General features: G+C 31.3%; 8 protein-coding genes, 1 long non-coding RNA gene and 1 pseudogene across 18 annotated transcripts; 5 read left to right on the top strand and 5 right to left on the bottom strand.

Moving 5' to 3' along the window:
- Positions 1–1,629: 1,629 nt before the first annotated feature.
- Positions 1,630–8,554, bottom strand: LOC123226542 (putative E3 ubiquitin-protein ligase LIN). Of its 3 annotated transcripts, none has more exons than XM_044651070.1 (10): positions 8,191–8,554; positions 5,641–7,304; positions 4,771–4,998; positions 4,642–4,675; positions 3,919–4,567; positions 3,656–3,800; positions 3,308–3,550; positions 2,600–2,909; positions 1,952–2,066; positions 1,630–1,870 (listed from the first exon to the last, which is right to left on the bottom strand). In XM_044651070.1, exons 2-10 carry the CDS (start codon positions 7,279–7,281, stop codon positions 1,849–1,851), a joined length of 3,387 nt encoding a protein of 1,128 aa, XP_044507005.1. In that variant the 5' UTR covers positions 7,282–7,304; positions 8,191–8,554; the 3' UTR covers positions 1,630–1,848. The 3 variants fall into 3 exon arrangements, with proteins under 3 accessions (XP_044507005.1, XP_044507007.1, XP_044507006.1); XM_044651072.1 differs by having other exon boundaries at positions 3,683–3,800; XM_044651071.1 differs by having other exon boundaries at positions 4,771–4,995.
- A 37,357-nt stretch (positions 8,555–45,911) lies between these two features.
- Positions 45,912–50,846, top strand: LOC123225286 (callose synthase 3). 3 transcript variants are annotated; one of them, XM_044649214.1, is made up of 6 exons: positions 45,912–46,088; positions 46,202–46,243; positions 46,344–46,592; positions 49,028–49,126; positions 50,337–50,461; positions 50,583–50,846. In XM_044649214.1, exons 3-6 carry the CDS (start codon positions 46,497–46,499, stop codon positions 50,680–50,682), a joined length of 420 nt encoding a protein of 139 aa, XP_044505149.1. In that variant the 5' UTR covers positions 45,912–46,088; positions 46,202–46,243; positions 46,344–46,496; the 3' UTR covers positions 50,683–50,846. The 3 variants fall into 3 exon arrangements, with proteins under 3 accessions (XP_044505149.1, XP_044505146.1, XP_044505148.1); XM_044649211.1 differs by lacking the exon at positions 46,202–46,243 and having other exon boundaries at positions 45,916–46,088; XM_044649213.1 differs by lacking the exons at positions 45,912–46,088; positions 46,202–46,243 and having other exon boundaries at positions 46,250–46,592.
- Positions 50,847–67,499: 16,653 nt separating this feature from the next.
- LOC123225289 (callose synthase 3) lies at positions 67,500–86,208 on the top strand. The gene is made up of 43 exons (XM_044649219.1): positions 67,500–67,721; positions 67,821–68,069; positions 70,304–70,404; positions 71,640–71,764; positions 71,886–71,979; positions 72,069–72,179; positions 72,276–72,392; positions 72,618–72,710; positions 72,970–73,061; positions 73,387–73,513; positions 73,758–73,895; positions 74,032–74,108; positions 74,188–74,278; positions 74,376–74,498; positions 74,597–74,714; positions 75,247–75,581; positions 75,687–75,739; positions 75,827–75,887; positions 76,771–76,852; positions 76,948–76,997; positions 77,086–77,172; positions 77,563–77,697; positions 77,813–77,907; positions 78,031–78,115; positions 78,192–78,352; positions 78,460–78,583; positions 78,680–78,780; positions 78,868–78,991; positions 79,081–79,232; positions 80,247–80,356; positions 80,442–80,579; positions 80,689–80,757; positions 80,929–81,115; positions 81,280–81,433; positions 82,289–82,408; positions 82,493–82,611; positions 82,694–82,777; positions 83,629–83,741; positions 83,825–84,054; positions 84,161–84,958; positions 85,071–85,121; positions 85,382–85,567; positions 85,715–86,208. The coding sequence occupies exons 2-43, from the start codon at positions 67,868–67,870 to the stop codon at positions 85,964–85,966; spliced, it is 5,865 nt and encodes a 1,954-aa protein (XP_044505154.1). The 5' UTR covers positions 67,500–67,721; positions 67,821–67,867; the 3' UTR covers positions 85,967–86,208.
- Positions 86,209–92,018: 5,810 nt separating this feature from the next.
- On the top strand, positions 92,019–92,793 carry LOC123226589. The gene is made up of 6 exons (XR_006504351.1): positions 92,019–92,058; positions 92,142–92,210; positions 92,322–92,379; positions 92,457–92,515; positions 92,591–92,653; positions 92,740–92,793. It is a non-coding gene; the product is annotated as an uncharacterized LOC123226589 (long non-coding RNA).
- A 21-nt stretch (positions 92,794–92,814) lies between these two features.
- Positions 92,815–93,780, top strand: LOC123226587. The gene is made up of 5 exons (XM_044651135.1): positions 92,815–92,853; positions 92,928–93,012; positions 93,086–93,343; positions 93,461–93,655; positions 93,735–93,780. The coding sequence occupies exons 1-4, from the start codon at positions 92,828–92,830 to the stop codon at positions 93,491–93,493; spliced, it is 402 nt and encodes a 133-aa protein (XP_044507070.1). The 5' UTR covers positions 92,815–92,827; the 3' UTR covers positions 93,494–93,655; positions 93,735–93,780.
- Positions 93,781–113,321: 19,541 nt separating this feature from the next.
- LOC123226233 (DNA (cytosine-5)-methyltransferase CMT3-like) lies at positions 113,322–118,273 on the bottom strand. The gene is made up of 19 exons (XM_044650766.1): positions 118,216–118,273; positions 117,828–117,931; positions 117,548–117,667; positions 117,367–117,466; positions 116,987–117,168; positions 116,769–116,834; positions 116,415–116,684; positions 116,095–116,153; positions 115,924–115,989; positions 115,492–115,822; positions 115,345–115,413; positions 115,175–115,261; positions 115,015–115,102; positions 114,536–114,624; positions 114,325–114,429; positions 114,202–114,245; positions 114,052–114,121; positions 113,856–113,959; positions 113,322–113,577 (listed from the first exon to the last, which is right to left on the bottom strand). The coding sequence occupies exons 1-19, from the start codon at positions 118,271–118,273 to the stop codon at positions 113,406–113,408; spliced, it is 2,184 nt and encodes a 727-aa protein (XP_044506701.1). The 3' UTR covers positions 113,322–113,405.
- Positions 118,274–118,963: 690 nt separating this feature from the next.
- On the bottom strand, positions 118,964–120,414 carry LOC123224738 (DNA (cytosine-5)-methyltransferase CMT3-like). The gene is made up of 3 exons (XM_044648437.1): positions 119,904–120,414; positions 119,277–119,314; positions 118,964–119,124 (listed from the first exon to the last, which is right to left on the bottom strand). Exons 1-3 carry the CDS (start codon positions 120,222–120,224, stop codon positions 118,998–119,000), a joined length of 486 nt encoding a protein of 161 aa, XP_044504372.1. The 5' UTR covers positions 120,225–120,414; the 3' UTR covers positions 118,964–118,997.
- Positions 120,415–124,656: 4,242 nt separating this feature from the next.
- Positions 124,657–127,090, top strand: LOC123225191 (protein PHOTOSYSTEM I ASSEMBLY 2, chloroplastic). The gene is made up of 6 exons (XM_044649092.1): positions 124,657–124,804; positions 125,222–125,325; positions 125,423–125,582; positions 126,108–126,200; positions 126,567–126,697; positions 126,805–127,090. The coding sequence occupies exons 1-5, from the start codon at positions 124,726–124,728 to the stop codon at positions 126,695–126,697; spliced, it is 567 nt and encodes a 188-aa protein (XP_044505027.1). The 5' UTR covers positions 124,657–124,725; the 3' UTR covers positions 126,805–127,090.
- A 318-nt stretch (positions 127,091–127,408) lies between these two features.
- Positions 127,409–129,141, bottom strand: LOC123226232 (annotated as a pseudogene).
- A 3,787-nt stretch (positions 129,142–132,928) lies between these two features.
- Positions 132,929–136,942, bottom strand: LOC123224999 (E3 ubiquitin-protein ligase SINAT2-like). Of its 6 annotated transcripts, XM_044648820.1 has the most exons (5): positions 136,819–136,888; positions 136,651–136,724; positions 135,316–135,476; positions 134,429–134,815; positions 132,929–133,618 (listed from the first exon to the last, which is right to left on the bottom strand). In XM_044648820.1, the coding sequence occupies exons 3-5, from the start codon at positions 135,466–135,468 to the stop codon at positions 133,298–133,300; spliced, it is 861 nt and encodes a 286-aa protein (XP_044504755.1). In that variant the 5' UTR covers positions 135,469–135,476; positions 136,651–136,724; positions 136,819–136,888; the 3' UTR covers positions 132,929–133,297. The 6 variants fall into 6 exon arrangements, with proteins under 6 accessions (XP_044504755.1, XP_044504756.1, XP_044504752.1 ...); XM_044648821.1 differs by lacking the exon at positions 136,651–136,724 and having other exon boundaries at positions 136,819–136,942; XM_044648817.1 differs by having other exon boundaries at positions 135,316–136,724; positions 136,819–136,895.
- Positions 136,943–144,179: the final 7,237 nt, after the last annotated feature.

The following is a 144,179-nucleotide window of genomic DNA, read 5'->3' as shown; positions in this document are numbered from 1 at the left end:
ACCTTAGGTTTCTTTATATTGGTATTTTACTTTAATTTTTGTTGGGTGTTTATTACTTTTTATCAATTTTGGCTAATTAGTTTGCATTTTAATTCATTTTAATTCAATTTTCCTTTTCAGTATTTTATTTTTCTAGTTAATTTTAATTACAAAATGAACTAATATTTGACAACCAATCTCTATAAGACTGACATTTTTTCTATATTACTTAATTAACTTATAAACTTGCGAGTCATAGGCAATAGTATTACAAAAGGGCACCTATGAGCCCCTTTATGAACATGTATGCAAATGGGCACACCTGCAATATAGGGTGAGAGATATGATTTGACAATCTAATAGTTGTGTTTATCTTCGATGTGCAAAAAGGACTGCAAGAGATTGTGTATCCTTTTGCTCAAATGAGTAAGGTATCAAATTTATACATTAACCTAATTTAATCGATGTACTAGTGAAGGAAAGAAAAAAGTATAACAATATTTTCATAATGACTAAATTGGATAAAGCATATTTTTACATTTCATGTCATCCAAGTTAAAGTTGATAGATAATACCCTAGATGACAATAGTTGTGTGAAAAGAGATACACGCCAATGAAAATATGAAATAATAATTTGTGTGAAATGTAATTAAGTGATAGAGTAAAATTACCTGGATGGTTACTTATTTACTAGGTGTTTATTACTCATTTGTTTCTTTGTATGTTTTGTACGCAACAGATACTTATGGTGGCTACAAGAGGAACTTGTGTCGCTAAAGAAGATTGCATTAGAGGGATCAATTTGATGTTCATATTACATTTTCCTTTTATAATTAATATATTATATAAATTTTAAGGCATATTTGCATGCATTTTGAGATCTTTATTTAATGTGGATATTATATTTTTGTTGGGTCTTTGACTATGAGTAATGATTTTTAATTTAAATAGTAATATTTTCTTTTTATGTATATACTCTCTTTATATAGTAGCCATTCAGAGAGAAGTGTAATAGAATGTTTTCAATCATAAAAATACTATAGTTATGAATATATCTAGAATAATTACTTTATGTATTTATAAGATTTTCACGATTAAATTATACTTGATTCTCTAATTACGGTTTTATCATTTTAAAGATATTTTTCTTCACTATAAATATAATTTTATACAAACAAATAATAAATATCATTTATAAATAATGAATTAGCTTTCTCTGCTTTCGCAAAGAGTACATATTAGATCATACGGCTAAAAGTGAGCTTTCAAGACTCAAAAGACTAATCCTTCTCTCTCTCCCTCCGCCTCTTCGTTAGACTTTGGTCCCTCTGAGCAACTGACCAACGCATGTCAAGTTTCCCTCTTCATGTATGCAAACTTATTATCTATTTTGATTATTCACTCTATGATTAAAATTAGTCAACTCCCCCATATTCGACCAAAAAGGTAATAAACAGGGGTTTAAAATGGAATTTGTGAGCTTTAGGGATATTAAAGAAACCATTTCCTAAGAATTGGCTAATGAAACAAGGGTTAACATGGAGGTAATGTCGAGTCGTATTTGCAAAAGTTTAAATAGTCGGGGGCATTGTGTAAATAGATTTTTTTTTTTTCCAGCTTTATGCAAAAGCTTCGTATATACTCGAAGATTAATCAACAGCTCAATATGGTCTCCATGACTCAAACAAATTATATATACAGACTTTTTACAATGTAGCTTGCTATCCAAGTCAAGAAACATTTGTAACCAGACAATTTTGAAGCTTTAAAACCCTTAACATGGTGACATTCTTCAGTCTTATGGTTACAGAACGCATTTGAGGAAAAACATGTGCAAAGGGTTCTGAGGTTATGACCTTCGTAGGCCATTAACTTATGTTGCTAGAGACCCTGAAAGTTGATGGCAGTTAACTAGAGGAAATTGTTTATGAATGGACAACAGCTAAAAAATGTTTCTTTTTTCTAGCTTACCAATCTTCTCTAGAAATGATGGCGTATAGCTGTTTGGCTGTCCATGTTTCCTCGGCTAGACTTTGTAAAGGAACAATGATCTCTTCTGCAATCGTCATTAACAGGAGCCTGCATTCTGGAACAAAAATAAAATTTGGTTGTTAACTCAAACTCTAGGACTTAGAATTCAATTTGAACAGTTCATCTCTACCACCTTAAAATGGGGACTTTGTTGATGAGCATTATCTAACATTAAATGACAAAAATTCAAACAAAATTTTTCATAAGAAAAACAATAAAAGTTTCTCTTGGTTATGGGAATCCAAGTTCAAAAAATACTGACGCATCTAAGAATTCTCAATGTATCAAATATAACAAGATTTCCCAGCCCGCCAGCCCAATATTCACTAAAAAACCAATTTTTAACAGTTAGAAATCAACACAAGAAATTTGAACTGAATTTTCATTATCTCATACTACATGGCATCAGTTAACCATCACCAACATCAACCAAAAAGTTTGGCAGGAAAGACTGTTGAATGTAATTTTCTCACTTTCACACATGTATTTGACCATGGTCCAGATCATATGTCACATTTTCTTTTCTTTCCTATATTGGCAACTGAAGAAGTTACTCGAAATAAGTATTTTCAAGCAGATGTTGCTAACCTGGGATTTTGCTGAAATTGAGCAAAGACATCGAAGCAAGGACCTTGAGCTGAAGCTGTTCGCCATGTTCAAGGATTTCTTTAAGCTGACAGATTAAGGCTGAGAAGGCTGAGAGTTGGAATTCAGTATCGGATTGCAAAGAAAGTGCATTGCTTAACCATGTCACAGTAATAAGGCACACCCTGATCAAATTCAAGTTTCCAGAGCCTAAACACTTGGAAATAGTGTCTAAAAATGACTTTTTTCCATTTCCAAGCAGTGATGCTGACAGTTTCTTCAGCCACTCTTCAATGGCATCTTCCTCATCATCCTACATAAGATGATCAAATGCCAGTTGCATTATTCCAATAATCCCAATCAAAAGTTATCATTTTAATTACTCACTTTATAATCTTCTTTCCCATTCCAAAAAACTGACTTCAATAAATTGGATTCATTGTCAGGGTAGATGTTCATAAGATATATAAGTAATTAGTTTGTTTCTTCTATGAACTGTCTAATTCTAAAAGACAAAAAATTTTACTTGGATTGAAATTTTGTAAAATTTTGTCTTTTAACGTTTACAGCTACTAGTTTACAAGAATCCAGATCTTATGAAAATACAGACACCTGAACTACAAAACTCTTATTATAACCGAATGTTCAAAGAATCTAGAAACACCAAATAGTGATGTAAAAAATACATGCCAAATCAACAAAATCATGTACCTGTAAATAGATTTCTTCATTGTGTAGAGAATTTACTTCAGAACCATATTCATTAAACCCAGCTTGCTTCAGGATCCAGCTCTCTGTCACCAATTCTCCTGAAAGAGAAAGGCGCCCTCCCAAGATAAGGAGGGCTCTGAAACACTTCTCTTGCACACTATCATCTGTTAAGCTTCCATCCAGGGCCATTGTAATGGCATCAACAGCTGCCTCTCTATATATGCTGTACTTTCGAGGTTCAACCTGCAGCATACAGTTGTTTCAGGAACTCCATAAGGAACAATGGAGAAACCAATAAGCATTTAGGAAATTCTGACAGCTTCTAAGTCTTTGATTTAACAAGCATACCAGAAGATCCAAGTGAAGTAAAAGTACAGATACTAAGGGTCTTTGCTCAGGAGGAGAGCTCTGGAGAAACACAAGCAAAACATGCATCGATTTCACTATCTCTTCATTCTGCAAGCCGCTTAACAGTGATGCAACATCTCTCCGGCTGGAGTAACAAAAGTTAAAAATACAAAGAAGAAATTTTTTACTTTTAATGTTTACTGGCGCCATCTAACGTAGTCTGTGTTTTAAGAAAATGCAGAATGAGATTAAACATTACATACCTGTTCAAGCAAATCAATTCAGTCAGCAAGAACACTGCATTTGTTCTTGACTTGATTTGCTGGCTGTGAAGCAGCTCAAGAAGAGACTGCTTATTGATACTTCTAGCTATTTGGGCTCTGCAACTGGAGTCTGCTTCTATACAACAGAACAAAAGTGCTGCTACACGCGTCTTCTCCTCTAACGTTCCAAGCTCAAACCTCTGAATAAGAAATTGCAAACCACCAAGGGAGATAAGGTGTTGGGCATTTGTTAGTCTGTCTTTACTGCTGAAAATAGTAAGAAGCTGCTCAAGTATAAATATAGCTGTTTCATCCTGCATAGTTGAGCCTTCTTCCCCTGAATTCCTCACAATTTGAGAGGCGACAGAAAAAATATGTTCGCAATTTTCTAACTTCCAAGCATCGATAAGACGCTTCAAAATGAAGTTGGTGAATGGGACAGTCGTAGATTCCAATGTTTTTCCTGTTACAGGACATGTTTTGTTTCCCTGATCAAACCATTTTTTGATGGCATCTCGCTCGAAGCTTTGACCTGTCTCCAGGGTCACTGGATCTTCAAACAAGTGTCCAGAAAGGGGACAAATGAAGTCCTGAGGAATACTTGTGGATAAGGATCCTTTGTCAAAACATTCCACACTTTCATGCAACTCTGCACTAGGAAAATGTAGATATGAACAATGGAATGAAAATTTTTTAAACAAAAATAAATTTCATTTCATTCACCTTCAAGAAAGGGACTCAATTTGCTTGGCTGTGCCTGGAAAAAGAAGTAAATTAAATGAAACATTATTGACATTCCTTGCAAAACTAAAGTGGAATGCAGTAAAGTTACCACAGAATCTTGAATGTTACCTCACTCATACTCTCAGGTCGCTGCTGTTCAAAAACAGATCTTGCTAGTCTCTTGAGGGCAACCTCATTTGCCACTGTATTTGAACATGCACATATCTCAAGAGGTTCTTTGCTTTTTTTACTTCTGTTATAGATGCTAACTTTATCACTCACAACTCTTTCCGGTGAAACCCTCACTTCCTGCTGCCTTAAACCTTCTTCATATGTTAATAACAGTGCTTCTTCCTGCTTAATATTTAAATTCATGAGTCTACAATAGTTTGGGGAGAAAACAAGAAGAAAGGCTAGAGATCCATCCATTTAATCAGTAGACCAGACACCAATATTCAAATGAAAAAACTGTCATATCATCTCCCAATAAATTATAAGTATATAATTTCTAAATCTAACTGGTTTTGCAGTGTGGGTGTGTAATGAAAGAATCACTAAAATTGAGATCTCACTCAAAGAAACATATCAAATGTCTGGGATTTCTTTCTGTGTATTGTATAAATGATCTTATCTTCAAGGACCGTGATAGAGAATTGTTTGATTATTCGGCTTCGAGTTAAAGACAAAACATAATCAACTTGAATTTGGTATATGGTCACCTCACACTAAGTTTGACTACCTAGGGTTCAATAATTACCGCTTAATCCACATAGCATGGCACTTTCTGTCTTCATGAGGATATATTTGATAAAATAAATCAAAATCTTTCACAATCTATGAGTCAAAAGTCTTGTAAATCCACTATCAAGCTTTATGCAACAAATTTATTGTGTATGATGATCCATTCATATTAGCTATAAGCAGCAAACTAAATAAATAAAACACATCAAAAGCGAGAAGAAAAAAAACTAAAATAAAAGATTATGTGAAATTGCTTACAGAGTATAAAACATCTTGGACACTCTTGGCGGAACCTTCTTCGACATCTTGATTGGTGCATTTAACAATTTCAGAAGCGTAGGTTAATGTTTGTTTAACTTCTACAATGGAACTATCAGAGCTTCTTATTCCATTATCAAAGGTATCTGTGTCCCCATCATCTTCAGCCCCTTCAACTTTTGGTTTACTTAATCTTCCAAATACAGCATCATACAGCTTCTTACTCACCATTGGTTGTGGTGAGGAGGGTTCGGCAGGGGTAGCTACCTCTGAAGAGTGACCAAATGAACCTCCTTGCTGAAGTCCCCAAACAGGCATTGACGGAATTTGTATAGACGGTATTGAAGGACCTTCAACTCCCTCTGTGAGCCAATCCTTATAGTAAGCAGCAAACTGGTAAGTTCCAGAATCCAGAGTTTCATTGTAAACTTTCTCAAGAAGCTTCAGCTTCCTAGGCCTGCTCTGCACATCTGTTAAAGACTCGGATTCTTGATTATACCACAACTTTAAATGTGCAAAATGGGGAGAAAATACATGGTCCCAAAGTTCAGGTAACAAAGTTGTTCGTGCGATGAACGGCGAATCACAGAATACTTGCAAAAGATGCTTTGCCGAGATCCTGTCTTTCCTTTGCAGCTTATCTATAACACTTAGATAGAGATGAGCAGAGGCCGACAACTTAGAATTGGGAATCCCATAAGTGAAACCATCCTTCATATCACTTGAATTTAAGCCTGCAATCACAGTAAGCTGCAGTGAAGCTCTTTTCACCTCTTTTGAACTTGCAGACTCCTCAGCAGCTCTTTCTACAGTTTCAATTGCTTGCAAAAAGTTGGCCATGACCTTGCTCTCATTGCTGTATTCTTCTCCAAGTTCAATAAAATTAAGTGAAGAGAAGGAATTATGATGAAGTGTGTTGCGAAAATCCTCATCTTTGAGAAAACTTTTAATATAACCACTCAGGATTGAGACCATGGCTTGCACAGCAACTTCATCAAGAGCAGGTTCAGATGCTGATGGCACAACATTTTCAGGCTTTTCAGTTTCATCTTCAAATTTCTTTCTACTGCACGAACTCCTGTTTGATCTATCATAATTAGTCTCAGGCTCTTTCAAGCTTCTCCTACTTCTATCATTTCTGAGCAAATGTCTTTTAGAGTTGTTGTCATGCCTCTTATCTACCTCTACATCCTTTTCTGAACTATCCTTAGGCCTCTCCTTTTCAACATTTCCTTTAGAATACTTTTTTCCCCTCTCTGATCTTCTTTTCACTTCAGTATAATATATATCCATCACTCTCTCACTTTCTTCCAGGCCTTCCTCGACTATCTCACTTCCCTGAAAATCTTCATCAAGCCGTTCCTTGTGTTCTTTCACCGACCTTCTATCTACTCTTTCTTTCCTAATAAGACTATCCCTTGGCTTTCTACCGGTGATGCTGTCACTTCTTGGCAATCCTCCTCTTAAAGCATGTTGAGATACATCAGACCTCGCCCTATCCGTCTTGATTCTGTTTGAAGGAGAATCTGTTATCTTTGGGTCTCGGAAAGGGTAACGAGGCATGCTTAAAGGTCTTGCGCTTGCCACTGATCTTCTTCCCCTGAATCCATCCTCTGCAAGAAGCTCCTCCAGAGACGCCATTGCGACTAATGTAGAATATTCCTCTGCACAGATGTTATAATTGAAATCAATAGCTATCTTTTGATTTCCCATAAATATACCAACATAACACCAGAATCTCCAACCCATAAAGAAAAAAGGAGGAAAAATGCCATTTGATCGAAGACATGATAATCAAGAATCTGAGTCAACAGCTTGTTAAATTGAATAACAGAAATATGCAGTACTCAGTTGAAAAATATGAACAACCTTTTCATAATAACAAAGCCAGTCATAAACATAAAACATGTTCAAAAATGCTAAAAACAGACCATGTATCTCACCCTTCAAGGCCCTTTTCACAACCCATCTTCTCAGAAAGCACAAATTTTTAACAGTTCTTCAACACAAGGGTCAAGATATATTCACAAAACATAGATCATAACATTGACTTGACTCTGCTTTGGTTGAGAACTAAATCAACCACGGTAGACAAATACTAAAGAAGTTAGTCTTCACTTCAGGTAAAAAAGTTAACATGTACTGAAAAACACACACACAACTAATCTCATCTTTTAACCCAACTTCACAAAAAGCTCACAACTTGAACATTTTCCGACAGATGAGTCAATAGGTATTCAAAAAACATTGATCTTACTGATTCTGTTTTAATTCAAAACTAAATGAACTAGAGATGATAAACAGTTTATAAAACTTCATCTAAACTCTAAATGTATAACTAAATACGCTTAAAACAGCATATAATTTGTCTTTGAAGCTCCTTTTACCCAACTGTCAAGATACAGTAAGAAACATTTATCACAAAAGGTTTGATTCTGTTTTAAGACAAAACTAAATAACCAGAGAAGGCAAAAACTTCATAAAAGTTCATCTAAACTCAAGTATACAGATAAACATGTTAACCATATCTAAAAAATCCATACAATTTACCTTTTTTAGCACCTTTTCATAAACCAACTTCACAAAAAATGCTCAAATTTTGACATTTAAAGAAAAGGGTCAAGATAAATTCACAAAACATTGAATATAACAGGGGTTTAGTTGTATTTTGGAGTGGTAGCGATAAAAACGGGGACAAGAATGGAACATAAGCATATGAAAGGAGAATCTTGGGAGGAGAAAGTAAGAAAACAACGGTGGTGATGAATATGACTGAGGAAAGGCCATGGAGGTATATAAAGGACTGCAAATCAAATAAAAGACAAAGAGAAAGAGAAGATTTGAGTGACAAAGATGCAGAGAATGACAAAATAGGCAACAAGGCAAAGGCCGAAGTGAAACGGAGACAAATGAAAGTTGACAAACAAAAACAAAAATGGAGGATTCATTAAGCTGACGAGCCTCCTTTCACAAACTATCACGTAAACCCATTTTTACTTTTACTCGTAATTTAATTTTTAAATTAAACCATTTAAGCTAAAAATGTATAGTTTAATTTAATTTGAATTTATTAAAAAGTTTTTCACTTGTAAATGTTTTATATTTAATAAATAATAACTGAATTATAATTATTTAATATATAAAATAAACATAAAATATATATATAATTAATAAAAAAATGATAAGATAAATATAAAAAACAAGTGGTTAAATCTTTAATTTATTATTTTTAAAACTATTGAGAGATATATTCAATTTTTTAATTTTCAAAACACTCAAACTTTTTTCAAATTTCGAAAAATTGAAAAAATCATTAATACCTTTAAAATTTTTAAAAATCATAGTTCACCCTAAACATGCGGTTATACATCATAGAAACCTCTATCTGTACTTGTATTTCTATTTTTTTAATTTTAAATTAAAATTAATATAAATTAAAGATAAAAATATTATTTTATAAAATTTTAGAGTCAAAGTGTTATTTAGCTTTCAACAATTTTATAAAAAATTAAACAAAAATTTTAAATAAATTTAACATATGAGTAAAAAAAATGATTTTTTCTAAACTTAAATAATGAGAATTGATCGTTTTATTAAACTTTGGGTAGGAAATAGTCATTTGGCCTTGATATATTAAAAAATAGTTTATAGATGTGTTTGATTTAGAAACTGCCCAAATAGTAACCTAAACTGCAAATCATTTTTATAAACTTTATCAATCTAAACTAAATTATTTTATAAATCAAACTGTAATTTTTAAATAGTTTCATCTAATTTTATAATTTGAATTAAATTATACATATAGTTGTTGTAACTACATAGAATGAAATATCTAAATTATAATATAATATATGTAGACATCATAAAATAATTGGGTCATCTTACAATAATAAGAAATAGAGATGAAATATGGTTTTGTAATAAGAAGAGATATAAATGACACATTAAAAGAATTATGAAATATGTTGAAATTATCAAAAGTCACTATTTTTATTATATTTAGATAAAAATAATTTTACAAGTTCTTCAAATAAACCTAAGTGGAAGTGATATATCTACTTATAACATATTGTTCACATAACTAGTTACTTATTGATTTAATGCAACTTTTATATGGACTCTACTAACAAATCTAATCACATAAAACATCCTTGCTTTAATGGTAAAGAAAATATAATATCAAGATCGACTTGGGTAATTAGATTGAAATTTTTTAATAATTTATTCAACAATTTGACAACCTCCTGCCTGTGGGGTAATTTCTTGAGAAGTGATTGGATATAAAAAAATAATTCATAATCATCCTTTTAAACAATCTAAAAATATATTTATAATTATGTCTTTTTATATTGATGAATAAAAAATAAGCTCAATATAATTATTCTAGTGCAAATTAATAATTACTCATATTGATGTTGTCACATTTGAATAGGCAAAAAGTACACGATAACATTATGTATAAACCGATGCAAGAAAATAACGAAAACAATAACTTTTTTAATAATAAAATTATATGTATTTGTTTTAAATATATAAATAGGTATATATTTAGTATATATTATCATATAATTTAATAGTTTTAAATTAAAAAAATTCAGTTATATAATAATATATATAAATATATCTATTTATATATTCAAAATAGATATGCATAATATTACTCTTTTTTAAATGATTTGATTCATTGTTTAGAAATTTATGTCTACTTTTATAGTACTAATCTTATGTAAAATTGGAAGAGTAATAATTTTTATGTCTAAATTGTCTTTCCTTTGTCTATGTATAATTCTCTATTTACAAGACAAAATGTGGGGTTATATGTAATTATATAATATAATATATTATGTCATCATGAAAGTACAAGATAGACTGAGGTGAAATTATGAGATTGTAAAAGATGAATTTAACATGTTGGGGGTATTATAGGAATTATTGAAATTGTCAAGTCCCACTCTACCTACTATTTTGGATAGAAAAGTTTCTATCAACATTTTAGTTGACTTGCATGTAAATTATATAATTAATTATTGCATACAATTTGTGTAGCAAATCACCTCTTTAGTATCACTTTCGTGAATTTGACAAAAGTATAATTGAACCGCACGACAACTGTTCCCTAGTTTTTTGAGTACGACTAAGGCTTTAAGAGCACTTCACTTTTTAACATGGATGAACGAAATATGGACAGTTGAGATTCTACTTTAAAGCACATCGTAACTATGACTTCTCCATTTTACATTTAATGCATTACATGTGTGTGCTATATGCTTATAATGGTAGTTTCAAATTGCTATGATTTCTTATTGGGCATGGTTCGTGTAACTCACTAGATTGAGAACATGTGTCACCAACTTGACTTAAACAATTAAGATCACTTTTCATTCAATCCCAAACTATTTATAAAAACGCTTCAAACTCATGTTTCAACTTCTTCTTTACTTTAAAATTTTCAATTTTTAAAACTTTTTACAAACCCTAAAGCATTCACAAAGTCTTCAATTCCCATAATGAAACTTACACCCTTTTGAACTTTTCACTTACTTTTTTATCTTTTTCCAAAAAAAAATTCTTGGAACCATCTCCATTTCTAAATGAACACAATATCAAAATGTCCTCTTCGTGAATTGTCCAAAAGATAGGTCATCTTCGAAATGGTCTTTTGAGTAAATTTTAGGGCTTATGAATAGTGTTTTATGGTATAAGATTATTGTTAAGGTTTCTTTCGAGACTTGTAGGTTAATTGGTCAACGATCGATTAGATAATTATAGTTATAGTTTTCCTTGTCTCCAAATTCCATCCAAAAGCTTTACCAATGTTAGAGTCCAAAACTATTCCATTTACTTGAAGATGATGTGTTCAAAGACACGTTCTAACAATAGTGAGGTCCTCTTGGTGAAAAGAATAATAGATGCACAATTGATTGCAGTAGATTCTTTAGTTAAACTTGAAACTAGGGTTCAACGAGGTTAAACATAACAGAGAACATGCAAATGAACCTCTATGAGTCGTAGACACCTTATTGTCTAGCTTAAGCAATATGAACATCATGGAGATTAAGGATATCAAGGAATAGTCCTCAAATTACATCTACAATAGTGATAATTAATTGCAATGACATCCCAGTCCAACTACAAGAACTAAGGGACTGACCACAACATGCACCTCTTGAAAGATAGGCTACAATTTCAGAAGTAATACTATAATGTGAGGTTTCACTTCCTCTACACTTGTTCATGAAGGAAATGGTTGACTATTTTGAACTCATTTCATTCTTGTTGTCGTTGAATTTGTGTTGTTGCGTTAGCATCATGTTTGTTACTTATTTAAAACTACAACTAGGTGAATTCACTATGGAAGAGCTCGCCTATGCCTATGTGTTAAAGGAACACACAATGGAACCAAGCTTTTACTTCATGTCCTAGCAGACAAAGTAAGAACTAAAGGGAATCACCCATATAAAGGGCAATATTTTTGTTCCATGAAAAAATAATACCTCTTCTCGTACTCGTGCCCTAGAAAATTCTGAGTAGTGAATTATTAGTTTCTAGGCAAGTTAACTTTAATTAAATTTAATGTCTTATAATCATAGTTAGATTAGTTTTATTAAAGATAAAGTTTAAGTCTTATTTAATTAAAATATTCTATTTCAAGTTGAATTAGTTTTTTCGAGGATAAACCTTACCTAATATAAAAAGTATCTTTATCCATTATGTAGGTTATCATTATCCTTTTAAATATAGGTTTTATATTAGAATTAAGTCTTAGATTTATATTTTAATTAGGATAGTTAATAGTCAATATAAAAGGTTTAAGTCTTTATAAATTCATTCAACAATCAATTCATCAATTCAAGTCATTATCAATAACAATTCATATTTGAGTTTTTTTCTAAATTGCATAAAATTCTTGTTAACCTTTTTGTCTTTTTGAATGATATATATATATATACCTTTCACCCTTATGAACAAGATCATAAGGTTATTCACTCTTCTCTTGCATCATGTGGTATCAAGCACAAGCCCATCAACATTTGTCTTGTGTTATTATCTAACTTGTCCAAGATACTCCTTCAGCTATCTCATAATGCAACGAGTATATGGTATCTTTGAAATGTGAGTTATCTTCACACATCGAAGGTCAATGTTTTCAAGGCATGAACTAATATTTTCATGTTGTGGGTTGACACCTTGATGATGTGAGTCATGCTTTGCATGCTATTTTTTTGTATTGGTATGATGTAAGTCATAGTTTTCATGTTATTGGTTGGCATCACCTTGACATGAGTTATATTATGCATATCAAGAGTTAACATTTCTTATACATAAGTTATCTGTACACATCAATGGTTGACATTATCAAGATGTGAATTATGCTCTCAATATTGTTGAATGACACTATTAAGGTATGAGTTAAGGACTGCATGTTATTCATTGACTTTGCTATAACAAGAGTTAAGGGCTGCACATTGTGGGTTGTTGTCATTATTAAATTATTTAAGGTTTACACATTATATTTAGGTGTCTTTCATAAGTTATCATATGTACCCCAAAGAGGATTTTGGATCTCCTATTTATAGTCATCATATTGATGTCTCTATTGGTAGAGACAAGAAGCAATTGTATGAGAGGCTTGTGACTTCATATTGACAAATGATTGAATAGGGACCAAAGTTGCTAATATTACTAACATTGGAGATTTTTATTTGTTGGATCAAAGTTGTGATGACACTGGTTAAGTCTTCAATAGCATCTTGTAATTGTGTTTAGGTGTCTAATATTATCAGTTGTTCTTAAATTGCTAGGGTAATTTATTTTCAACAATGGGATCAAACTATCTTAAAGGAGAGACATTCTAATCATGATTGGTTTCTTCAGTCACTTAATCACTCAAGGCTTTCCTTATTCTTCTTTTATGACCTATTGTTAAAAGTTTGGCTTGAGATTAATGGGAAAAAAAATGTTATTTACTAGAAAATTAAAGTGTTTTTTAGATGTCATTCTTCTAGCATCAAATTGTTGATGTGAAAAATTATATTAACTAGAAGTACACCTAATTGTGATGTGCAAATTCAATGCAAGAAAATAATGAAATCAAGAACATTTTTAAAGTGATTCGACTCACTACTCAGTAGCTTATTAAGTACCTAATATAAAATTAGCAAAGTAATAATATGTATATCAAAATTGTTGTCCATTTGCCTTTATACAACCTTTATTTTATAGGATAAGAGATATGTTTACATGTAATTGAATAATAGACATATTAAGCCCTAAAACAATGAATCTAGATATTTAATCCAATTCTGCTTCTATGGAAATTGGATAATTGCATGATCTCAATTTGGTAGGAAGTAGTTATTATCCCATAAAGATATGGGATAAAGATGGAGTGAAATTGTAACAATTATATGTACATGGAAAGGGCATTTTTGCCTTTTCATATGTATTTAAGGTTAATTATGTATGTGGCAAAGGTCATGAGTTGAATTAAGTACTAAATGTGAAATTTTAAGTTAATAAACAGTTATGCATGAAAGACGCATGTTCATTCATCTGATGCTACGTTAGTAAAGTGGATAATGTGTCATGTGTGAAAATTTGAAGTGACGTATGATTGTGTATGAAGTGATGCACGCCCATGCATTCAGTTTCATATAGAATTTTTATATAGGATACATTATCGTGATTTTAACCAATTTTACCATAACACACTCAATACATTCTTATCCCTAAGATTGAGAAAGAGTTATTGTTGATTTCAGTGATGATTTTTGGTGATGTAAAGGATTTCAAGGATAAACATGGTTGTGACATGCAATATTTTACACAAAGGATGCGTTTCGTATAACCATGCATAAAGTCATGCACACTTGTATGCTTGAAAGTATAAGATTTTTTATGACAACAAACGCTCATATGGAGGGCATGTATAACTGTCTATGACACGTAGGATAGGTTGTAGTAGAAAATTATGCAAAAAGGGTGTACAACCATTCACAAGGTGAAAAGATTATTATACCTTAGGATCTATGTATGATCGTGACGAAAATAAGTCATTCAAGTTATAAACATGTATGCCTGTCATGTACGCTCATGCATAGAATATGCACGACTATGCATAAAGTCACAATCATTTTCAACCATGAGTAAGGAACTCGTTCATAGAGGAAAAGATATGCACCTGTTGAAAAATGATGTATAACCATACATCTGAATATAACATGAATAAGGTTCCAAGGTTTAAACCCAAGTGTTTGTAGAATTATTGTAAGGGATAATATGGACGAATAAGACACATAGTAGTGTCAAACCATACTTAGAAAGTCTACCAATGTAATAATGCATGAAAGATAATCAAGTTAAGGTTGAAAGCTAGTTACGAGTCTAAGTTAATTTAGAGGGTCAAATGCATGCATGTTTTTTTACATGAAAACACATTCTAGCTATTTTCATTTCATGAGAGCAATTTTATGTTACATGTTTTCACATAGTTAACATGTAGAGATTTTTGGAACTAATCCTAAAAGACATATGCAACATCCTTGGTCCAATAGTCTGTCCCATTATCAAGATATTATTCATTTTAGACACATAGTCCATCATAGTTTTGCTTCTAGGCTTTATAACCAAAAATATATCTTGAAAATTTAAAGAGCTTAAAGGTTATTTAACCAGTTAAATCCTCTCATGTTAACCAATGTATGATACACAAACAAAGTATAGACAAACCCAACATCTTTCTTCTGTTTTGTTGATATAGAATTTGTCTAAAGGTATCATATATACCTTTTTTTATGGGACTTAGTGTCTTCGTTGAGGTCTGCCCCACTATTATTCAAAAGGACACACAAAATCACTTTGATACTATTTGCAACATCGTTGGTCCAATATTCTGATTTGCTATCAAGATTTGTCTGATTTGCTATCAACAAAACACTTTCTTGTGTTTTGTTGATATAGAATTTGTCTAAAGGTATCATATATACCTTTTTTTATGGGACTTAGTGTCTTTATTGAGATTTGCCCCACTATTATTCAAAAGGACACACAAAATCACTTTAATACTATTTGCAACATCTTTGTTCCAATAGTCTAATTTGCTATCAAGATATTGTCCACGTTGGACACCCAATCATCATGATTTTACTTTTAGATTTTGTAACTCAAAACACTTTTTAGCAATTCAAAGATCATACACACTATTTAACCAGTCAAATCATTTCACCCCAAACTAATGTAGGATACACAAACAAAGTATAGATAGACTTAACATCTCTTCGTGTTTTACCAATGTGAGATTTGCCTAAAGGTATGACATACATCCCCCTTTACAAGACTTAGCGTCTCGCTAAAGTTTACCATACCATCATTCAAAATGACATGCAGAGCCATTCTGATACCGTTTGTAACATCTCTGATCCAACAGTCTGACGCATTATTAAGATATTATCCACTTTAGGCACATAATCCATCATAGTTATGTTTCTGGGTTTTGTAATCTAAAATACACCTTGATAGTTTAAAAAGCTCATAGGTTATTTAACTAGTCAAATTTTTTCTCTCCTAACCAATATGGGATATGCAAACAAAATACAAACATACCCAAAATCTTTCTTTTGTTTTGTCAATATAAAATTTGCTTAAAGGTATCACAACACCCCCCTTATAAGACTACTTATATCCTTTTGAACTATAGTGGGACAAATCTCAATGAAGACATTAAGTCTTGTAAGGGAAGATGTATGTGATACTTTAGACAAATCCCACATCAGCAAAGCATAAAAGAAATGTTAAGTCTGTTTGTGTATCTCATATCGATTAGAGGTTAAAGGATTTAGTTAGTTAAATAGTTTGTAAGCTCCTTAAAATGTCAAGACCTATTTTAGGTTACAAAGTCCAAAAGTAAAACCATAATAGATTGCGTCCAAACTGGAAATTATCTTAATAGTGGGCCAGACTATTAGACCAAGGATGTTGCAACACATAGGTATTAGTGATCCGTAGCATATGTATAGGACCATAATGGTTTCCATTAGACACATGAGGCCTAGTTAGCTGCATATATGTGTGGGATAGCCTTTTGAATTTAGTTTTTCTCATACGCCTATGAAAACATGAATTTTCATCATGAGTCAATATGTTTTCATGAGAGTTGTTATAAGGAAGTGTTTGTGAGATTCTCTCTACACAAGCCTATAGTAGGGCCTAGTCATGCTACTATAGTCAAATAAAGTGTGTAGGGACTACATAGTATGTAATTCACATGGTCAAAGTGTCAAATTTATATCTCGACCTAAACTGTATATTGGTGTGTTATCAAGAAAAGGATTAATTAATGAAGTTAAGAAAAAGAAAAAGAAAAAGAAAGAGAAAGAAGGGAATCAAATTTGTCAGCATTAGTCTTTAGTGGATTGTTTCCTACAGGTATGTCCAGAGTTATTTTCATCTTTTGGCTTCTATTTATAATTACTTATGCTTATTTAATTATGTATATATGAAATTGGTGTTACATGATTGTGTAGAAAGGCCACATGTCTATGCATGTGATGGCAAAGGCAAAATAGTCATTTCTCCTGTGATGCATGAAAAATGGTTAAGTATGGATGACATACAATCTCATGTATGGTCAACGCATTTAAATTTTGGATAAGAATTTGTTTTGTGGTGATTTCGAAAATCATCAATATTGGTTAACAACATACACACGTGTATGGTGAGATACATGATTATATATTGCTATTTGCAGTAAAAATAAAAAGAATTGTAAACATGTTTGGGTAAGGACTTCTTATTATTTCATAGAAAAGTAAAAAGGCCTAAAAGAATTTTTGAGTTCTGGAAGCAAGGGAAAGCCTTTGGAAATCAATCTAAGTCACATAAAGAAAAGCAATCGTTAGAGGAAAGGTAAGTATGGTGATTATTATTAAACCATAATTTGTTGACTTCATATTTATGTATGGTTTGTTATTCTAAAATTTTAGTTCAATAATTTAATTATAATGAATGACATGTGAGGTCTTTCGTAAATTTAATGATTTTAATTGTGTGTTAATCGATTTGCTATGCTGATCATGATATTGATTTGAAACTGTAGATACCCTAATTTATGTATACATACATGGCACTAGGAAAACATATTCTGTAGTGTTTAAATTTATATATATATATAAACTTGCAATAGTAATTCTTGAATGGGAGTATAGATTGGTATGTAATTTAATAAGGGATTCACACTTACCAATGAAAAAGTGAAAATTGGCTATTGAATAAGTTTGTGTATAATTCATGATTAAAGGATGCTAATTCTGGTTTAGGAGTGCATAAGCATGATAGTGGAAAGAGTGGAGTGTTTTTGATAAGTTGAAAGTGTAACTGAATGGCTAGAAAACATGGAAATTGATAAAATTGAAATTATGAAAAAATATGCTACACACCCATGTATGATAAGATACATGGTCTTGTATAATAAGGGAGAATAGTTCTCGTGTTAGGATAGGCCATTGTTGTGTTAATTTAAGGATGGATACACACTCATATGGTATAGGATGTATGGTCATGTATAACACCTTGGATTGCATGTCTGTGTTAGCCTTTTATGTAGTCATGTAGATAAGATTCATACACCCCCATTTATAATTAGGGGAAATGGAGAAGAAGGTTTGGAAGGTTACCAATGCTTATGTATAACTATAATAATGACTATTTTACCCATATGAGGGATAAACATAAGGAAACCAAAGATAAGACCTAAATGAAAGTAGTATGAAATGGAAATTATTATAGGTGTGCCAAACTATGTAGATGACGACATAGACATAGACTAGAGCAATTTTAAATCGAAAACCAAAATGACATATTATCTTATTCTCACCACCAAGCTATGTGTAGTGTGGTTATCTTACCAAGCTTAGTGTAACATGGATTTGTCACTAAGCCATATACAATGTGACTTATCACCGAATTATGTACAGTGTGATTTGTCACCAAGCTATGTGCAATATGATCATACCACAAGCTATATATCATATAGTTGTTAAAGCCTTAAGGCTAGTCTATATGGCTTTCACCCAAGGCCTAACTAGCATGTGTACAAAGTATACCATATAAATGATATCAAGGATATCACGTGTTTTCACCAAACATCTAGAATGCCAATATACATCGTTGGGTATTAGTCATCAAGGATTACATGGATATTCTAGTTAAGGCATAGGATGTCGAGATATTAGGATAGACATCTAGAATGTTGGGGTAACATCTGAAATACTACAACTAGATAAAACACAGAACAACTAGACTTGTATTATTGTTTGATTGATATATGCATTAGACCAAGAGGTTTCCTATTTACTGAGTGTGTTTCACTCACTATGTTCTTTTGTGATTTTGTAAGTAGGATCATTGAGCAATGAGGCGACAGCAAAGCCAACGGGTCAACTTAGGATATTGTATGAGATGAGGGACATTTTTGTCATTTGTACCTTTAGACTTTCATTTTCATTTGTTTATATATTAACTTTTGAGATTAGGGATGTTATGAGCTCGAGCTTTGTAAACTTGATTTTCAAACACTTAACTTGGATTGAATTATTTATTAAAGTTGTTAATACACTTTTTGGGATTGTGAACATTTACTTGTTTTTAACACCATGGATTTAATTATAATTGCAAATGTTTTGAAATGTGCTAAAATAACACATCTCTTTGGGTACACATTCTATGTAGGAGTATGTATTTGGATATAGGTATTGTATAAACCAATTAACACAAATGTAAAGGTTTTTTAGAAAATGTTTTCAAAAGAAATAAAATGTTTTATATACTTTCACCTCGTTTCCATGCATTGCATATAAAGAGTCATTCTAGTATAAGATCACAAAGTTACTTTAAATGACCAAAATAAAGTCATCATAGTTATGACACGTCAGTGCTTCCCGAGATGACTAAATGGGACAAAAGGTATTTCTGAGACATGTAAGTTAAGTCAAATATGTTCTAAGTTTTCAAAGTTTAGAGTTTGAAGATCCACTCCCAATGACCAAGTTAAGGTGGGATAAATTAAGATAAAAAGGAAATTAAGGATTACAAATTTAGGAAAGTTCTCTTACTTACTAGGTGAATTTTTACTCACTCCCCTTATTTTAAATGTTTTGCAAGTAATAAGTGATTGTGGCAATTGCAGTGCGAGGTCAATGTGCATAAAGCTGACATCAGAGGCATATTAGTCATTTTGATATTTATGTAGAAGATTTTAGTTTGGATTGTATTTAGATAATTTATGATTATGTTTTACCTATTTATACAAATATTGAGACGTTTGGGTTTTATATGTTTTATTTTTTGGACATTCTTTGCATGTCTTCGTTGATGTCTTATTAAAAGCATAATTTTGGAATTCTACTTATTTAAGTTTATTAATACAAGTTTAACTTTCTATATACTCTTTAAGTTAGTTTAGTAGTACTCCCCTTTGAAAGGTATTATCTCTAGAAGGGTGTGTTACAAATTTAAAATGTAAGGGAGATCTTTGAGAAAGTTAAAATTACCAAGTCTCCTTCTTCCCCTTATGTTTCAATTGAAGGACTTTCATTTACATTTTGGGTTGATTTGCGTGTAAATGACATGCATAGTTATTGTATAATTAGTCACTTTTTTAGTATCACTTATGTAAATTTGTCTAAGGGAATGTTGAACTGCATAACAAGATTATATATCTTACCATTAAGTAATTGAATAACCAAGTCTTGCTTATGATTTTTAAAAAATTACAATAATTATCATTTACTTTCTTGGCTATGATCTACATGATCGTTGAACTATGATATCAACTGTAATATGGTCAAAGAGGCATGATGGTAGTTAGTACATTGAACTTGCCCTGGATCTTCACTAGCATCAACTGGTTGTTGATCTTCACTATTAGACCCATGACTTAAGAATTAACCATCCATATGGTTCTTGAGATTAATAAGTATAAAATCTTAAGGTGTGTAAGTCAATTTCTAATTATAATAGTCTATGACTATCAGCCAACTGATTTAAAAATACTATGTGACAATGGGGTGCAAGTGATAGCTTTTTAAGAGGGTGGGGTTTAAGAGAAATGAGTTGTGCTTGTGCAGGCTTTGTTGGTTAAGACTTTGTTATTTTAGTTGTTGTTTCACTTTCAAGTTACATAAGTGAAATGTCGCTCATTTCTATATTATTGTCAACGTCTTTTGGGACTTTGATCCATTGTTGTCTTACATGGGAACTTTGGCATGGCTAGTTACTGGGTTTGGGTTAATCTTCAGCAGCCAACGCCAAACTCAGAAAGCTAGATACTACCAAATCGATTCGATAACAAATATTCAATTTAGCTAACTTTTAACCTCTATACCAAAGACTAATTGTGAAATATTAGATAAGTGATACGATGTGTATTTATAGTGAATACTAATTTTTGTATAAACAATAACGTAATATTGTATATTTGGTATTATTTTATCTTGATTTAAAATTATTCAATTATATGATAATATATCATTGTTAGTATGCAATTTATGCTCATTATAAATACAAATAATATTACTAATATTAGATAGGTCAAATGACTATTTCCCACCCAAGGTTTGATAAAACAAAAAATCTTCATCTTTTAAGTTTCAAAAAATCAATTTTCAACTGTCATCCATTTTCATTAAGGTATATGTTAAAATTTCTTAGAAATGAATGTTTTGTCTATTTATTAAAATTACAAAACAATCATTAACGCTTATTATGAATACTAAATTATCAATATATCCTAAACTAATAAAAAATTTTATCATTTAGTCTCCTAAAATTATCAAAGTTCTAACTAACTTTAAAATATTACATTTTAGTCCATTTTTAGAGTGTAATGGTTATTTTTTAAACTACTAAAGGACATATTAAAATTTTATAAATTTTCAAAATACTCCAAACTTTTTTTTAATTTCTAAAACCTTTTAAAAAATTTCATTAGCATCTTTAAAAGTTTTAAAAATATGATTAGTCTCTCAAACTATGAAAAAGGAAAATAAAAGAATAAAGGCATGATACATACCAAAATAATATTATTCTTCAAAAAATAAATAAATAAATTGTGTGAATGAAAGGGAAATTCGTCCATTTTAGTCCATGTTACATCAAATATCGTTATACCAAGTCTAATGTTCTGGAAATTGTTAACAAAATAATTAGAAGTAGACCTTTTCTTTGTTGGAATTTTTGGGTACATGAAAGAAGACTTAGACTTAGTCATCATCTGGCCCATATGAAGTTTGGGCTTTCTGGATCCATTTGTCTATTATGAAGAATTTATACAATGAAGCTTATATATGTTAATAAAGATTTATAATTTTATTCATGCTTGTCAATTTTGTACTGCAATCATTCCAAAAAAACAAGTGTAGGCCACATCTTTTCTACACAAGACGCTCAATTTGTTTAAGGTTTGCAATTCCATTTGTTGTTAGTTTGGAAAAGGGTCAATGTGGTCATAAAAGAGTGAAATTAGATAAGTGCATGGATTTCTTTTGTTATATATAAGGGTATTTTTATAAATATACTACTTGTATGGTTAATGTGGATATTAGATAAAAGTTTAGGGGCAGGTTGTTTTTACCTTGTAAGAGCTCAAATGTGTGGCTATTGAAAATGATGTCCTTTATAAAAACAAGAAGATTAATGTGTGTGGGGAGCACAATCAAGCTTGTCATCTTGACAATTCCCAAGCCAATGATTTGTATGCCTCCTTCAAGCATGTATAATGGCCTCCCTCCATCCAATCTCATGCAACAATTTGTGAAACTGGTTACTCCCAAGAGCCTTAGTGAATATGTCAACAAGTTGCTTGTGAGATGGCACATATAGTAGATTAAGTAATTTTGTTTGATATTGAAGTCAAACATAATGGCAATCAACTTTGATGTGTTTCATTCTTTCATGGAAGACTGGATTTGAAGTAATATAGATTGCTACATTATTGTCACATAGTAAATCAATTGGTTGAGGAATTTTGACTGACATGTCATTAAGTAAATTGGCCAACCAAACAATATCCTAAGTAGTTTTGGTCATAGCCTTGTATTCGGCTTCGATTGAAGATAAGGACACTGTAGGTTGTTTCTTGGACCTTTATATTATTAGTGCATGGTCGAGAAATGTGATGAACCTTGTGATTGAACGTCTTGTGGAAGGACATGAACTACAATCAACATCATTGTAAGCTCAAATAACTAAATTATTATTGGTTGGAAAGAAAATCCCTTGTTGAATCATTGAGGCAATATATCGAACCATTTGTTAGCTAAGTGTAGATATATAATTTGTGGTTGTTGCAGAAATTGGCTAAAAAGGTAGACTCCATATGCCAAATTAGGTTTTGTTAATGTGAGATAGTTAAGTTGTCAAATTAATCATCGATAGAAGAAAATATCTTATAAAAGTTCTTCGTTTTCAGCACTTGTGTTATGGTGTTAAGGTATAAGGGTGCTTATAGCCCTTTTGTTGTCGAGATCAACTTCTTATAGGATATCCCATGCACACATATGTTGGTTTAGGAATATTCATTCATGAGTGCATTTGACTTCTAATCTAAGGAAGAAATGAAGATGACCTAAATCTTTAACATGAAAACACCCTTAGAGATAGAGTTTGAAATCTACATAAGTTTTAGCTCTATTACCTGCAATTATAAGATCATCAATATAGACTAAAATAACTAACTGATAATCATGAGTAATCATAGTAAATAAAGAATTATTAGAATAGCTTTGTTTGAACCCATATATGAGTAAGACATTAAAGAGTTTCCTAAACCTTTGGCATGAGGCTTGTTTTAAGCCATAATATGACTATGAAGTTTGCAAACCATTCCTTTTGTTATTGGTGTGAGGTCTTATAAGATTGTCGTGACGACTTCTTCTTTAAAGTTTTCATTTAAGAAGGCATTATTGACGTCGAGTTAGTGAAGTTCCTACTTTTTTTATGGTAACCATAACAAGTATACATTTTACTATTGTGAATCCAACAACTATTATAAAGGTTTCATTATAATCAAAACCTCGTACTTGGCTATAGCCTTTAGTGATGAAGTATGTTTTATAAAGATCAATGGTTCTGTTTGGCTTATGTTTTATCTTGTATACCTATCTTGATCCTATAGCCTTCTTAACTTGAGGGAATGGTACAGTACTCTAGGCTTTATTTTTTTGAAGAGCCTTCAATTCCTTTCTCATGGTGTCTTGCCACTTCGTGTCTCTCATTGCTTCCTCAAAGCTAGAAGGTTTAACCTAAAAATTCTCATCATAATGCTAAATCAGTAAAAAGTTTACCAATATAAGTCTGTTATTGCAATTTAGGACATAATCTTCTAATCTTTTTGAAAGTTTCTTTTCTCGCACATATTTTCTAGAATTAATAACCCCAATAGTTTAGTTTGACAAATTTTCCCTTAAATATGAATTTGTAATCTCCTCACGAACATCTTCATTGATATTTTCCATGTTTAGGTCTATTTCGTGATCTAAATCCTCAAGTCCTATTTCTTCAATTAAGTGATAACCATTTTTAGGTAAGTACCCTATGTTTTGTGGCTTTGTTTGCTTAAACTTTTTCTTTTCTACATAAGGAAAGTTCTTTTCATATATTTTTCTGGTTTCTGATTCTAAAACCTTATATCCCTATTTATTTGAGATGTAACTAAGGAGTACACATTTTCTAGCTCTTGTGACATATTTGTCTAACGGTTAAGGCTTGACATATGCATAATATAAGCAACCTACAACATGAAGATAATCAAGATTAGATTTTTCTTTATACAAAACTTTATACGGAGACTTACCTTGTAATGTGGGTGCTAGGGTTAGGTTGACAATGTAGGCAACTGCAAGTACTCAATCTCCCCAATATCTTAAGGGCAAGTTGGATTAAAAGCGAAATACCCTTGCAACTTGAAGGAAATGTTTATACTTTCTTTCTACAACACCACTTTGTTAAAATGTGTGTGGACAAGATGTTTGATGCATCATCCCATGTTCAAGAAGAAAATGTTGAAATTTTGTTGACAACAATTTAGCTGCATTATCATACTTGACTTTTTTAATAGATTTGTTAAATTGGACTTTAACCATTTTGACAAAATGTTGAAATAACATTGGTGCTTCTCATTTATTTTTCATCCAGTAAACCCACATCCCTCATGAGCAATCATCAACTATTATAAAAAAATATAACTCGGCATTGTGTGTTTTTATGTTGTAAGGTCCCTAAGTGTGTAAGTGCACAAAATCAAAAATATTTTTGGATCTCTTATTACTTAAAGAAAAAACACATCTAATTTGTTTTGTCTTGTAACACAAATCACAAGGTATCATTTTTAGATTAGATACATCAATATTATAGAGTTTTTTTAATTTTTTGAAATGGAATATGACTAAGCCTCATATGAAGGATTTCAACATCTAAATTTAGTCTTGTTGAATTTATATAGGTTCAGGCTCCTTATTGAGATAGTAAGTCCTTCTAGTAATTTACTCTAATACCCTCAAGTAAGTTTTAGGGGTATTTATGTCTTTTGACCATACTTTGATACATTTCCAATCTTAAATATATATATGTTCAAATGTATGTGTGTGTGTGTGTGTGTATATATATATATATATATATATATATATATACACACACACACACACATACACTTGAACATATATGTATGTATGTACATGTATATATACATATATTTTTTCTTCCCTTCCAGAAACTTAGTGAAAAAGGCAATCTTCTTCATGCTTTTTCTTTGTTTTTGAAGGAAAGTGGATGATTTGAAGAGGTTTTGGAAGAAAAATTAAGAAAAGAAAATGAGAGGAAGCACTTTGGAGGTCTTGATAATAAAAAAATCTCGTTCTTTTTCCTTTATCTATATTTATATATTTGAGTATATTATATGAATATGTTAGTGTGTTTTGGTAGTGATTTAAAGTGATTCTTGGTGAGAAAATAAGTAAGGCAAAGAGGAAGGAGCAGGTTTGGCAAGTGTTGGCTTTAAGCAAGGTAAGTGGAATCGTTTTTGGTTTCCCCTAAGTTGCTAAATAAACTCTATGTTTCATGTTTTATGCATTTGGTTCCTTTACTCTATGTTACAAATAATGATATTGTGTTATATGGATGCATTGGTCATGGTTGTAAACAAAAGAGAAAGGTGTGTGCGTGTGTGTGTGTGTGTGTATATATATATATATATATATATATATATATATATATATATATATATATATATATATATATATATATATATGTATGTATGTATGTATGTATGTATACGTATTTATATATTATAAGGTCATGACAAGGAACATAGGGTTATATATATGGATATGAATAGACATATATACCTAATTGAGTTAAGTTAAATGACGTGGTTAAGGAGTTATGAAGTTGAGAAATGTTGTTTTGTCATTTGGGGTATCTATGTGTGTGATTTTATTCATGGTAGAGAGTTGAAAAATATTTATAGTTTTATCACTGACTTCATCCCACATTTTGACTACTTTATCTAATGAATCGTGAGTGCTACTATAACTCGTTGGAAAGCTCTTTGAATCATCTTTTCAATGATATATAGTTTGTATGATTGGGAGACCGTTTAGATCATTAAATTGTTTGAACAAAAAGATTGTCCTACTACTTAAAAAGTAATTACAGTTTCTGAAAAGAAAGAAAGAAAGGGAAAAGAGAAAGAAAAGAAAGAAAAGAGAGGAAAGAAAAAGAAAAAAAAGAAAAAAAAGAAAGAAAGGAAATTTAAGGCTTAGGATTTAGGGATCGTCCTAAGAGTATGGTCCGGTGGGTTATGGATACTTAATAGTATCCCATGTGCCTAAAGAGAAAGAAAAAGCTTAGGCATGAGTTTCAATTTTAAATGAAAACAAGATTAGTAAGAGATAATGCATATATGCTACGAGCTATAAGGGGGCACTTTATGCTACACCGCCTACCATAGGGCACATCTGTAGTAGGATATAAACCTGTAATAAGGTCTACTCTAGTAAAACACAATTCAGATTCCGAGATAGTGTAGTGAGAAAAAGAAAGAAAGCTTGAGACTAGAAAAGTGTCAAATCTCAATAATCAACTTCCAAAAAGTATCAAATGGATACCAAATGGGACAAAGTGTGACCCAAATAGTAAAAAATAAGCCAAATTATTCTCTCGATTCCTTGAGGAAGTTATTATATGAGATTGAGTCTCATTAATGATTAAGAACAAGAAGGGAGACAGTTTACTTATTTATTTCCCTTTACTAAGTGTTATTATCCCTCATTCCTTTCCTTTAATGATTATAGGTACAGGTGATAGGGATAGTTGTAAGGCAAGATCGGGTCAATGAGGATAGATCCTGGCTAGAGTAGTCTATCTATGTTTTATGTTACATGTGTATAGGCGTATGATATTGTTGACCTCTAGCCTTCTTCAAATATAGCTTTCAAATAGTTGTACAGTTGTATCTAAGGGTATGTATATGATTACTATGAATTCAAATGTTTTCTGATGAGTTTTTATATGTGATATATACATCTTTTATTCGCTTTTAGATTTTCAGTTTTCATAGAACAATTTCTGAACTCTTTTAGTGACGAGTTTATTTTAAATTTTTTTTCTTACGCTCCTAAATATTAATTAATAACATTTTTCCTCTGAAGAGCAGTACTTCTAGAGAGGAATGTTACATTTACCCACTCCAATCATCTTCTTAAAGGTTAGGTCTTGCAAAACATATCCATTAGTTCCAAAAATAATTTTGCAATTCAAGTCCCTTGTGAGCTTAATAATTCAGACCAAATTGCAATTAAAATTAGAGATTAATAAAGCATCCTTAAGACAAATATTATGATTTATTTTTGTTATTCCAATGACTTCTACGTTAGCTTGTTCACTATTAGGAAGTGTAACATGCAATTTTTTTACTAGTTTTGTTATGGTTTTGAGTAACAAAGCATTGGATATGATGTGATCCAAAGCTCCACTATCTAATATCCAATGTTGGTATTTAAAAGAGAATTTAGATACATTACGTACAAAATTCACTACTACGACCTCTTGTTTCCTTCTCCAAAAAGTTCCATCAACCAGCCAAATTGTATTTGAGTGAGATTTTTTGGGTTCAATTGCATTGGTTGTTGTAACCCCCCTCCCCCAAAAAAAAAATTATGATAAAAAACTACTATGTTAGTTGTAGTCTTGCCTTCTTAATTTTGTTTTGCCAACTAGGTGGATATTCAATGAGTTTAAAGCAATTTTCTTGGGTGTAACCGAGTCATTTACAATTCTCACATCTTGGTTTTCTATTATGCTCCTTTCCTTTGTAATTATCGGTGTGAACCTTAAAAGTTGTTGGCTCATTTGATGGTCTTCCCATCATAATTTCCTCAGAGGCCAAGAATGAATATGCATTGGAGAGAGAGGGAAGGGGATCTTAGCACAAAAAAATTGGACTGAACGACATTGTATGTGCCATTCAACCCCATAAGGAATTGGTGTAACCTCTCATCCTCTTTATCTTTAGCAGCAACACCTACTTAAGGGGGTTTAGTTGGGAGTAAAGAAAAAATACTCTGGTAATCTATTTTTTTTATTACTTATATTACTTTATTTTGTTTATAAGTAATAAAATATTACAGTAATTTTCTATTATTAATGGTGATATAATAAGTAATATAACTAATATCTTATTACCGCCTCTACATTAGGTTTTAAAAAATTATCAAGGTAATCTTCATTTTATTATAATTATATCATTATTTATTAATTTTTAAGACAAAAATACCATTATTTTCAGTTAATATAACAAGTAATATAAAAAATATTTTAAAATAATTATACTTAAGCACATTTAAATAAAATAATATATTAATATTTTTTTATTACCTTTAACCAAATACAATAATTATTTATACTTATCAATTTTTGTTAAATTTTATCAAATATAGAAATAATTTATACACAGTAATATATTTTCAAGGTATTATTTCAATTTTGATAAAAAAATATTACTCAAACCAAACGCACTCTTTGTGAAATACAAGTATTTTATATTTTGTGTTATAAAAAAGGGTAAATGAGAGATATTAGTTAATTTGTGGGTAAAAGAAGTTAAGTGTATTTAGTTCAGATGATCTTTTATTATTAAAAATGAAATATTACCTTAAAATTTTAAGGGTATAAATTATTACTATAAATGGCAAAATTGATATGTATAAATAATTATAATATTTGATTGACACTAATAAAAATTACTGAGATATTATTTTATTTAATGTCTTTAAAAAATTAATAGGTATAAATTAGTATTGTATTTGTTTAAATTGACATGTCTAATGTTAAAGTATTTGTTTCATATATTTTCTCAAATATTCTTTATACTAATAATATTTTCAAATTCTTTGTGTGGCTAAATTATGAAATAAATTAATAATTTTTTTTAAGTTTTCATCTTATTGTCTAGATATGTTTTTTTTTAATATTTTTCATGTTGTTTGTTATTTCAATAAAAAATGTTGATTTTTTAATCTTAAAAACTTAATAAATTATGATATAATTGTAACAAATTTAAAAATACATTAGTAATCTTTTAATATATAAGATAAAACTAGTAATCAGATTACTCATTATATTATTTGTTATGTCACCTTAATAATTTGCAATTACTAGAATCCTAGAAAACGAAACAAAATGATGTCAATATAGATTATCCCCTCTCAAACACCCCTAGATTAGTTCATTTGATAAATAAAAATATCCTCAATTGATGTCATCATCCCTTACATGAATATGAGGGTCTATTTAGCATGTTCTAACACTATGGGAAATAAAATATGGAACAATGGGGTTGAAATTCAGAAAATTCTTAAGTTATAAACTTGATTTGGGCTTTAAATCAAGATAAGCCATGATCAAACTTGCAAAGACCTACTGATTCATAGTTTGAGAAATGGTTTTCCATGATTAAAAAAAAAAAAAAAGCCAAAAGACTTATTCCCACTCAAGGTATAGTGAAACTCTAAAGTTTTATCCTCCAACTTTCAAAAACTCAAATATCCACCTATAAAATAATTTTTGTTAAAAATCTGAGTTATGATTAGGGGTAAAACCGTTGTTTAACAAAAAATTTTAAAAACTAAACTTTTATCATATTTCCCCCACTCAAATTGGAAATTCACAATTTCACTCTAAAATTTTCTTTCAAAGTTTGAAAAGTAACAATTTCCTCTTAGGATTTTTTTTCTTTCCTTTGGCGACGATCCGCCATCTCCAACCATTGGCCATCCTCCTTCCCACCTTATCTCTCCCTCCTAGCCTCTCTTGCTCTCCTTCAACCACCAATCGATGAAAATGGTCTAAAAATCAAGACAATTTTCTTCTAAACGTGTCTTCATCCAAACGAAGAGTCACTCATTGAATCTTTGTGTGGTCAATGAATCACATGGATTCATCCAATCTAGACAAATACAATATTGTGGCGTAGGGAGAGATGATCAAACTTTTCTTTATGGATTAGGGTTGAAAGGGTCGTCGTCGGTGGTTAGAGTGGGAGAAAGAAAACCCTAAGTTTGGGAGAGGAAAAATGCTACTTTTCAATGTTTAAAAACTTTAGGTAGGGGTGAAGTTGTTAGTTTTTAAAACTTAAAGGAGAAAATATAATGAATTTTATGTTTTTAAAATATTTTTGTTAAATAACAGTTTTACCCTTAACTTTAATTGAATTTTTTAATGAAATTTTGCTTATGAGTGAGTGTTTGAGTTTTCAAAAAATTGGAGGGAGTCACTTTAAGGTTTCACTATACCTTATGTGGGAACAAGTCTTTTGGCCTAATAAAAAATTGTGACTTAAACTTGAGACCAACACATGGGATGAGTATTGAGATTCGCACTCAATACTTCTCAATAAAAGTAAACAAAAATTACCACCAAACTAAATCCAATAGAGATAATGATAATTCAAATTTACTATTTAATGTTTAAATAGGATGAATTATTTTAAATATTATTTTTAATATATATTTAAATAGTTCATGGTCCAATTATCAATTGACTCTGAAACACTGTACAACCCTTGTATTTTTTAATCTAATTTTTTGAGTAGTTGTTAATTGTTTAAAAAAATAATAAATAGGGAAATTAAAGGAGATGCTCCATTTTACCCCCATTTAAGTAAAAATACCCCATTTTCCATTTCTTAAGCAAAAATGCCTAAATTTTTTTTTAAAATATCAAAACTACCCTTCACCACTTTTATATAAACCCTCACTCTCATACATTTCTCATATTATTCAAATTCTCATCCTCACTTTCATTTTCACTCAATATTTGATACCGTTAGGTTTGTTCGGAAAGAAAAAAATTTGTATTTTTAAATTCGAATAGAAACAAATCAATTCATGAGAAAAAGGTATTTATATGAATCTTAACTCAAAACTTAATTTTATTTGTTAAGTCAAGTTCATATGTTATATAAAGAAGGCATTTGAATATTTGTAATATATTAGGGGGTTAAATGAAATGGTAAAAAAATATGAGGGTATTTTGATATTAAACAAAGTATGAAGGTTTTAAATGAAATGTCAGAAAAATATTGGGGTATTCTGAGACAAGACAATATATAAAAGGTGTTAAATAAAATGTTAGATAAATATAGAAGATTAAATGAAATGTTAGAAAAATATGGGGGCATTTTGATTTAAACAATGTATGAAGGTTTTAAATGAAATGTTGAAAAAATATAGGGACATTTTAATACAAGATAACATATAAGGGTGTTAAATAACATGTTAGATAAATATAGGAGATTAAATAAAATGTTAGAATATGGAGGACATTTTGATATTAACCAATATATGAAGGTTTTAAATAAAATATTAGAAAAATATAGGGGTATTTTGATACAAGACAACATATGAGGGGGCTAAATAAAATTTAGATAAATATAGGGGTTAAAAATTGTTAGAAAAATATGAGGATATTTTAATATTAAACAATGTATGAAAGTTTTAAATGAAATATTATAAATATATAGAGATATTTTGATAAAATATAAAGACATTTTGATACAATACAATATTTGAAAGTGTTAAATAAAATGTTAGATAAATATAGGAGATATTTTAAAACTAGACAAAATATAAGAGTATTAAATAAAATACACAGACAAAGAGAGGCATTTTCATATTATAATAATATCAAATTCGTATATGTTATGAAAATATTGGGTATATTCTGATATTATATAAAATATTAGGGAGTAAAAAAATATTAAAAAAATATAAAGGTCATTTGGATATTAACCAACATATGAAATTAACATTTTTGTTTTAAATAACGTATAGGGGTGTTTAATAAATGTTAGAAAATTAGAGGAGGCATATTGATATTGGTAAATGTTTATTGTAGATTTTTTATGATAAATGTTTGATTTTTTACCAAAATTTTCCATTGATATTGGTAAATGAAATAGCAGTGATTCGACTGAATGATAGACTAGTCATAAGTGCAAACTTGAATAGGTTGAACCTCACATCAATCCTATTAATCTTGAACCAAAACTCATTTCCACCTAAGCCCTAATATAACTATCATAGCAAAAATAAGTGCACCAACACTCCACTGAACCTGGTATCTAGTAATCAAAGAAGATGCCCCAAACATGCTCTCTCAAACAATTGCAGTTGCTCCGGTGTTAATGTAGATTTAATCTTTGATATTGCAGTTCGTTGGACACAACAAGTAATCTTTGCTCGAAAGTATCATGCCTCATCCGGGATTCTTCATTCACTATCATCACATTTTCTTTTATGAGAAATATCTTGTAAAAAAAATTTAAAGTTTATGAGAATTTTATAAAAAAAACAGATATAAAATCAGAGACAAAATAGAACCTAAAATTCAAAAAGTACAAATTGAAATATTCTAGAATGACAAAAATTGAAAAATTAATCTGAAATTCAAAAATTACATGTCAAAATACCCTAGAATTGAAAAAACTCAAAAAAACTGAACTAAAATTTAAAACTACACGTATAAAAATCTTAAAATGACAATATAAAAAAAAAAAAAACCTGAAATTCAAAAACTATACACTCAAATACCTTAAATGACAAAAACCAAAAATCAATCGAAAATTCAAAAATTACATGTAGAAACACCCTAGAATTGAAAAAAATAGAAAAACTGAATTAAAATTTGAAAACTACATATGTAACCCTTAAAATGGACAATATCAAAAAACGGATTTGAAATCAAAAACTACACGTTGAAATACCCTAAAATAACAAAAACCAAAAAATAGACCTTACTTTTGAAAACTAAACATTGAAACACTCTAGAATGATAAAAACAAAAAAAATTGATCTAAAATTCAAAAATTATATATCGAAATACCTTAAAATGAAATAATCAAAAAATTGAACTAAAATTTGAAAACTATATATCCAAAAACCTTAAAATGACAAACATAAAAAAATGGAGCTAAAATTTGAAAACTACACATTGAAATATGTTATAATGACAAAAACTGAAAAATCGATCAAAAATTCAAAAATTACATATCGTAATATCCTAAAATGATAAAATTTCAAAAATGGACTTGAATTTTGAAAATTAAACATTGAAATACTCTAAAGTGGCAAAAACCAAAAAATCGATCTAAAATTCGAAAATTATATGTCAAAATACCTAAAATGAGAAAAATTGGAAAACTGAATTAAAACTTAAAAATTACACATTGAAAAACCTTAACATGATAAATATCAAAAAACAAACTTGAAATTTGAAAACTACATATTAAAATACCTTAAAATGACAAAAATTAAAAAATCGATCAAAAATTTGAAAATTACATGTTGAAATACTCTAAAATAACAAATATTGAAAAACAATTTTAGAAATCACAAAAATAAAATAATAGACCTGAAATCTGAAAGCTACAAGTTGAAGAACCCTAGAACAAGAAAAACGGACTTGAAATTCGAAAACTACACATTAACAAACCCTATGGATGAAAAAATATCAATTTCTCCTCTTATATATTTTCTACTCTCTAACAAGTTTTATAATTTTATTTGCCCCTTTCTCAACTTTTTTATCTCCCACAGATCTTATAGTTTCAAAAAATTAATTTTTGCCCTACCTAACAAATTCTCCCGGGTTCCCGAAGCACCCCCAGGGTTACTATTCATAATTACCCTTCCCCCAGGGTTTCCCTTGTTCTCCCTTGGGTTCTTACTGTTTCAAAAATTGTATTTCCCCCTTCCCACATGGTGTCTTGCCAACCCAGGGGAAATTTTATTCACCACAGGGAATCTCGTGGTCCCCTGGGGTGGATCTTCAGCCAAACCAATCTATCTTTCAACTAAAAATCGTCATTTTAACCTCCAATTTCAACAAAAATTGAATCAACACATCCTATAAGACAATAACCCTAAAAAAAACACATTTTATGCATTGTTAAAATTGAAACCCTAAACACTCAAAATTTTTATCAAATCAGAATAATTTTAACAATAAAATGATTCAAACAAGAGTAGGAATGATATACTAACTTTCTTTATCATTTTTGTCACTAGAAAACATGAAAAATGTTGAAAAATTTTAAAGAAGTTAAACAATTGTTGAACCTGTGGGAGCCTCAAGATTTCCTCTAAATTCTAGCAATGAATTAGGGGTAAAATGGATAGGGAAATAAAAAATTGTTTGTTTATATATAAGGGCATTTTGGTCCTTGCAGTTAAATGGGATATTTTTGTTTAATCTTTAACTTTGGGAAGAATTTTTTTAGGCCTCTATTATTTAGGCTAATTTATTTAATTTCTCTCATAAATAAATATGAAAGAATAACCAATGGATATATATTAGGATGTCGTTTGTGATAAAATCCCATAGTCATTAGGAAGGCTTCGCACACTGTGAATAAAATAGAGAATTAGGACTTAATTTATAATATGGGTAATGGGAACGGATAAAGGAGAGATACTAGTTAATTTATGTGTAAAAGAAATTCATAAGATTAAAAAAAATATGTATCGTCAAAATGTATTTTTTGTGAAATGCTTGATTAAATTATAGTTGTTTTTAATTAAAGCAAATTTTACTCAATATTTTTAGCAAAGATATACAGATTGGTAAATATTTTTAATATTGAAATATAAACTTCGGACATGAACATGAGTTAAGTTCTTATACGCAAATAATATATTTTAGTATAGCTATTATTATATTTAGAGATTCATAAGGTGGATAGAATGGTAAAATAATTTTTTATATTTGCAAAATATGGTTAGATTGTGAATGTATTCGGAAACCCTTGAATATTGCAAAATTCACACTTAATCCTTAGGACACTATTGTTATTATTATTTTTTTTTTTTTTTTTTTTTTTTTTTTTTTCTTGTTGGTGATACCAAGTCCGCCCACAAGCTCAATCCTAAAGTCTCAACATGACCCACAAGTTTAGCACAACCGACAAAAATATAGGTCGTGGTTGCAAGTCATGCCTCTTCAGAGGGGGTTAGACAAGGCAATGAGTTTGCTCAATCCCTTATACACATCTATATACAATATTTTATTAATAGTATTATGTATAGTATTTATGAGCAAGAATGATAAATACTATTTAAATGATATTTCGAAATGATGATGTATTATAGATAATAATATATATATTTATAAGGTTAAAACCATCCTATGCAATTCTCACCCACAGCCACAAACCAAATATTAAGTTATGGCACTACGAATACCTATGACAATTTTAGTTGTTTCATCTAGGCAATGAATTTCTTGACAAATTTATCTAATTTCCAATTCCATTGACAACATGTCTCGAATCTTATAGGTTTATGGTTGAGACAGGTTATGTTACACTAGGCAAATATTTGGTCCAGGTCTGATGACATTATAATTATCCAAGCAAGTAATGTGGAACAATGTCATGCCCAATCCATTGATTCATTTCTAATTATTTAATATATTCTCCAAATACAGTAACATTGGACAATTTGTAACTGTTATAAATTTTGTTTTGGAAATAAATAAGAAAAAACTCCTTCCCTTTTGCGTATATTGAAACAGAGAATTTGTTCATAAATTACTTTCTTTGGTAGCTTGTGTGTATAGGATTTATTTCTATATTTGGTCTTCAAATGATACAGCCACGCTTCTCTATATTCGATTCTCTATTTCCAGCCAAATATTTCTTCTACTTCATTGCCTCTTTGTACCAGTAATGGAAAAGGAGGCTGTACATGGCATATATACAAAGTTTGTATCACTGATACACGAAAATTATGCATTTGCAGTTTCCAGCCATGGCCTAAATTTGTCAGGGAATTTAATTTCCACATTTCATTCTTTCTCTTTCAGTCTATAAATATCTCATAGAACACACACTGCGACATATAGCTAGGTTCATAAAACATCAAGAGAAATCAATGTCGTGAGGCCTGTCATGGAGAGGTGGAGAGAGCAGTGCAGCCAAGGATGATTTGCCGACACAATCAGATGCATCTAAGAAATTTATTCTTTTAGTGCCTCGGCAAATTGTTCTTGGCTAGATTGAACTCTCTTCTTCTCATGCAAGGCCTTCATGACAGGCTGATATTGCAAGGTTTCGCCGATGGTTGATATTGCATGTACACTCTATTATCAACCGAAATATTCCAATTGAAGGGCCTTGCATGGACAGGCGGAGAGTTGAGTACAGCCAAGGATATGACTTGCCGCCATTGCAATTGCCTTCTGGCGCCCTGCCGCCAAGTTTTACCTGGCTATATTGAGCTTTCTTCTTCTAACGTAAGACCTTTAATTATCGGTTTCCATCAATTAATTTGCGCAGCCATTGGTGACTGTTTATGGAATTATTTATATGTTCTTTTACTCTTCCATGCATTCACATGACTATTATAGCAGAAATATTTGAACATATATGTGTCAAAGCAACTGGTTGATAGTGAAAGATTTGATATGACTTGTCCCTAAATTACGGATGTAAAATACAATAACATTGAGGTATGATTATTTCGTTTAAATAATACTATCTACTTTCCAATATATACCCTTTCTAATATATATATATATATATATATATATATATATATATATATATATATATATATATATTGTGATGATGTGGCAATTGATGTTTTTATTCTAGACATGATCATAGGTTATGTCAAACTATTTCGAGCTTAATTCAATATAGCTTGTTGTGCCGACCTGTAATATGGCAAGGCCCAAAACCTTTAGATAGTGTCTTCACAAGCCTTTAGAGGGTCAATCCACCATATTATATATTTATTTTTTAATTTTTTAGTTTTTTACATAAGCCAAACTCTAAGACCTCCAACATGGCCCACAAAACATGTGGGCCTGACACGACTTGTAGAAATGTGGATCATTCTCTTATGGGTTCTACCTATATAAAAGGGGTCTATTTTGATCATTGGTCAACTCGGCCCCTTAGACAATGTGTATGTACAATATTCTATAAATGATATTATGTATAGTATTTATGAGAAAGAATTATGAACATTGTTCGAATGATATTGAAAAAAGAATGATGTAATATACATTTAGTTGTAACATCCCTCTTTTAATATATGGACTCAAAGAGATGTGCTAGACTTAAATTTTTCTTTAATCACAATAGAACTTAAGCATGATATTAACTACTTAACATTGTATGCATGTGAAAGGGCAACCAAATCATTTAAACTAAAAAGCCTCATCATATAAATAAACATAACATAATTAAAAAATCAAAACATCTCATAGTGTTTGAAAAACCCCAATCGCAATACAAGTATATATAAAGGCAAAACCAATAATTCGAACACATCAAAATATAATAAATAAGACAAACGATAGAAATGCCCCTCCACCTCATGCAATATCTTAAGCTTGACCACTTACTTTCCTGCATGCCTCACTGTTCATCTCATCTACTTATAAAACCACAACAATGAACACATGAGTGAAAAACACTCTATAAGTAAGTAAAAACTCAATACCTTACACACAACATCACAAGAATAATGTTCCATCTAAAACTCTTAACATGGTTATTCTCAGTTGTTTTTCCGCACTCATATTGCCTATCCTCCAGTTATGGCATACTTATCCCTTATACACATACATGGTGTCATCCCTAGATGACTAATGTCTAAACTGATCTCGGCATTTCTAATTTCTTGTGAAAGTATATGACATCTCATATGTCTACTATTTAAATGCACCTCACACATTGTTGGCCAGACTTCGGGCTAAGTAATCTTGATACCTTCCCTTACCACCTACGAATAATTATGAAATTGCTAACTAATTACCATTCTCAAATGGCCCCTACTACATATGCATACAAGATGCATCTCATTGATCACGTGATTAACTAACTAGTGTAACTCTCTCTTACCATGCACCTTTAAACTAAAATGAGTTGCTAATGCACCTTGGCACCGAGTGTATGATGCATATCATAGTTAGCTAACTTTTTAACCCTTATTTATTTCACATATAACATCATATTTGCACACAGTTGATGGTTATCTTGATGCATATCATCATTCTTGTCATTCTTGAATTCAACCTAAATCTATTTTGGTCAAAGTTTATGTTGTTTTCTACATAGTTGAGAATGTTTGATTAGCTAACTATCTATATTTACCTCCAAAAGGCCTCTTAAACCTTATCCCCATTACAAAACACAATACAAGAATAAAATTGCCATTTCTTAATTCCTTGTACAAACATGGTAGAATCTTCCTTCTTGTGCCTAAATCTTGTTAATATACGAGCGTACACCTTAAATGTCATAAGTGTACATCAACAATTCTGACTAGTGGCTTCTCTAGCATTAACTAATATCTGTTAACCACTAAAGCTTAGTCACGAGTGTGTACTCCTTTACCTCTCACCCGTGCACTCGTCTAAGACAATGTACAAACATACACTACATAATGTTCAACCATATGTGCCCTTAAAACTAATTGCTCCTAGGTGTACATCGAGTCATGGCTACCATTCTTTTTCCTAGGGGATGTATGGGTATACATCATAGAATGTACATATGTACATTATCATCTAGAAAATTTAAATTCTATTAGTTGCTATGGTTTTTATCCATTCAACAACAATCTCTAGGTACCTAATTATACTACACAAGCACGTATCACTCCTAAACATGTTGCTAGCATAACATATCCAAATATTCACAAGTTCCACATGGATTCACCTCATTTACAATCAACACATAATTCTCACTATGTACTTCAATAAATCACTAAACCAACGTGCTCATATTCATTCATGATTTCCAGAACATAAAATGGATTCATTACAACATTAACACAAGCTAAAAACAAAATGAACTTGACATAGGTCACCATACTTACTTAACCTGCAAAATATTGTTATTCTTCACGTGGCAAGGCTTCCAACAACTCCAAAACCTCCTTTTGTGGTTCTCACCTACTTATGAATATTTAACATATAAGTAAATAGTTGCTGAAAATTCAGATTTAGTTGTAAATTATATTTAACATCTATTATAAATTAGTCGCATAATAGTTACAACATCATTGTCAAAGAAAAGATACAACAACTAATTTTAAATAGTTATTGAAAACTGTTTTTAACAACTAGTATCTTAATTACCAATTATAATTAAAATAGTAATTCAATATTATTAGCAACTAAAAAAATTAGATGCAAATAAATGATGTTAGCAACTAAAAAAATTAGAAGTAAATGGACATTGTCAACAACTAAAAAAATTAAATACAAATAAATGTTGTTAGTAATTAAAAAAATTATTTGTAGATGAATGTCATTAACAACTTAAAAAAATTAAATGTAAATGAATATCATTAGCATCTAAATCAATTTAGATGTAAAATATAATTTTTTTTACAAGAAAATGATTAGTTATAAAGTATATTCATTAATGTTGACATTTCGTAACTACTTATATAGTTACCAAAATGAAATTTTTTGCAACTAAAATATTAGACATCAATTGTTTTGTTCTGATATAATTTTATTTTTATAAATTTCCTAATTTTATATATATTACAAAAAAAAAGATACAATATCAAAATTATTTGAATAATATCATAATACATATCTCTTTTGTTATCTATAAGAAACACATTCATTTGTACATAGGAAAATATATTTTTTCATTGCTAAACAACCATATCAACATATATTATTTACTATAAAACCAACATTTTCATATGTGCATAATCAAAAAGTCAAAAAGTTTTTCCACATATTCCTCACCAGAATACCTATTCCATTTGTCAATCTAGATGCATTAACTCCAGTGGGTACTCATTCTTCAATGATCAAGTCAACATACAACTTACCATATGAACGATTTTGCATTAGATGATAAGAAATTATTGACACCACAATCTTTTCTATGTGGTTGCTAAGAGCAATTGTATCCACCATATTGATCAAGTCAAAATCATCCCAATTAAGGTCATTTGTTGAAATCACTTCCATGATTTGGTTTTTGTTTTCTTTAGCTTGAATCTTTTTTATATCCTCCTCTAAATAAGTCTTCCAATAGACAAGATGGGTCTCATCTTTTGGAAGTCTGATGTCAATGTTATATGGAAACATGATAATTAGCCTTTTATCCACCTCTGTACAGTCAATAGAAAATGTTATCTACATATCTCTAATGATTAGCCAAAAAAAATTGCTCAAACAAACCATGAAGCGAGCCTCATTTTTTATGTGTTGCCTTTGTTAGAGTTGAGATGAGATTGTTGAGAGATAAAAATGGATTACCCATTGATTACCCACCATCCATTAAACATGTAAAAGAAGCCAAATGTGAGATTTGATATTTGGTGCCTTATAAGGTGAGCAAACATAAAAGTCAAGTTAGACGCTTATATAGTAGCTAGACTAAGATCAATATAGTGTGGAAGTATGACATATGTAGGCCTTTTATTTGAAAAGGTCACTCCACTAGATAATGTATTTTATATTGCATTTACTTAGCGACCATGAAGGGAGGTGGAAAAATGGATACTTGTTTCTTTACTGTGTGGATCTTTGGGGTCCAATATTACACAAAATTAATGCCCTTTGTGACTTTTGACTATGCATGTCATGAACTGATAAACTAATGTTTAACTACTTTGATGTGTTACCTATGGTTATGGATGATTTAACCTTATAAAACATCATTGGGAAAATGGTTAGTTATGAGCGGGTAAAATGATGATCATCTTATACATCTTAGCTCTATATTTATTGTCGAACATTTAAGTTGGATTGAATGGTATGTAATATCAGTGTGGACATATTGTTAAACCTAGGAATTTAGTTTTGCTCCTTGAGAGGGATTAGAGGATACTTGAATTGATGTGATTAGATTGATCTATGGCATTCCGAAAATTTTTTATTTTATCTTTGAGAGTTGATGTCTCTATGTATGCCTAGTTGAGGATTCTAGTATAGAGTTCTCATATACAGATATTCATGGTGGTTATATAGGCCATTAGAATGTATAAATTATCTTAGGAACATATATGAAGAAAAGGTTTTTTTATGATATCAAGCACAATGTGTAAGTGGGAGATGTTGGTTATTTGGCACCCATAAATGCACTCACTTGGTATTGGTAACTACTAGATAACTGCTCATTAATGGGGAGTAGTTTTCCAATAGTTAATTTGTCATTCCTAAAAATAAGTCTCTACTAAGTGAGAGTGAATGATGTTGAATTCTGACAATATAGTGCAAGCGTGTGCGCGCGCGTGCACACACACACACACACACACACACACACACACACACACACACACACACACACACACACACACACACACATATATATATATATAATATATATATATATATATATATATATATATATATATATATATATATAAAATTCTTTTCGTTAGGAAATTGAGAAAAAGTTGTGTCATCAATGGTTTAAAAGATTACATCCTAGATTTCACCATGAGATTATCAAAATTTTCAAACAAGACATTATGAAACATTTTATCAATCATGTAACACCAAATGTGAGGTATTTATGATGTTACACTTTGCAATCATTATGAATATGTTCCAACAATCTAAAGATAACAGCCCCTATAGCCTAGCAATCCTATTATCGAGGGAAATTGTTTCAATATTTTATTTTTTTTCTAAGCAAATTATTTCAATATTTGGGAATGTCATGTGCGGCATAACCATGATTTGATCTAAGTGATCATTAAAGGTATTAACTTGACTCGTAATATAATTAGATAAATAACATATTACTTGATGACGTTTTACAGTATCATAGGATCACGTTTGATGTAAACATAGTTAGATCTAAGGAAGGAAACAAGAGCAATAATGCTACCAATAAAATAAAACTATAATGGCTAACTTGGGTAACATAACATTTTCAATTATGAATTCTTTGCCAAACTCGTCCGATAATGTCACTAGTACCTTCTAATTATGATTCTAAGTAGTTGGCAATATTATTGGGTAAATAACATAGCAACTCTTCTTACCATGTGATCCAGATATAGTGAACCTAGGTAACATAACAAGTTTCCCCTGGGGAAAATATGTTTAGACTTGTTGGGTAATGTTATTGGTACCATTAGATCATGACTAAAGGTCCAAGGGTCAAAACTAGGCCAGTAAAAATGTTACCAAGTTAATAATATAGCAACTCTCGTTGCATGATCCAAAGATAGCTAACCTTGGTGAGGTACCATTTCCATTTCCCCTTTCGGAAACTATTTTTGCATTTGTTGAGTCTTCTTACTTGTCCTATTAGACTATGGTAAAAGGGAATATGGTTGTGTCTTTATCATTATCAAAGTGTAGAAACTGGGTTTGTAACGTTACCAGAAAGATAACATGGCAACTCCCCTTGCATGATCCAAAGGAAGCTAGTCTAGCCTAGTTAAGATAACTTTTCCCACTTGTGAAACTAATCCTAGTTTGCTATAGTTACTGGTACAACTAGATCATTAAGGGTAAAAATGAAGAAAAATAATGAGCTAGAAATTCTCAACTTTTATCAACAGTATTATAGGAACTATATCCGAGCACTAAAGAATACTGTTACTAAAGCTTATTTGAGAGTTTTATTTATTGTTAAATAAAATGAGTTTGAAGTTATGGTTAAAATTTATTTACAATTTTCACAGATAAATTCAAAATTCTAGATGTAACCAAAAGAATTCAGATATGATATCATGATTTTTACCATTGGTAAAATTCTATATCTAAAAAAAAAAAGAGAGAGAGTGAGAGAATGGAATATACATATTTAAATAATTAAATAATTTCTTTTAAATGACAAAAAATATCAATTAACCTTTTAAGTGTCAACGTCTAGTAAAATGTCATTGAACCCTCTTATTTCGTTAATAAAAAATATTAATTAAACCTTTAAGGATAAGAGATAAAATGTCATTTACCTCTTTCATTTCGCTTATAAATATATTTACCACCTAAATGTAATTTTGCATAATAAAAATTTATTTTCCCTTTTTCTTTAAATCAAAACATGTTTCATATTTCAACAAGCTCAAAAAATCTCCAAATAATAAATACTTTATATTAATTTTTACACCCATTTTCATCCAAAAAAAATCCTTGATAAGGCGTAATTTGGGCCATAAATTATGTCTTCGAACCTACTTTTAGTTTGTTCATGCTTAAATTGGTCAAAATTTTCTATATATACTAAGGCAAATTTGTCCAACCTTATTCTAATGGTTGAAAAGTTGAACAAAATTTTTGGGAATCATTTTTCAATCCCCCTTCAAAAAAATATTATTTTAATTGACTATCATGTGAGTAAATTCATTGCATTATTATTATGCTAAATTAGGCTTGATAATTTGTGATATCGAGTTATGTTCGTATCGTATCAGTTCGATCAAGTAAACCCCCAACCATAACTTGATTAGAATTAGAATAGTGTCAAATTTTTTCAACTATAACTTAATCTAAACTATATTCATATTGACTTGACACACCCTTAATTAACTCAAAATTGTCTACTATTTCTAGTTTTCCAAGTGTTTTTAACATTTTAACTTCTAGACCAAATACCAAAACAATTTCTCTTGTTTACATACGGTATAAAAAATTAAATACCAATATCTTTAAAAACACATCAATAATCCTTATAATATTATCTCATTCTCACTGTTAAAAATAAAATAAATTTTTAAATAAAAATAAAAAATAATTGAAATAATTACAATTATATACAATAATACAATTATATGCAATAAGTAAGGATTTTAACTGTTGTTGATATATACCCTTCACTGTTTCTTTAATTTGCCCTTACCAAATTTTATTATAATAACATTTGTGTAAACATTGGGGTTCGTTTACCCCCACAACCGTAAACTTCTCTTTAAAGTTTACTCTCACAGCGACACATATATGATATAATGGAATACGTTAAACTCTGCTAAATTAAGACTCCTCAAATTGAATAAACTTTTCAAAACATAATGTTTTAAAAGTTTTTTTTTTTGTCTGTTTGTTGGTCAATGTCACATTAATCTTGGCCATCACATCTCGATGGCTTTGTGTGTTGACTTGAGCCTTGAAATAGTGATCAAGTGGAAATCTGAAATCACCAAATATTGTTTTATGATTTCTTTTGTGCCCAATAGAGCATTCTACACACAAAAAATTACAAATTGGTTAATTCTCATAATATATACATGTTTCATATTTTTATTGAAAAAAATACCGAATATTTGAAAATAAATATTACAAACCCTAAATTAGAAAGTATTAATTACTCTCCGAAAAAAAAAAAAAGTTACTCCTTGGGTTGGTTAATAGCAAAAAACCCTACCATCCATATTACACATATTGAATAAAACACACATATTTGAAAAAAATAAAATAACCCACGCCATGTGTGACCTACATAAGCAAAAAGAAAATAACAAGTGGATCAATATTTGGTTGTTAGAAATATTATTTTTATGATTTTAATAATTAATTATTTATACTTTCATTAAAATTAAATAAATTTATAACTTTGACAAGAGAAAAGTGATGATTAAACGTTTATTTCTTGTTGTTAAAAAGTTTTAACAAAGAAAAAAATTGATGGGTCACGCAAACCATTTATATATCAAACCCCCTTTTGCATTATGAAAAATATCCAAAAAAACTCCCACCATGCAAATCATCCATGCTTGGAAAATATCAACCCCCCTCCCCCAGCTTCAACTTCCATTACTACGTATGATTCGTATAGTGATTACAAATCATGTGTGGTGACAGAAATCAACTTAAATCTTCTATTTTCAAACCTAATTTCACCACAAGTCAATTTTAAACCTATTTCAATACAAAATCATTGACAAATTTCATGAAAAACACAAGAGATTCAAGCTATTTTAAACAAAATTAAACAGGTAAACTTGAGTGCTACAAAATCGCTAAATTTCAAAATTATAAGCTGTTGAACATGATAAGAGTGATATACTAACCTTTTTGCTCTTTTTAATTGTTGAAAATTGAGTGAAATCGTTGGAAATGGTTTTGAAAATTGGGAATGTGCAGTTTCAACGGGTGTGGGGGTGAAATTACAAGATTTTAATTGTTAGAAATGAATTTATAGCTCGTTTATAACCTTTTTGCCCATTTAAAGCTTGCTTCCACCAACTCTGGAATGCCTCATTACTTGCAAGAGTAATGAGCACAAGCACCTCTAAATTCATCAACTCGCCCTCGGTTTTTTTCTAGCACCAAAAATATGAGAAAGGAGAATAAAGGAAGTATATATAAAAAAGGAAGATATGTTGAAAAAGAAAAATATATAATTAATATGGGAAAAGGTTTTTTTTTTTAAAAGAATGTTAATAATATTAACTATGTTTTATATAATACAAAATAAAAAAAATATTTTTTGATGGTTAAATTTTAACTTTCATAAATTAGTGCAAAAAAAAATATTTAAACAAAAAATGTGAGAAATCATTTTTTATCAAAGTTCGAATAAAAAGTAATCATTTGATATAAGTGTTCTTAATGAATCTTTTACGTCACAAATATTAAATTTTTATCAATAAAAATAATATTAAATATATAAATAAATTTTACAAATTCATCCATACATAGTAATATGGATTGATTTTGATATATTTTTTCTTATAAATGTAGTTTTATTTCATTTGAAAATTATTCGTAGCTTTTGGAATTCAACTCATTTTTTATAATAACGCGCTGAGCCGTAATCTATTTCGAAGAAACGACACCAGTCTTTAAGATTACTCTGCTTCTTCTTTACTCTCTTTTGTGTACTCTCTCCGTTGCTGTCTTCGTGGGTAGCTTCATCTCTAAGCACTCTCCAAACCTTTACACTCTCCTTCTTCACAGTTCTTGTAACCGCCTTTCTCTCTTGCTCTGTTTTCACATTTCTTCTTCAGCTTTTTATTTTAATTTTTTCTTTTAAATTCTCCCTTTCTATTTCTGCTTTTATTTTCGTTGCTTGCAGATGGCAGATTTAGTAGCCCGATGCTCTTCCTCTTCGTCATCTGTTACTTACATTTTTTTTTTATTTTTTTTTTAATCTTTAATTTCTATTTATTATTTGTTTTCTTGATTTTTGTTAAGCGTGTTGGTTTGAATTTGGCCAGGAAAGAGAGCGTATTTGAACAGCGAGGGTTTGGTAGAAGAAGGAAAGATGTCGTCGAGAGGAGGAGGAGCCGGTTCCTCCGATCAGCGTCCGCCGTTGAGGCCAACCATGCGGACGCAGACGGCTGGGAATCTCGGAGAGACAATCTTTGATAATGAAGTGGCGCCACCGTCTTCGCTTGTTGATATTGTGCCTATTCTCCGTGTGGCTCATGAAGTTGAATCGAGTAGCCCAAGAGTTGCTTTTCTCTGTAAGTTATTGTTGTGAGCCTTATGGATTAATCATATCGTTTTGTTTGCTGCCAAAATATCTTGAGCATGTCTGTGTATTAATCATGTTGTGCGAGCTCAAAAAATTTTAAGTTATAAGGCTTATAAAAATGTAAGAACGATCAAACTCAACCTAAATGTGGACAGATGAGAATGCTTATACTAGTAAATATGATAAGTAACCAGGCGCGCGAGGCTTAAGCAAAGTATGTACAAGTTAAGTAATTTGGCTCTGATGATATATATATGCTTGTGCATGTGGTGCGGGTACCTCTTTGGCTGCACTGTGCTTTTTTCAGTTGGTTTTTATTTGTAAGGGTGGCCGGAAGTGCAAGTGAGTGAATATTTGTGTGTCTTGACTGTCATTATGGTTTTTCTTTCCATGATCACACTGCGATGTTGGAGTTAGATATCAATCAATTCCTGGTGTTATTTGTTGAGATTCCAGAAAGAAGAAAATGCGCTTTGGGATTGTTCCTCAAATTTCTTCTTTGTTATGGTATGAAACTTAAGTTGGAGTTCATTTATAAACTGTTGTGCATCTGTTGCAGTGCATCCAAGATGAGGGCATCATGGCCCAACAAAATGATGAACTTTCGGCCTGCCTAAACAAAAGAAATCTAAACCATCTGCAAACACTATAGATTTACCGTACAAAAATCATTTGGCAGTTCTTTGGTGTAATTTAATATGTTAGAAGTCTTGTAAGCTGCCTTGAAATATTTTTGGGTGACCTTACAAAATGATGAATTTTCAGGCTGTGGTAATCCAAGAAAGCCAGATCATTTAAAATGTGGTTTATTTTAGATAACCTTTTGCCAAAATGGTTGTAATTGCCACCGATAAATACATAATGATTAGTACAAATTCGAGAGGTACTGACATCTAACACTAATAAACTTTGGCTTTTTAAACATACGGCCACAGAAAACAAGAGTTTCATTATTTTTAATTATCATGGTTTAAGAATGTCATTGATGCCAAAACTTCCACATCAAATAGAGGTCAAGGGCCTTGGGTCAGTATAAACCCAATGTCTCCCTCTCCCTCATGAAGTGTCTTTTGAGGGCAAAATCATGAAACCAACAAAGGTCAAAATGGACAATACCTCACAATTTTAAGTGATTTGTTATATGCAGACCGAGGCAACATTAACAGTGGCTCCATATTTGGGGATGATGTTAGGTGCTCTCCTCAAACCCCTTGACTAGGGGGCAAGGTTTATGGCAAAAATCCCACATAGAATAGTTATTGACGATCTTGGGTCAATATAAACAAAATCTCTCTCTCCCTTACAAGGGACCTTTTAAAGGCAAAACTGTAAGGCCACTAAAGGCCAAAGTGGATATTACCTCATGCCTTTAGGTGGCCAATTATGTGCGGATCAAGATAATATCAACAAATGTAAATAAAAATTTTGGCTATTACCTTTTGCAATTACTAGTTCCTTATTGTAAAAGAGCCTATTTTGACTTATATTTTGTGGGTAATTCCTGAAATTTTTCTTTTGTGTTAATTAATTTCAAATCACAATAAAAGAATGTCAATTTTCATATTCACTTGATAAACCTATGGACCAATAATTAGGGTTGGAGTTGAGTTGAATCAAGCTCAAAGTCTATTGGAGCTTAACTCAAATCCATAAAACTTAGTTTGAGCTTGTTCGAACTTATATACAGTGTCATCAAAAGGTTGCCAACAAGATAAATAGTATTGCTGGTGGAGTGAATAGTGTCACCAAAAAAGATAAATGAGTTGAACTCAAATTGAGTTTGAGTTTGGCTCATTCTAACTGGATGATGGATTTGAGCTGAGTTGGCTTGGCTCTAACCCACCCCTATAATTAATTCCCTTACTCATGAGGAAGTGTGTTACAACTTACTGTTGTTGATAGTTGCATATTACTTTAAACTTCTAGCATTATTGATGTTACTCTTGACTTAGGTATGATTTTACTTTTATAGTATTCTATTCAAAAGAGTTGCGTGTATCTCATTGCGAAGGTTTTTCCTAGACTTATGAATTCTTGTGTGTTTATTGGTAATAATTTGCATATAAGTTTAAAATTTTAGCATTATCGATGTTACTCTTGACTTAGGTATGATCTTACTTAAATGGTATTCTATTCAAAAGAGTTGCATGTGTCTCATTGTGAAGGTTTTTCCTGGACTCTTATGAATTTTTGTGTGTTTATGGGTAATAATTTGCTTCTTTTATTTGTTTTTCAAGATGGTGAAAACAATTTATGACTATCTGTCTTTTTTAACTTTCAGCATGTATTCTCATGTAATCTTTTGTTTGTTTTGAAATTTCATTTTCATTCTGCTTGTTCTTATTTAAAATATTATTGTGGCACAATTCTTTTCTTATTTGCATTTCTATCAGTGTGATTCATATGTTCTGGTTTTGAATGTAGGCCGCTTTTATGCCTTTGAGAGCTCATAGATTGGATCCCACTTCTAGTGGACAAGGTGTTCACCAATTTAAAACGGCCCTCCTTCAGCGCCTCGAAAGTGTGAGTGATATGATTCTTTTCCCCTTTTCTAAGAAATCAGAGTGCATTAGTTTTAGAAAAAGCTAGCTCTGAATTAAGTGATAACCACCCTTGTTCTCATCTTTTATTTTTCAATATTTGCCTTCTTTTTAATGGAAGTTGTCATATTGACACTTAATTTTAGAATTTTTGTCTGTTAACTATTCATGTGGTTATATTTGAGAACTGGAATAGGCTGAGTTCTGCCATTACAAGGAAATACTTAACCTAGGAAAACTGCCTTTTTGCCTTTATCTGTGAAGGGACTTTGGATGTGCTTAATTTATGTTCATTTTCTCAAGTTTTATATCTTTTTTTTTTTTTTCTGTGTTAAACTTACAAGAAATGGTCCATGAGAATGTCATTTATTGTATTATCTAATTTTTGTTGGGTTCTAAGTTTCAACGTAAATGGGATGTAAACAAGTCTCATATGTTTCTGGGTGATTTGTCAACAAGAATGTGCTGTGATCAAAATGAAACAGCTGTGTAAAAATATGACATAAAGTGAAATTAAATCGGAAGGGGTTCGTTGTATTTTACATGAATGTGTATATAAAACTGAGTTTGGTGCTGCATATGTTGAACGGCAACAAAGATGTTCAATGAAGAAAAAATGAGTTACTATATCTTTATTGCATAAAGCTAGCAAACCTTGTTTGTGCTTGTTAAAACTAAAGGTCAGATATTCAGAGTGTTTTGACTAGTTAACCTCAAGGGTTGGACTTTGGGCCACCTAATTGGGATATTTATATGCAATGATTTTTCTGGCTTCCAAAGTTATGGTGTTTCGAAGTGGCTCCCAATTTTAAAGTCAGTGATCATACAGGGAAGGTTGAAGAATTTTAGGGTAAAGAAAGTATACTTTGAAACTGGTTTTTGAATGATGTCTGGTTGACATATTTCAACAAGCCATTACCTGCAACTTGTGCCAGAGGCATTGCTCTTCATAATGTTCCAGGCGCTTATGGCTTTGGTATTTGTTTGTAAGCTAGGTTTGATTTGGGTGAATCCACTCAAGTCAATTGATATGTCACTTCCGAGAATCCAATGTGCTTAAACAAAGCCTTCTGTGGTATCCTTTGGTATCTTGACTAGCATTTATCACCATCTTTTGCTTTATGGGCGTATTTCTTCTTGTAGTAAGTGGTGATGGTTTTTTGATGGCATTTCTTACTTTTTTTTGTTTGCAGGAGAATGATCCAACATTACAGGGAAGAAGGGAAAAAACTGATGTGCGTGAATTGCAGAGGTTTTATCAACAATATTACAACAAATATATACAACCATTGCAATATGCTGCTGACAAAGCTGATCGGTAAGTTTTAGGGCTGATAAATTATTCTTTACATTTGATATGTGATAAATTCTTCTTGGGATATGATTTGGAAGTAGTATTTCTTGTACTGATAACCTTTATTTTTTCCATTAAAATCCAGTGCAAAGCTTACCAAGGCATACAAAACTGCTGAAGTTCTTTTTCAGATTTTAAAGGTTGTTAATCCGTCGGTGTGTGGAGTTGATCCTGAGGTGATGTGACATACGACTTTGTGTCTTTCCGAGGGCATGCTTATATTCCACTTGAATGACTGATGAAACTGTTATAGTATTAAAATTTTAAATTAGACAAATTCTCACCAATATATCTGTGTATCAGTGTATTCAATCAATTTTCAATTCAATAATAGAGTCATATGCTTATAGATTATAAAACTAGAGAGTAATGGGTAAGGAATTAGGCAAACTTGATGTCCCATAATTGCTGTTGAATCAACTCCAAATCTAATTGATTATTAATATATTAAAACTTGTCTTCTTTTTTTATATACTCTCAAAATAACTATATTTTAATAGATGCATAATATATTGTACGTGTATTGGGAAAGAAGATTTGGACTTTTATATAGTAGTTTATTGGGCTATTTTATCAAAAGCCCAATAAATTCAATAGTTTATACGTGTATTATTAGAACTCAGATTTAATTTATAAAATGTGAAGTATTTAACAAAATTGACATAATATGTTCACGAAACACAATTAGTTGGGGTATATATCTACCTAGGCTATATTAAATTAAAACATCAATGTTTGCTCATATTCAAGAAATTTTTTAATATTCTCCCATTTGGGCAAATATTAATAATTTTTTTTATTTTAGTAAAAGAAAACAAGGTTTTGTTTTTTAGATAAACAATGGCCAATATAGATTTTAAGAAAATAACAAGATTCAGTGATAGTATTTCAACCAACTGTTTGGTCAATATGACTATCAAAACAAACCAAAGCAATCTATATGTCTATAATTTACATAGGACATTTATAATTATATTCACTAATAATTATATTATATGAATCTCTAATTTGAGAGTGTGATAAGAATAACATCTAAAAGGTGATTATAAAATATGTTCTTATCTATTAGTTTTCTTTATAATTTCTCTTTAACCTTTATATCTCAAAAGAAATAAGATAAATAGCACAACTTCGAATGAAGTTGTTGACTTCCAATTAAGTTTGTATATCTCGCTATTAATTTCAAGATACTCAAAGAAACATACCCATATAACCTACCATACTCAAAATAAAACATATTCTTAAGACACAATATCGTGTGTGTATTATTAATTGAATGATCTAAGTATTATGAATACTATTACAAATAAGAGATCTTGAGATGAAATTGATTCAAGGTTACTTTGACATCATCGACTAAACCTTATAGGAGACAACAAGATAATGAGGTTGGAAACAAATAGGATTTTAAGCCCATTAAATTTAGATGCCTATCCAATTTGTAAATCTTGTCTTTGAGAAAAATTGATCAAATCACCTTGTAAAAATGAAAGGGAAATATCCACAAAATTATTAGAATTAATACATTCATATGTATGCGAACCATTTAATCAAATGGCAAGATGAGGTTTCTAATATTTGATTATCTTTATAGATGATTATTTGAGATATGGATACATGTATTTAATGAAATACAAATCTAAATCCTTCAAAAAGTTTAAAGAATTCAAAAAAAAATAGAAAAACAATCTGGAAAGATTAAAGGCCTTACGATCAGATCATGAGGACAAATATTTACGTATAGAATTTCGAGATTATTTGAAAGAGAATGGAATAATATCCCAATTAACTACTCCATATACACCATAACAAAACGATGTATTAGAATGGAGGAATTGTACTCTATTAGTTATTGTACAGTTTATGGTAAGTTTTACAAACTTACCGATGTCATTATAGGGTTATATTATATTTTTTGTTGCACATATTTTGAATAAGGTATCATCCAAATCTGTTCAGAAGATATTCTATGAGAAGTGGTATAGTAAGCCTTCTAGTCTTAATTATCTAGAACTCTAGGGATGTCTAACTTATGTCAAGGTTGTTAAGATTGATAAGTTGGATGCCAAATCTGAAAAATGTTAGTTTATAAGAAATCTTAAAGATGTTTAGGATATTTTTTGTACTTTTCAATTGATTAAAAAATCTCAATCAGTAGAAATGCATACTTTTTAGAGAAATAATTCTTTCAAGAAGGTGGTGATGGAAAAAAAGTATTGCTCCAAAAAAACGTGTAAGAGTCTCAGATCAAACATGTTGAACCAGGATAATCCTTTCAGCATACACTTATTCCAGTTTGTAGATCTACAAAGATATCTAAAATTTCAAAAAGATATGGATTTCTCCATAAATGGGATTTTAAATCCTTTATGGTTGGAGAAGTCGATCATGATAATGATCTTAAAAGCTATGAAGAAGTGATATTAGATGTCATTTTTGGAAAATAGTTAAAAGTTATGAAATCTGTAATAGATTCTATGCATGATGATCAAGTATAGAAACTTGTCAATCCTCTAGAAGGAATAGTTATTATTCGATGCATATGGGTTTTTAAGAGAAAAATTGACAAAGATGGATATGTAAATACCTACAAGGCCTGACTGATGGCAAAATAATACACTTAAAAATAAGGGTTGGATTATGAGGAGACCTTATCACCAGTCACTATAATTAAATTTATCAAAATTCTATTGGCTATAACCACACATTACAATTGTAAGATTTGGCAAATGGACATCAAAATTACCTTCCTTCATAGGTTTATTGAGGAAAATATACATATGCAACAATCTGTTAGGTTTGTGTCTAGAACTAAATAAAATAAAGTGTGAAAGTTACATCAATCCATATATAGATTAAAACAAAGCTATAGAAGCTAAAATATTTTATTTGATGAAATAATCAAAACGTTTTTTTTTCATAAAGAATCCAAATGAGTCGTGTGTTTATAAATAGCAAAAAGCTCATAACATTGTATTTCTCATATTGTATGCAGATGATAAACTATTAATAGGAAATGACATAAGCATGATAACTGAGGTCAAGGTTTGGTTATCTATAACCTTCTCCATGAAAAATTTAGGAAAAACGACCTATATCCTAGGAATTCACATCTACAAAGATAGAGTGAAAGGAATAATAAGTGTTTTCTAATGAATGTACACAAAGAAGATGTTAAAGCGGTTTAGCATAGATAATTCTAAGAAAGGTCTTTTACCTTATAGACATGGACTATATCTTTCTAAAGATAAAGATTGATGAAGAGCATCAATAGATGTATAACGTGCCTTATGTTTCAGTTGTAGGAAGTTTGATATAGTCTATTTTGTAAGTGTTTCAAGCAGATATCAATCTAATTCAGGGTAAAAACATTAGTTGGTTGTAAAGACTATCATTAAGTACTTGAGAAAAACTAAAGATTAAATGTCAAGTTATAAATGTTTAGAGTGAAACATCTAGGGATACTCAAATTTTGATTTTCAATCAGATATATACAATAGAAAGTCTATGTCTGAGTTCATCTTTATGTGTAATAAAGGAGCAATAAGTTGAAAAAGTTCCAAACAAAGAACTACTATTGATTCCAATACAGAGGTCGAATGCATTGTTGTTTCAAAAGTAACAAAAGAGGTAGTATGAACGCACAAATTTGTAAATGAACTTGGTGTGATTCCAAACATGGTTATTCTGATAACCATGTTTTATGACAATATTGGTGTCATTGTATAAGTAAAAGAACTAAGGACACATCAAAGGTCTAAACATATTCAACGTAAATATCACATTCTTAAATAATTTGTTGGAGTTGGAGAGATAGTGATTCAAAAGACGTCTTCATCAAAGAATGTAACTAACCCACTTATTGAGGTGATGAAACATAAATAGTTTAACGATTGTCTTGAAAAATGGGTGTAAGATATCACAATGATTAGCCGTAGTGCAAGTAAGAGTTTTGTTAGTATTTGCCCTATTAACCAATTGTATTTTCAATTTTAAGATATTGTAATAATATATATGTAATAATTAAAAAAAAAAAGTTCTTTTTTTTCATCATATTCATATGTTGCTTTAATTTTCATTTGTTAATTTATTTTCTTATTAAATAAATTGTGTGTATGAAAAGTGTCTAGATGAAACGGATCTTCAAAATATAAAATCATTGAGGTGTCTCTTACATATGTGATATTAATTGGGTAATAATATTGTATAGTAGGCATACTGAATGTTTTCTATTGAATATCATGAGATGATATTAGTGTTGATGATATGAAAGTTATATCATTAGAGTATTAGTATGAATTAACAGTTAGGGTATTTTTCAGACTTGGCCAATTACAATGAATCACATTGTAACATCCATAAGTAAGCCCAAGGATATTTTAGTTTTTTCTTTGTGTATAATTATGATTAATGATAATTTTTAGTAAGGACAATCATACACCACTAGGATGACACTTGTTCATGCCTGGGAAAGGTAGAGAAGTCATTTCATATTGAGACTATAAAAATGGCTAAGTAAATAAAGGTGCATTTCTGTGTCTACAAGGATATATGACTGTGCATTATCAATAACTTTGAAATTTAAAATAAGATCAATTTCACGATAAATTCGAAAACTTTCTTATTTGAGCAACACCACACACACCAATATGTCATGTTTGGTAGGTAAAAACAAAAGAGACACAAAACCTAATGTTTGTTTTATTTTTACACCACAGCTACCAAACACAAAGAGAAAAATGAGACTTGAAAGTCTTAAATGTCGAAAAGGATCTTTTGGTCACTAGAATCACTACAGCCACATGAAGATTAGTGTGTCATTGGAATCCAAGTAAGTATGATGTCCTTTTTATTTTAAAATTTGATAGATTATGTTTATATGATTTATTCAATGAAGTTCATAGCTTGTTGTGAACCTTTTGGGAACTACAGTAACCATAATGAGTCTATTTGTGCTAAAAAACATTGAGATAATGAGGTTATATTGTAATATGGCCAGTATAGGGTTCAATGTTAGTAATAATCATTATCTATGAATGTTATGGTGATGTTGTTGTTGTTTCATGAATGTATGTGAATATTAGACTATTTAGAGACCGTGGTATATGCCTTGAATTTTTGGATTGTCGAGATTAGGCTAAAAAAAGAAAAATACAGTAGGTTAGAAAAGTGTAAATCATGATGCACGATCATGTATGTAAGTATACACACTCATATGTCCCTTTGAAGAAGAAGAAGAAGATTTCACAAACAATAACATAGTCGTTCTTGAGGAGAAATTTATACACGATCGTATAGTATATGACACACATCCGTGTCTAACTTCCCTAATAGTGGATGCCCATGTAGAGCTAGAAAACATGTCCTTGTATAAGAGTTAAACATGGGGATGTAAGACTATAGCACGTTTGTGTGCAAGTTATATAAGGAATTCAAAAGTGTTAAGTGTCTAAGTATGCATAAGTTTGTTAAGTAACCCATCATGCAACATTAACCATTTCCCTATACCGACCACTATAAGTATTATTTAACCTACATTTGAACTATGATATATCTGTTTAAGCTTATGTATTCTTTTAAGATGAGAAGATCTAGAAGACTCATTAGTAACAATCAAGATGTCTCAACCCCTCAAGGTAGTCAAATAGAGACTAGGAGACAAGTCTATGACATAGTTGCAACATTATAAATTGACAGCTCGGTGATAAGGCAAATAATTCAAGAAGTTCTTTAAGAGAATTGAAAGGCATTCGAAAATGTGAGATGCTAATTGAGGTCATTTCTTTTGTTAAACATCCATTAATTATGGATTTATAACCCTAACAAGATTAAGTAGGTGAGGAGGTTCAAAGGACCATTATTACCAATGGTAATAAATGACAACTCTACACAATATATAATTTGATTGGTAAGCATCAGCCCTTAAAGTTTTGTGATGGCATAAGGATTAAACCAGTCTCACCAAAGGAGTGGTTTAAGGTTATGGAGAATACTAAGAGTTTATTTGAGATGATGGACCGTGAAAGCATCCAATATGTCAATTATTTGTTGAGAGGGGATGCTAAGATTTGTTAACAGATGTTGTGTGATATCGGCTAGGCAAATGGCATGACATGGGTTGATTACAAAGAGACATTTGAGAAAGAACACTTATTTATTGATATCTTATATGTTCAAGCTCATGAGTTTCTTAAGATAAGAGTATATGATTGTCAAACAGTTCTCTACTCATCTTAGTTTAGTTGCTCAATATGTTCTAAGTATAGCCAACATAGATAAGGACAAGATAGAGATCTTCATTAATGGACTGAGATTAGACATACCTAAAGATGTGTTGATGGTAGATAATTTTCCTCAATCTTATTTAGAGGCTTTAAGTAAAACCCAAAGGTCAGAGGCTATGAGATTAAGGATGGTTAGAGAAAAAGGTGTTCATAAGCAACCCAAATCAGCAATTCTAGTCATGGGATAGGATCAATTAGTCCTAAATGGCAACTATAAGGGAGGCAGTTGAGATTTTAGGGACAAAAGAAGCTTCTAGTCCAAAAACACAAAAAGAACTAGAAAAGCAAAAGGTTAAAATGTGATGAACAACCACAATGAAAGGATCAGCCAAGGCATGATGACCCTTCTCTTTGTCGTAGGTGTCCACATAGACATACCGAAGACTGGGTATGGTAGAGGTTATACTACAAATGCAAACAACCATATCATTTCACCTATAAGTGCACTATATCAGCACTAACCCTTATTGAGCATATTATTGGGGGAGGACCAATTAGAGTTTATGCAACCACCTAAACCTAAGTTAAGGTCAACATTTATGTAGTGACAGGTCAGTTAATTTTTCATGATTGTCTATTATATGTGCTAATTGATTATGATGTCACTCAAAATTTTATTGCATGTTATATAGTTAAAAGGTAAAAATTAAAGTCTACACTTGTTGATCATGTTAACATTGAGATGTCTAATGAGGATAGTGTTTTGAGTAATCAAATGTTGTTGGGTGAAACAGTGGTTTTAAGGGGCCAAGAATTAGATGTATATCTTATTGTGTTTGACATGTCTGACTTTGATATGATTTTGGATATGGACTTCTTGAGTAAGTATAAGGGCAAGATTGACTACATAAAGAAAAATGTTCAATTCCATCTAGATTATGGTGAAAAGTTCACTTTTGATAGGGGTCATGTTTTGAGTATGATGATCAACAATGTAAAAGTGAGAAAAAATGTTAAGTAAGGGTTATATGGGTTATTTGATATATGTTTAAATAGATCAAATGAATTTGTCCTAAGTTTACAAAATACTCCTATTGTATGTGAGTTTTAATATGTATTTCCTGATAATTTATCAAAGTTGACACATAAGAGAAAGGTCAAGTTTAGTATTGAGAGTACTCTTGAGACAATGTCTATTTCTAAAGCACCGTACAGGATGACCCAACCAAACTCCAAGAATTGAATAAGTAATTACAAAAGCTTCTAGACCATCTAGTTTAGTATAGCTTTTAAGTATTCTTGAGTGGAAATAGAAGCACATATCTATGGATTTTGTAATTGGATTATTGAAGGTTAAAGGTTGATTTAATATTTTGTGGGTTGTTGTGGATTGTTTGACCAAGTTAGTACACTTTATTCTGGTTAAAAACATCACTAATGCTAATCAATTAGGTCAAATATATATTAAAGAAATTATGAGATTTTATAGTGTGCTGAAGACTATTATTGTGTTGGACAGAAACACGAGGTTTGTATCAACTTTCTAATAGAGTTTATAAAAATCCTCAAAACAATAGGTAGACTGAGAGGGTGAATCAAGTGATTGAAGACATGCTGGGGGCATGTTGTATGGATCAAAGAGCAAGTTAGATTAATGTGTTGTTGCTTATGGAGTCTGCATATAATAATAATTATTTAAGGACCATCTGGATGGCTCTTTATAAGACACTTTATAAGAGAAAGTGCATATCACCTTTTCATTAGGATGAGATTGGTGAGAGAAATGTTCTGGCATAGGCTTTAAGACTAGATATGCCTAGAAAATGATTAAGGATGTTAGACTAATTTGGAAAATGTTGAAACAAGTCTAAGATCACTAAAAGAGCTATGCAAATAAGAGGAGGTGAGACTTGGAGTTTGAGGTGAGTGATATGGTTTTTGTGAGATTTGCCCTCTAATGTCATGTGATAAGGTTTAGATGAAAAGGTAATTGACTCCAAGGTTTATGGGACCCTTTAAGATTCTTAAATGTATAGCTAAAAGTTTCTTATTGGCTTACATTGCTAGTGAGCATGGATTGTATTCATAACATGTTCTATATGTCGTCGTTGCATAAGTACATCAGTGAACCTAGTGATATGTTAAAAGCTGAGGATTTGAAGCTTGAGAACAACTTGGTTTATGAGGAGCACTCGATTCAGATCTAGATAGATGAGTTAAACAGCTCAAAAATAAGTAAATTCCATTGGTTAAAGTTCTCTAGAGGAACATTAAGTTAAAGAGGTCATTTAAGAGGTGGACAGGATATGAGACGGAGATTCCAAGGGTATTTTTATTTTTTGCCTTTTTGGAATTTGTTTATTTATTGTATATATGTGATTTTTGGGGTACACAATCGTGTGGAAAATGTAAGATGGTCTTTTTTACTAAATGTATAAAAAATGGCTAAGCCTATAAGACACACACACATATATGTTGTAATACATGCCCATATGTGGTCAACTATTTAAATTTGGATAAGGATCAATTTTGCAATGATTTTGAAAATTATCATTACTGGGCAACGACATACATGCCCATTTATATGGACTACACGACTGTGTATCGTGATTTTTAATTAAAAATAAAGAGAACACAGACGTGTTGGCTCATTATTCTTATTTATTTTCTTTAGACTAAATAGAGAGAATTGAGAGGTGACACAAAGGAACCTTTGGGAATCAATCTTGCCACTTAAAGATTTGCTAGATGTCATTGAAGGAAAAGTAAGTTATGCGGCTTTTAATTTGTTCTCTTAGAATGATTATCTCTAGATTTATTAGATGAACTAATCTCGGTGATGAGGACTAAGAGCATGCTAGGCATAGGAGTCATTTGATTAATTTTGTTAATCTTGTGTTCATTGTGAGTTTAGGATATGAGATTGTTCTTTATTATTTTATGCAAAGTTAATAAATTGTTCAAAATATGATGTATGTTTAATTCATGTGATATGTCATTTGATGCACATCAGTGATATCTTGTTGTCAGGATAGTAAGAATGGAAATTAAATGAATTTTATGTATTTGTATGTGTGCTATTATTCTGGAAATTCATTATGAATCATGTATTTGGGATATTGAGATGTACATTGCCAGTTTATACTATATAAATTTCAAGACCAAAAGATTATGTGTGGTTACATGATTAGAAACATGTTTGGGATGGAATAGTGGTGATAAAGTATGAATTTTAGCCTAAAGTTTGCATTGGTTAGCTAGAAATCGTAAATTTAGGTGAGTTTTGACAATCTGCAAAAAATGACATTACATGTCCATGTAAGGAGTCTAATACACGTGTATATTTGGGGATGAATAATCTCATGTTAGGAGAAAACTACAAGCATGTTTATTTAAGGATGGATACACGCTCCTGCGATATAGTATAAATAGTCGTGTATGCCACCCTAGGTTACATGTCTGTGTTAGATGAATGCATGGCCATTTATGAGAACTAAAGTACACACTCATGTATGAAAAAGACACCCCCATGTATAATTAGGGAATTTGGGAAGAAATGTGAATGAAGCTAACAATGCTTATGTATAGTTATGTTAATGACTATTTTACCCTTATGGGAAATAGTGAGGCGTTAATGAAGGCTATTAAGAATACATTGCTCTTAATGAAGGCAATATTAGATAGAATTATTATGTGAATGTTTAAATGTATGTATGACGAAATAAGGGAAAATATAGGGTGTTTGACTATATGGACGACAACATAAACCCAGACTAAGGTGATTTTGAGTTGAAAACACAAAATGATGTATTCTTCCTTATCATTAAGCAATGTGTAGTGTGATCTTGCCACTGAGCTAGGTGTAGTGTGGTCGTGAAAGTATCAAGGCTAGTTTATGTGACCATGAAAGCATCAGCCCAAAGTTTAGCTGATATGTGTACTAAGTACATTTTTATTTGACATATAAGATGTCACATGCTTTTACTAAATGTCTAAGATGTAGATATATTTCGTTTGAAATTAGTTATCCGAGATTACACAACCATCAACAATTGAGCATAAGGTGTTCATATATTCAGATGAGCATATAGGATATTAGTGAAGCATCTAGAATACCACAACTAGTTTGAATACGAAACACTTGTTTTATTATTATGTGCATAATGTCAAAAAGTCGTTTACTTACTGAGTATGTTCCTTTTATGATTTTGCAAGTAGGTTCTTAGAGCAATAAGGTGGCAAGTAAACCAACAAGTTAGCATGAGACGTTGCATGAGACAAGAGGTGATTTAATCATTTGTGATTTTAGACCTTTGTTGTGTTATTTTATGTCATGTTTAATTATGCACATTGGGACTTGTATTTATGAAATTTAGACACTTTCTTATGGATTGGATGATATTATTATTGATGTTTTTAATAAATACACTTTTTGAGATTATGAGAAATTATTGTATTATCATACGTCTATTATCTATTGTTTGGAATTTTAGGAAAAGTTTTAAGTTTGCACCTCTGTTCAAATGCATATTTTAGGTAGAGGTATATATTTGAAAAGGGGTTTTACAATCCCTATATGAGGAAAATGAATAAGCATTTAAAATCAGAAAAATACACATGCTCATGTGGTATAAGACACACAGTTATGTATATTACTTTAAGATAACATGCTTATGTAAGTAAAACACACAATCGTGTGTAGTTGGAAAATTAGAATGTTAGTGTGTATCGAAGTAGTCACGCTTGTCAGTGGGTGTAAAATGACTATTTTATCCCAAAGAGAAGAAAATATAGGGAATGAGAATATTTTAGTCCTAACAAAGGCAAAATGAGTTAATTGAGTATTTTGGGGATGTCCAATAACACATACCTCGATCAAAGCAATTTTGAGTTAAAAACATGAAATGATACATATACTAATTTTAGCCACCAAGTTATGTGCAGTGTGGTAGTGAAAACGTTAGGTCTACTTTGTATGACATTGATACTTGTATAATTATTATGCATTAACGTATGACAACTTAGCATCTGGAATGCTCTTGCACGCACTGACACTGGACGTCTTTGTCATTCAAGATGACACCGTCATTAAAGAATAGGCATTTGGGATGCTAGGAAAATATTTGAGAATATCATAATGGATTAAGGATGAAACACATACATGGTTTATGGATATTAATGGTTGTGTGAAAGACGTTGAAAGGTCACCTACTTACTGAATGTTTATCACTCATCGTGTTCTTTTTGTGGTTTTGTAGGTAAGTTCATAGATTAGTGAAGCAATGAAAGAGCCAACAAGTCAACTTAGGGCGTTGCATGAGCAAGAGGCATTTTGGTCATTTAAACTTATGGACAATTACTTTTATGATATTTGTATTGTGATTTATTATGCATTGTTGTTTATGATTAATGTTTTTAGACACATTAGTTTCTAGATTTGGATTATTTAATATTATGATGATGTTGTTTTAATAAGTATGACATTTTGTACTTATGCAAGTTTATTTGTTACCATGCATTAATTATTTGTTGTATATGTTGGAGGAGTTTTAAGTTAATATATCTCTTCAGATGTATATTTCAGATAAATGTATGTATTTGGAAAAACGTGTTAATAAAGACAAACAATAATGTCATCTTTATAGCATCAGTGTCGTCCTCCCCTCATGCTCTTCTCTCAAATACCTTCATGATGCCACTAAATGTCATAAATGTCTATACGCCAAAATAAGTATCTTTAATCTTTTGTCTAAATGTAGAGGGGAGATAATGCACCATTTCTATATGGTGACTAAATTGAAGGTCGATAATCAACACAACTCTAATAGGTTGAATATGACGTCCACCCTATTCACTCTAAACCAAAACTCTTCTTAGGAGTTTACCCTCACAATCACATATAGAATAACGAAGTGTGCTAATACTCTACTAAATTAAGACTCATTTAACTTGAAGTAGCGCTCAGGTGGAAATCTCAAATCACCAAATGTTGTTTCATGATTTCTGTTTTACTAATTAGTAACATTTTGCACACAAATTTATAAATCGTTTAATTTTCATACTATATGCGTATTTCGTATTTTATTGAAAAATGACGAACAATTTAAAAAATACATGTTAAAATACCCTAAACTAGAAAATATAAATTACCCTCCCAAAATAGAAAATATCAATAACCCGCTAGATTGGTTAATAGTAAAAAACCCTATCACTCATGCTACTAATATCGAATAAAACATGCGTATTTGAAAATATAAAAACAATCCACACCACACATGACCCATATGTTGAATATCAAAACCCCTTGCATGGTGGAAAATAATCAAAAACTCTATCATTTGAGTTACACATACTATTTACATATCAAACCCCCCTCTCATTGTAGAAAATATCAAAAAAAAAAAAAAAAAAACTCACCACACAAAACACATGTGGTTGGAAAATATTCTTAAACCTTCATTACCATGCATGATTCGCATAGTGATTGTGAATTATGCATGGTGTCATAAATCGCTCTAAATCTCTCATTTTCAAACTTGATTTCACTACCAATTAATTCTAAAGTTATTATAACACAAAACTATTGATAAATTTCATGAAAAACATAAATGATTCAAGCTACTTCACACAAAATTAAATAGGTAAGCCTGAGTACTACAAATTAGCTAAATCTCAAAATTATAAACTATTAAACATGATAAGAGCACTATATTAACATTTTTACTTAATTGTCAAAATTTGAGTGAAATGACTTTAAAATTCAGTATGTGTGGTTTCAAAGGGTGTGGAGTTGAAAATGCAAGATTTTAATTGTTGAAAACAAATTTAAAGCTTAATTATATATGAAAATTTTCGTCAAAATATAATGTGTTCGTTATATTCATGTAACTGTTTTTAATCAGTTTTATTTATATCTCTCTAATTTTGGTTAATTTCTACACGTTTTATAAGTCTAATTAGATGCCTTAATTAGGTTGGGCTAGCCTGAAGCCCGAGAAAAAAGCTTGGTCAACTACTATAGTGGGTTAGACCTAGCACATGGGTTGTCTAGACTGGGTCGTGAGTCAACCTGTTACTATTGACAGTTTAAAGAAAAAAATAATTAAAAAAATTAATTAAAAAAATTCATAGGCTAGGGCTCAACCTTATGTATATAAGGTTGAGTCATGAGCCTCATATTTATTCAAGTCGACTCTACCTATAAGACTTGCTATTGTAAAGGCCTCTTACATGGGCCTGACCCATATGCCTAGTAGGCCATATCAATATCAACCCACTGTCGCCTCTAGGTCTAATTATTTGAAATGAGATGAGTCCCTTGCATTGTTGTTTTCTTTTTCCATCCCATTTCTTATAAATATTTAATAATTTTTCTTAAAAAAATTATATAATTTATATTAATAATATAATTAAGGCAAATGACTTATTCCCACCCAAAGACTACTTTTTTCTCAAGTTCTATATATTAACTTTAAGAAATTTAAATATCTACTTATTTATTAATTTTAGATGTTATTATTTGAAATAAAATATTATTTTAAATTTTCATTTAAAGAAAAAATAATTTATCTTCATTTTCTGTCTTAATTTTTAAAATTAATAATTTCTCCTTAACTTAATTTTAAAAAGTTAATTTTTTACCCTCACCTATTAGAGTTTATATGGTTGATATATTTTAAGGTTAACATTTAGGTTGAAAATATAACGTTTTGAATTTTGACTGGAGTAACTATTAACCCTAAAATATGCAAACTCTAGAAACATTAATTGATGTGGGTGAAAAACTAACTTTTTAAAATTAAGTTATAAGAAAAATTGTTAATTTTTAAAACTACGCTAAGAAATAGAGATAAATTATTCTTTATTTAAATAAAATTTAAAATAATAATTTTATCTTCAATAATAATATTCAAAATTAACAAATGTATAAATGTTTAAATTTTTTAAAATTAATATATAAGAATTTGAAAATAGAATACCCTTTTGGTGGGGATAAGTTCTTTGGCCCGTAATTAAATATCACTATTAGAACCATCAATACAAGCAGACGAGTTTTGAGATAATGGATATTAAACAAATCTCTCTCATTCTCTTTATTAAATATTTACACGGTTATGATTCATATTATAATAATATTAGGTATATAATTTTTATGTATAATTTTATATGTAAATGATAATATATTATTATATAATTAAATATTATTTTATTTTTAATTTTTAATTATTTAATTATATAATAATATATTATTATTTATACACAATATTATATACATTACACTTCTCTCCGCTTTATTCCTAAAATTAGTATCTTTTTGCGCCAGCAGATACTGAGCCGTGTAGAATTTTGCCATCCTAAATTTACTTTATTTAAGGTTGCAATCTAATTTGAATAAAATAATGATTTCTTATTAATTATTTTATTAAAAAATTCAATTAGCGAAAAAAGTAAGTCATTGCAGTCTAATTTCGGCCTCGATAGGGTTGCTGAAATAGCAAAAAGCTTTCGACCCTCAAGACACCAACCATTCCCAGTCCGCCACGTCATCTCTCTAAATTGGATCACTACTGAAGTGGTTCCCATGTAGCTGTCACCCCCCTCGTGGGTTGCCACTGAAATAAAGTAAATTTCGAACAAAACAAACCGACAATCGCCTCTTATACCACCCCAATCACTATTCCTAAATGTCATAATCATGCCTAACTTTTCAAATGACAAATACACCCTCAGATCGTCCTGAAAAAGAAAGGATAACGCAATATTGTGCAATTACCTTTAAATCCTCGTTACTTTCTGATTAGGTATGTCAGGTGAGGGAGAATTGGGAGAACCATGCTGGGGGAAATTGACCTTGTTCTTCTGCGTAAACGACTTTTTTCCGCCAAAAACGTAGCTTTGTATATTTAAGATTCTCTTTTTCACCTTTTTTGAAATTTGAATCACCTTACCAGAACGCTAATGCCCTTGATGCTTTTGATGTGTAATTACAAGGCAGTCCCTACCTTTTTGATGAAATTACACCCATACTGGATTTGTTAAAGGTTAATTAACTTTTTTTTTTTTCAATTAAAGTCTAGTTTGAAAACACTTTACTATCTCTAATTTCCGTAAATAATATTTCTTTACTTAAATTCAAATTCTATTAAAAAAATTAATAATATAAAAATAAAATAATAATTTTATTATTTATTAATTTTACAAATAAAAAGCAATAATTATATGTCAAACTCAAATATTTTAAATACATTAATTTAACACTTTAAAAATATTATTATATTTTTTTCAATTCTTTAAACGTATAATTATCATTTTTTAAACTATAAAAAAGATAAATAATATTTTAAAATTTTTTAAAAGATCTTCAAACTTTTTTGAAATTTCAAATAACCCATTTAAAAATTTCATAATAACACTTGATATTTTCAAAAATTATAATTTATTCCATTATTATATGACAAAAATACTTTTATTTATAGCAAGAGAGGAAATTGGGGTGAGAATGAAATTAAAAAAAATAATGATTCCTTATATAATTTAGATATTTAAAATGTTATATATTAATTTTTGTTAATTTAAGGTTATATAATAATTTTAAAAAATAAAATAGTTCGGATAAAATAATAATTTTATTTTTAATGCTATTATTTTATTTAGATAAAAAATTGTTATTTATATTTGATTTTTCGATAAAAAATATTATTTATATTGATTAAAAGTTTAAAAAGGCTTTACGGTTAAACTTTAAGTGGAAAAATGTAATTAGTTCTTTGCTAAATTATATTAGAATGAGCTTCACATAAGAGCACAAAACTTTTCATAAAGCTGACAATTTCTAATTTAGGAAAAAAAAATTTTATAAAAAAATATTGATAGTATAATTTAGAGAATATATAGACAAATAATTAAATGAATAGTCAAAATAAAAAATTAAAAAGAATAGATGTCTTTCACATCCAATTTTATCAATGAATAATCCTTTAGTTTGCAAATAGCAAGTGAAAAAAAGCATACTTCTCTATTAAGAAAGCATATTCATAAAATAGGTGAAAAATGAAGGAATAATGATCAGCATTCAAAATTTTTTTGTTAGCGAAATCTCTTTCTACGGGGAATATAAAAAGTCACTTACGATACTATTCTTCTCTCATTGTTACCACACTTGTGTCTTTGCTAATAATTAAAAATAAATCTGTTGTTTTTTGTTTAGATTTGTTATTGATGAACTCTGTTTTAGTTGAATTTTTTACCAATTTTGAAATATCTCATTTTTTGCATGAGTCTCTAAGAACATTTAAATTTGTCAACTTTCCTTAGGTGTTTTATAACAATTAAAAAAAAAAGGAGAACAAAGAAATAAAGAAAAAATTTATTAATTAAGAAAAAAATATATTTTTTATTAAAGATGAAAGTTATATTAACTATAATATATATTACACAAAGTGGCTAAAATATTATTACATGGTTAACGTATAACTTTCATGAATTAGTGTGAAAATAAAAATTTCAAATCCTAAACAGGAGAAATCCTTGTTTTATCTAAGCTTAGAAGGAAAATAATCATTTTACTCAAATGTTTTTAATGATTCTTTCACTTCACCAGTGTTAAAAACTTGTCTCTTGGAATTTAATTTATTTTTGTTGATTCAAATAAGACGTTGAGTGGTAATCTTGTTAATTTTAAGAACTTTCAGTCGCTTTTTGAACAAATGACACCAGTCTTTTTTCTCTCAGCAAATTGAAAAGTCTGTCTTTTAAATTATTTTATTTCCCTTCATCTTTACTCTTTGTTACTCTCTCTCTGTTGCTTTCTTCCTGGGCAGCTTCATTTCTTAGCACTCTCTCTCTCTCTCTCTCTTTCTCTCTTCGCATTTCCTGTAACCGCCTCTTTCTCTTGCTGTGTTAGCATATTTCTTCTTCGTCTCACTTTCTATTTCTGTTTTTGTTTTCGTTGCTTGCGGATGTCCGATTTAGTAGCCTGAAGCTCTTCCTCTTCATCATCTGTAACTTACTTACATTTTTTATTTTATTTTTAATTTTTAATCTCTGTTTATTACTTGTTTTCTTGATTTTTGTTAAGCGTGTTGGTTTGAATATGGCAGGAAAGAGAGCGTGTTTGAACACAGAGGGTTTGGTAGTAGAAGGAAAGATGTTGTCGAGAGGAGGAGGAGGAGCCGGCTCCTCCGATCAGCCTCCGCATCTGAGGCGACTCCCGCGGACGCAGACGGCTGGGAATCTCGGTGAGACAATGTTTGATAGTGAGGTGGTGCCGTCTTCGCTTGTTGATATTGCGCCGATTCTCCGTGTGGCTAATGAAGTTGAACCGAGTAACCCAAGAGTTGCTTATCTCTGTAAGTTCTTGTTGTGATGGATTAATCAGATCGTATTTTTTGCTAGCAGAAGTAATTTCAACCTTTATTTTTGTTTATGCCAATATATCTTGAGCATGTCTGTGTATTAATCATGTTGTGTGAGCACAAAAAAGTTTTAAGGCTTATAAAAATGTAACAAGGATCAAACTCAACCTAAATGTGGACAGATCAGAATGCTGATACAAGTAAATATGATAAGTAACCATGCATGCGAGGCATAAGCAAGTATGCACAAGTTCGGTATTTAAGCTCCGATGCTATGTATACTGGTGCATGTGGTGCGAGTTTCTCTTTGGCTGCGCTGTGCTTTTTTAAGCTGGTGTTGATTCGTGAGGGGGGCTAGAAGTGCAAGTGACTGAATATTTGTGTTTCTTGACTGTCATTATGGTTTTTCTTTCCATGATCACACTACAATGTTGGAGTTGGATATCAATCAATTCCTGGTGTTATTTGTTGAGATTCCTGAAAGTAGGAAATGCACTTTGGAATTGTTCTTCAAAGTTCTTCTCTCTTATGTTATGAAGCTTAAGTTGGAGTTAATTTACCATTCTTTTGGGAAATAAACTGTTGTGCGTCTGTTGCAGTGCATCTGACATGAGGGCATCATGTCCTAACAAAATGATGAATTTTCGGCTCATCTAAACAAAAGAAATCTAAACCATCTGAAAACACTATAGATTTATTGTACCAAAAATCATTTTGCAGATCTTTGAAGTAATTTAATATGTTAAGTCTTGTCTTTTGCCTTGAAATATTTTTGGGTGACCTTTCAAAATGATGAATTCTCAGGCTGTGGTAATCCAAGAAAGCTAAACCATTTTAAAATGTGGTTTATTTTAGATAACCTTTTGTGAAAATGGTTGTAATTGCCACCTATAAATGGATAATGATCAACACAAATTTGAGAGGTATTGACATCTAACTCTGGAAACTACACATTATTTTTAATTATTGTGGTTTTAAAATGTTGTTAATGCCAACAATTCCACATTGAACAAAGTTTGAGGGCTGTTGGTCAATATAAACCCAATGTCTCCTTCTCCCACGTGAGGTGTCTTTTGAGGCAAAACCATGAAATCAACCAAGGTCAAAATAGACAATACCTCGTGATTTTAAGTGGCTTGTTATGTGCAAATTGAAACACCATTAACAATGGCTGCATATGAGGGGAAGATATTGGGTGCTCTCCTCAAGCCCCTTGAGTAAGGGGCTAGGTTTATGCAAAAAATACCACATTGAATAGGTATTGAGAGCTTTGGGTCAATATAAACAAAATGTCTCTCTCTCCTTTATGAGTAACCTTTTAAGGGCAAAACTGTGAGGCCAATGAAGGCCAAAGTGGACAATACCTCGCAACTTTAGGTGCTTTGTTATGTGCGAGTTAAGATGACAACAACAGATGTAAATGAAATTTTTGGCTATTACCTTTTGCAATTATTGGTACCTTTATTGTAACTAAGCCTATTTTGACTTGTATGTTGTGGGTAATTCTTGAAAATGTTCCTTTGTGTTGATTAACTTCAAAACACAATAAAAGAATGCCAATTTTCGCATTCACTTGATAAAGCCATGGACTAGTGATTAGGGTTGGAGTCGAGCTTTGCTTGAAGGTTGCCAAAGGTATAAATAGTGTTGCCGTTGAAGTAAATAATGTTACCGAAAATACAAATGAGTTGAACTCAAGTTGAGTTCGAGTTCAACTCATTCAAGCTTAGCTCGAGGTTGGCTCATTCAACTGGAACAATGGATTTGAGCCGAGCTGTCTCAACTCGAATCCACTCTTGCTAATAATTCTATTGCTCATGAGGGAGTGTGTTACAACTTAGTATTGTTGGTATTTGCATTTTAGTTTAAACTTTTAGGATTGTCAATGTTACTCTTGACTTAAGTATGGCCTTACTTTAATGGTATTCTATTCAAAAGACTTACATGCTCTCATTGTGAAGGTTTTTCCTGGACTCTTATGAATTTTTGTGTGTTTATGGGTAATAATAGGCTTCCTTTATTTTTCTCAAGATAGTGAGAACAAATCTTTCACTAGAGTCATGACTATCTGTCTTTTTTACTTTCTGCATGTATTCCCATGCTTATTTTGTTTGTTTTAAATTTCATTTTCATTCTGTTGCTTCTTATTTAAAATATCATTGTGGCACAATTCTTTTCTTATTTGCATTTCTGTCAGTGTGATTCATATGTTCTGGTTTTGAATGTAGGCCGCTTTTATGCCTTTGAGAAAGCTCATAGATTGGATCCCACTTCAAGTGGACGAGGTGTTCGCCAATTTAAAACGGCCCTCCTTCAGCGCCTTGAAAGAGTGAGTGTTATGATTTTTTTCCCCTTTTCTAAGAAATTGGAGTGCATTAGTTTTAGGAAAAAGTTAGCTCTGAATTAAGTGATAACCATCCTTGTTTTCATTTTTTATTTTTTAATATTTGCCTTCTTTCTAATGGAAGTTGTCACATCTACACTTAAGTTCACAATTTTTGTCTGTTAACTATTCATGTGGTTGTATTTGAGAACTGGAATAGGCTGAGTTGTGCCATTACAAGGAAGTAACTGACCAAGGAAATCCCCCTTTTTGCCTTTATCTGTGAAGGAACTTTGGATATGCTTAGTTTATGTCCATTTTCTGAAGTTTTCTATCTTTTTTTTTTTTTTGGGTTTAAACTTACAAGAAATGGTCCATGAGAATGTCATTTATTGTATTATCCAATTTTTATTGGGCTCAAAGTTTCATCGTATATGGGATGTAAACAAGTTGCTTATGGTTCTGAGTAATTTGTCAACAGAAATGTCCTGTGATCAAAATGAAACAGCTGTGTAAAAAATATGACATAAAGTGAAATTAAACTGGAAGGGTTTGTTTGTATTTTACATGAATATTGTGTTTGAAAATGTATATAAAACTGAGTTTGGTGCTGCATATGTCGAATGGTAACAAAAATGTTCGATGAAGAAAAATGAGTAACTATGTCTTTATTACGTAAGGCTAGCAAACCTTTTTTGTGCTTGTTGTTGAAGAAACTGAAGGTCAGATATTCAGAGTGTATTGACTAGTTAACCTCAAAGGTTGGACTCTGGGCCACCCAGTTGGGATATTTATATGCAATGATTTTTCTGGCTTCCAAAGTTATAGTGTTTTGAAGTGGCTCCCAATTTTAAAGTCAGTGATCATACAGGAAAGGTTGAGGAATTTTAGGGTTAAAAAAAGTATATTTTGAAACTGGTTTTTTAATGATGTCTGGTTGACATATTTTAACAAGCCATTACCTGCAAGTTGTGCCAGAGGCATTGCTCTTCATAATATTCCAGGTGCTTGTAGAACAGTTTTGGAATTTGTTTGTAAGCAAGGTTTGATTTGGGTGAATCCACTCAAGACAATTAATATGCCACTTTCAATCCTATGTGCTGAAACAAAGCCTTACGTGGTATCCACAAGTAGCTTGACTAGCACTTATCACCATCTTTCGCTTTATAAGTGTATTTCTTCTTGTAGTAGTGGTGTTTATTTCTTGATGGCATTTCTTACTTTTTTTATTTTGTCTGCAGGAAAATGATCCAACATTACTGGGAAGGGGGAAAAAAAGTGATGCGCGTGAAATGCAGAGTTTTTATCAACATTATTACAAAAAATATATACAAGCGTTGCAAAATGCTGCTGATAAAGCTGACCGGTGAGTTTTAGGGCTGATAAATCATTCTTTACCTATGATATGTGATACATTCTTCTTGGTGATATGATTTGGAAGTGCTATTTGTTGTACTGATAACCTTTTTTTTCCAATTAAAATCCAGTGCACAGCTTACTAAGGCATACCAAACTGCTAATGTTCTTTTTGAGGTTTTAAAGGCTGTCAATTTGACAGAGTCTATGGAAGTTGATCGTGAGGTGATGTGACATGTGACTTTGTGTGCATTCAAGAACATGCTTATATTCCACTTGAAAGACTGATGGAACTGTGGTTATCATTTGTACAGATTTTAGAAGCGCAAGACGAAGTTGCTGAAAAGACTCAGATTTGTGTTCCTTACAATATACTTCCTCTGGATCCTGATAGTGCGAATCAGGCTATCATGAAATATCCTGAGGTTTAATTCAAACTTTTTCCTTGTCTGGTCCTCCACATTTGGCTTTACATATATGTATTTTTTGCTACACCATTATCTTTATATCATCATTTGCAGATTCAAGCAGCAGTTGTTGCCCTCCGAAACACTAGGGGTCTTCCATGGCCCAAGGACCACAATAAAAAGAAAGATGAAGACATTTTAGATTGGCTTCAGGAAATGTTTGGATTTCAGGTGAAATAAATACAAATTTCTTGTTTATCTTCTCCTTTTTTGGAAATATTTGTGGAAAAACGAAAAGATAAAAATGGTGGAGTGAATGAGACAAAATTATTTCTTTTGTCAATGAATTGTGGTCTTGTAATGTTGTAATTGGAGTCTTTTAATTATATATCTGGAAGAAACAGTTCCTTCTGTTTTCTTAAACCATTCTCATTTGTTAGTTTCATAATTGTACAGAAGGATAATGTGGCTAATCAAAGGGAGCACCTCATCTTATTACTTGCAAATGTCCACATACGGCAGTTTCCAAAGTCTGATGGACAACCCAAGGTTTTTCCTTTACCCTAATAAAGTCTCTTAGGGAATGTACTTTGTTTTTTTTTAACAGTCCACTATCTAGCAGTGGATGGTGGTCAGATCATTATTGCTCTCATCTTGACTACAATATGATTTTGTGTTTTTGGTTCATAGTTAAAAATCTCTCTAAATTATATGGACATTCAAGCATTCGCAATTTTCTAGGTGCCTTCTTGCAAAATTATTTATTACTTTCTATCTCTATCTGATAAGATTCATTTTATATTTTTAGTTGGACGATCGAGCGCTGACAGATGTGATGAAGAAACTTTTCAAGAACTACAAGAAATGGTGCAAATACTTGGATCGGAAAAGTAGTCTTTGGTAAGGCTACTGAAGCAGTTATAGGATTCTTTTATGTATGCTTCATAGTGGCTTTATTTTTCATCTTCTAGTTATATTTTTGAGACATATAAAAATCACAGGTAAATTATTTTTTCACCTGAATAGTAGTTCTATATGGTGATGATAAAATGAATTGGATATGGTTTTCAAAACCAATAGGAGTTCTTGGCAGGGAAAAAGAAATGAATGAGAAATAAGAGTGTGCAATTAAAGCCTTGTTGGAGTTTAGCATGGATTCAGAGGAAAAAGTTATATATATATGTGTGTGTTTTGCTGTTTTAATTTGTTGCTTCAATTTCTTCAGGTTACCAACCATACAGCAGGAGGTGCAACAGCGTAAATTACTCTATATGGGTCTCTATCTTCTAATTTGGGGGGAGGCTGCAAATTTGCGATTCATGCCGGAATGCCTTTGTTATATTTATCATCATGTATGTTTTATAATATTCTCATCTTATATTGCATCTGTTTCTATATGGAAAAATGGTAATATTCAACAATAGCTATTATAAGCTTATATGTATATTAAAATGACCACATCCATTTACCATTTTCTTTGTGTGGTAATTTTGTTTCATTCTTCACCCATGGATTTGTCATCTTCAATAAAATGCTTTCATGAAAATAATCTGCTCTATTTTAATGATAATTGCTTTTGTGCTCTGCTTATTGTAGATGGCATTTGAATTGTATGGTATACTTGCTGGAAATATCAGTCCCATGACAGGAGAGAATGTGAAGCCAGCCTATGGAGGCGATGAAGAAGCTTTCTTGAGGAAAGTTGTTACGCCTATATATGAAGTGATTGCAAAGGTATGCAAGCTACACGATATCTCAGAAATGGTCAATAAGTTTCTGAGTGTTGTATTTCCTTTTCAGTTCACTCTCTCTTTTGTATTTCCTATTGCATTGATATTAAAAAAATAATTATGATTGGATTTCTTGACAGGAAGCTGAACGGAGCCAAAAAGGAAAATCAAAACATTCTCAATGGAGGAATTATGATGATTTAAATGAATACTTCTGGTATTAGATTTTTTTTTCCACTCATCCCCGTCATCAAACATTCTTTTGTGTATAAAATTCACTGTGTTTTTAATTACAGGTCTGTTGACTGTTTCCGGCTAGGTTGGCCAATGCGTGCAGATGCTGATTTCTTTTGTCTTCCCATCGAGCAGCTCCGTGATAAAATCGGGGTAAGCTATGCTTGCTACTCACTGTTTTCCTTTCTCTTTCCTGGAGTTATTCTGATCCATGAAGCCTTAGCATGTGATTGATTGTATTGTTATTCAGGAGAACAAGCCTGCTCATAGAGATCGATGGATGGGGAAAGTTAATTTTGTGGAGATTCGTTCATACTGGCATGTTTTCAGAAGCTTTGATCGAATGTGGAGTTTCTTTATTCTTTGCTTACAGGTAACTCTACCCTTCTGCCTTTTATTTAGTTTTCCTATATATTTCTTTCATGTGTTAAATCTTACAACTTTCATGATGGTGATTGTGCTTCATGAAAGGCTATGATTATTGTTGCTTGGAATGGTTCTGGCCAACTAAATGGAGTATTTGATGGTGAAGTATTCAAGAAAGTATTAAGTGTCTTTATAACTGCTGCAATACTAAAGCTTGGGCAAGGTAGGCGTATGCATTAGTTCTTTGTTCAGCATCTTTTGAATTTTTATCTGGATTTTGCCCTGATTTGTTCTTGGAGGATTGGCATATCAACCTTCTTCCTAAGTAGAATTAGTTCTAAACCAATATATTAACACAGCTCTGTAAAGTTATTCAAGTAAAATATACTCCAATTGTTGCTCAGAAAAGAACATGCTTATGTGGAGGTAGACTTTATTCTATTGATGCATTAATAAGTAAAATCTCCTAAAATTTCCTGTACTAAGCTATAATTAGTTGACATTGCATTTTCATTACATTTAACATGTCATGTCAATTAAGGTGTGATGTTTTGTTGTACTAGCGATTGTAGTAATTATTTTCACATTCTATTTTGCTTTGCAATTCTGTTGCCTTATTAGATCTCATGTTATAGTTAATTTCATAATTAAACTGGAAGATATTTGTATTGAGTTGAAAGGTGCTGTTTTTTATTATACTGGATCTCTACTTACTGAAAGCTTTCATGTGATTATGTCTATTCTATGTTATGCAGCTGTCCTTGATGTAGTTCTTAGTTGGAAAGCGCAACGGAGCATGTCATTCCATGTTAAGCTGAGATACATCTTAAAAGTTGTTTCAGCTGCTGCCTGGGTGATTGTACTACCAGTCACTTATGCTTATACGTGGGAGAATCCTCCAGGGTTTGCCCAAACCATCAAAAGTTGGTTCGGCAATAGTACAAATTCACCCTCGTTGTTTATTTTGGCGGTTGTTATTTATTTGTCTCCGAATATGCTGGCTGCTGTTTTGTTTCTTTTCCCTTTCATTCGTCGATTCCTGGAGAGATCTAATTATAGGATTATAATGCTCATGATGTGGTGGTCACAGGTTTGTAGATTGTTCTTTACTTTTTCTTTATGCAGTTAAGACTTCAATGAAGTTTGCATCTTCTGTTTGATTTATAAGTAGGCCTCTGTTTCTTTCACCTTGCAGCCTCGGCTGTACGTCGGGAGGGGAATGCATGAAAGCACATTTTCTCTCTTCAAGTAAGGTTCACTGTTCATATTTTGGTTTTGCTTGGATATGCTTATTTACAGTATTTGATGTCTGTTTTTTGTTGTCTTGAATGTTAGGTATACATTGTTCTGGGTTCTTCTAATAATTACGAAGTTGGCGTTTAGTTACTATATTGAGGTTTGTCTCTTATTGGTCATTGGTACCTTTACATTATTCTGCTTGAAACCATTCTGTATATAAATGCTGGCAAAGACAATATGCAGATCAAAGATGCAAATGACAAAGATAGTGATAAATCTGTTAACCTAGGCTGCCTCTTAATAGTTTGTTCTTGCATTGTGTTCATTTGATTTTTATAGAACTTGGTGTATTATTATTACTATTTTCTTTTCTGATTTAGAAAACTATAGACAATGCTTTTAATATATAGGAGAACTATAAAGTGAACAGGAAATCACTATGGAGGACTAGCATGAGAAAGTGAAAAAAGAAAGTTATATAGAAAATGTGACTGAGCTTTGAAAAAATTGAGCCAAACAAAAAGCTGGCTGAAACAGAGTCAAATTATTCGAGTTGGCAAGAAATAGAGGGATTGTCAATCATGATGGTGAAATTTGCTGGAGAAAAATTCCAACTTCCCACCTCCACTGCAAACTCATTAATATGAACATTATGAGCTATATCTAAGAGTTCTGGAAGGTTGTGGATTTGACATAAACTGGAGGAAACACTTCACACAAAGGATTACCAGAAGCCAATTGTCTTCCTGAAAGTTGATCACTTCCGATTTAGTATGAGAGAATCAGAGTTGTCCTTGAGAACAGATATCCTAGTGCTTCAAGAATATCCAACTTAAACCAAACCATAATATGAAGGCTATATTTAACCATATTCTCTTTTAAGAGGGAAGTTTTAAAAGTCAGTAACTAGGAAAGCTGGGTTCTTCTTTTCCCACACAAATCGCTAGAAGAATATACCTGTAACTAGATCACTTACTGTACTAAATTTAATTGGTCAAGACAGTTTTTGTGCTTCTTTAACAATCCTGTTTTGGTTGCAGATAAAACCTTTAGTGGGACCAACAAAGCAGATCATGAGCATTCAGATAACTAATTTCCAGTGGCATGAATTCTTTCCTCGTGGTAATGTGTATGATGATGTATCATGTTTTTGTTATATCATTCATCTAGAAGAATAAAAGAAGTGAATGTTTATAATTTGCTTGTTTTCTTGGCAGCTAAGAACAATATTGGTGTTGTAATTGCTCTCTGGGCTCCGATTATTCTTGTGAGTCATGCCTTTCTGCTTCTTTGCTAATCCATATATTTGTTTCATTATGCTGATATAATGCTAATTCTACCAATATTTTTTCTAGGTCTATTTTATGGATGCCCAGATCTGGTATGCCATATTCTCTACTTTATTTGGAGGCATTTATGGTGCATTTCGTCGCCTTGGAGAGGTTTGTGAAACTTATTTCATTTTCTGAATTCTAAATTAAGTTCTGCATTCATTTTTTCATTCATCTCCATTTCTGTGTTTTTCCCTGCATTAATGAACAAACTTTACTTTACTTTGTCACACACAAAGCTTTGTTGTGATGGTTAGAAATCAATGATGTATCAGTTTGTTCAGGGAGGTTAAATTTAATGCTCTTTGCCTTACACATGATAAATATGAAATTAACTTTGCAATTTTGCATTGGTAATATCATAGAATTTCTTGTTTCATTGTCTTTCAATCCAGAGTTCTACCTCTATATTAGAATACAAGATTATTTAAATTAAAATAAGAAGATTAGTTTTATCTTCTTACTGTCTTAGTTACTCTTAACTTATTGTTTACATTTCAGATTCGAACACTAGGAATGCTAAGATCTCGTTTTGAATCATTGCCTGGTGCTTTTAATGCCTGTTTAATCCCTGAGGAGAGGAGTGAACCTAAAAAGAAAGGATTGAGGGCCACTTTCTCCCGCAACTTTGCTCAGGTTCTAGTTGCCAGACATCTTTTGAAGGATTCATGTTTTTATATTTTTATTGTGTAAAAATCTTGAAATATGTTCATTTTGTATACTGCAAATTATCATATGTTTGTTGTTTCAGATCCCTTCAAACAAAGAGATCGAAGCTGCTAGATTTGCTCAGTTGTGGAACAAAATAATCAGTAGTTTCAGAGAGGAAGATCTTATAAGCAATAGGTATGTGTTGTGGCTTTATAGAATATATCACTGGCAATACCAGAAAATGAGAATTCATCTACTTGTTTTTATGTTCTGTTTGTGCCTTGTCTTAGTGGAGCTTGGTTCTTTTACCAATTTCAGGGAAATGGACTTGCTGCTTGTCCCATATTGGGCTGACCGTGAATTGGACCTTATTCGGTGGCCTCCATTTCTGCTTGCAAGCAAGGTTTGATTCACTTTGCTTTACTGGTAAATATTCAGAACCTGCCTGTCAGAACTTAACAATTCCTTTTTCTGTGTAGATCCCAATAGCATTAGATATGGCCAAGGATAGTAATGGTAAAGATCGAGAGCTGAAGAAGAGAATTGAGACTGATCCTTACATGCCCTGTGCTGTTAAGGAATGCTATGCTTCGTTTAGGAACATCATTATGTTCTTGGTTAAAGGGGACCGTGAGAAAAGGTTAGTTCTGATGCAATTTACTTTGCCACAATTCTATCTGGCTATAATAATGTAAGGTCAAGTCCAGCATTTTCTAACATAACTGGTTTTCTTGTGATGGTATTCAGGGTTATAGAGGACATATTTGGTGAATTCGAAAAACGTATAGAAGAGGGTACATTAATTCAGGAATGCAAGATGAGTGCCCTTCCTGTCCTCTATGAACACTTTGTGAAGCTGATCAAATATTTGGTAAATTCACAATATATTGTAGCATTGTAATTCTTTTAATTTCAGTTCAGCTGTGCCTGATGGTCATTCCTAAATGATTCATTTTGGTTTTTGCAGTTAGATAATAGACAAGAGGATAAGGATCAAGTCGTAATTTGTTTCCAGGACATGCTGGAAGTGGTATCAAGAGATATAATGATGGAGGATCAGATATCCAGGTGTGACATCTAGATGTGATAATCTCCCTCCAACTGCATGTCCGCTGCAACTTCTTTTTTTTAATGTATTAGTTATTTTTTGAATAGTTTGGTAGATTCGATCCATGGTGGATATGGACACGAAGAGGAGGGTCCTCAATATCAATTATTTGCATCTGAAGGAGCCATCACATTCCCTTTAAACCCAGTTACAGAAGCTTGGACAGAGAAGGTGGGGTTAATAATCCTATAATTTCATATATGGGATAATGCATCTGCTTTTTGGTACCTTTAATCTCTTAAACCATTTGTTTATTTCAGATCAAACGGCTTTATCTGTTGCTTACTACAAAGGAATCAGCTATGGATGTACCTTCCAACTTAGAAGCTAGGCGGCGTATATCTTTTTTCTCAAATTCACTGTTTATGGACATGCCTTCTGCACCTAAAGTTCGCAACATGCTTTCTTTCTCGTAAGCATTCTTGCTAATTCATTTTTCTATGGTTTTGCATTTGTGTTCAAATTGGTTATATATCTGGAGTAATCAAACAAATCCAATGGAGTCCTTTTTTGTTATATTATGCAATAGATCTGAGGATTGTCTGTGAATTACTTGCTCTTCATGTTGCACACTGCAAGTTCTTATGTTATAGCTATATGTATTAGTCAGTAATAATCCATCTTTTATTACAATCAAAACAATTTTTTTATATTCTTACTTACATTTCTAAATCCTCACAATCAGATTTTCTTTCTGATAAGGTTCCCATGAGCAGAGCATATATTAAGGCTTTTTGAATATGGGGATTGATTGTACTTCTGAGCATATAGTAAGGCTGTAATGAAACAACTTCTAAATGAGTAGATCTTACAAAATGAGGGCTGGCTGCCAGGTGGGGTTATTTTTATGGGTACTGTACTTAGCTATAAAGATTGTGGGAAGCATGTCTAAAAACTTATAAAGTTATAATACACTATTCTTATAAAAAAAATATAATTTAAAGATATTTTATACTGAACTTTCTGTGATGTTTTATCATGTGCTGTGTGTTTAGAAAGCTCTATTTTTAATTAGAGTATCATTTGTAAATTATTGTAAATTGCTACAACCTTTTGACCATGACAATTGAAATCCAGGGGATCTTCAGTTTTTCTTTTTCTTTTTTTTTTTTTTTTCCCAATGTCCAATTAAAGTGAATGGGAAATTTGAAAACTTTTTGTAATAACTTATATTGTTGCCATATGTTGACGAATTTCAATGTCATTTTAGTATTGCTTAATGTTGTATTACCATCTGATCATATTAGAATGTAGCTGCTTGAAACATATCTTGTGAACTATACAATAGACAGTTAATACCAAGATTTTATTGAGAAAAATTCATAGTATAGTTTGATCATAAGGTGAAAAGATCTTCACTAGTTAGTTATGTGCTGCAGTTGAATTTATTAGTTCATGCTTTTCTCAAGCGTCACTTTTCTTCTAGTGTTTTAACTCCATACTACACGGAGGAGGTCCTCTTCTCTTTGAAAGAGTTAGAATCGCCAAATGAAGATGGTGTTTCAATTCTCTTTTATTTGCAAAAGATTTTTCCAGGTTTATCCTTTGCTCCTATTATTATTTACAATATTGGTTTCCTTAGAAAATTTCTCCCATTGTTCTAATCACTTTTTGGTTATAGATGAATGGAAAAACTTTCTTGAGCGAGTGAAATGCCTTAGTGAAGAAGAACTTAAAGGATCTGATGAACGATCTGATGAACTAGAAGAAGAGCTCCGCCTCTGGGCATCATATAGAGGCCAAACTTTAACAAGAACTGGTATTTAATCAGCCCCTCTGTGTGGATCTGTATTACACTAGGTTATAATTCCCTACATTGTTGTCCCTTGTCTTACATCAATTGACTGATTCTTTGTTATGAATTAAAGTGAGAGGTATAATGTACTATCGGAAAGCTTTGGAACTGCAGGCTTTTCTTGATATGGCCCAACATGAAGGTAAATATTGCATGTTAGAAATAGCAGTGCATTTGATTATTTGCTGCTCATCCGTAATACTTGATTCTGTCCATATTTGTTTACCTACAGATGCTCTTTCTCTATGAAATAATTGTATATTATCATGTGGTTGATTCTTGCATTACTTGGTCTGGATATTATACCTTGTAGATTTGATGGAAGGCTATAAGGCAATTGAATTAAATGTGGATGATAACAAGGGGGAAAGATCATTGGTGACACAGTGTCAAGCCGTTCCTGATATGAAATTCACGTATGTTGTCTCATGCCAACAATATGGTATTCACAAGCGATCTGGTGATCATCGTGCACAGGACATTTTGAGGCTGATGACAAAGTACGTGTGCATTTAATTTCTTGTTGAATCACTAATTGTAGTTAATTTGTACTGATCAGTACGTTTTGAATTAGGAGACTATGGGGCTCATCATAACAAGTCTGAGATTAGTTTATTTTGGAATCAATATTTTAAGTTAACTGATTATTTATCATTCTTGACAGGTATCCCTCACTTCGTGTAGCATTCATTGATGAGGTCGAAAAACCCGGTGAAGACAGATCAAAAAAGATCAACCAGAAGATCTATTACTCAGTTTTGGTGAAGGCTGCACCAAAGTCTATTGATTCTCCTGATCCAATTCAAAGTTTGGACGAGGTAAGCTCAAGTTTATTTGTGTATAGCCATGTCGCAAATTGGCAATGGCTTTTATCAATAGAGAAATCTTTTTCTACAACTAGGTTAGATCATGGGTATGGACATCTGAATCTGTATTGAGGCATTTACTTCCATGTGCAATGGAGGGACTTTCTCTTGTAACTGTTTATTATGCTTATTTCGTATTGTTGACCCTACATTTATATACTTCTTTTCTGCTTTCTGGTTTTACACTGACTTTAAGAATTGGGTTGGAGAATTGTTTCCATGTGCTACAGAGTGATTTTCTCATGTTACTGTTTATAATGCATATTTCATATAGTTGACCCAAAATTGATATACTTCTTTTCTGTTTTATGGTTTTACACTAACTTAAAGGATTGTGTTGGAGAAGTGTTTTTAAAATATTCGAATGAACTCATTTTTTAAAAATTCCTTTTATCAACTTTCTTTGAAGGCAAATATATATATATACCAGAATTCTAAATTAATAAGGCTGTAGTTTTCCGGTTTATATTTTCTCAGGTTGTGAAAATTATCTGGAGTATTAACATTCATATCCAAACCCTGTTCTATGTTATATTTTTTTGCTGGCATTGAATTTTGAAGGGAAGGATCTGAAAGATTTTATTCTCAAGGCAACACTTTGATGGGCTCAGTGGTTTAAAGTATTTAAGCTTGAAATATTTACCAATATGTTAGGAAAATGTATTTTGAATATTTTCCCAAGAAACTCATAAAGTTGTAATTCCTTGATTCTTTATACTTTTGTCAATATCTTATTTTTTGGAATATATTTCTGTGTAAATACTCAGCATCATAACATTTTCAATTCGTTCTTCTTTCCCCCAACAGGAAATTTATCGTATAAGACTTCCTGGACCTGCCATTTTGGGTGAAGGAAAGCCAGAAAATCAAAACCATGCTATTATATTCACCCGTGGAGAGGGGTTGCAAACAATAGATATGAACCAGGTTTGGTACCAGTAATGTATAAAGAAATGTCATGATTGCACCAACTTGTTGTCATGTTCAATTTGCTAATGTTCAATTCTACAGGATAATTACATGGAAGAAGCCTTGAAAATGAGGAATTTGTTGCAAGAATTCCTTAAGAAGCATGATGGTGTGAGGTGTCCAACTATTCTTGGACTTAGAGAGCATATATTTACTGGAAGGTAAAAGGCACTTTGACAACCCTGGATTTTAATTTGCAGTTGTATATAAATTATTTAGTAATTCTTTTGTTGTTTGATGCAGTGTTTCTTCACTTGCTTGGTTCATGTCTAATCAGGAGACCAGTTTTGTGACAATCGGTCAAAGACTTTTAGCCAATCCTCTGAAGTAAGTTATCATGTTTTGAATTCTTTGCTTCAAATCTTCTCCTCTTTTATGTTTCAATTTACCTGAAAAGTTGCAGGAGAAACTAGCTCTTTTTTCTTCTAAAACCATAGCTTATATTATATATTCCTATTATAGAAAAAGAGACCCAAGCTATAAGTTAAGATCCATTGATATAGGCATTCATGGATGTTTTCATGACTTTTTTCATGGGGATGTTATTATGAAAATAATTGTGATGATATTTATTAGTTGGTGAAGTAGAATTTGTGTCTGCACTCTTCACCATGCTGAAGAAAAAAGTGTTGAAATGTTATAACAATCAAAAATATTTGAAGGTACAGTCTTTATATATATTCATACATATCAGCATGTTGAAACGTCAACAAACATGGTCTTACGTTCTTGGTGGGGCTTAAACCTTTTCCCAAGTATGTTGATAACACAATTGGGTTAAACATAATGTAACCAATTGCCTGGATGCTATTACCACAAACCCTAGGATAATACACTTTATTGATTTTCAGAATTAATAAAAGTTCCTAACCACAAACCCTTTGCCATTAGCTGTCTTAGCTTCAAACTTAAAGTTGATTTCATTTTAAGTTTTTGAAGAGGAAAAAGATCTGCAAATAAAAGTTCTTACTTCAGCATTGAGTCTGTGATATTTTGAATGAATGAATGGGTAACTGATGTTATGATCAATCTTTGATGGCTAAAACATTCAATAATATCACAATCAGAGATGACTCTGACCATCTTTGAGATCATCTTTTTCTTAATAAATATTTATTTCTTTTTCTTATATGCATGTTTGGGTTGATTGGCTTATGTCTTTGTTTCTGGCCATTCAGGGTTAGATTCCATTATGGTCATCCAGATGTGTTTGATAGGCTCTTTCACCTTAGTAGAGGAGGTGTCAGTAAAGCATCCAAGGTTATCAATTTGAGTGAAGACATATTTGCTGGTATAAGCTGGTCTCTGAAACATCTCTTTGTTTCCTGGTTTTTGTGGATGTTGGTTACAGTTGTGATTTGGTTGCAACTGCAGGCTTCAATTCAACCCTTCGTGAAGGCAATGTTACCCATCATGAGTACATACAAGTCGGGAAGGGAAGGGATGTCGGCCTGAATCAGATTTCTATGTTTGAGGCTAAGATAGCTAATGGCAATGGGGAGCAGACAATGAGTAGAGATATATACCGGCTTGGACACCGATTCGACTTTTTCCGAATGTTGTCATGCTATTTCACTACCATTGGATTTTACTTCAGTACTCTGGTATATTGCACAATTATTCATTTTTCAACATTTTTGACCCTTGTCAGTGTTTTGTAGTTTTTCTGAATATGTAGACTAATGTGTTTTTATTAATCTTTTTTTACAGATAACTGTGCTCACTGTGTATGTTTTCCTGTATGGCCGCCTCTATCTTGTTCTTAGTGGTCTTGAAGAAGGGTTGAGTACTCAGCCAGCAATTCGAGACAATAAGCCTCTTCAAGTTGCTCTTGCATCTCAATCTATTGTTCAAATAGGATTTTTGATGGCCTTACCTATGTTGATGGAAATTGGCCTGGAAAGGGGTTTCCGGACTGCACTAAGTGAATTTATTCTGATGCAATTGCAATTGGCACCAGTCTTTTTCACATTCTCTCTTGGAACAAAGACTCACTATTACGGAAGGACATTACTTCATGGAGGTGCAAAATATAGGCCTACAGGTCGTGGGTTTGTGGTCTTCCATGCCAAATTTGCAGACAATTACAGGCTTTATTCACGTAGTCACTTTGTCAAGGGTATTGAGATGTTGGTCCTGCTTGTCGTGTACGAAATCTTTGGTCAATCTTATAGAGGTTCTGTCGCTTATATCTTGATCACAATTTCTATGTGGTTTATGGTGGGCACCTGGCTTTTCGCTCCATTCTTATTCAATCCTTCTGGTTTTGAGTGGCAAAAAATTGTTGATGATTGGACTGATTGGAATAAGTGGATAAGCAACCGAGGAGGTATTGGTGTGCCTCCAGAAAAGAGTTGGGAATCATGGTGGGAGGAAGAACAGGAGCATCTTCGTCATTCTGGATTGCGCGGAATCATTGCTGAGATATTGTTAGCTTTAAGATTCTTTATCTATCAGTATGGGCTTGTATATCATCTGAAAATTACAAGGCACACGAAAAGTTTCCTGGTATATTCTTAATGCCAAATTGCTTAGTTTATTTCTTCTTTCAGTTACTCCTTATCTTACAAATTTAAATACCATAACCAACATTTTGCATTGATGTTTTACTTGACCACAGGTCTATGGTATATCATGGCTGGTGATCTTTCTAATATTGTTTGTGATGAAGGTAAGTACCTAGATTCTTCATATAGTTGTATGCATTTGTAGTTGTATCAGATTCATATCTAAAAACATACCAATTTTGGGAAAAAATGTTGGTTCATGAAAGTCACAAAGGTGCTACTGTTACTTTTAGGCAGAATAGAACTCATTTGTTGGAACAAATATTCGTAACTGATTGCCAATAGCTTGCAACTGTAATATGCGTTTGTCACTGCACCTGTTGCCTATTGTGCAATATTTCAAAACTTTTTTTTCTTTGCCCAGACTGTATCTGTTGGAAGGCGAAAATTCAGTGCTAATTTCCAGCTTGTGTTCCGACTTATCAAGGGATTGATATTTTTGACTTTTGTCTCCATTCTGGTCATTTTGATTGCACTTCCACATATGACAGCGCAAGACATCATTGTGTGTATTCTTGCTTTCATGCCCACTGGTTGGGGAATGTTGCTGGTAAGGAATCGTGAATATGTATAAACTTGTATTAACATTAATTATGTAATCCGAAGCGATACCCCGGATATTTTTGCTTAAAAGATTAAGATTCTTATTCATGATGCCAATAATTTTGCCTTCTTTTTTTGTTCCTTGTTTTACCAGATTGCACAAGCATTGAAGCCTCTAGTTCAGCAAGCTGGGTTCTGGGGATCAGTTCGGACACTTGCTCGTGGCTATGAAATTGTTATGGGCTTACTTCTCTTCACCCCAGTTGCATTCTTGGCTTGGTTTCCTTTTGTCTCAGAATTCCAGACCCGTATGCTCTTTAACCAAGCATTCAGCAGAGGTCTGCAGATTTCTCGTATTCTCGGAGGCCAACGGAAGGATCGCTCTTCCAGGAACAAGGATCCATGACTGTAAGTGCAATATTTATATTATCATTTGCTAGTCACGAAAACTTGTTTATTGTTCATATGTATTTCTAGGATGAACTGGGGGTAGCATTTTTGCTAATTAAATTGACTCCCCAAGCCCTGTTAGCAGCCCTAAGGTGTCTTATTAAGACATTCGGATAACATTTCGGAATGTCATCAAATCGTAATTTGTTGATTTATTTTTCTCTTCATTCTGAAATCAAACCAAAAGCATTCATTTTTCCTGGTTTGTGCAACCGATATGAAGCCATAAGAAAAATCATTGAGCCTTGTGTAATGTGGTTACCACCACATTTTTTACTAAATTAGGACGTAAATTTTAGGTCTCTAGATCAATAGACTTTGTTATACATTTGATCAATGTATCTTAGAAAACAAGAATTGACACAAATTAGATGCAATTTTAACCGTTTCAATGCATTGAATAAACTACTCAAAATTATGTTGAAAATAGAAAAAAGATGCTCTTGAACTTACCCTTAGCTGTGTAAGTTGATCCAAGAGTAAAATTATTATATTACTAACAAATAATTTGAGGACTCAGAGCAAGGTCACGTCTTTTCATTGCGTACGCTAGTGATTGTAGAAATATGTAGGGGTGTAAGTGTGCCTAGTGGATCGAAGTGGTGTTTGATTTATTTATTTAAAGGCAGTGCTTGAGCTCTCTACGCTGGTAAGATCTCGGTTTAACGTTAAATTTAAGATAAGATTGGTTTGAGTTCAGGGTTTAAAACTTCTAAAGAATTATTGATATATTATTCAAACATTATTCAAACATTAAGTGTAAGTTTAAGCTCATCTTGAGAGTTGACTCTATCGTCTCTCGAGCTTGGCTTGACATTAGTCCGGCTAAGTTTGGTCCAAATAGGCACAAGATTGAGTCAAAAGTTGTTCGTGAGCTGCTTGGTTTGATTTGCACCCCTAAGAACATGGAGTGGGGATCATATTGCAAACTATAATATGGTTACAAATAAAATTATTAGTACTAATAGGTGAGACTTTTGTTGGATTTTATCATATATGGCAAAATTTTAACTTAAAATTAGAATTTTTTTTAACATAAGTATACTTACAAATATAAAGCCAATATAATTTTTGGCTGTCTGATCTATAAAATTGTTAATAAATTTGAAGATTGAATCGGTCATATTTTAAAAAAGCTAAATTATTGTATATCACTTAGGGATTGTTTGGTTTATAGGGAAGAAATATTATCTTGATAATCTATATTTTATTATTTATATTATCTTATTTGGTTTGTTAATAATAAAATATTACGGTAATTTTCTTTTATCAATAATGGTGTAGTAAATAATATAAGTGATAATTATTTTACCATCTCCATCTTAATTTTATTATAATTTTATTTTTACTTATTAAATTTTTAAAACTAAAATACCTTCATTTTTAATCAATATAATAAGTAATATGAAATATATTTTAAAATAATTATATTTAAAGACATTTAAGTGAAATTATATCTTAGTATTATTTTATTATCTTAAACTAAACACAATAATTATTTATATTTATTTATTTTTATCAAATATAAAATCATTTATACTTAATAATCTTGCAGGTAATCTATCTTCAAGGTAATTTTTTTATTTTAGTATTAAAATATTGGAAAATTATTAAAACTAGGCAAAATTAAAGGGGTCAAAGCGAAATTGTCCAAAAAATTTAGGTTTAAACAAAAATGCCCAGGTTTTGTGAAATGACGAAACTGCCCCTATATATAAAGTCAGGAAATTTTCACTGTACAAGCGATAGAAAATTCCAAAGCTTCCCACCTCCCACGGCGAATGTCATTTCTGCCGATTTTCTTTCTTTCTGGCAACCGCAAATGGCAAATAAGGTTAGTATATCTCCCGTAATCTTTTTTTGATTAAGTTATTGCTGATATTATTGAGATTTGATTGAGAATTTTGGGTTTGAAATTTTAGGGTTTACGGTTTGAATAATGCTTAAAATGTTTCGATTTTTGGTGGTTTTGGTTGAATTGATTGAGGGCTTTTATGTTATACAACGTGTAGATTTGATTTATGTGAAAATCGGAGGTCGAAATGATCAAAATTTGGTCGAAAATGGCTGCCGAATGGATCGGCAGTCTTGCCGTGGGAGCAGCGTTTCCCACGGCAAACGATTTATCCCACGACAACTGCATTGACCATGGGTTTTAGGGGGGGGGGGTAAAGTGGCTTTTTTAAAACATTGGGGTGTCAAGGAAATCCTTAGCTCACGTCGGGTTTTTATGAAATTTTGCACGTTGTCGTGGGAAAAGCGAAATTACGAAACTGCCCCCCATTATTAGTACAACAAAATTTCATTTCCTCCCACGACAACTTGCGTTTTCACTGTGCATTTCAAAGAAAATTCCAAAAGCTTCCCAACTCCCACGTCAATCCCACGGCGAACGTCATTTCCGTCGATTTTCTTGTTTTCCGGCAACCGCAAATGGCAAAGAAGGTTAGTATATCTCCCGTAATCTTGTTTGGATCAAGTTATTGTTGATATTATTGAGATTTGATTGAGAATTTTGGGTTTAAAATTTTAGGGTTTACGGTTGAACAATGTTTAAAATGTTTCGATTTTTGGTTGTTTTGGGTGAATTGATTGAGAGGTTTTATGTTATACAACATGTAGCTTTGATGTATGTGAAAATCGGAGGTCGAAACGACCAAAATTTGGCCGAAAATGGCTGCCAAATGGATCGGCACGGCAAGACGATTTTTCCCACAGTAGCGTATTGGGCATGGTTAGTGGGTTTTTTAAAATGTTGGGGAGCCGAATGAGATTCGTTACAACACAGTGGTTTTTTAGGAAATTTGTCATATAACAGTGGACCTTTTCAATTAAAGAATTTTCATAAAGGGTTAAATTAAGAATTTTCTTATCTACGGTTTCTGATCGTGTAGTTTTCGAATTTTATATCTGTTTTTTCTGTTTTAGGTTTTTCTATATGTATTTTTCAAATTTGAAATTCGAGTTTTCGAATTTTGGTGCTTTTTGACACAACTTACGATGTAACGACGTAATTTCAACTTAATATTTCGATTTTTTCGTTTATAGGATATATCGATTCGTTTTTTTCAATTTTTCAAAAGATTTTTCGGTTAGCTACTTTCATAGGTATTTCAACTGATAGAGTTCGAATTTCAGTTCTGTTTTTTCGAATTTCACAATTTCAGAATATACCGATTCGTATTTTGAAGATTTTCGACCGATTTTTCGATTATCTTCATTTTAAGGTATTTCAACGTATAGAATTCGAATTTCAGTTCCCTTTTTCCAAATTTCACCATTTTAGGATATATCGATTCGTATTTTTACGAGTTTCGAACAATTTTTCGATTATCGTCACTTTAAGGTATTTGAACGTATATAATTCGAATTTCAGTTTCGTTTGTTCGAATTTCACTATTTTAGGATATATCGATTCGTATTTTTTAGATTTCTGAACGATTTTTTGATTATCGTACGGATAAGGTATTCAACGTATAGAATTCGAATTTCAGTTCCTTTTTTTGAGTTTCACCATTCTAGGATATATCGATTCGTATTTTCAAGATTTCCGAACGATTTTTTGATTATCGTCATTTTAAGGTATTTCAACGTATAGAATTCGAATTTCAGTTTCGTTTTTTCGAATTTTACCATTTTAGGATATATCGATTCGTATTTTCAAGATCTCCGAACGATTTTCTGATTATCGTCACTTTAAGGTATTTCAACGTATAGAATTCGAATTTCAGTTTCGTTTTTTTGAATTTCACCATTTTATGATATATCGATTCGTATTTTCAAGATCTCCGAACGATTTTCTGATTATCATCACTTTAAGGTATTTCAACGTATAAAATTCGAATTTCAGTTTCATTTTTTCGAATTTCACCATTTTAGGATATATCGAATCGTATTTTCAAGATCTCCGAACGTTTTTTCGATTATCGTCACTTTAAGGTATTTCAACGTATAAAATTCAAATTTCAGTTTCGTTTTTTCGAATTTCACTATTTTAGGATATATCGAATCGTGTTTTCAAGATCTCCGAACGATTTTTTGATTATCGTCACTTTAAGGTATTTCAACGTATAGAATTCGAATTTCAGTTTCGTTTTTTCAAATTTCACCATTTTAGGATATATCGATTCGTATTTTAAAAATTTCTGAATAATTTTTCGATTATCGTCACTTTAAGGTATTTCAACCTATAAAATTAGAATTTCAGTTTCGTTTTTTCTATTTTTCGTCATTTCAGGATAACTTGATTCATATTTTGTTATTTTTGATCGATTTTTCGATTGTTAACATTCTACGGTATTTGAACGTATAGAACTCGAATTTCAGTTCTTATTTGTTAAGTTTTGTCATTTCTTTTTTGATTATTTGGTATTTCTTATCTTTTTATGTTTTTTCCACTAATACATTTGTTTACATATTTATTTTTATGAATGTCTAACAAATTTTACGTGATTGTTACAGAATATTTCTCGCAAAAGAAGACGGGTTGATAGCGAGCTGCGCATTTTCGATGAGTCCAGACACTTCCGGGCAGATGCGATATCTCGTGCACAGCGTATCGCATTATCTCAGATTTCTTCTATATTGACCTTGAGTCAGCTGCGACTATTTGAGAGAACATGTTTCGGGTCCTTCCTTCGTTTACCCGAAACGAAATTCTGCGGGATATTGGTTAATGCATTTCTACTACGACAGCTACATCCACCCTTTGCTAGAGACAAGTTTTGGTTTAGGATTAGCGGGGTTGATGTGAGGTTTAGCCCGTTTGAGTTTGCGTTGGTGACAGGGATTTCGTTTAGCCGCCGGACTGATGTTTCTTCATTTATTCCTTACTCCTCCGGACATAGGATCAGATATATGTACTTTCGCGTTTGTCCGAAGGTGCAGTATCACGACATCGAGCGTGTTTTCTTATCGAGGCCATGGGGGGATGACGATATTGACGTTGTCAAGCTCGCCTTGTTGTATATTCTACATATGGTTTTGTTGGGGAATGATCGACGAAAGAAGGTGTCCACGGAGTACTTATAGTTAGTTGATCATTTGGACGGGTTTAATTCCTACCCTTGGGGCGTCGTTGTATGGCAAATGACATACGATTCTATATCACAGGCGAGTGAGAGAGTCTGTTCCGGACGGATGCATGAAATCCGTAAATACGACCTTTATGGATTTCTTGTCACATTTCAGGTAAGTTTTATATTATTATTTATATTTATTAATTGGTAAAAATATAAATTGATTTATTTACATCGTAAATGATTATATTGCAGTATTGGATATATGAGACTTTAGAGACGTTACACGATTGGATTGACCTTGTCGATCTCTATGCGTCCCCACAGATGTTAAGGTGGCGTACGCGAGACGTCCCTATTTGGACTCATATAGGTCGTATTTTCACTGGTGATCCGGTATGTACTAGTAAATTAATAAGTCGATTAATTCATTATATGTTACAATTATTTTGACTTATATATCTTCATCATTAGGAGGATGTTACATTCCCTCTTCGTCCATCAGTGATCGAGGAGGGTTTACCGTGGTACGTTGAGATTCGTGAGTACACCGGTTTACCCGATGCTGATTCCTCCTCATCTTCTTCGGTCCCGATCGCGACTAGAGATGGGGCTCCTCCATCCTCGGGACCTTCAGATGTACCCATAGAGACTTCTGAGACACATGAGGAGCCTATTTAGCCTCTTGTTATGGAGCAGCCTATATGTTCTCCTGTTGTTCAGAGCCCACAGACAACAGACCATCCTGGAGTGGAGGACCACCCTAGCGTGGAGGAGCATCTTGGAGTGGAGGACCGCACTACCTATCATGCCACCGAGCAATGTTCCCCATTCGTATCACCCAGTATTTTTACATCAGATGCTACCTTAGTGCATTGGGGTGCTACGATTTTACGTGAGATATCAAGTTTTCGCTTCTCAGATGACTCGATTACGTGATGATATCTATTCCCAGATGACTCGATCAGAGGATCGTATGACTCGTTTGAAGGACATCGTCACGCGTACATATCCAGCCCCCGTCGTTGAGGTTGTAAAACTACTTCAAATTTATTATTTATATAAAATGTGTTCAGTGTTATTATTTTGACAACTATTATTACATTCGTACAGGAGAAGGACGACGTTATTGGGATGACCTCCCCCATTGATACCGCAATACCATCTCATCAGTCACATGAGGTACATATGTAATTTCAAATTTATATTTAATGCCCAATGTTGTTATTATATTACAATATCGTTATATATAAAATGTGACTGAATAGATTTAATATTACTATTATCTTAAAGTAGTCGACAAGATGGGGCACCGGTTAACCCTTCGGTGACTTCACCGATCCGATCTGCGGTATGTCACTTATCATTATAACTTAATTTTTAATACTATTTTGTTATCGATTAATTCATGGTATATATTTGTATAAGGTTTTCGTCTTGAAGGCCAACCGATTGGATCTCCTATAGTTGTAGATCGTCCACTGGAGGTATGAAAATTATTGTTCATATGATATTTTAGCGGCGAAATATCATTTACCATTTTTTCCTTTTGATGCATATAGGGACTCGACATTGATATATCATCGATCGAGGGTTATCTCTAAACACCTTTCCCAGAAGTTCAGGTTATGGGGATTTAAGATTATCGTCACTGATCAATTTGTCTTTAATATTATATATTTTTTTAAATGATGTTTTGTCTCTTTTTCAGGACGAGCGACTATGGTTACTTGCTGATATCCCGAGCTCGACCAAAAAGCTTGTAGATATTAGTTCACAGGAGGAGGACTTCTAGGAGGATGTTTCTGAGACCGTTCACATTGAGGTTTGTCAATTATAATTACTAAATAAATATAATTGATAAATATACGTCACTGAGATGTTTTAATATATAATTAGACAGTCTGTCGACGGAGCACGTGCTGTTGACTTGACCATGATTCAGGATTCTCCAGTTAAACCTCCTCTCGTATACATAAATAAGGTAACATAAATCGAATAATATTTATGATTTTGTAGAATGAAATAATGAATTAATAGTTTTTTGTAACATGTAGTTGGTTCGTATAACACGTGGTCGGATCATCCGAAAGGGTCTACTAGTTCGCACCCCGTATACAAATCCACTCAGAGGGAGGGCAAAACGACAACTCAGGACGATTCCATCCTCTGCGTCAGACCGTGAGGAATCTTTCCTTACATGGTATACCAGAGCTGCGGCTTCTGACACACATGATGTGTACTTCATAGGATCAAAGTCGAAGGACAGTTTCTGGAGGCTTGTTGTAGAGTTACGCGAGTGGTTGACCGACGATGTGAGTTGTCCATACTATATAATTTGGTAAAAAGCTAGATATATTTACTAACACGTGAACTTGTTTATACCATTTTAACATGTGGATTCTTTTTTGGCTTTATTACGTCGGCAGCAGGACGATCACCAGTCGACTATCTCACAGCGTTAGACGACTGCCCACACATTCTTCGGAGGCCATATTAAGATGACCTAGAAAAGTTGGCAGACCACACCGATTGGTGAGTTCGAGTTTTTGGGGCTCTTAACGAGGATGGTTGATGCAGCGTACACCCCGAGATTGTTGTACAAACCATGGGGGATGATCGATTAGGTATAGTTTATATATATTTCTATTACATTTAAGAACATAACGACAACGATAAGTAACTAAAATGTCTCATTGTTTATAGGTTTTCATCCCTATAAACTTCGAGAACGCACATTGGGTTGCCGGAGTTATAGATTTTTCTGAGTGGTCGATTACGGTGTACGATTCAGATGTTTCATTTTCAGAGAATATAGGGACTCTGGAGCAGCGCATGCGACCGTACATGATCTTTATTTCCACGTTATTAGAGGCGACGAGTTTTTGGACAGCTTCTGGGAGGACTCCACGACGTGATCCCCTCACTTTGCATCGAGCGTCGGATGTCCCTTAGCAGGGGTTGGGCTCCGGTGACTGTGGCGTGTTTATGTTGTGATTTTTTTAGTATTTGGCGTTGTCACGGAGCTACGTTTTTTCCCGAGAGTCGTCTATCTCTATGCGTCGACGATTAGCGGCGCAGTTGTACTTTCACTGTATCTAGTAGCTCACGGATGTATATTTATTGTTCTTCTTATGTTTAGATATATATATTTATCGTTTAGTCATCTATCTCTATATGTATGATATACTTTATCTGTGGTTATATATGGATATGTTTCGTATTTGATTTCAATTTTTAAATCATCTTGACATGAAAAAACAATAAAAACGTATGATTACTCAAACATGTACAAATTTGAGACAATTAGAGGAAATAAAGTAATACTGAAATAACTCATAAGAAACACTAAATTTATTACATCAAATGACAATACAATTACACGTTTGAAACAATAATAAAAATACATCGGTTGCATATCAGTTCCATAATGAAGAATCATATAACAAACAAAATTGAATATAAGCATGTCAAAATCTCGTTCCTTTGCCTTTTGTAGATGAACGCTGCTGGGCGGAGCTCGGGACCGGTGCTGGGGATTTACATTGGGTTCGTGTGTGCCCCGGTTCATGGCAACGACTGCAAATCCTCAGTGTAACAATTTCTCCTTGCGATGGACGTCGACTTCTGTTTGATGGACAACCTGGACGACGACTATCAAGGACGAGAGGTAATATAACTCTGTCTTTCGGTGAGTGTAACCAATCAGATTGATTTTCAAGAGGATTGATCGGTTCTTGATATATTGCACGGTAAATGTCGGTGCGGAAAAATGGATGAACTCATGCGTGCACATTCGTGAGTCTCATATGTCGTGCAACGGTAATGACATGCTTACACAGAATACGAGAAAGCTGAAACTTTCTACATGTGCAAGACATTTCACCAAAGTCAATAATACCCATGAATCCAGCAAATCTAACAATCTGATACCGAGTAGATATAATCGGTTGAATCTCCAGACTTACAGACTTTGAAAGACGATTGCTGATCTTCTCTTCTGCCCAAGGGGTGAGGAAGTTATGACATTCATCTGTAATTCGGAAAAAATATTAAGAACACATTTGATAATATGATTAACAAAGTGGAAAAAAGTATATGAGACAACTTTTAATTAATATCGATTTGATACTTACTTGCATGGGTTCTCCTTTCGTAAAACCATCGTTGCATGGTACCATAAATAAACGCCAAGAGCATGGTTATAGGTAAGACCCGTGCATGTCTGATAAGGGCATTAAATGACTCAGTAATATTTGTGGTCATGATGTTGTATCGATGTCCTGGAAAGTATGCTCTACTCCAACGGGTAAATCCGACATCCCTTAGATAAGCTCCAGCTTGGGGGTTCATTGAGTCAATGGATTACATCATCGAACCAAATTCAAACTCTATGTATGATTTTGCGGCTTTCCAATATGCACCCGCAACTTGTAAGATGGTAAAAAATATGAAAACTCAGTGTAAGCAAAATGTATGAAAAGGATAAACTGTTATAAATTTAATTACTTGTTTACACTATACCTTTGAGTCCCGTTTATACTTTGCCTGCATGTTACACAGAAAATGATGACAACAACATCCATGGTGGACATCTGGAAAGACTTCAGCCATTGCCGAGTAGATAGCATGATGTCGATCGGAGATTATCGCAAGCTCAGAGAGGTCAGGGATGCATTCTTTAATTCTCATAAGAAACCAACACCATGTGTCGTGATCTTCTTTTTTGTCGACACCGAAACCAATAGGGTATATCTGATTATTACCATCAAGAGCCACCGCAATAAATAAATGCCCCAGATATCGACCTTTAAGGAAAGCAACATCAATGCAAATAACAGGGCGAAGATATTGTCTGAACGCACGAACGGAACATCCTAACGCCATGAAAAAATTTGTAAATTGATGCTCATCATCTGTTTCAATAGCAGTAACGGTGCCCGGATTAGTACGTTGTAAATTGTAGCAGTAATCTGGTAAAAGCATAAATGATTCCTCCGGTGAACCCCTCAATGAATTGATAGCCCAATTTCTTGCCCGCCAAGCCTATGAGTAGGAAATATCAATTTTATATTGGTCGACGATGTCTACAATTATTTCTTTAGGTCAATAAATTCTATCAATCATCACAAACTTTGATCTCATTAATTGACCTAAAGCTCGGGCCCCAACTTGTCTGTGATATGGCAAGATTTGATCAACTAAACATGTGTGGGTAGGATTCATAGAGTTCATCCCCCACACATCACCGACAGTGGACTTGGTTACATATATATACCACTTACAATTTTCGACCGTGCACTTAATTTCCCACCATTTCTTGTCAGACTTTTTGACATCAAATTGAAATCCTTTAAGTAAGGCGAATTGTTTCACAACGTCTTTCAATTGGACTTTATTATGAAAAATATCACCTATCTTAACACCATTCTCCTCTCGGATCGATCTGAAACCACTTGATGATGTTGATGGCTGTGGAGGAAAATCAGGAAGCTACCTAAATGGATCAGTGGGGACATTGTCAAAAAATGGCCTAGAATAATTTCCACCACTTGAAATAGGATCTTCAAGCTACAAACTATCCATACCCTCAGTAACTGATGTCATATACTCAGGCTTTACATCTTCTGAAGGAATGTCGGGCATATCATTTCCATCAAAGTCACCCCAATAGGGAACTATATCTTTTTCTCCATGAGCCCATGAGTTTGCAATATACAATGGGTCATTACTGAAATCAATCAACTTTTCCAAATCGTATTCTTTTTTGACCCAACTACTTTCTTTTTCATCTTCATCCTCCTGCCCTTCAATTGGGGTATATGTAACAAATACAGAAATACATTCTTGAAAGTACTGGGACATATCAAGAAGACCCTGGACATCTTCATCATTTTGGATTTGGATGGGGCCATCGAGCTCAATTTTTCTTGGCTTCATTGATACTTGAATGTAGTTTTTCATTGGATCAATACTGCAAGACTCCGTCAAAAGCTCAATAAATCCCTTGAATGTTGTTCCATAAGAGATTTTAATCAATTGTTTGGCTCCTCCAACATATTTCATTGTGTTGTTGCGACCTTGAATCCATTCTCCCTGATAACGAACTAATGTATAACCATCCATTTTAATTATCAATCCTGCAATGACCGATTTTTGAAGATAATTATTCATTTATAATAAAAAAATCAATAATAACTATGGAAAACAATCGTACAATTATTAATAATTAAAAAAAACTCCTAATATTTTTCTAATAATTTATTTATCCCCTATAATTATTTAACAATTTATATAACGCTTTCGTATGTTATTTTACCCCTCAAAATGCATCTATCTGTTTGTAACGTTCCATTTAAAACGTTTTTATAATATCTATACTTTGAAATAGATATTCACATTCTATACTTTGAAATGCTTTAAAATGTCAATAATAAAAAATTTCTTCAGAAATCTGGAAAATACTATTGGATATATCCTAAAACGATAAAATTCAAAAAAACAGAATTGAAATTCGAATTCTAAAAGTTGAAATACCCTAGAATGGTAATAATCGAACAATTCTTCGAAAATCTGAAAAATATGAGTTAATATATCCTAAAACGGTGAAATTCAAAAAAACAGAATTGAAATTTGAATTCTAAAAGTTGAAATACCCTAGAATGACAATAATCAAAAAATTCTTCAGAAATCTGAAAAATATGAATCGATATATCCTAAAGGGATGAAATTCGAAAAAACGGAACTGAAATTCGGAATCTAAAAGTTGAAATACCCTAGCATGGCAACAATCGAAAAATTTTTCAAAAATCTGGAAAATGTGAATTAATATATCCTAAAGGAGTGAAACTCGAAAAAACCTATAATTTCAATTATAATGCGCTTACCATGTTTAATATGAAAATGCGCCCTAATTTTAATAACATTTCATTTGACCCCTCAATTATCTTTTTCTTTATTTAACACCCTTGTATGTTGTCTTGTATCAAAGAAATACCTATCTATTTTTAACATGTTATATAAATCCTGTATATATTATAAAATATCCAAAAACCCTCCATATTTATCTAAAATTTTTTAACCCCCATATTTACCCTAAATTACATTTAACCCCCTATACTTGTGAAGCATTGCATTTAACCCTCATATTATGACATAAAAACTACACTTAACAAATGAAATTAAGTTTTAGGCTAAGATTGACATAAATACATTTTTTTGATAAATAGTATTTTTTCGAGTCGAATTTAAAAATACGAACTTCTTCCGTCCGAACGAATCCCTACTAATTGATCTTGAATAAAAATGAAAGTGAGAGTGAGTGTTTGAGTGATATGAGAAGTGTGTATAAATAAAGTGAGTGAGGAGGGTTTATATAGATGAGAGGAAGGGTAATTTTGATATTTTAGAAAAAATAATGAAATAAATAAATAAATATCAAAATGCCTTTATAATGTAAAATATCCAAAAACCCCCCATATTTACCCTAAATTATTTTAATCCTCCATACTTGTGAAACATTGCATTTAACCCCCATATTATGACATAAAAAGTACACTTAACAAATAAAATTAAGTTTTGGGCTAAGATTGGTATAAATACATTTTTTTGATAAATAGTATTTTTTCGAATCGAATTCAAAAATACGAACTTTTTTTGTCCGAACGAATCCCTACTAATTGATCTTGAATAAAAATGAAAGTGAGAATGAGTGTTTGAGTGATATAAGAAGTGTGTGTAAATAAAGTGAGTGAGGAGGGTTTATATAAATGAGAGGAAGGGTAATTTTGACATTTCAGAAAAAATAATGAAATAAATATCAAAATGCCTTTACAATATAAACTATCCAAAAACCCCCCATATTTATCCTAAATTACATTTAACCCCCCTAATGAGTGAGGAGAGTTATATAAATGAGGGGAAGGGTAATTTTGGCATTTTAGAAAAAGTTTGAAATAAATAAATAAATATTAAAATCCCTTTACAATGTAAAATATCTAAAAACTCCTCATATTTATCCTAAATTACATTTAACCCTTAATAGTGAGTGAGAAGAGTTATATAAATGAGGAAAAGGGTAATTTTGGTATTCTAAAAAAAGTCATGGGCATTTTTGCTTAAGAATAGTGATTTTGGGTATTTTGGCTTGAAAATAGTGATTTTAGGCATTTTTGCTTAATGAAAGGGTATTTTGGGCATTTTTTAAAATTTTCTTAAAATATTACCAAATCCAAACGACCTTCTAAAGTTTGATATAATAACAAATTTTCTACTTTTTAAATTTGAAAATACCATATTCTTGCTCATATTTCAAAGTAAGTAGTTAGATTTAACAATCAAAATATATTTATATTATTTTGAATAAAGATATAATTAACTATCATTTTGTCTCTAAGATTTAAAATATCACAATGACACCTCTGTTAAACTAAACTATGAACAATATTGTAAGAGTATAAATGTTAATTAGGATTTTACATATTTTATCACTTAAATTACCTCTTGACGGCAAACTTTAAGTATTATTTCAATATTACCTATTTATTTTTATTCAAATTGAATATTTTTTTCAATGTAGATTTTAACTTGTTTTTACATTATAAGCTACCATTAAATCTAATAAATATTTCTTGTGCGTGCTTTGGGAATTGTTTATTGTAACGTCCCTGTCCATCATCAAAATAATTTATTTTTTAAGACTGCCAAGCAATGCGAGTTATCATGATTCACTAAATCTCTTTGGATGTAGGGTTTTCAATGACATCCTAAACAACTCTTGATTATCGACACACGATATTATCCAATGTTTAAACACCAAACAATTGATTGGATCAATTATTTTATTAGTTTGTTATTCGATTGAATGTAAAGATAATATATCTTTTATTACTTATATTATTTTATTTGAGAATTAACAAATAAGTGACTAGATGCCGTCAAATAAGTGAGTATTTTTGCTCGATCGAAGCATCAATGACAAGTGTCGGCAAGGTGCAACAATAGGTGGTAGAGGCGACGTCAATGAGATCTATCTTTCTTCTCTTCTTGATCTCACATGACGACTAAATCCAACCTTCTCAATGGGATGGTATTAATGAGATTCAACAATTTTCTCCTCTCGATCTCACATGGCGACAAGATCCAACCTTCTCGGTGGAGTGGTATTGGTAAGATCCAATCTTTTTCTCCTCTCAATCTCATACAATGACAAAATTCAAACTTCTCAATAAGACGACATTAACAAGATTCAGTCAAAATGTGATAACTCTAATATTGTGGGTGAGAGCGGTGTGACAAGGAACAAAGTTCCCAATTATCGATGGCAAGTAAGGGTTGCTTTGGGTTCAACAAAAGAAATTGGTAAAGTGGGTGGGTATTGAGGTATATGAACAAGTTTAATGTTAAATTTCAAAAGTTATCTATTGAGGATATTTTTATTTGTTCAATATTTTTACCTCAAAATATTATTAGAATTTATTAACATAACTTAATAGAAGGTAGAAAAATATCGTTTTAAATATTTGAGGGTAGAAACATTATCCAGACAAAAACAGGTGGAAATTAGTCGTTATCACTTTTAATAACTTAAAAAAAAAAGAAGTGATTCAATTTAGACAACAAAATCAAATGCTCATAATTGATGGATGACAATGTCACATGTAAATTAAAGCCAAAAGACCTATTCCCACCCAAGGTTTAGTATAAAGACAAATAATATTTAAAAAACTAAAATTTTATTCATTCTCCCCTCTTAGTTTAAAAAAAACTAATATTTTTCCTCCACCCAAAAGTTTAAAAAGCTACCTTTTAAGGTTTCATTCATTTCCTTCCTTTTCTAATAACATTCTTCGGCCAACCTTCCATTTGCTAGCTTTCTCTTTCGCAATCTGGACAAAGACATAACCACCTGTTGCTAACCACGAACGCGACAAATCATCGCCTTTCATCCATATTTAACGCATGACAAAAACATTCATGACCAAAGAATGGGTCTTTGTTGACAGTCATCCATATATGAAATTGAATTAATAGAAAATACAATGGATTCTCACTGTTTGAAGCTAATTCGATGAAGCCTCTTCATCTTCGAGCTTCGATGAGAATTGATTTCCAATGTAACTACATAACTCTTATAAAAATTCAATGTCAATATTTGGATTTATGCTTAAATTCAAAAACACAAATTAAATTCTCTATCTATCTATATTCAACCTAATCATTCATTGATTAAGGGTAGATACAACAGTAGATCAGGTCAGATTGAATCCAATGTAATAAACCATATTCATGTTTCATATTGTGTTGTATCTTGTCAATTGATGAGTCTTACAAGTTGACATGACCCATAAGCATAACAAGACTTGTGGCACAACCTAGGGCCTCAAGTCATGTTTTTACGGGCGCTTAATGACAATCAACATGTTTTCACTTGGTCCATCTTAGAATTTTAATTATTGTAACTTTTTATTGTTTTTATTGGGTTGTATCGCAAGACCTCTGTCAAGATTTATGGGCCTAAAACGATCCACAATTTTGAATCATACCTCTATGGGTCATACCAAAAAAGAGGATTTGATTGGGCCACATACCAGTTTAACCTCTGGAGATGTCAAATCATAGGGATAAGTATATGAATTATGAATTTCTAAATTTTTAATAGAGAAAATACTTTCTAATCCGTGTTCACTTACATCTTTCAAATGAAAACTATAGAGTACACCAACTTATTTGATTTGTGGTTTGAAAATATCTTTCAAAAAGTAAAATATAATTCATTTTCTTAATTTTTTTTTTATATTTGTAAATTTTTTATTTAATATTTAAAAAATGTTCTTAAATTAAAAACTATAGAAAATTGTGAAAATGGTAAAATTAGAGACTAATTTTTAAGATTGTTTTCCAAAACTATTTTAGGAAAAGAAAAATTGACTCATTTCTATCAAACGCATTTTCATATGATTTGTTATCTCTTATTTCCAAAAGGAAATAAAAATTGTATTAAGATTTTATATCAAACATGCCCATATTTTAAATCCAAGTTGACATAACAAGAGCCCAAGCGATATCTCTGAAAAAAATTGCAAGAAGGGAAAAAAAAAAAAAAAAAAAAAAAAAAGATAGAAGTAATATTTTCCTATTCTTCCATATACATGCAAACACGGTAAGGAATTGTCTAATCAATTCAATTTGATAATCCATACATACATAACATTATAAAACACTGAAATTGGAGTTAAACTTGTGCTAGAAGGTATTCGGCTCAAATAAGTTCGAATTCATAGTTTGAATTGACAATTCAAATTTGTGACTTAGTTCAATTCAAATTTGTGGCTCAAATTAGAAGTTTCGAATATTATTTAAATAAAACGATATTATTTTGTCAATAAACTATGAACTCGAATTATAAATCCAAACCATCAATTCGAACCATTAATTTGAGATACGAAAGTGAGCTAAACTCGAATCGATTCAAGTTAAGCCATTTTAAATTCAAACTAGACCTAATTTTGGCTCAATGAATTTAAGTCTAATTCAAACTAAAGAACGTTCGAGCTTAGTCCGGTCCGTATTTACAACAACCCTTTGATTGATTATCAATCTACAAAACTAATGTCTTCCCAATAACACTCTTCAAATGCGATACTTTTTGGAATGAGATGTACATGGCTTCTATCTGTTTTGGGAAAGGGACTTAATCTTTTTTATAATAAGTTTATTGGATTTTCCTATTAAAAATCTAAAAACTTCGATAACCCACATTTTATAACCCAATTAAATAACTAAATACAAAGTATAATAGACTTTACAATATGATCACATAATACTCATGAAAAACAAATTTGGGGCTATATATTTATCCAATTTTATTTTTTTATCAAATAAAAACATAACCAATATATGTCCACATACAAATTTCCAACACAATAGAAATCTTGCATGTAAAAGACCTAATAAATCAGTTTTCTTAATATTTTTCCAGTTAAGATAGACTATAATCCATTTATAACCGAATCACTTATTAATTAATTATTTTTTCATAAAATTCGCTACTACATATTTTAATTTGCTTTGGTGAATCCAAAAGCTTGAATCTTTTCCATTTTTTTTTAAATTCTCACTATATACCCCCTTAAATATGATTAATTATCAAACTATCCCTTTCAGGTTTCCAACATTACATTTCAGGTTTCCAACATTACATAAATTGCTATGCTATTAAAATTTACACTGTCAAGGGTTGGTAAATATTTACAAATTATCTTTCTATGATTTATTTTAACACCGAAATTTAATAACAGAAGTTTTTTTTTTAATTATAAAATTACTGTTTTACCATAATATTTTTAAATTTTTTTTAATAGAATTTGATTTTAAATAAGAAAATATTATTTATATCAATTAAAAAGGAAAAAAGTGCCTTTATGTTAAACTTTAAATGAAAAAAAAAATTATTGTTTATATCAAATAAAAGAAGAAAAAAAATACTTTTTGATGAAACCTTAGTGACAAAATGTTATTTTAAAATTTTATTCAATGATTATTATTATTTTTTAAACAAAAACAAATCAAAGACTCATAAATCTATTTAACTATGTTTGGAATCTTGCATTTTTGCTTTACTATCAAGTTTCTCCTTAGCATTCCCCATGATATTATTGTTAGATCCATTCCAAATTTTAATAATAAATTAATTAAATAAATATCACTAATTACGATAATATTATCCATTATCAACCAGAATTCCGACTTGACCAACGAAAATAAATTAAATTAATAAAAATTGATTCCAACCCCAAAGGATAACATGATTGATGAACGAGGAGATTCTATGTATAAAAGAGTATGAATTTAAGTTTTATTTTTTATGACATCAAAATTAAACTCTTAACTTATTAGATTTAGTGATTATGAGGTCATTCACTAAACTTAGGTTTTATTTTATTTAGTATGATTGGTTCAGTTATTGAATATAGGTTTTGTCCTACTTAATATGATTAATTCGAAATTTAATAATTATAAAATCAATCATTAAACTCAAAAACTAAAGTTTGTTTTGCTTAATATGATTGATTTAGTCACCTAATAACTTTAAATTGGTCTCTTAAATCAAAATTAATTTACACCACTCAATACCATTCTTTAAATTCTAAAGTGAGATTTAAAGTTTATTATATTTGATGTGATTAGCTCAGTCACTGTAAAACCTTAAATTGGTCTTTCCAATCGAAATTAATTTACACCACTCAATATCATCCCCTCAGCTCTCAAGTGTGGAATTGAATAAGTTAAAATTTATTTGGAATTTTTCATCAGCCTGATAGATTTTCTGAAATGTATGGAGATTTTCTTGTCTACCTACTTATGTACCTATGAATATTTCACAATGTTTTGATTTTTTTATACGGAAAGGGAAGGAAGACAATTACATTTAGCTTTGGTCATTAAAATCATTAAAAAAAAAAAAATTAACAACTTTACCCTCGAATGTAAAATCAGAAATTAACCATACTTTGATCCCTCTTTCTGGTTTTAGTGGGCCAAAAAGTTTATCCTAATTTTTAGGGATTTAAAGATAATTAAGATATTGTTCTGGGTGCTCTGAGTGATTCTTTAAGGTTACTTGTACTAGACATACAAAAAAATGCTAGATTCTGTTTCAGACTCGAACTTCCAAAATAAATTCGGAGCTTTCTGAATTAGAAGAAAAAAAAAAAAAGAAAACCCGCAAAAACTAGAAGAAGAGGACATTAACTTACAGAAATATCAAGTAAAAGAAATTCTTTCATGATTAACTGGAAGAAGAGGCCATTAAAAGAGCATAAAGTACACAGTATATACTACATTATTCTGAGAGATTAATTCATCGACATAAGATTACAGAACAAAATACGTAAAACTTACACATAAATGCACAGAAACTAAAAGATGAGGCCATGCAAATAAGGCTGGAAAGAGATGAGGAAAAAAAGCAGAAGCAGAACGAAGGCAACACCCCAAGGAGAGCCACCGGCTCGGTGGATGGCTCCTGGCTCAGACCCCGGAATTGGAAGACTGAGCTGGGAGCCGGAGGAGAGCCAGTGAACTGCAATGATCAAAAGCAAAGGAGAAATCACAAGCAATCTTTGTAAAAGCTCAGAGGCTGTCGCCATTATCGCATCGTAAACAAGGTAGCTCAAGAACCCACAAACAAAAGTGGTTGCGGCTTTGAGAAGCCATTGCTCTGAGATTTTGCTGAAGGCTGAAGCTCCAGGTCCAAAAGAAGCCATGTATGAATGAATGAACGAGAGAGCAAGAAAAAAGTTCAACTTAGTTTAGTACTTTAGATAGTGAATGATGTAAAATAAATAATGGGGTCCAGGTGGCATAATAACATTTGGTCCTTCTCAACTAGGCTGGACCTAAAATACGCTGGCTCGAGTTCGGAAGCTGGCTTAACTCAATTCAGTTTAAATTTATTTAACTCAAATTTAAATTAAGTTTAAATAAAGAGATTTATCTTATTTTTTCAATCGAAAGGGTATGATTTGATTTGACTCACGAACTGAGTGAATAACTTGATTAAATTTAAATTTAACTCATGACTTGACTTTAATTATGTTAAACAATTGTTAAAAAAACCATTATTTTATCCGTTATTATATAAAACGATATCATTTTATCAATAAGTTACAAATTTAAATTGCGAATCAAAGTCACAAATCAAAGTCATAAATTCAAACCATAAATTCAAGTTAAATTTGGATCTAATTCAAACTGAATCATTTTTATTCGAATTGAACTTAAACCTACTTTAATTTTAACTCAATGAAATAAAGCTGAACTATCTTTTGTCTAAATCGAATTTGAACCAAAAGGTGCTTAGGCTCAGCAATTCACATTCACCCCTATTCTCCGTGACCCCAAGTTTGTTAATGACCTAGTCCAAAATTTTAGTTTAAAAAAAAAAAAAGTTAAGTAATGTATATATATAAACCAATTATACAACTTTGTATATTTGAAATATCATATCCTTTAATTTTTTTTTTAATTTGTATCTAATTTTAAAATATCTGAACATAATAAAACACATCCATTTAGTTTATATGATGAATTTGTCTAAGGAGTTTATCTTTATAGATCATTAAACTTTGGTCAATTAAAGTGCTTAAAAAAAACTTTAGGGTATCAAAATGTAATTTTATGTGTTGTGTTGTCATGCCTTTCATTTCATATTTGAAGAATCATTGAGTACTTGAAACTTTTGTCCCATGCTTGTATTTTTTTTTACCCAATAGGGAATCATTTTTTTCTTTTTTAATTTTTAATCCATGTGAGTCAGAAATTCAATATTGATTGTCCCATACCTTGTTTGAAAGGCATGTGAAGATCAATTAATTATAGAGTATTAGAGTGTAATTAATTAAACAGTGGTAAGATTAATTACTATTATAAAAATGGGACTAAATTTATTCACTTTTTCTTAGGCTTATTTCAATTACAAGAAGATCCTCTTAGTTTACAAATAATACTAGAGACCCCCCTTTATAAAGAAAGTTTCTAATAAATTTTATAAACAAATTAAAAGTTGATTCTTTGACAATTTTATTTAAGAATCTTAAAGGGGTGTTTTGAGACATTTTAAACAATAATTAATATAATATTATCAATTCTAATCTAGCTTTGGAAAAATGTTTGATTGAAATTCTTGTTGGAAAACTTGGTCTCCATTGATTATTTTTTTTAAATAGTATTTAAAAATATTACAATAAAGCTATGTGTACCCACTTTGGATACACAAATATGTTTACACTTATATGTGTCATTATGTGATTGGATAATTTTGAATTAAAAATAAAACAATATATAATCATGTAATAACACGTATGAGTGTATATATATTTATATATCTAAAGTAAGTATGTATAATATTACTCAAAATATTAACATTACCATTAAAATTAAAATCAATGGAGTAACAATAGGCCAAGCTGAAAATTCATACATTCAAGGTAAATTTTAATCTTTCCAAAAAACAAAATAATAATTAATTAATTAAAACGAAAATATAAAAAAAAGGGACTAATCTTATATTTTTTGCGCGTAGAGTAGAGGGGAATCCACTTATTTACACATGAATCAAACTTTTCACTTATTAGTTTCTACGAACCATAAACTTTTTGTTGTAAACTAGAGTCTTATTAATCACATTTCACCTGCACATTTGCGTTAATAAATTGTATGCATGCCTGATAATTCACCCACCCCATATTTTTATAAGTGATTTCATCAAGTTTCATTGTAATTAAACACAACTCCATAAGGGATTTGGAGTTTTTGGTTCATAGTTCGAATCGATAATCATGTTTATAGTTTGAATTCATAACTTATTAATAAAATGATATTGTTTTACATAATAATAGATAAAATGATGTCATTTTAATAATTATTTAACATAATCTGAATTGATTTACGAGTCAAGTTTGAATTGAATCGGAGTATCCCCAGATTCATGAGTCATACCGAGTCAAATTTTTTTTAACTTAAGTTTGGTTTAATTTTAAAAATAAACCAATATTTTAATTTTAAACCTAATTTTTAAATTTGAGCTAAATAAACTTAATTCGAATATAACTGAACGAGGCAGTTTTTCAATCTAAGCCAGTTCAAGTTGTGCCTAGGCGCACTTTTGGTTATACTAGCTACATACTGTAACTTAAACAACTGCTTAGACCAGATCTCATTGGTATTTGTGTGTATAGAATGAGGGATCATGTGAATGGCCATTCACTTGGGTTTATGCATAAAATTACCAAATACAAGAAAAGATTGCTTTGTAGACAAAAATTTAAGAAGATGGTCCCAATGTCCATGATTTTTGTTTTCATTTCACCCCAACCCAAAACTCTGCGCTGCCAATTCAACTTTCTGCAGATTCCTTTGCTGTTCCTTTTTTTTTTTTTGTGTCTTTTCTTCTTCTTCTCTTGATTCGCCCAGAAAAAGTGTTGCGAATTTCCAAGTTACAGTGTCACTTGTGCACAAACTGAAAGCTGATGTATATAACAAGAAAAATACCTACAATATTTATTTATTAGATTAATGTACAGAATAAATTATCCAAACTCAATATGATAATGTAGTAGTTTATACGTAACAAATGAAAAAATATTATCACATTATTATCATATTACTTTATACAATTTTTTTTATGTGTAAATAGCATAAGGCTATTATTATAAATCAAACTTTCTGGCTTTAGTTTTTGACAATCTCCCCCTCCTCCTCCTCCTCCTCCTCAAGGTTTTGTATTTATTTGTTGCTATCTTAAATACTTTTTTAAAAATTAAAATTGTGTTTGGTTACTCTGACGTATCTTTTCAATTTATTGATATATTACTAATAATTTAAAAAAAAATATATTTTTCATATAACATACACATAGCATATGCTTGACACATTCACTATAAGATGAATCTTATCATGATCAATCTCTACTCTTTACATTGTAAGAGCTTCTTTAACCCGAAATAAGCTTCTTAACTCGCCGAGGGAATCAGCTCACACAACTTTACCCCATTCAATTCTAGAAACTTACTTAAAATGCTAGAGTTTTCCAACCAATAAAATAATATATATAATTTTATATAAAACAATTATATATTATTATATGATTAAATATTATTATTTTTTAATTTAAATTTATTTAATAATATGATAATATATTATTATTTATATATAAAATTATATATATCAATTAAATACATTATGTTTCTCCTTTTTTTTCTAACATCTATTCGCCTTCACTCATCTCTTACCCTAACCTAGCAAAAAGGGGCCTAAAAGTAAACTAATAGCTATAATTGCACCCACTGCCACATCAACTTGGGGCGTGCGTATAGATGGAACATTTTTTAATTCCTTCCAGGGCACGTTACCATATTGGTCCCTCCATTGCCAGTGAAACAAATATTCCTCAATTCTGAAATTGTCTAAGAATTAGTCACTTTTTTCTCAGGTCAACATATTCGTCCAAGAGTAATTTAAACCTTCAAACTTCTTGATTATGAAATTAACTACAAAATAACAATAATTGACAAAATAAAGAAGTATGATTGATCATTTCTACCACTCACATCTTAATTCTATCAAAAATTTATAAATATTTTATGTAAAATCTAACTTTAAATCATATATAAAAAGTTTACATTCATAATTATAAACTAAAAAAAGACTTAAAATTTAGTATTTTTCAAACAAAATAACAAACAACATGATAAAATACTTATTTATTTAAATTAAATTGAATTTATTATTTAATTATTTTAATTTATAATTGAATTTTAAATGAAAAAGTGTTTGAAAGGTTAAGGTTTTTAAAGTTAAAAATAAAGGTAAATTGGTATTAATTTAAGATATTGATTATATCCATATAATCAATAGAAAGTTTATTAATATCATTTAGGTTTAATAAAATTATGTTATTTTAATTAATTTTTATATGAGTTTATAAAGAAGTTATTATATTAAAAACTAATAATTTTTATTAAGGTTAAAATTGTCAAAACAGCTGGGATATTTATCAATTTACTTTAAGCTAACCCTAAGAGATGAATTATAAGATGTATTTGATTTGAATAATCTTTTATTATCAAAAATAAATTATTAACACAAAGATAAATTATTTAAAACATTAGTGGTTGTAAATTATTATTATTATTATTATTATATTTGTTAAAATTTAATAAAATCTTATAGGTATAAATAATTATTGTGTTTAGTTAAAGGTAATAAAAAATATAAAAATATTATTTTACTTAAATATCTTTAAAAATAATTATTTTAAAATATTCTCTTATAATTTATTGTATTAATTGAAAATTAGATTATTTTTGTCCAAAAAAATTAATAAATAATAATATAATTATAATAAAATTAAAAGTATTTTAATAATCTTTTAATACTCAAAATGAAGTATTAATCAGATTATCTTTTATATTATATGTCATATCACTATTGATAATAAAAAATTATTATAATATTTTATTATTTAACAAATCAAACAAAATAATGTAAATAATAATAGATAAATTATCAGAAGCCATTTGGTTTGTAACAGTAAAAGATTACCGTAGTAATCTATATTTTATTACTACTTACTAGCATTACTTTATTGATTTGTTAGTAACAAAATATTTTAGTAATTTTATATTATCAATAATTATGTAATAGATAATATAAAAGATAATATAATTACCATATTTACATTATATATTAAAATATTACTAAATTAATTTTAATTTTGTTATAATGATAACCTTAATATTTTTTTATTATCCGCAATTAAATACAATATTATTTATATCTATTAAATTATAATAATTTATATTATGTAATCGGATATATATGACTTTTAATAATAAAAGATTATCCTCACCAAAACAACCCAGAGTAATATTTAAATCTCTGATCAAATGCCCCTAGCGCGGCTTGAATTGAGAAGAGAAAATGAAAGCTTCTGAGGTACAAATGAAAAGCAGCGGCGACGTTGAAAGCCAAGGCCAAGCTTCGAATACTCAGAAACCCCAATTCAGACCTGCTCAAGATGACACTAAGCCACCCTATCAAGACCCAGTAACTTCTTCCTGTTCTGTACTTTTTGCTCTACTTCTTTGGGTTTTGTGTAACGTGGGTTATGTTTTGCTTTTGATGCGAGTAGCTGCACTGAGCAGACCCCATTGAAACAGAGGAAGCAGTGCTGACAGTGCTGCTTTTTTCTATTAAAAGATCGTGATTTTTCAGAGCCTATTTGTCCAGTTTTAATGGGATTTCCTTCTATATTTTATTTCGTTAGGCAGTTGATTAGTGCTAAATTCAGTAACAATGTAATGTGATTTGTTGCGCTGGGAGATAAGTTGAAATTTTGAATGGGTATTTGAAGAGAGCAAAGAAAACCGAAAATGAAAAATGAGTAATTCATCTGATTTTATGAACAGCTACTCAAATCTCTTTCCAACATTTTGTAAAAAAGGTAAGATGAATGAATATTATTTTACCTTTAATTCATTTAATCCAACATCAGATCAAGGTGTCTAATTATGTTGTAAAATATCTCCAGGGCAAAATCTTTTAAAACATCCTTTTCATTTGACTTGATTAGAAGAAGAACAAACCCCTCGGTACGGTTCTTCTGTAACATTAATAGCACAAATCCTCTCTCCTGAAGCCAATCAATACTAGTTAAACAGCAATCAAGCTTAGAGCAATATCCATCCTTGTCACTTTTCTTCTGCTTTCTCCTTTGCTCAAGCAAATGACATTCTGCTTGAAACCAAACTTTCTACTACCTTCTCTGCAAAAGCCAAGCAATAATATTTCTCTTTAACTAACCATCCAACCATCTTATTTTTATCTTGTTAGTTAAACAACAAAACAAGCTCATAGCATTATCCTTCCTTTTAACACACTTGCTCTACTATCTTCTTTGCTTAAGTCGGTAGAATTCTGCTTGAAATCAAACTCTTTATTTCCTGTTCGAACCTAATTTGCGTCTACATAAGCCTTAATTTGTAGAAAATGGCAAGGTTTAAACTATAAACCATGATTTAAGAACCCTTTTAAAGGTCTTTCATTGCAAAAGTGCAGGTGCCTTAAGAAATTGACTTAATTTGTTATCAACAAAGGAAAGATATGGTCTGGTCATGATGAGGTATTGATGTACTCCAATTGTACTTCTATAAAGTGTTGGATCTTCTAGCACATGACTATCCTTTGTGTACAACTTGGTACCAACTGTTATAGGTGTTGCACAAGACTTTGCATCTTGCGTAAGTGTCTTCACAGGTAAATCAGATGCATAATTAGATTGAGACAAGTGTAAACTTGAACCATTTCTGTTTGCTTTAAACCCCAGATAATAATTCAGCTTTCCCAAATCCTTAAGAGCAAATTGACAATTCAACTCATTTACCAAACACTGAACAGATTGTGAACTTGTTTCAGTTAACAAAATATCACCCACATATATTAACACAAAAATCTAAACTTCCTCTGTACTTACAAAGAATAAATTAGAGTCTGTCACAGATTTCTTGAATACTTCAGTCACAATGATGCTTTTAAGCGTCTCATACAAGGCTTTTGTAAACTTACACACATAACTAGGATGCTCAAAATCTATAAACCCTTGAGGTTGAGTCATAAACACATCTTCCTTTCAATCATAGTTCAAAAATGCATTGTTCATATCTGTTTGTTGAATTGGCCAATTCTAGAAACAATTAGAGGGATGATACTCTAATAGTCATACATTTTACAACTGGATTGAAAGTCTCTAAATATTCAATTCTAGGTATTTGCTAAAACTTAGCCACAAGCCTAACTTTCAACTTTTGCAAGGTTCTATCAGCATGTAACTTTGTATTGAAAATCCACTTGTGACCTACCTGCATGTTATCAACTAGGGGTACTAAGGCCCATGTATGATTCCTCGTTAGAGCATTATAGTCCTCTGTCATTGCCTAAAACCTGAGAAGATCAGCCAATGTTGCATTGACAGTTTGAGACTCATTGGGAATAGATATAGAAGAAAAGGTAGAAAAAAAATTGGAGCAAGAAGATAACTAGTTTTGGATCTTATTATCATGATGTAAGAATTATGATAAGTTCAACATTCTGAGTAGATTCAGCATCACAATTATCTTTGGTACTAGGTTTATAGGTAGGTACAAGGAGTACACCATGCTTTCCAAATCTCAAAAGTACTTAGGGATTTATCAGATAAAGTAAAATAAGATACAAGAAGAACAACTTGTAGATTAATAATAAAAAAAGAATTAGAGGACTTCAAAGAAAGAGGAGTTATAGTGAAATGATGCAAAAAAATCCTAACTAATATGAGAAGCTAATGTATTCAAATCTAACATAGAATGAACAACTGGGGATTCAAACATATCTACTTCTTCTAGAATGCTAGAACTAGTTTCTTGGTTGAATGTATATTTGATCAGTAGGACTTAAGCACTTATAAGCATTAAGTACTACAAATACACACTTTTGAGTTTGTTGGTTTGTTTTTGGCACATAAAGAGCACCAGACTCAACACTAGCACTATATGATATCATATTTGCATTTCCCTCTATTTCATGCTGTTCACCACTAAATACAAATTTATTCACTTTATAGGCAGATTTAAAATAAGAATGTAATGATCTTGAAGTAACTCAAACAAGCAAAAAGAAAGTTCTCAAAGTAAAAAAATGAGCATTTGTGAACAATATGAATATCATGTGAAAAATTATTATACAAAAAGATGATAGTGAGACAAAGAATAAAATATAATATATTGTAAAATTACAATTATGAATTGTACTATAATAATCCACATGTTTTGAGTACAACAATCAAGTATCATCTTTAGATGATGCACAAGCAAGTCTTTCTAAGATGTTTGGGAATTTTTCAGGTAGTGTAAATAAAGGTTCATGTGTTGTTGATCCTCGAATTGCTAAACCTAATCCATACCCTAACGCTCGAGCCACTGGCACTGCCACTGCATTTCCAACTTGAATATATCTAATATGATACCAGAAAAACAGAATCAAAATCTATGTTGATAAATTCAGCAGTGAGATAAGCTCTTCTACTCTGCTTCATGGTTTGTCTTGGCTATATGGATCATCAGGAAAGTTTGAGCTTCAAGAAATAGTTAATGGTCTTATTGATATCTAAATATGCAAGCCCCCAAGAAATTCTTACATAGTCCTAACTCATAGCTCTGAAACGGAATTTTATATAACTTGCTGAATATCTACTACTAATTAACAAAGAATTTCATCATTACATAATTGTACCTTTCTTTTATAGGTCCACAAAGCTGGTAGTAATCAGGAAAACCTTGCAATCGTGCATTTTCACGAATTGTAAGAACATGATCTTGTTCTGGGTGTAAAATGGCCTGTAAAAGAAATAATAATTTGCTCAGAAACAGAAATGTATTTGTCTAAGCAAATATGAAAACGCTTAAACAGAAGCAATGAGATACATTACCTGATTGTGCGGCTCTGCTCTGGTAACTACTGTTGGCACCGTCTCATCCCACCAAAGACGGGCAAAAGGTCTAAATTAAGTTCAGAAAGGATGTCAGAATCTGCTATATGATTAAACTGAAACATTATATGTAAAACTGGAAATCACTACTTTGAAGACGTTCCATCCTTGAAAGTCATGGCATAATCTGGGACCTATTAGCATAGAACATAAATATGATTCAAAAAGCAAGATAAAACAAACGACTCTAAGAAAATAAGAAACGAATATTACCAAAGGCTTTCCAGAATCCAAATAAATCCTCTCTATGTTAGGATCCCATTCAACTTTATTATCTGGGCGAACTTGAACTCCTGGTAAATCTCTAAAATTTGCTCCCTAGTTAATAAAAAATGAAAGTTTAGCAAACACAAAAATCCTAGGACTTCAATCTATTATCAACAATATTTTGATTTGACTTGTAACCCGAAATGTATGCACATACACGATGATAATCATCCGTGTTCAACTCAAGCAGACGATGATCAAAGAGCAACTGTTTACTCTGTTTTAACTCCGATGAACCGATCATTTCTGCAAGATGGCCAAAAAGTTAGAATATATCTAATTTCCCTGCCAAAGTAAATGTAAAAAACTACACTAACTAGAAGATTTGCATAACAGAATAATCATGTTTCTGTTTACTTGAAAAAGGAAACAAATACTGAAAGTATCTATGGTGGCTGCGGTATGTGAAAATTCTATATAGAAATGTATAAATAGCAATGACTAGAATTGCTGCATTGTGTGATATGCATAAAAGCACCAAAAACAATCATTGAGTAACTTTAAAAGGCAGCTATAGGATAAATAATCAATGGTAGGATCTCAAGCAACATCAATATGATTTCCAGAAGTATGCGAGGACTATACAATTTGAACAGACCCATGATTTGCTAAATTGATTAAACAACTAAAGCCTACCATCTTTGCTTAATCTTATGAACCTTTGAAACTCTGTCTCAGGATCTTTGTCGTATGGCATCTCGTCACGAGATTCATAATTTCCAACCTAGTGTGAAATAATTGATGTAAATAAGTTAACTAAATTAATTAATAAAACAGCAAGATTTTCAAAACTTACCGCTGGAAGGTCAGAAATTGCATCCTTCAACAAAAGTTTCTTCTCTAGACCCACTGAATGACCCTCATCATATGCTACCGTGTTTCTCTGCATCCACCAAACATGGTTAAGTAATATTCCTGCAATAAATTACCCGAAAAAGAAAAAAGGAAAGAAAGAACATCTAATACCTCAAACTCAGCGGGAATGACTCCTCTTATGACGACATCGTGGGTTGGGAGTGCATACTGAGGTAAAAGCTGCCAAAAAAGTAAATGTCTAGTTAAATAAAATCCATCGCACAACAACAATGCACAGTACAATACCCATAAACTAACCTCTGTTGGTTGAGCTCCCCACAAGAAAACTCGCATCCGAAATTGAGGAAGCCCGTATGTTCCAGCTGCCATCATTCCTAAACGGGCTTGGTAATTCATTTGAATGAGCCGGCCCAAGGCATGTCGTCCAAGATATCCTTTAGCAAACTTTACTAGATCGACAACATTTTCCATCAAAACAAATCTTGGCTTTAGATTATCCACAATGTCCATAAACACCATTAATTGCATTTTTTTTTCATCAGCCAGAGGATTGTTCTTATCCCTAAAACGGTTAAAGCCACTAACACCTTGGCATGGAGGCCCTCCACAAATCACGTCCACGTCGCCTTAAGTAATCAAAAGATTCAAACAAATTAAGAACTATTATAAACAAGCTAACAGGTTTGAGCTTAAAAAGATACGACCAGTAAAAATTTAAAGCAGCTTACCGGCAACGGTAAAACCTTTGATTTGTACCCCTGAGAGACAAATTCTTTTATCTTCTCTCTACAATTACTGTCAAGAAAAATATAAATTGTAGACACTTGTTTTTTGGCTAAAGTATAAAGCATGTTTGCACAATAAATTTTCTACAGGGACAACAAAATATGGCCCGCATACCTCAACCCATGAATTGGTTCCCAAGAATCTTCATTGGGTCCATAATTTTTCCAGCGAACCTTCAGACAAAAAAAAGAAAATAGAATACAAGAGTTTAGACTAACAAAAGTAAAAGAGGAAAACCTATCTGCATTGTGGTTGTTAATGATGATATGATGTGAAGAATTATGCAGACTTTGTTGCATGGTTCTTCGGTTGAGGAGTCAGTCCACAATAATAAAATCAAGCATCATGCACAAAAACGAGCAGCAGCTTAAATCTGATATAAATTAAAAACTTCAAATGCATATAACCTAGTTCTAATACTACAGTTCATATACCTTTAAGTATAATCCACGTTCGCCCTTCTGCTTTGGATCACCATAACAAATGGATAGAATCTTCTCAACTTCAAAAACTTCAGGATCATCTTCCTCATCAGCCTCACTACTGCCATCATCTTCTTCGTCTTCTTCACCTCCGTCATCCACCGTACCAAAATAATCTAATTGTTGCTGTGGTTCTTTACTTTCGACCAAGGAAAAACTAATGCATAGTTTTTCCCACTCTTTTAGCAGTGCAAGGAAATCTTCTGCGGCTTCATTCCTCACCTATCCATAAAGTGTTCACAAAAGCGTTCTTCAAAGATGCATGCTACATAAAAGAAATAAAAATAAAAACGACATTCATTTTACCTCTGTCTCCGGATGGTTCAACTTGAGACTTTTACAGGCCTGTTCATTTAGGTCAACAGCCCATCTCTATAGAAGAGAAATAAAAAAGGGAGAGTCTCTCAATCAAAAGAAACCAATTGAAACTTGAGCAAACATGCACAATTATTGTTTGTTGTGTTTGATTATGCAAAGGAAAAGCTTGTTATGTTGAAATTTCGCGAAGTTAAAGATGAACATACTGTAACAAGATTTAAACCAGACATATTTGCACCTAGGCACAGACCAGTTGACATAGCACCACAGCCAGAATATAAACCCAATAATGTAACCTCTGCCTTCTTACGTTCTGTAGTATCACATCCATTGGCATCAACTTCACTAGAAATCGTGGATGAAGTCTCACTGCCAGATTTCCTGTTTTCTGCAAGTGAAGGAATACAATGGTAGTTAGATTCTGATATAGATTCATCAATGTTTGCTCAACACACACAAAATAAATTATAAAAATGTGTTAAGTTAATAAATTTGGAGAAGGAAGTGCATTTAAGTCCAAGTATCAAGCTTTATTTAAGTCTCAAACCATGCCCAATACATAACCACGATTAAAAATAAAAACAACCTGGTGGCAAGTTACAAAACGTGGAGTAAGGCAATAAATACAACATGTCGCAATAATAATCACAAGTCGGGATTGACAACTTTTTTGCCTCTAAGTCAACCTGAAAAGTAAATTGTAACAATTAACAAGATATTAAATCAAGCAAAAATAAAACATTGCAACAAGTAAACTGCAAACATACATTTAGAGGAACACGAGCAATAACTAGTTTTTTCACAAGATACTCCAGCGGATTGTCATTCTGAATCTCTGAGAAAAAAACACGTTTTTTCTCAATAAGATAAGCATTGCTTTGTATGACCTGGAATGACAGAAAAAGTACATCATTCCTGTGTTTTTTCTCTTCTTTTTTTGGTTTTTTCATTTTGCTAGTAAACAATGGGTGTTCTTATTTAGAGAAAAGAAGTGCAAATAGAAAACAGGCAACATTTTAATACCTATGTTCTCCTAATATGTCTTACCGTGTCACTAGCTCTGTAATACCACTGAGCAGTAAAATATAGTGCCCCATCAACTGCCTTGAACATTTTGACAATTTTACAGATAAAATCTTCTTCCCCATCTCCTGCTTACACATAACGAAAACAATAAGATGAAAATAACATCTAAAACCTCATGTTTCAGTATGAAAAAATCCAGTAACAGAATGAGGTATAATTTATCATACACCTGTTTAGCTAGTATCACAATATAAATACCAACTAGGTGTAAATATAAATGCTAAATCTTGCAAGTCCTTATGCTTGTATAATTAAAGAGTTTTTAAATAAAGAAAATGCATTTTGGAATCTGAAAATCAATTGTGATTCAGTTTTAAAATGAACATCATGCTGGTCAACCATAAAAAACTGTATTCAGAGCATTTAGTCACAGCAGAAATGTTGTCTCTAGGAAGGTTGAATGTCATGACCTATGCCATAGTGCAGGCACTAAGTTTGAATACACCATACTTTATATCCCACATAACTGGAAAACATGTTTGGAGGAGAAGCTTAAAAAAGAATAAAAAGTTCTGTAAAGATTGCTGCCCACGGAAAATAATTTTTCATTTGACAAGTACTACTGATAACTCGATCAATTTAAAATCACATCAAAGAAGTTTCAAAATTGCAATTACCAGTCACATAATCTTAATTGTGTTGAATCAATTATGTTACACTTATAAAATATCACAACTTTATGTCTGAAACAATGTAAGATTGAATTCAAAATCACATAAATGATGTAAAGATGGGATAATAACTGTAAATTTTTCAAATCAAAATCAACAATACTTAGCTTCCTTTTAAGGATAGAATTACAATTTTGTACACCCATTCATCAAATATTAATTGTCCATGACATATCCAAGTAAATGGAGGTAATACAACCTTAGTCTCATAAATTGGCCGGAAAGCAAGCATGGAAAATCAACTTAAAGGAAATATAAATATTATACAAAAGAATCAAATACCTTCAGTAAGCAAGAACAAAAGAAATACGAAGAAACCCTAAAAACCAAATTTTTTACGCATATATAAAGCACATAGATCAAGTTTACACAAGAGGGATTTGCTTCTCAATCAACATTTTCAAGTCATATTCCGAAAATCAATGTACCCCAACCTCGTCCTGGGAAAATGCATATAAAATTATACATGGATAAATGAACTCACTTTTACATGAGCATCATCATAAAGATTATAGAAAACGCATCCATCAACCTCTGCTTGCGTGTAATGACATCTTGCTTGAATAAATTCTTCAGAATCATCATCCCTACGGCCCGGCAAACATATGCAGCATCAAACAGAGAGATGAAACAAAAAGTTCTTTGATTTAAAAAAAAAAAAAATTACAAAAGGAGAACCAGCAGATTGAAATTTGGAGTAAGAGAGAATGATCACATAACATAAAGTTCAAATACTTACTCCTTTGAATTCTTTGAAACAGATTTTTGCTTTCCCTTCTGAAAACACCAAAGTTAAACATAAATTCTTCCGAGTGAAAACACAATTAGGGAAATGAAAACGACTGAATGTATAGATTGTAAATCATCTTCACTTTCTTTTACTACTCTCAACAATTGATAAATCTTTCAAGACTTCTTTTATTAGCTATTCACGTTCACCTACTAATTCATATTTTTTTAGCACAAAAGATACCAAAAAGTACCGAATTTAAATTATATGTTATCAAAAGCAATTAGTGAATAGCATTCCTAAGAACCAAAAAAAGAAGGATACAAAAACAACATTGCAATCACGATTACTCAACTCACACTGGTAAAAAGAACTTATTCAAACTCATGCCCATTTTGGTTTTTAAGCTTGGAAATTTTAATTAAACCTTCTTAACCCCGAAATTACTGTAAAAATGCTCACTGAGCATATCAACGTTCTTATAAAAACAATAATCCAACTCCATGTACTACACTCCAAGACACATGAATACATCTAATTTTATATTAAAGCAGCTTCTTCTCTACTTAAAACATCAAATTCATATATCTTCAACACAAATAAAATCGAAAATTATAACTTCCATGTCAAGTTTACCTTTTCTTCGTAGCGCTTCGGCCACCGTTGCCTGGCCTCTTTATCCGGAACCGGATCTCCAATAAAACGAGCTTCAGGCTCCTCTTCATCGTCACTTCTCTTTTCTCCCCGAACCGTTAATTTCTTTCCAGAACCGGCCGCATTTTTCAAACTCGCCCGGTGTTTCTTAACATCAACAACCGAGTCCGAACTTTGGGAACTCGCGTCGACATCTCCGTCGTCAATGTGAGTTTCTATCTCCGGCTCTGGTTCCTGCACCGACAGCTTCGGCTTCTTGGCAGACGCGGCCGCGGAGGGCGTGGACTTTCGCTTTCTAGGCATGGCAGCGTTAGGAGGATTAAACAACGTCGTCAGGAGGATTGAACGGCAGCGTTTTGTCTAGAAAAAAAAAAAGAGAGCGCGAGAGGGGAGTATGAGAAAGCGCTGGAATTTGCAATAGGATTGAGAAAGATGAAAACGTTCGAACGTTGGCGAAATTGGGCGGGAAAGGGGAGAAGGAACCTTTTCATTAAATTGATTTTAAATTGCGTCTAATGTCCGCTTTCTTTTTTTTTTATAATTTTCTAGTTTATAGTGTGATATTATTATTAGGCTAACTAATTAAAATTGTTTTTTTAGGGGTTTCCGTGTTTTTTTGATAATTCACTCTTTAGGGTAAGAGTATACATAATTTGATTCAAATTATTTATGGTTTTATTTATAAAATGGTTTGATTTTATACTGAATTTTTTAAAATTTGTTAAGTCTGGTACCTAAGAGGCCTCTTTATTAGAGATCCTAAGCTTAGGCCATCCAAGCTATACTTAGGTTCTTATATTTTTAAGAGTTTATATGATATTATCATACAAATATAACTAAGATAACAAAATAATACTCATTTTACCATATTTCTAATTTAATGTAAATGTTAGTCACCCCTTCCCATCTTAAAAAACAATTTCATCTAAAATTCACTTAAATCATGAATTTTGTTAATAAATTCATCTTTATCCTAATAAAAAAATATTTAATTATGTTGTTTCTTATAATTGAGTCCACATTTTTAATATTTTAAAGAGTAGGCATAGTTTGTTCTCATTATGGATAACTCCAATTTTAATCCCCTTCTTTAATCAATTTTTCATTATTATTTTGAATTTAAGTTAGTAATATAATATTAAGTTTGGTTTATTAAGGTTTGCTTGAAATTTTATTATTGTTTAACTAACCAAACACTGATATTAAGATTGATATAAGATAAACACTATTTTTATGTCTTAGTTTTGATAAGATATTAGTAGATGAAATGATTCGAATGCACAATAACTGTACTATTAAAATGTTAATATCAATCTTCCGTTGATTTTTTATAGTTTGGGTAACCATAATGTCTTACTAAAAAACATTAATAGTTTGTGAATAAATAGCTAAGTAATTATAAATTTATTCAGTATCGACATAATAGAAAACTTATAAGTCATACACAATAGAAAGTTGATACCATGATTAAAAGATTATTGACTTATTACATACAAACGAATCAAACTCAAATATTATAATTTTGGGCTCTATTAATGAGTAACATTGATCCAACATAGCATAATAACACTTAATAAACATTGCAAAATTTAAAACTTGTACTAAAAATGATTAAAATACCCTTTATTAACATGCATCAACGAAAACATCAAAAGATGTACTTGACTACATAAATCCAAATATAAATAGCATAAATTGTGTAATCATAAAAACATAATCAGTCTATCATCAATTGACAACATGTACATAAAATATCAATAACTAAATTGACAAAAATGTCTTCATACAACCTTCTCATGTTGACTTATCACGTTGCAGTCACCAACTTTACCTATTACCTAACTGTGATGATGTTGAATTCTTACTTAACTTAGTCATTAGGAAACACTTTTGGTCCTAAAACTTTGATGACTTTTTTTTTTTTATAATTGAGGAACTCGACCCAACTTGTTAGACTAGTAAACCTTGAGATATAGTGATTAAACTCACAACTACATCACCAAGTTCGTTAAGGATTCACTTTGCATGGTAGTTATTTGATTTCAAGCTAATCGATCCAAATTTCTTTCACAAAAGTGTCTCCTTTTACTCATGTTATTTGAACCTTGACTTTTTACAAAGGGGTCTTTCACTTTCACCACTCAAATTAGCCCTTGAGGTCAAACTTTGATGACATCCTCTCAATCATCTAGGATGTACTTTTGGATCATAAACTATGATGATACTATATATGCAATGTATGTAAAATTGTTGGTGAAATTATGACAAAAATTTGTTCACTATGTCAATCAATTTGGGTTGAGACAAAGATTAGTCACTTTAGTCATGTGAGTTGCATAACTGCGTAGTCCTTCTTCCTTACACAAATTATCGGATTGTTATTTCATAATTATCCTCTACTGCTGGCATGTATATAAAGAATCTCATAGATGCTCTCTCGTAACAACCGTCAAGAAAACATATATAAAGATAACTATCATGAGAAAACATGTTTTCATGGGTATTCTATAATTGAAACTATGAAACATGTCTCATACATGAGTTATGGGTATCCTAAGTCTTCATGTGTCTTACAAGATTAGGTCTCACATATGTATTGCAGATCACTAGTTACCCATGTGTCATACATGATCAATTCTAAAATGGCTACACCCTAATATAGGAAAATATGCATAAACTGGTCTCAAGAATATGCTCTCATGAGTACTATGTGCATGCACTCAAGCCACTAGAACATATAATTTAGACTCGTATCTTGTTTTCACCCTTAATTCATATAACTTTCATGCCCTCATGCATGTGCCCACTATTTTGACATGATTTAGCACTACTAAGTACCTTACATGTCCCTGAATATTGTTAGGACATCACTATAAACAAATGAACACATATTACGAACATCCATTCAACTTTATTTTGATGCACCATAGTGTATATCCCCATTGCAAAAGTCTTACCCCTCAGGGTAAAGTGTTACTAAATCTCAACTTTATTCATGTCTTTATTATATTAACAGTTTTTAGTGTTTTTATGTATTCAGTTGGATATGTTCATTGTATTTTGGTTACGCACATTTTATGATTTCATGGATTTTATATTATTGATTTATGAATGATCATGGTATTATAATTACTATGATATGACAACTTTTTGCGCACTTCAATGATATTTATCATGCTTTTGTGTATGTTTTAATTTTGTTGTGTGGTTGAAATTATTGTATGCTAAAAAGTTTTAAGTTAACACATTTATTTGGTTCTACACTTCCTTTGAGAGTATGTATCTAGAAAAGAATGTTGCAACTTTAGATATATTAACTTATGACTTTATTGTTGTATAATGGCGATTGAAAATAAAAGAAAGAAGTTATTGCCTCTTGTTGACAAGTTTGTTGGATAATGACTTGTGTCTGAGCCTTAGCCTCAAGACTAACCTTTTGATTCATGACATCTGACCACCAAGTTGTGTCATAACTAATTAGAGACACTTTGCCAACTAGCTCATTGAAAACCATTTCAATGACATTTTGGGAAACAAAAACATATTAGATTCAAGTTTTCCCAAGCGATTGAAACAACAATAAATTGATGGTCCCTTACAAAACCCCCTCAACTCCATTGACCCTTATATTTAACTAATACATTAATATCCAACATTTGGATTGATCATACAATAGTAATATGATTTATTTATGAATGAATATATATATATATATATATATTTTCCCATAAGGGATAACCTGAGTGACAAAAAAGAGAAATTTATGTTTAAAAGAATATAAGTTTCAGTCTCTTTTAGTGACATATCAAAATTAAACTTTTGACTTACTTAATTCAATGGTTGTAAGGTTGGTTACTGGACTTGAAGTTTGTTTTGTTCGATATGTTAGGTTTAACCCCAAAATTTTAAATAATTTTGGGTACATCATATTTGTAGATTTTAAAGGGGTACATGTTACAATTTAAAATTGTAAAATCATGTCAAATCTTATTGTATATAAATTTTTATATACCCATATTTTTTAAAATCTAACATTTATCCCCTTAAAACCTACATAAGCCTTGTCTTGCTTTAATATCTTACAACTAGCCCTTTGAATAACATAACTTATAAAATTCTTAAGATTTCATGTTATTAGAATATAAAAAGTGCTAAGCTTTACAAAATTCATAAACCCCTTAAATTGATAATATCACATTAATCCCCTAAAAGATAAACCCCACTAGCTTTAAATTCTTACAATTAATCTCTCGGTTTGAAGTTTAGTGTTAGCTTTTATACTTCATAGATACACCCCTGAAATCGCTAGTGAAAATTTCCTAAACCATCTAAAGTTTAAAATTTTGAACTTATTTCTAAATTGAAGTTTAGTGTCCCAACATAAAATTTAGCTAAAATGCTAAACTTCTAAAAAACCTTTAGCTTGTATATTTTGCGTGTACACCCTTGAGAACACTAGTGACATGATTCTTGACCCTTTATAGTTTACAATATTGAACTTACTTCCTATCAAAGTTTAGTGCTTTAGTCTGAAGTTTAATGTATATAATAAACTTTTGGAAAATGGCTAAAATTCGTTAAAATCTTGCAATTCTTCCTATTTTCTTACACCATAATCTAATGTAATTTAGCAAATTTCATGCATAATAAAAAATTTAAAATACAATAACTATATATTTATTAAAGAACAGTGATGAATGATGACGTGTCCATATTAAACCCACGTAATAAATAGGATTAGACTCTGCCTGTCATAAAGATTTGTTTCAGAGAAACAAACAAAAAGCTCAAAAGAGAAGAAGATATGGCTGCTTCTTCTTCTCTATGTCTCTTAACTCTTCCACAACGCTTCGCAGTCACCTCTAAACTCTCTTCACATCCCCGTAAGTGTTTTCTCTTCAGCCTCTTCACAGCTTCTGTAGCGAGATCATTAATTTTATATATTACTTATCTTCCTTTCTTTCTTTACTTCATTTACTTAATATGAACTGGGCTGAGTCCAATTCTCAATTTAATTCATTTTAATACTTGTATTGAGTCTCATATTTATACTTGTAAGAAAAGGGTTTGTGTTGTTTTGCTCTAAAAATGGTTTCTTTCTCTTCGTTTCCATTTCAGTTCAATTATTTTTCTCTTGAATTTTTTGGAGATGACTGTCACATTCTGATTTTGAAAGAGTTAAAATGGCTGATTTATTTTATCTAATAATAAGTGTAAGAAATAATAGAGCACTTTGATGATAGAAATTATGAAAAAGAATGATTTCTGACCATGATGTTTATTGTTGTAATAAATCGCAGCTAAGTCAAAATCATTATTTGGGGTTCATGTGAAGTGTAGCGTGGAAAACGTGAGTTGTAATTCTGAAATTTCTGAGGGCTTGGAAAAGAAGACTAATTCTAAGGTTAAATATTTATTCATTCTAGCTATTTTGTTATCTGTTCTGATGTTCTAAGGCATGCATTATTTGATCATTAAGGGTTGCATTTGCATCACCACAGGAAGTGTCAACGTCTCGCCGTCGGTGTCTTACATGTTTATGTTCAAGTATAGCTTTGATTAATGTTAACGGCATATCAGTTTCTGCACTGAAGGCAGTGGCATTGGATGGAAAAGAAAGATCCGTATGCAGAAATTGTGGGGGTAGTGGTGCTGTTCTTTGTGAGTATTCATGTCTACTTCCTATTGTAATCTCCCTGTCTTATTTAGGTATTGCCAATCTACAACTTTTGGAAAAAAAATTCCCTGTTGGACTCGAAAAGGCATTTGAAGGAACTCTTACTATTGAAGTTGCTAGCTATTTATAGTTCTTGTTCAGACTAAGCATTCTGTGAAGTGATTGGAGACATTTCTAGGAAGCTTCATGTGAGTTTAGATAACCACAAATGTACAGAAAATATGGAACATATAGTTTTGATACTGATACTGCAGACACCTAGGAATACGTTTCGGATTAGTAAACTCTCCTATTCTTTCAGTCCATTAAGTGTGATTTAGTTGTCTGTAATCTTTAATAGTATAAACCTAATTTAGGTTCATTCACCTGTTCAAATTCTGTGGTCTTTTAGTCAATGAGGAAGTGAAGAATGGAATTTTTCTAGGATAGAGTTGCTGTGATACAAATGTTTAGCACTTTTGATTTTGCTCTTCTGGTCTTTATAAGATTTTAATTTGCTTGTTATTTAGGTGATATGTGTGGTGGTACAGGAAAATGGAAAGCTCTCAACAGAAAACGCGCAAAAGATGTTTATGAGTTTACAGAATGTCCAAATTGTTACGGTAAAATTCATCTCATCTATCAGCTATATTACTCTCTAAAATTCAAATATTGAAGTTCGCATTATTAAGTGGGAGTGCAAAATCACTCTGGCCACAGTCTTGCATTTGCACTATCAATGCTTGAAGAACATTTCCATCTTATTAAAAACATAATGCCTTACAATTTCCAATGTTTTTTCCATTGTTCACATTGTTGCACGATAGAGTATATTTTCTTGAGTCTTAAATTGTTTTAGTTATTGTTACTGTATATTTTTATGATTTACAAAACTCTCCAGAGTTTTGTTCTGCATCTGTTATTATCTTTTCCAAATATACAGACATTCACATTTTTTGATCAATCATTGGTATCTATTTTGTGTGCAGGTCGTGGAAAACTTGTGTGTCCAGTTTGCTTAGGAACTGGTTTACCAAATAACAAAGGTCTTCTTAGGAGGCCTGAGGCACGAAAATTGCTTGACAAGATGTATAATGGTCGATTACTGCCAAATTCTTAAGTATGTCCGTTTCATTTTGCACAACTCTCTACTGATCATGTCTTTTGGCTGTGAAATGTGTTATTGGGCTTATCTTATTTGAAAATGTGATTTCTGCAATTTGGCAGGTATCAGATGTTCTACTCTACTGATTATTATTCAACAAGATGAACAAATCCTGGAGTTACTGTATGAATGTTTCTCTCAGTACAATGCATACATGTGGCTTTTTGTCTGTAAAATAGCCCAGTAAGTGGCCTAAGTTTTAAATTTTTACAGGATTTTTCTTTTTTCATTCTTTCAATTTTCATTTGTCTTGAGCATATATGATTTCAACATGCCAATACTCCTTGTAGTATACTATTACATGAAAGCAGATTACCCCTCTTAATGGCAGTTCTAGTAGAACCTAAACTCTCTTTTTTTCGGTAAATGGTATCTATTCTTGAAGCCGGTAACTTCAGAGCCTAAAGCATGATTCAAATTGCAGTAAGGTGCCAAATTTCAACTTTGTGCAAACAATGTACCATGAACACTTCTGCATGGTAAAGCCCTTTCAAAATGAATTAGTTATAATTTAATGATCAGATTAATGTAATCATTGAACAAGCAGTCAAACCTTCTATTTCATTTGCTTCAGATAAAAAGAATGAGATTTCCCTATAACATTACATATAAGCTAAAAACCTTGATGTACATCAAATATTCTGCACATCGTCTGCTGTCTGTAAACCTTATTCATACACCAGGAGTGTATATGTTATAGAAGTATTGCTATACTCAGTCTCATCCTCCAACAACGAAATTTGATTCATTTTACACTGAAATTACAACCATTGACGGTTGAGAAGAAACATCTGTCAAAGTAAAATCAAGACAAACTGTTGCTGGGAAGCCTGCTGTGAACTTTGTGCTCCGGCTTGTGCTCACAATAGTAGTCAAGATGAACAAATGCTCTTTCAACTTCTGGGAATTTCTCAATCTTGTTCGGCAGGGTCTCGCCAATGGTGTGTGCTTCCCTTAAAGGCAATTCTTCTGGGAGCTCAATGTTAACCTTTTCCAAGAGAATGACACAGATTACATTAAACACTTGCACATAACATAATCAATAAACCGAAGGAACCCAATATATAAATGAACTGCATAATTAACCAGAAACCAGGAAAAAAATGTTACCAACTTCTACAAAATAAAGTGCACCAAATGTGTAAGCACGAATTGTATTGATATGCTTGACTTTAGGGTGCCTAAAGACGAGATAAGCCAATTTCTACAAGATTTCAGGAGAGGCCGATTCTCCTACAAGTGAAACTGCATTCATTCGGCTCATTCAGAATAGTTTTGGATAATACAACTGCATACTAGGAGGCATAGTTTAATGTGATAACAGAAGGCTAGTCGATTTCATGAAGTAGGAAAGCTTCATAAGCTCATTAAACTTCAGATACCAGTAATACAAGTTAGTGTTAGAATGACTGAATTAGAGAAACTATTCAATGGATGTTCGGAAAATGAATCTGAAGAAACTGGAAAACTCAACTCACCAAAGCCTCAATCCCAACTTAGCTGGGTTCAGCTGCAAAAATCTTTTTCCTCCGTTCTAGACAATCCGGGCCTTAATTTCTACGTTTGACGAGTCATTTTTCCAATATTTGATCAACAGAGTCTTTAGCATATCATTAAATTGATTTCCCTGTTTTATCTTCCTAGTTTTCTGAAACACTATACTGTGCCAAATCATCCATTACCAAGCCACTTGAACACTCTAATTTCTGTCACATGCATTAAATGGGATATCATTCTAGTTTTGTATCCTTAACCTTACAACAGTTCCGATATACGCAATATTCCATCCTTCATTTCATAAACATCCTTTTCAATCCAACAGTTCTATGCAAAGTTTTACATAAAAAATGAAATGGCTATGCAATTATCAGTTATACATAAGCGTGAGCAAAGGATTTGATGAAATTGTGAGAGATAAACCTTTTTTTGATGATTTTGTTGGGGTAAGATAAGCTGCACAATTCTTACAAAAGTACAATTTTTTCCCCTCATTTTTAACTTACAAGGATTGATGACCAGTAAGACGGTTGAAGAAGGTACCTGCATTTTCCCTGACGGTTTCAGACCAATTTGATATTGTGTAAACAGCTAAGAGAATGGCGCCAACAGGGTCAATCCACCAGTAGAATGTATCACCAAGAATAGCTGCAATCAATCCGAGTACATTTGTTACCACATCAAAATAGTGATCCTCGCCGTTTGTTTCCTGAGCTTTTGCAGTACAGCCTCAGGACTAGCTTTGCCACAGTAGCACCAATCATTATCGAGAAAACCATTCCAATTGCAGAAGTGAAACAAAGTCTGCCACCAGCCATAAGATCGAGTAACAAATCCAGTCTGGATGCAGCAATGGCAATGGATCCACTCTCAATAGTAGCATAGATCTGCATTTCATTCATACTGTTATTTCAATACATCAAATCTGTACACTGAATTATACGAAACAACATAACATTCAGATTCTGTGTTTAGGGGTTTCAACATTTTCATTGCTTTTCTTCTTGAATATTATGTGATTACCATTAGGGAGCAAGGACACTTGAAAATTCATGTACACCTAAATAGTTATCAGAGAATAGTTGAAAATTCAAAGTCTCCTGCAAAAGCAGTAGTGTTGTTTATAACTTAAAATAATTACTCTTCTATTTCCTTCTACAAAGCAATACAAATCTAACCAAAATAATTTGAGATCTTGATTGCTCTGCCATGTTGGTCTTCCTCATGATATTCCAAGATTAAGAAATCGGATTCCACCAAATAATCGACTTCCTCAAAGGATTTCAAGGTCACAAATTGTCATTGATAGTATTCCTTCTCTCCTGTAAAACACAACTTGTTAGTTGAAAGAGTATTAAGGTATCTCTCTAAACACTATCCACTTCAAAGTTGTTTCCTATTTCAAATTGAAACAATCTGAGTTATATATATATATATATATATATATATATATATATATATATATATATATATATATATATATATATATATTTTATGCTATGTTATTGCAATAGTTCGATAATCTTATCAAGTTGTTTCTAACAATTAAATTACAAGCGAAAAACACTGCATACTATTCAACAGTCTAATCCCATGTTTATTGTTGGTACATGCATTGAATGTATTAACGCAAAACATACAAATAGAAAAAAAAAATTTAGGTACATACATGAGTTCGGGTGTTTTGTAAGTTATACATGTTGATATTTGTGATATATTCCCTACGATATCTTGCAATGGCTAATAGTAGATGACTATTCTTGTTATGTGTACCTATACATGATACATGAGAAGTTAAAATCATTTGATGTGTTTAAAGTCTATAAAACTAAAGTTGAAAATGAACTTACTAAGAAAGTTAAAACTATCAAAATCTAATTGTGACAGTGAATGCTATGGTAAATATGATGAATTGAGTGAACAATATCTAAGGCCTTTAATGAGATATTTAGGAGAATGTGGCATTGTTCCTTTATGCACCATGCTGGGGACTCCTAGCTGAAAAGGTGTAGCTAAGAGACAAAATCAAACCATAAAAGATATGATGAGAAATATGATAAGTCATTTTTCTTTGCCATAATCACTTCAGGGAGAAGTCTTAATGATTGTTGTTTATATCCTTAATAAAGTACCAAGTAAATCAGTGGCTAATACCTTATAAGAGTTATGAACAAGCCTAGTCTTAGGTATTTTTATATTTGTGTTGTCCAACAGAGACTTATCCATGTAAGTGTAATGAAAGAAAATTGAACTTAAAAGAATTCATTTTTATTTTGTTGGATATTCAAAAAGATCAAGATACTTAAAATTTTATGACCTATCAAATAAATTATTCCTTGAGATAGTGAATGCCAAATTTATTGAGGATATTGAAAATGATGGGAGCATTTCACTTTAAGAATTTTGTCTTTGAGGAGGAATATGTTAACATTCCTATAGTTGCTATTGATAATGATGAGATATTTACATCTATCATTGCACAAGGAGTTAATGTAGATAATTATGGTATACTTGAGTATCCTTTTGCTCATGAAGAGGAACATGCTCTCAATCATGTGAAAAAACCAAAGCAACCTCAATAAAAAGTTTCATTGTGTAGATCCACTAGGGAGAGGAGATCAACAATCCACACAACTATGTTGTTTGGCTATCTCTTTGGTTTCAACAAAAATTTGTTTTAGAATCATTATGACACTAGTTGCTATTATGATTTGAAACTTCATTAGATACATGTAAAAACTGTGTTTCTTAATGGTAACATTGAAGAAACCAAATAAATGGTGCAACCAGATAATTTTGAATCCAATGGTTCAAAACATATGGTATACAAACTAAAGAAATTCATTTATGGTTTAAAACAAGCATTCTATTAACATTCTACAAAATTTGATCAAGTGATTTTCTCTTTTGGTTTCAAAGAAAACATTGTTGATCAATGTGTTTATAACAAGATCAAAGTGAGCATATGTTTATTCTCTTGGTATTATATGTTGATATTTTATTAAAAAGTAATGATATGACCTTGTTGCAATAAACCAAGAGATTTCTTTCAAAAAAATTTAAAAACGAGAGACCTTATGAATGTCTTTTGTGTTAAAATTATATATTTATTATGATCGCTCATGTGGTATACTTGGTTTATCTTAAAAGACATTCATTGGTTAAAAACTTGATAGATTTAGTTTGAAAAATTGTTCACCAAGAGATTAAACCATTGCTAAAGGTGTTAAATTGAGCTTGCTTCAATGCCCAAGAAATGAAATTGAGAAGAAAGAAATGGAAAACATCCTTTATGCATTAAGTAAGGAGTCTCATATATGTTAAAGTTTGTACAAGTCTAGATAGTGCATATATAATTAGAATGTTTGTTAGATATTTAAGTAACCCAGAAATGGATCATTGAAAGCCCGCCAAATGGGCTATGCAAAATCTGCATAATTCAAAAGATTACATGCTCATTTATCGAAGATTTGATTACAAAAATTAGTTACCTGCTTATATGAGCCGTTCAAGGTGCTGGAGAAAATTAGCGAAGTCGCGTGCAGGCTCGAACTGTCACCATCCATTCGTATCCACCTATTCTTCAATGTCTTTCTAATGAAGAAACAGGTTGGAGAAAGCATTCATGTCTCCTCTATGTTGCCCAAAACTAAACAGGTTTCGTAGAAGCAAGCAAGCAAAAAAGGATAGTTTTAGGAAAGGAGGGCAGTTGTTATACCCTCGCTTGGTTTTAAGTTTTAAGTTCAACAACTATCTTAGGGAAGAAACAAGAGATGCAAGGAGAGCAAGATATGCCATATGCAAGAAGAAAGAAAGATTGTAATTAACGTTGGTTTGATGAGTTGGCATATTATACAAAAGGCGAAATGATAAAATAAAAATGCATGTTGTTGGTTATTGGAAATTCTTAAATCTTCTCATAAATTCTCCCCTCTTATTCTTCCTTTCTTCTTCTCTAAGGTTCCTCTTCAATGAATAATCCACATAAGAGGAGGAGGAGGAGGAGGAGGAGGAGGAGAAGGAGAAAGAGGTGGCTTTTGAGAAGGGAGAAGTGAAGGAGAAGGGTGAAAGTAAAAAGAATTTAAAATTTGAGGCCTTTAAGGAGTTCTGAAGATGGGGTTTTGCAGGAGTTTTGATGGAGAGAGAGTTTTTACTCTTATGAGCATCTTCATTTGCAATGTAACGCAAGGTTTAGGGCTTAAAACCTTTACAAGTCCTAAAACGGCACAGTTTGATTAGAAAAAACAAATGTGAAACCTTTTGTATAATACGAAATTGTAAAAGTATAACTGATTGAAATTTCAAGATTTTGTATTGTTAATATTCAAGGTAAATAATATTTTTTGGTCTCAATGATATCTCAAGTTTTTCAATAGATATATCAACTGATGTGTCATATATTATGTAACAATATCATGGAAATTATAATATGATGTAATTCTCCTCTTTGAGATTAAAGCAACGAGATTTGAGTGTACATAATAAAACCTGAATATCTGCAGTTTTCGATATCATCAAACTGGAGAGAATTTGCATGAGAATGATCTGGGACAGGTCACATATAAAAATTGAATTGTGCTTTATTTGACCGGGAAAGCGTCGCTAACCTGAGGTGGGTTTTGCTTCAATGTATACCCGGAGCTCAGATTTTCTGTCGGTAAAGGTTGAGGGAGACTCCCAGCAAATAGGTTAATCATGCAAAAAGTGACCTTAAATTGGCAATCAACATAAATATCTACAGATTTACAGAGTACACTGGATATATCTGATGCAAATTTCCACTACATCATCTATGTCAAATAGAGATGGCAACAAGGGGGGATGGGGAGGGGATCTCAATCCCTGTTTCTGTCCCCGTTATGGGGATGATAATGATTCTCTGTGTCTTTTCTGTGAAGAAAAATCCCCTTTCTATCCCCGATTGCGGAGATTTTTTTCATCTCTGTTCTCATCCCTTTTCTCGTTTCTATCGAAGAATCCTCTCCCCGTTAGGGTTGGGACGCCCAAAGTTAGGCTGAAATTGTCATCTCTAATGTCAAAGTTTCTATTTTATCTCTCTCACTGTTCTTTCCATATACGGCCAGCTACTTTCAGTTTGAGTTCCTGTCTATCACCACCGGAAAAGAACAGTGCCAAGTTCCTCTGAATGATTAGGCCATCTTGACTATCTCGAACCTTCTTATGGCTATCACGGATGCTCCTAGGAATCCCTTGCCATGTCAGTTTTCTGCCATTTCTACCAACTTCCAGACTGTAACTAAATTGCCTAGCCTCTTCTTCGTCACCCATGAATCGCAAGAAGGCCATGTAAACAGGTGCCATTCCTAGATGAAAAGCCTCAAAGTGCAGGCAAAACTGTTGGCCAAAACAATTGAAAACCTGCACAGGATAGAAGAATGAAGCTTTTTTAAGAAGATTGGAGCTGACAAATGAATGGAATTTGAGAGAATTCTCCCATCTCATGACCGTCTGCTAACTGCTATACAGCGAGCATTGGCTAAAAGGAGAGAAGATGAAGAAAATGTAAAATGTGGCAGTATATCCTGGACTTTTGTTCTTTCTTAATATGTTTCCCCCTAAAATAACCGGTCTTGCGTTTCTATATCCAGTTATCATTTTGTTCATCTTCTCAGCAAACAAAAGAATTACTGATGGAGAATCATACAAATTGTATTGCATATTATATACACATTTAACTTGGAGTTGACTAAACCATCCAATTAAAAGACGAGCACCAATTTGGTGAACTACCACAAAGTCGTATGTTTAATTAGAAAGATTAAGTCACTTTTTAAATTGACAGATAAAGCTTTTCTATATGGAGAATTGCATGTATAAGCAACCCGCATTTAATATTCACATGGAAAACCAACAGGGCATCATATTACAGCAAGATTCAGGCAAAGATGTCAATGTGCCATTTATGACTTGAATTTGCAAAAATATCTCAAATGATTCTAAAATTTGAAGAATTGTTTGATTCCAAGAATATAGCATTATTACAAAACAAATAAATACATGATTCTAAATATATGATACAAAAGCTATTCCAAAAGAAATTTTTTAAAATGAATAATATTCAGATTACTAGTTTACCTATGCTAAGTATATTACTTTGTGTATAAATCAGATTTCAATTAAAAAAGACCATAGAGATATGTGCAGTGAAAAGAGAGAGAGCAATCTTACAGTCAACATCCATGTAGCATTTTCAACTTCTTGGGCATTGGCTTTGACATATCTGTGGTTGAAAGTACTTCCATCATGCAAGTCAACTTTGTGATGATTCTTGAGATGCCTGACCAGGAGTGGGATATCACCAGCGACGGAGCATTCAGCCCCAGCATAGGGGCAATTGAACGGACGATATTTACAGTTCTTTTCATGTTTGAGTTTGCTGTAATATGGAAATATATCCAGACAACCAAAAATTTGGTACCTGCAGGAGAGATCCAGTGACTCGGCTACTTTCTCCAGAGCCAAGCACCTTATATTTCCAAATTCATGGCAACAAGTTGGGCAAGATTTACGTACTCTAACCTTGCAATTTGAGCATACAGTGTGGCCGTTTGGACACTAGAAAGGAAAACGAGAGAACTTCGTCAATAAAAGAAGATTAAAATATAAAATTTTGTTTACAATCACCGTGTCTGAAACTGGGGAAAGCCAGGAAATGGCACTTCTATGTTTACCAAAACAAAAACAGGGTACAATCCTTTCTGAAAGTGCTTAAAATTGCAGCAGCAATGAATTTGTTTATAGCTAAATAGCTAAGCATGGTATAATATGACCAAACATTTCTACAAAAATTTCAAGAAAATAGTGTCGCCAACTCAAGAAATTTCTACATTACTGAAAATGATTTCTTAAATAATTAACAAATTTAAATTGTTCCACTTTACATGACTTTTCCCTTCTTTGTGAGATAATTATATATTGCTAAGATCCACCATGCCCAATGATGCCAACTATGGGAGTCTGATTATTATCTATTTTGACAAAAAAGGAAGTCAAAGCCTGAACACAATGTCAGATACCTTTCTTCCACTAGAGTTTTGATATGCAAAAGAGCATACCTGGTAAATTGGAGGGTACATTAAATTCATGCAAACAGGACACTCAAGTAGCTCGTGCACTTCATTGTTTGCCGTTGGTGCCAGATTTCCACCAAAGCTAGTTGTAGCTTTTCTACAAGAGGAACCCCTCAACTCAACACTGGAAGTTGCCATATCATAAACTGCATATGAAATGTGAGACTCAGTCACTTCCTTGCAGAATCCTCCTCCGGGAGCCATACTTTACCCCTTGAGGCCGATGCTAGTATGCATCTGTTTGTCTCCCAGCCAACGTCTAATTTATAATCTTTACCCCACTCGAATCACTCTCTAAAAATCATATATGTTTGCCCAGCAATACACATTATAGTAAATATAGAAAAGAATTATTTTGAAAAGCTCGAAACAATGGGAAAATCTGATTTAGTAGTTACTTTCTATTTATTATATTTATGATGAGTAGCCACTTGCTCTGTCAAGAAAGGCAGAAGATTTTTGAAAAAAAGGCAAGCAAAACAAAACCACAAAGAAATCCCTTCTGGGGAGATAAGTGAAGAGGTAATTAAAGAATTCAGAGAAAGTTTGAAATAGCTGATAAATGAATGGCATGCCATGAAGAGGGACAGTGCTTTTGCACGCTCCACGAAACGTGACAACTTGTATATGGTTTCATAAACAAGTACTGTCACTATTCACAATGGCTCCCCCATTTATTACCAGATGAGAAACAATTACCAGAGCTGGAATTTAAACAAAATTCAATTCCTAAAAGAAGCAAGCATAGGTAGATAAAAGCATATTCACTCAGCAAAATGCAAACTCCATTCATTACAATAATATAAGATACACAAGCACCATAGCTGCAAGCTAAACAATTGAGTTCTTAAAACAACTAAGAGATAGGTGCACAAATTTATCACTCTTTGGCTACAGATTTTTTATTTCAAACAACCACAACAACCTGAAGTAAATAGCATTAAACATCAAAACACCATATGTTATTTTCGAAACTCATAACATGAAAGCATGAAATTTAACATATACAGTCAATCTAAAAGCATCCTGAGATTAGATTGCATTCCATCAGGTATTAAATTTCCCACAGAAGCTCTTCCGAAAAATAAAAATTCATTGAACTCAATGAAAATACTGACTTCATCTAACAACACCACACCACAAACTCACCAAAATGAAGAGAAAAAAGGAAAAGGCGTACCTAAATGAGAGTTTAACCTCATAAACCAGTATCCCAAAAAGCAGCAATAGCCAGAAGAGAATTTTCAACAAGAAAAGAATCAAAGCAGAGTAAAACTCACACTCACAGTTAAAAAAATAAAAAGGAAACTTGATGCTTACCCACCAACGGTAACACAAGAAAAAGGTACACAGATGAAAAAGAGAGAACCCAAAAGCCTCAATCGCTTATATTACTGTAATGCATCAAACTAAGCTACTTTAGGCTCCCAATAATTGAACTTTTTAGGACCTAATAACACAACACAAAAGAATAAAATTTTAACGTACCAACGTAGAGGAGTGCCGTTGAAAGGTGGCCTCCGCATATTCCTTGTCTTGGTTCGTTGATTGATAGATTGGGGGGCCGAATTTGGATAAAAAAGACGTTGGCAATAGGAAATGTAATAATCTTACAAGAGTCAAAGATTTGGTCCCCCTCTGGGTGTCCATTTTTATATTTGTTTATGTTTTTATTAATATGTGAGCGTGTTTTATGTTTGAAAATTATTTTATGAATTATAAAAATAAAAGAATTTTTTAGAATGAGGACGTTTTCTTTTTAGTATGTTGTAATACAATTATTTAAAAATTAACTGAGGCCCCAAACTTTGAGGTACCGGTATTTTTCACCCTTTAAGTTTAAGGTACGTACGTATTAATCCCACTATTAAATTTGTTAAATTTTTTTTGTAAAGTTGATAAAAAGAATAAATACCCTCTAAACTAAGTAATATTTTACCCTAAAATATATGTGAACACTAGAGAATGACAAAAAAATATGGAGAATGACATCGTAAATAGTATAACAATGTTGAAAAGTCATCAAAAATATTAGAAATAAAAGTACAATGTTTAAAAGTCATTAAAACAATATCAAAAACTAAAAATAGACTATTCAACTTTCTCTCGTTGCCCTCCCTACAACACTACATTGCCCATGATTTATTTGGATCTTTGAAATTCTTTCAAGATAAAAAGTTTGTCTCACTACTAAGTGAGATTGAGAGGAGATGAAAGCTAAAGGAATTTGGGTTGTCAAACTCATATCGAGTGGATCTTGTGTTTGCCTCTTAACAACATATCTCATTGTCACCTATTCATTTTGTCAAGCTAAAATGGTTGACCTTACCCTTAGGTGTTTTCTAATAACCGAGAAATGAGAAAGAAGAAGAAAGGGGAAAAAAAAAAAAGATGATGAGGAAGAAAAAAAGAAAAATATGAAGTAGTTTAGGTAAAATTATAATTTATATTATTAGGAATGTAAATGATATTAATCATATTATATATTATCTAAAGTGATGAAAAACTAATTTTTGACTGTTGAAACTAGTTGTGAACTTTGATAGAAGAGTGATAAAATAAATTTATCAAAATTAAAGAGTAGAAAATTAATATTTCATAACAGTTTGGTTAGAAATAGTCATTTTGCCTTAATATAAAATATCATATTTGTTGATACAGATGACGGGAATAAATTTAATGTTGGCTCTTGAGATGTTTTAATTATAATAAAAACATAAACTAAAATAACTAACATTTTCAAATAATGTGTAAAGCATTATAAATAGACAAAATGTGAAAATTATAGGGACAAACCCCGAGAACGACCGACACATCAAGTGGCATAGCTAGCTCATAAAGAAAAATAAGATGTTCATGAAGTCATGTCCTATCTCTTTCCTTAGTCATGCACACTTCTAGAATTGTAGCCAAGACTAATATAGTTATGCACGAACGTTCCATTGAAGTAAGCCAATAGTTCTTGACCATTTCCAAGTCATGCACGTAGAAAACATCTCGGTATCAAGTAGCACTCTAAGCATTCAAAGCATGATCAACTTAGAGAAAGTTAACCAATGCATGTTGACTATTCTAGAATCCTCTTGTTGCTTGTGTTTTAACTTTTGTGAGGAGATCTGAGGATGAAGAGTCGTTCTTGCATGGTGGTCATGGTCAAAGTCAATAAAAAGCATACCAATTGTGCTACTAAGTTTGTTGACCGTGTATAGTGTAAAAATTAGGCGTTAAAGAAGTCTTGTTGTATCCCAATTGATATATCATGCAAACTTTAGAATTTTCAGAACTTATGGGTTTGAAAATGATACCAACTATGCTACCAATCATTTCAATCGTTCTTCAAGTGGTACAAGTATTTAAAGTCGACCGTTAGAAACTCTAACTGAAATTAACCTTTAGTTGTAAATGGTAGTACAGACTATGCCAACTTATAATGCTGCTTATTCTGTTGTAGTTTTAAGAGCAAAATGTCATTTTTAAAAGTTAACGGCTAGTTTTTCAAACCCAGTGGAACTATTGTGTTTCTAGCCATTCAAAGCCTATAAATTGAGTTATTTTGAAGTGAAGAAAGGCTACACAACACATTGCAATACTTTTTAGCTCAGTTTTTCAAATCTCAAGCAAATCTCTTTTTGTCATTAAGCTTAACTCTATTCATAGAGAGACTATCTGTTCAAAAGTTGGATAATCAACCTTTGTGACACATTTACAAACAAAAATCTTGTATTTAAACACTTGTGGACGAAATCTCATATCAACTAGTGTATTTGGTGCAATATCAAACAAATTAAGTATAAATTAATCATTTAAATGATAATAAAACTCCAAAGTGGTTTGATTAGAGAAGTGGATGTAAAAGACTTGCAAAAGAAAACTCCAAACCACATTAAATTGAGCTATTCTAATCTTTACTCTTTATATTCGTGCCTTTATTTTATTGATTGTTTAGGTTAAAATTGTGCATTAAAATTTTTCAAAGAACCTATTCATGTCCTTTAAATTCATTTTAATCATTCAAAGGATTTTTCTATTAATATTAAAATCATCACAATATTAATGATTACTTAATTTTTTAATATGTAAATATTACTTCTCACGTAAAGAAATATTTTTTGACATTTTTATATGATAATTATTTAAATTTAAAGGAGAAAATTAGCAATTTGATTTTGTTTGGAGAAAAATAGTTTTTAAACGAATTACTAAATTATTTGATATTGTAATTTAAAAATAATATATAAAAATATGAGTAAATTTAATATTCTAAATTTTTTTCATATAAAAAATTAAGAAAATTGTGAAAACAACTTTTAATAGTTTCATTATTTTATACTAAGTCTAAAACTATAATGAAAATATTGTCTTATTTTTTTAAGATTTGTTATATGCCTTGTTCTTTTAAAAAAATTCTATTTAATTCCATACGTTGCAGAAATTTTCGAACATTTTCATTATTATAGACAAAACTCATAAAATGAAGTTTTACATTTTTCAAAAAACAAACAATTAAACACAATTTTCCACTGTGTTTGCCTTAGAAAGGTGACAAAAACTCCAAAAGAGCATAATTATTTTAATAATAAAAATAAGGCCAAAGGGCTTGTTCCCACTCTGAAAATTAGTATTTTTTTAAGTTCTCATTTATTAACTTTAAAAAGTTTTCGAGATATTAATTAAAATCAGTAAAAAAATTTTTGCGTAAACTTTTTTAGGCAAACGTACAACGATTTTATTTTTATAAGTAAATTTACTTTTAATTCCAAAAATACATTTCTGAACTTATTACGTGACTTTTAACAACTTATGTGTGCGTATCACAGTGTATGTGTGCATACAGGGTGCGCAGGTGCGTATAGGATGCATAGGTGCATATAAGGTGTGTAGATGCGTGCAGGGTGAATATGGTGAGTATAAGGTGCATAGAGTCAGTACAAGGTGTGTACGAGGTGAGTAGGGTGCGTGAGTGCGTGCAGGGTGCGTAAAAAATATAAATAAATAAATATATATATATATTTTATATATAATAATATAATATAATATTTAAAAAATATTATTATTATTATTTATATATATTATATTAAATTAATAATATTATAATATTTAATATAATATATATAAATAATAATAATTTTTATATAATATAATGTTTATATATTTATTTATTTATTTATTTATATTTTTTACGTACCCACCCATCCGCACGCACCTACGCACTTTGTATGTACTCCACACGCACCCACGCACTCTGTATATATTCGCATGTACCCTACATGCACTCATGCACCCTATGCGCACCTACGCACCCTGTACGACCTTTCACATCCCACACATGGAATTGTTGAAAGTGACGTAATAAGCCAAGAGGGTATTTTTGAAATTACAAATAAATTTGCTTATAAAGATAAAACCGCTGTACGCTTCCTTAAAAAGGTTTACACAAAAAAAATTTTGTCGATTTTAATTAATATACACCCATTTATTTGTTAATTTTTAAGGTTAGTGTTAAAGATAAAATCGTTATTTAACGAAAACATTTAAAAAATTAAAAATTTAATCGCATTTTTTTTCATATGTTTAAAAACTAACAATTCTACTCCCTCACACAAAGTTTGAAAAATACCATTTTCTCCTAAGATTTCGATGGTAACTCTTCGATGACAGACTCTTCTCTGACCGACGGTGTTTTCTCTCTCTTATGATTATCTTCCTACTGTCTTTGTTAGAGACAAAGATGAAATGATAAAAACAAAACGTCTTCATCTTAGACGAAAATGGCTTGTCGTCTTCGTCTAAGAGACAAAAACGAATAGTCTTTGTCTTTTAGACAAAGACAATGAGTCATCTTCATCTTTGTCTTCGATAAAGATGATGGAGAGACGATTGGGAGACAGATGTTGGGAGAGAGAAAAAATGTTAACAGTTGGAGAATAACTTGTTGTTGGAGAGTTGTCATTGAAACTTTAGAAAAAAATGATAATTTTTCAAACTTTGGGATGAGGTAGTTGGGAGAAGGATGAAGAAGGATAATTGTTAGTTTTTTAATTTAGGGGGATATGTGATTGAATTTTTAATTTTTTTAAATATTTTTATTAAATAATAATTTTATCTTTGATAGTAATTTTAATAATTAATAAATAAATGGGAATTTAAATTTTTTAAAATTAATAAGTAAAAATTAAAAAAAAAACACTAATATTTGAGCACCACTAAATCCTTTGGCGTAAAAAAAAAAAAAAAATGAAATCAAAATAACGGAAGATGGACGCTTGTCTTGAGAGTTCTGCTGTTTGGTGACTAACAGTTGGCAAATCATTCTTGTTTTAAGCTAACTTTATAATTAATTATTCATTTGGGGGTTTGCTTTTGTCTGGTTGTTTGGGCATCGGGATTTTCATCTTGAATGTGACATTTCCAAGAATTACACTAGATTTGATTTGAATTGTTTCACGGGTAAGGTTTGAAAATCAAGGAAAGGATTTGAGTTTGATTGGGTGTGGTGAGGTCTTGGGTAGTGTAACGGGAAAATTAAAGTCAGAGGAGAAAGTAATTTAAACTGAAAAATCAGATTAAGTGATACGAAAAATTACAATTTAATTTAATTTAATTTATAAAATAGTCTGATTTTATTTATCAAATATTTAAAAACGATTTTCACTTTTGATTGATTTATTAATAATGATGTCAATTGAATGGTAGCCTTTACTAAGCCATTTAATATAATTTTTTAATATTTAATTATCTGTGTTAATCGTTTTTATATTTATTTTATTATTTTCATTTGATTGTTGCATATATATTTTAACTAATTATAATTATATAAAATATTTAATGATAAATAATTTTGAATAAGTTTATATCTTAATTTCAAACCGATCAAATCATATTTTTATAATTTAATTAAAAATATAAAATAATTTAATTTGATTTAAAATTTTATCAAATATTTTAAATTTAATTTGAAAATTTTTTAAATCACACAAAAACCAAGTTGTGCGCTACATGTAAATAATTGTGCACCCCTGAATAATATTTATCAAAATATTTTTTAACATAATAAATTCTTACTAATAATTACATCATTTAAATTACTTACTAAAGGTTTATATATATATATTTTTTCAATAACAATATTATATATATACATTTTTTTATACATAATTTGAATATATAAATTATATATTATTATATAATTGTATGTTATTTTATTTTTAATTCAAAATTATTCATTCACATAATGACATATTATCTACATATTTAAATTGTATACTAAAAATATGTACACATAGTTTTATTATTTTTGAAATAAATATTTCTCAAATATTAGAGGGACATCTGTGAGAATAAGTAATTAATGGATTTAGATAATTATAATAATATGACTACAACAGGGAATTTTTAACATAATTTGTTAACACAACATGAAAAGAATTAGGTTAGGGTTGAGTTTTTTTTTACAAGAAATTCATTTTAAGTGAAGCCGATATAATTTAAAACTAAACTGGATAGTATTATGGTTGATATGAAAATAATCCAAACTAACATGAATGTTTAGATAAATGTTATTTTAATAGTATTTGTTAGAAATAAATTATAAAAATATTGAACGACAATATTAACAGCAGTTGAAATCCTTACAAATTGTATATAATTATAGTTACTTATATTATTCTTATTTTTATTTAAATATTTTATTTTAGTATTTGGTAGCGAGAATGTGATTTGATTAATAAGATTATTAACGTGTTTTAAATGTTTTTGTATATAATTTTTAAACTATTTGTAAATAAGACAAAATATTATATTGTATACCTTATTAATAATAAGTTTGGGTAATTTGGTAAAGAAATTAAAACGTCAAAATACTTAGAAAAGTGAAAAGAGTAGACAATTTTGAATCAACTCAAATTGTATTAGGTCAATCCGAACATTAAAGAGTTAGATTGAGATTGAAAAATTTTAATACGATTCTAATTCAGATCATGTTAGAGTTGAAAGTCTCTTATCCAAAATCTGAACTTATATAATATAAATACAATCTAATAACACAAACTGCTAGGTCTAAATGTGTGGGAGACAATTGTGATGTCTTATGTAATATTTTTTGTTATTTACACATTGATTCCACATAAATATATACATCATTTCAATTAAAAAGATTTACTATTGTAGCCATTTGGAGTACTTTATTTATTTATTTATTTATTATTATTAGTTGAATCGTAAACTTAAATGGTACATGCATTATATGTGAGTTATAGGATCGTTTGTACACTTTGAAATGTTAACAAAATTGACTTAAAAGTATCCACACCTGCATAAAACTTAGCTCTTTACCATATATGACATTAAATTATTGTTTCAGAAGCCACAAAACAAAGCCAAATTCTTTTTTTTTTTTTGATGATCATTCTTTTCAGCGATACACTTTGACACATTGTCACATTGTCAACTCTTTCACTGGTGATACACACTCCAAAGTGTAATGTTGGAAAGAGAAGATGGATTTTTAGAGTGTAAATGTAATATTTTAAATTTTAAAAGGTAATTGTTAATTTTAAAATATGGAAACCCTTGACTGGGGGGTGGGGGTGAGGGAGTTAGTTTTTTAAGTTAAAAAATATGAAGTTAGAAAAAAATTATTAGTTTTTAATATTACGTTAGAAAAATAAGACAAACTCTTTTCTTTAAAAAAAAACTCTAAGTGACTAATTTACTCCTAATAATAATAACAAAATTTAATATATAAGTGAGTAATTAAATTTTTAAAATTTAATAGATGAAATTTAGGGATACACTAAACTTTGGGTGGGACTTAGTCTTTTGGTCTTAAATTATTGATTCTGAAGTCACAA

This window comes from Mangifera indica, chromosome 9, assembly GCF_011075055.1.
Source record: "Mangifera indica cultivar Alphonso chromosome 9, CATAS_Mindica_2.1, whole genome shotgun sequence".
NCBI classification, from domain to species: Eukaryota; Viridiplantae; Streptophyta; class Magnoliopsida; order Sapindales; family Anacardiaceae; genus Mangifera; species Mangifera indica.
Note: the sequence above shows the minus strand (reverse complement) of the source record. Positions and strands in the feature narration are given on the sequence as shown.

Excerpts from the sequence above, each read along its gene's own strand:
- LOC123226542 (XM_044651070.1), bottom strand. The coding sequence starts at position 7,281 with ATGGCGTCTCTGGAGGAGCTTCTTGCAGAGGATGGATTCAGGGGAAGA. Across the intron at positions 4,999-5,640 it reads TCCAAGATGTTTTATACTCT|CAGGAAGAAGCACTGTTATT; the intron begins GTAAGCAATTTC and ends TTAAATATTAAG. Across the intron at positions 2,910-3,307 it reads ATGAAGAAATCTATTTACAG|GATGATGAGGAAGATGCCAT; the intron begins GTACATGATTTT and ends CATCTTATGTAG.
- LOC123225286 (XM_044649214.1), top strand. The coding sequence starts at position 46,497 with ATGAAGTGGCGCCACCGTCTTCGCTTGTTGATATTGTGCCTATTCTCC. Across the intron at positions 46,593-49,027 it reads CCCAAGAGTTGCTTTTCTCT|GCCGCTTTTATGCCTTTGAG; the intron begins GTAAGTTATTGT and ends TTTTGAATGTAG. Across the intron at positions 50,462-50,582 it reads GCTGCTGACAAAGCTGATCG|TGCAAAGCTTACCAAGGCAT; the intron begins GTAAGTTTTAGG and ends ATTAAAATCCAG.
- LOC123225289 (XM_044649219.1), top strand. The coding sequence starts at position 67,868 with ATGTTGTCGAGAGGAGGAGGAGGAGCCGGCTCCTCCGATCAGCCTCCG. Across the intron at positions 75,740-75,826 it reads AGCACATTTTCTCTCTTCAA|GTATACATTGTTCTGGGTTC; the intron begins GTAAGGTTCACT and ends CTTGAATGTTAG. Across the intron at positions 76,998-77,085 it reads TCTGGGCTCCGATTATTCTT|GTCTATTTTATGGATGCCCA; the intron begins GTGAGTCATGCC and ends TATTTTTTCTAG.
- LOC123226587 (XM_044651135.1), top strand. The coding sequence starts at position 92,828 with ATGTTTCTGAGACCGTTCACATTGAG. Across the intron at positions 92,854-92,927 it reads CTGAGACCGTTCACATTGAG|ACAGTCTGTCGACGGAGCAC; the intron begins GTTTGTCAATTA and ends ATATATAATTAG. Across the intron at positions 93,344-93,460 it reads GCGAGTGGTTGACCGACGAT|GACGATCACCAGTCGACTAT; the intron begins GTGAGTTGTCCA and ends CGTCGGCAGCAG.
- LOC123226233 (XM_044650766.1), bottom strand. The coding sequence starts at position 118,273 with ATGACATTCAACCTTCCTAGAGACAACATTTCTGCTGTGACTAAATGC. Across the intron at positions 115,823-115,923 it reads TCAAAGGTTTTACCGTTGCC|AGGCGACGTGGACGTGATTT; the intron begins GGTAAGCTGCTT and ends TTTGATTACTTA. Across the intron at positions 114,246-114,324 it reads TGGATTCTGGAAAGCCTTTG|GTCCCAGATTATGCCATGAC; the intron begins GTAATATTCGTT and ends CTATGCTAATAG.
- LOC123224738 (XM_044648437.1), bottom strand. The coding sequence starts at position 120,224 with ATGCCTAGAAAGCGAAAGTCCACGCCCTCCGCGGCCGCGTCTGCCAAG. Across the intron at positions 119,315-119,903 it reads CGAAGCGCTACGAAGAAAAG|AAGGGAAAGCAAAAATCTGT; the intron begins GTAAACTTGACA and ends TGGTGTTTTCAG. Across the intron at positions 119,125-119,276 it reads GTTTCAAAGAATTCAAAGGA|GGATGATGATTCTGAAGAAT; the intron begins GTAAGTATTTGA and ends GCCGGGCCGTAG.
- LOC123225191 (XM_044649092.1), top strand. The coding sequence starts at position 124,726 with ATGGCTGCTTCTTCTTCTCTATGTCTCTTAACTCTTCCACAACGCTTC. Across the intron at positions 124,805-125,221 it reads TAAACTCTCTTCACATCCCC|CTAAGTCAAAATCATTATTT; the intron begins GTAAGTGTTTTC and ends AATAAATCGCAG. Across the intron at positions 125,326-125,422 it reads AAAAGAAGACTAATTCTAAG|GAAGTGTCAACGTCTCGCCG; the intron begins GTTAAATATTTA and ends GCATCACCACAG.
- LOC123224999 (XM_044648817.1), bottom strand. The coding sequence starts at position 135,534 with ATGGCTCCCGGAGGAGGATTCTGCAAGGAAGTGACTGAGTCTCACATT. Across the intron at positions 134,816-135,315 it reads TGTACCCTCCAATTTACCAG|TGTCCAAACGGCCACACTGT; the intron begins GTATGCTCTTTT and ends TTTCCTTTCTAG. Across the intron at positions 133,619-134,428 it reads ATGCTACATGGATGTTGACT|GTTTTCAATTGTTTTGGCCA; the intron begins GTAAGATTGCTC and ends TATCCTGTGCAG.